The 144,179-nt window shown below is 40.8% G+C and overlaps 7 protein-coding genes and 1 long non-coding RNA gene across 14 annotated transcripts; 6 read left to right on the plus strand and 2 right to left on the minus strand.

Annotated features, from left to right (window-relative positions):
- Window positions 1-910: 910 nt before the first annotated feature.
- Window positions 911-2,296, plus strand: LOC131230577 (MDIS1-interacting receptor like kinase 2-like). The gene is made up of 2 exons (XM_058226481.1): window positions 911-1,392; window positions 1,624-2,296. The coding sequence occupies exons 1-2, from the start codon at window positions 911-913 to the stop codon at window positions 2,294-2,296; spliced, it is 1,155 nt and encodes a 384-aa protein (XP_058082464.1).
- A 10,174-nt stretch (window positions 2,297-12,470) lies between these two features.
- Window positions 12,471-13,643, plus strand: LOC131230578 (probable leucine-rich repeat receptor-like protein kinase At1g35710). Its single transcript, XM_058226482.1, has one exon. It carries the CDS (start codon window positions 12,471-12,473, stop codon window positions 13,641-13,643), a length of 1,173 nt encoding a protein of 390 aa, XP_058082465.1.
- Window positions 13,644-13,796: 153 nt separating this feature from the next.
- LOC131230579 (MDIS1-interacting receptor like kinase 2-like) lies at window positions 13,797-15,156 on the plus strand. Its single transcript, XM_058226484.1, has 4 exons — window positions 13,797-14,156; window positions 14,265-14,436; window positions 14,635-14,718; window positions 14,951-15,156. Exons 1-4 carry the CDS (start codon window positions 13,797-13,799, stop codon window positions 15,154-15,156), a joined length of 822 nt encoding a protein of 273 aa, XP_058082467.1.
- Window positions 15,157-43,236: 28,080 nt separating this feature from the next.
- LOC131231478 (transcription factor bHLH35-like) lies at window positions 43,237-84,935 on the plus strand. Its single transcript, XM_058227684.1, has 2 exons — window positions 43,237-43,246; window positions 83,647-84,935. Exon 2 carries the CDS (start codon window positions 83,736-83,738, stop codon window positions 84,537-84,539), a length of 804 nt encoding a protein of 267 aa, XP_058083667.1. The 5' UTR covers window positions 43,237-43,246; window positions 83,647-83,735; the 3' UTR covers window positions 84,540-84,935.
- LOC131231480 (5'-3' exoribonuclease 3-like) lies at window positions 54,960-58,028 on the minus strand. Its single transcript, XM_058227686.1, has 6 exons — window positions 57,889-58,028; window positions 57,668-57,787; window positions 57,505-57,567; window positions 57,187-57,255; window positions 56,989-57,090; window positions 54,960-55,110 (listed from the first exon to the last, which is right to left on the minus strand). Exons 1-6 carry the CDS (start codon window positions 57,958-57,960, stop codon window positions 55,039-55,041), a joined length of 498 nt encoding a protein of 165 aa, XP_058083669.1. The 5' UTR covers window positions 57,961-58,028; the 3' UTR covers window positions 54,960-55,038.
- Window positions 72,370-89,274, plus strand: LOC131230580 (cytochrome P450 71A1-like). Its single transcript, XM_058226485.1, has 2 exons — window positions 72,370-73,257; window positions 88,548-89,274. The coding sequence occupies exons 1-2, from the start codon at window positions 72,370-72,372 to the stop codon at window positions 89,154-89,156; spliced, it is 1,497 nt and encodes a 498-aa protein (XP_058082468.1). The 3' UTR covers window positions 89,157-89,274.
- A 4,314-nt stretch (window positions 89,275-93,588) lies between these two features.
- LOC131231592 (uncharacterized) lies at window positions 93,589-98,106 on the minus strand. Of its 7 annotated transcripts, XR_009164456.1 has the most exons (7): window positions 97,706-98,106; window positions 96,151-96,193; window positions 95,690-96,057; window positions 95,314-95,431; window positions 94,627-95,117; window positions 93,948-94,105; window positions 93,590-93,864 (listed from the first exon to the last, which is right to left on the minus strand). It is a non-coding gene; the product is annotated as an uncharacterized LOC131231592 (long non-coding RNA). The 7 variants fall into 7 exon arrangements; XR_009164458.1 differs by lacking the exons at window positions 96,151-96,193; window positions 97,706-98,106 and adding an exon at window positions 97,295-97,699 and having other exon boundaries at window positions 93,589-93,864; window positions 95,690-95,854; XR_009164457.1 differs by lacking the exon at window positions 96,151-96,193 and having other exon boundaries at window positions 95,690-95,854.
- Window positions 98,107-120,245: 22,139 nt separating this feature from the next.
- On the plus strand, window positions 120,246-120,767 carry LOC131230581 (uncharacterized mitochondrial protein AtMg00860-like). The gene has a single exon (XM_058226486.1). It carries the CDS (start codon window positions 120,246-120,248, stop codon window positions 120,765-120,767), a length of 522 nt encoding a protein of 173 aa, XP_058082469.1.
- Window positions 120,768-144,179: the final 23,412 nt, after the last annotated feature.

The raw sequence follows: 144,179 nt of genomic DNA on the forward strand, positions 1-144,179 counted from the left end.
CCATATTGGCACTCTTGACAAACTCACGTTCCTTGATCTATCTGAAAATAAATTAAGTGGATCAATACCTCTGGAAATAGGGAATCTTGTGAATTTGAATGAGCTACTCTTGTCCATTAACCATCTAGATGGTTCGATCCCTTCCACTTTAGGAAACCTGACAAACCTGACGATCCTCTACCTCTTTGAAACCAACTTTCAGGTTCAATTCCCATAGAATTAGGTAATCTAAAGAATCTGGTTGAGCTAGCATTGTACCGTAACAATCTCACTGGGCCCATCTCTCCTGTGTTAGGCAATTTGAACAACCTTACAAAATTATTTCTCTACAAAAACCAACTTTCTGGTTCAATTCCTCCAGAAATAGGGAATCTGGTTAACCTCACGTACCTTGATATGTCCATTAACCTTCTAATCGGTTCCATCCCTTCCACTTTAGGAAACCTAACAAAGCTGACAGTCCTCTAAATCGGTGAAAATCAAATTTCTAGTTCCATTCCTTCCACTTTAGGAAAGTTGACCAAGCTTACTGACCTGAACCTTATTTTCTGTCAATTATTTGGTTCCCTGTCTCAAGAAATCACAAACATGACAAAATCTTTCTAAACTCTACTTGGATGGCAACAACTTCTTTGGCTATTTACCTCATTTATGCGAAGGTGGATCACTTGAAGTTTTTAATGCAGTTGACAACCACTTCATTGGTGAAATCCCAAAAAGCTTCAGAAATTGCATCAGCTTAACAAGAATGTGACTTAATGGAAACCGACTCATTCCAAATGTATCAGAAGCCTTTGGTGTATACCCATCTCTCAAATTCATGGATTTCAGTGACAACATGTTGTTTGGTGAACTCTCACCGAACTGGGGAGATTGCCGAAACTTGACAGAGCTATAATTCTCCAGAAACATGATCACCGATAGAATTCCTCCTGAGATTGGGCAATTGACGCAGCTAGGAGTACTTGCTCTTTCTTCGAACCATCTAATAGGAGAGATTCCAAAGGAATTTGGGAGGCTAACTTCTTTGTTCAACTTGACTTTAAATGATAACCAGCTTTTTGGTCAGGTACCCCAAGAGATTGGAAATCTATCCAATTTGGAGGTTCTTGACCTGTCAATGAATCACCTAAGTGGTCCAATACCACCTAAATTAGGAGATTGCTTTAAACTCCGGTATCTGAAATTGAGCGAAAATGTTTTGAATGGAAGCATTCCATTTCAGATCGGTAACCTGGAATACCTACAGGTTTTATTAGATTTAAGTCAGAACTCCCTCAATGGAGAGATATCACAACAACTTGCGAAATTGATCAGGCTGGAAAAGTTAAACCTCTCCCACAACATGTTTTCAGGCTCCATTCCGTCTTCTTTTGAAGAGATGTTTAGCTTGTAATCCATTGATTTTTCATATAATTCTTTGGAAGGTCCTCTTCCTAACAACAAAGCCTTTCAGAAGGCTCCTGCAAAGGCATTCGTAAAAAATAAAGGCTTATGTGGACAAGTGCAAGGTTTGCAACCTTGTGATGTCTCTTCAATAAGTCATAACAATGCAAGGAAAGGTCACAGAGTTTTGATCCTTATTATTCTTCCCATCTTGATGGCCTTGTTTCTTTTATTCAGAATCATTAGTATTTCTTCCATTTATTACCAAAGAAGAAGGAATATAAAGAAACAGGTTCTTGAAAGGAGCAGTGGAAATTCGTTTTCAATATGGAATTATGATGGGATTGCCGTTTTTGAAGACATTGTGGAGGCGACATACAGTTTTGATGACAAATTCTGCATCGAAACTGGAGGATATGGAAAAGTTTACAAAGCAAATCTACCAACGGGCCAGGTAGTAGCTGTGACAAAACTTCACTCATTTGAAGGTCTGGATCAATCTCATCAAAGAAGTTTTAGAAATGAGATACAAGCATTAACCATAATCTGTCATCATCGCAACATTGTGAAGCTCTATGGCTTTTATTCCCATGTTCGATGCTCGTTTCTTGTCTACGAGTACATGGAAAGGGGAACCTTGGCAAACATCCTGAGCAATGACGATAGAGATACGCAGTTGGGCTGGGCTCCAAGGGTGAAGGTTATTAAAGGTGTGTCCCATGCTATTTCTTACCTGCACCATGATTGCACCCTACCAATTGTCCATCAAGACCTATCAAGCAGCAATGTTCTGTTGAATTTGGAACTCGAGGCTTGTGTATTTGATTTTGGCACTGCACGAATGTTGATACCCGATTTGTCTAATTGGACTACACTCGCAGGCACTTATGGATACATTGTTCCAGGTTAGTTGCTAATACATTCCCCATGCTTTAATAATTTTACTAGCAACTGGTACTGTATTTTTCTTATGGTTTCGTATTTTTTTGTTGGAAATTATATAGTATAAAGTTCATGCGTTAGCTACCATACTGTTGGCGAATTTGACAATCCAGAATGACTGGAATATGAGAAAATTTGTATTTGAAAGTGTTCTATTTTCCCTCTACGATTCCTGGCTATAAGAGGCCTTGCAAAGAAACATGCAAGGGATTGTATTGTTCCAATCCCCAACTTTGTTCGGTAAAAAATTTTGAAGCATTCATGAATATTTAGAGCAAATTAATATGACCGTGCAATTGAAGATAATCATAAGAATGCTCATTCCTTTGCCGCGCTTGTTGTCCATCATTGTTACATTATGTATGTTGGACATAATGTGGCTTTATGGTAACTAACATTACCAAGTGTTATCATCTATAAAATTTGTGTTGTTGAGCATTTATTTTTAACTATCTGCCACCAATTGGATCGATATAATTCTCCATCTACAAAATGGGTCATGCTTTCAAATGGTTTGGACTAATTTAGATGCACACCAAGTGTTAATGGATAAATCGTTTCTATTTAAGAATGATTACAAAGCTCATTGCTTCTAGCCGATACTAATAAATGTTAAAATGAAGCATCAAGAAATGTGGAGTCTTGCAGTGCTTTGCCAAGAGATCCAAGAGGATGGTTGGGTTTTCTCTGTTGTACAAGGGTTCCACAACTCTATGATGCACGAAATAAGATTAATTTGGGACACATTATTTCAATGGTTTGGATCTAGAACCAGTACAATGTTGAAACATGAGCAGAATGTCGTGAAACCTTTGCTTCCCATACTTTTTGAGAGAGAGAGAGAGAGAGAGAGAGAGAGAGAGAGAGAGAGTGGAGAAATTTGGATTATTAGTCATGATGGGGCTCACAAAACTTAATAACATCAATTCTTATGTTCTCACGAGGTTAATAAGTTGGGTCACAATTTTGACCAGAATATTTGGCCCATTTTACTTGTTTGGTCCATTTACTCTATTTTACTGATCAATACCCTCAATTTGACTAGTTACTTGCCCCGATCAAGTTACATATGAGAAAGATATTGGGCATACAAGATTGATAAACAATTTGAGTGAAATTTGATAAAAACATCTAAAGTTATTTACTCTTCAATCTAAACTGGTTAGATTGTCCAAAAATGGTTAAAGGTTCAATTAGTGGATATTCTTAATAATTTAGTAAAAAATATATTTTTTTCACTGATAAATTTCAATTTCCATTTAAAAATAACATTTTTTTCAAAATGTATATTTTTTTACTCTTAAATTTTCTTTGAAAACTTTTAACAAAATATCATTTTTATTATAAATATTTCAAATTTTTTTAAAATGCAAATTCTAATTTTTTATTTTCCAAATCTGAAATTTTTTTTCAAATTTTAATTTTTTTCTCAAAAATTTCAAAATGCCAATTTTTTTCTTCAAAAACATCATTTTGTTTTCAACTTTTCATTTTTCTTTTTTAAAATGATATATATATATATATATATATATATATATATATATATATATATATATATATATATATATATATATATATATATATATATATATATATATATATATACAAAATCTCAGTGTTTTTATAAATAACTTTTTCTTTTAATTTCAAATTTTGAACATTTTCAATTATTTTTCAAACATTGTTAAAATTTTTAAACTTCTCAATATTATTTTTCATGTGATATTACAAATCATTTAAATATTAGTTTAATTTTTTTTAAAAAAAATTTCCACTCACTTGATATAAAAACAAAATAAATTTTTTTTTTTTTTGCATTTAATCAATTATTAACAATAATCTTAAATACAAATATGTACAATTAAACCACTGAAATTCTATTAAAAAACAATTCTTATACTACAAAAAAACATAAATTTCCACCATATTCTAAAAAAAGAAGAAAAACATTAATGTTTAGGTCAAAAGTCCTTTTACGATGGACCATGATTCGTCACAAAAGCAACAGAAAACCGTCGCCAATTGGTATTTTGGGCGGGAATTTGCAACTGATCATATTTGTCAAAATTTTGACCAAAATCAAAATTTGCGACGGATTTAGTCCGTCGCCAATTTACAACGGACCAAAATCCATTGCAAATCAGATTTTAGCGACGGATTTTGTCCATCGCGAAATGCCACGACGTTTGAACTACGGATTTTCAAGAAAGACGAGATTGGCGACGGATTAAATTCAACGTTAAACTAAGCGATTTTTTACAACTGACGAAGTTCGTCGCAAATTCGTGATTTTGGCTTAGTTTTTTCTAATGCACTATTTACGAGAGGCATGATACTAAGCGAGGTACAGGATGTTTAAGACCTAGATCCAAATCAAAGGGCAAGGGCAAAGAAAAATTAAAGTGCTAGAACTGCGGGATGACTAGATACATGAAGAAGGATTATACAAATCCTGAAGCGAAGAAAGAAAACTCAAAGGCGTTTTCCAAGGGAGGCCAATGTTGTCATATCTGATGAAGAGACAAGTGGAGTTAATGTTTTATCTGTGTCCATGATCGAACACTTGCACGACAATTATAGAGATGAGTGGATCATTTACATAGGAGTGTCATATTATATGACTCCTCATCGAAGTCGGTTCGCCAGTTACAGAGAATGCGATAGTGGATAGGTCTTTATGGATAATGACAATGCCTGTAATATTGTGGTTATTGGTATGGTGAGCATCAAGAGGTTTGATGAGATGGAGCGTACATTGACTGATGTTAGGCATGTTCCTGATATGAAGAATAATATGATTTCTCTTGGTGCACTTGAGGCTATAAGGTGCAAGTTCACTGGTCCTAATGGTGTCCTTAAAGTTTCAAAAGGGTCACTTGTGGTTATGAGAGTGTAAAGGCAATGAAACCTTTACAGGTTGATTGGGAGCACGTAAAAAGGTGGAGCGGCAACGGCTGTTGCAGATTTCATGTCTACACATATGTGACATGCTCGTCTGGGCCACATGAGCGAGCAGGGCATGAATGTACTATCTGATCGTTGTTTGATTTCAGCTTTTAAGAATTATGATTTAGATATATGCGAGCATTGTATATATGATAAACAATCTACATTATCTTTTAAATATGGAAAACATATATGTAAGGGAGTGTTTAATTATGTGCACTCTAACGTATGGGGGCCATCGTTAGAGGTTTCCATTAGGGGGTCGTCATGGTTTGCTTCATTCATTGATGACTACACGAAAAGTTTGGGTTTACTTCATAAAATATTAATCTGAAGTTTTCACCATATTCAAACAATGAAATGCAATTATGGAAAAATAGTCAGGGTGAAAAATAAAGGTTTTAAGGATCGACAATGATGGAGAATTTACTTCCACTGAATTTAATGAATATTACAAAGACGAAGAGATCATTAGGCACAACACAGTATGCCACATGCCTAAACAAAATGATGCGGCTGAGAGGATGAATCAAACTCTCTTGGAGATGGCCCGATGTATGTTAAGTAATGCTGCGTTGGGTAAGGACCTATGGACAAAGGCTGTTAACACGACTTACTATTTGGTAAACTGGTCTCCTTCTATAGCAATTGAATGTAAAATCTAAGAGAAAGTATGGAGTGGTCATAAGATGGACAACCCAGATTTGCACATATTTGGTTATGAGGCTTACTCTCATGTACCGTAAGTTGAGAGAAATAAGTTAGACTATAGAGTCAAAAAGTACATCTTTGTTGGCTATGGTTTGGTGTGAGAGGTTACAAGTTATTTGACAAGGTCACACGTAAGGTCATCACTAACCGTGACGTCAGATTCGATGAAAGCTCTCTATTAAAAAGAATGATCAAGAGGAGCAAGAGGAACCAGAAAGGTTGACCATAGATGTTCAGATTGACATTGATGATACTCGGTAGAGACAAATGCGTAGACAAAGGTACAGGAGCAGGTGGAGGAGCCACTTGTGAGAAGAAACCTACCATGTGATCGCAGGTTACCGGTAAGATACAAGGACGACTCTAATATCGCATGTGCTCTCATTAAAGATGAGGGAGACTCATCTACCTATTCAGGAGGCTCTTGATGAGCTTGATGCAGAAAAGTGGAATGCAGCTATGGACGATGAGATGGACTCTTTGTATAAGAACCACATATTGGAGCTGGTGGAGCTTCCAGTGGGCTGAAAAGTGATCGAATGTAAGTAGTTATTTAAAAGGAAATATGTTTATACAAAGTAAGGCTGGTAGCAAAAGGGTATGCTCAGATAGAAAGAATCGACTTCACAAAAATATTCGCGCTGGTAGTTAAGCAAGTATCTATCAGATTCGTGTTAGCGTTGGTTGCCCAATACAATTTCGAACTGGGACAGACAGATGTAAAGACTGCATTCCTGCACGGGGAGTTAGAAGAGTAGATCTACATGAAGCAGTTAGAGGGCTACGAAGTTAAAGGGACAGAACAAAAGGTTTGTAGGTTAATGAGGTCATTGTATGGCCTGAAACAATCACCTAGGCAGTGCTATAAAAAATTGATTATTTAGTGTTGAGTAAGAAATTTATTCGGGGTGAACACGATCACTGTGTCTATTACAAGACATTAAGTAATGGTAAATTCATCATCCTAGTATTGTATGTTGATGATATGTTGATCGTCAGTTATGATATGTCTGAAATCAATGTACTAAAGACTCAATTATTGGGGACATTCGAGATGAAAGATTTGAGGCCTGCAAAGAAGATTCTTAGCATAGATGTTCATAGAGATAGGAAGAGGAACAGACTTTGGTTATCACAGGCAAAATACCTTGAAAATGTGTTAATCAAAATGGGATGGACCAGGTAAAGCCAGTGTGCGTTCCCTACATAGTTCACTTCAAGCTTTCCTCAGAACAATGTCCTAAATCAAATGAGGAAAAGAAGGTTATTTCTCATGTGCCTTATTCGAATGTGGTTGGCAGTTTAATGTATGTTATGGTATGTACGAGACCAGATATTTCACAGGCAGTTGATATTGTGAGCAGATACATGTCAAACCCCGGCAAACAACATTGGGAAGTGGTGAAATGACTACTTCGATACATTCGAAACACAAAAGACTACGTCTTAACTTTTGAGAAGATAAGGGCAAAGTTAATAGGGTATGTGGATTCAGACTACGCAGGCAGTGTAAATTCCAGAAATTCGACTTCAGGTTACCCGTTCGTACTAGCGAATGGAGCAATCAGTTGGATGTCAAAACTTCGGTCTGTGGTGGCTCTTTCCACAACAGAAGCAGAGTATATGGCAGGGACGGAAGCATTTAAGGAAGGTGTTTGGTTGAGAGGCATGATAAATTAATTAAGGCTTCAGTAAGAGGCTGTGCCGATTAACTGTGATAGCGAAAGAGCTATCAATTTGGCTAAAAATTATATTTATCACTCACATACTATAAACACATTAATGTTTATCACCACTTTATTCGACAGGTGCTTGAAGAAGGAGGCGTAACTCTAGAGAAGATTCACTGGCGTGAATCTGAAAAACATGCTCACCAAGGTCGTTCCTTCGGAGAAGTTCAAGTTCTGTGTAACTTCTCTGGGCTCGACGATGGCATAAAAGGAAGACGGAGTGTGCACGAGAAGCGCTGATGAAACTATGATACAAAGTGAAGATAAGAGAAGAGGACAAAAAGCTACTCGTTTGATGATTGAAGACATGGTAAAGATTGTTGTAATAGATGTCTTAAATCAAGTCTGTTACGGAGTTTGTCAATGTCATCAACAGTCTGTTCGATGTCACCTTCGATGGCATCAAATAGCTCTCAATCCCATCGATGTCTTTTATATTTTCTTCAGTTGATTATTGGACTAACTGGGCACTTCTTCGATGCCATCGATGAGTGTTCGCTGCCATGAAGAATTTTTAGAAAATCATGTTTTGTCTCTGAATAATTGAGGTGTTAGTTCGATGCCATCGATAGGATTAGTTCGATGCCATCGACAGGCCTTCGATGACATTGACATATTCTGTGCAGATTTTTTGCAAAACTACGAAATTGCGAGATTTGTTTCCTATTTCGTTTGAGATTCTTTCCAAGGTTATATATATGGGTGTATACGGGATTGAGAGAAATATCAAGGGTTTCTAAATAGTTCTAGGGTTTCAAAGGGGTGTAGTAATGGTGAGATTCGAGGTTGTTCGAATCAGGTAAGCCTTCTCTCTTTGTAATTTCTGCTTTCATAGTGAATTTCTATCGCTTTGTGCCGTGGTTTTTTCCCGAAAGGGTTTTTCCACGTTAAAATCTGTGTTCTCTTTGTGTTTGCTTGGTACTTTTGGATTGCTATCATAGATTCATCTCTGTGTGATTTCGCCGTTTCCCCAACAAGGTCGTGATTTATATGTCGAATCTAATCCATCAATTGGATTTAGAATTTAATTTAACATTAGAATTCAGAATTTAATTTAACCTGTCATAGATTCCGGTCGCTTCTCAAGGAAGACATCGTTCAATCCTTATTGAGCTAGGAAACCGGTCATCTTGACCTTTCATAGCTTAAAATAATTTTTTCTAATTTTTTTTTTTTTCAACATCGACCTTTGGATTAGAATTCATTAATACTATGCTTTTAGATTCAATATACTTCTGAATATTTTCTCTGATACCACTTGTTGGGGAACCATGGAAGCATACAATGATGAATCAAGCAAAGTACTCTAATTGCAGCAACTAAGTTCAAACATAAACAAACCTAATTTAACATCGAAAATCCCTTACAAAAAAAAAAAAACCCCCATGGCACAAAGAGATAATAATACAATATGAAAGTAGAAAATTATAAGAGATAGAGATTAGTCGATTCAAACAAGCCTCAGATGTCTCTTACAAGTCATAGCTATGCCCTTGAAACCCTTGAACTAATTAGAAGGCCCTCTCACCTCATAATTTCACATCTCGATTACACCCATATATATAGCCTCTATGAGAATCATGATCGAAATCGGAAACAAATCTTGCACTTATGCAACTCTGCACGTGCACTCGATTTCACCTTCGAAGGCAGTTTGATGGCATTGACAATCCGTCAATTACATCAAACTCCTTTGATGACATCGAGAAAACACCAAAATGCTCCATCAATAAAACATGGATTTTCTGAATTTTTCTGATGGCATCTCCGATAAGACTTCGATGGCATTAATGACCTGTCGATGGCATTGAGTAGAACATCACAAAGTGTCCAGCAATTAAAGTGAAAATTTTAAATTTTCTCGATGACATCGAGCAGCTGTCGATGGCATCGAATGGTCTATTGATGACATCGAGAGACCATGTTGCTAAACGATTTAAGACATCGACAACAAATCACATACAAGATTTTGTCTTGGACATTTTTTACATATATTCACGTAGTATCTTGTACTCAGTTGCAGACAGTTTGAGCATGCCAAGGGTTTGAAGATTGCAAATGTAATTGTTAGCATATCTTTTTTGGATCCAACAACAGAAATGAACTTTTTAACTCTCAAAATTTACCTTGGAAGGTTTTAGTCCACCATTACTGTGGGGCTTTTAGATTGTATAGCAGAGGTGTGTGCAACAGTGGATGAGAAATCTGTAAGTGGAAAGTAATTCTATAATTTTTATTTCAAGGGATACATGTCGACTAAAAGGGCCCATATGGTATCGGGGTGGATTGAAATTCAGAAACATGCATCAATTCATCACATTTATCTGAGAGACGAATTCAGTTGTGAATTCACTTGCAAAACAGATGGATATGAATTTCTTACCAACATCTCAAGGTGGGCCCCACATACGATTGGAGCTACGTCATGGACCTCCACCCCATTTACCTCCATTCACTCCCATCCAAACGGCCCCTAACGGGATTTAGAGAGGTTGGACTTGTTCAGAGGAGAGGGTTGCCCGACTGGAAATGATGCCCACCGTAATATTTGTGACAAATCCAATGCGTCTAAAGGATTTTTTCTCATTTTAGGGCATGGACCCAAACATGAGGTAAACCAGAAGATCAAGTGGCCCACACGTAAGGAAATAGTGGGATGGAACGCCCACCATTAAAACATATTGAGGCCATCATGGGCCCACTTTGAGATATGGTTCAGTCTCAGTTTTGGGCCTACACCCTAAAATGAGGTGCAAAATAAATGGACGGAGTGGATTTCTCACAAACATCAAGGTGGATCCTCATATAGCCTGGGTTAGGTTCAGACGACAATCACTTCTAATCAATGCGCTGGCCAAAGCATATTCAAGTCCAGAGGAAGGTTGCTGGACTTTAGGTGGGCCCGGCATGATGTTTGTGACTAATCCACCCCATTCATCCAAATTTCCATCTCATTTAAGTCACGGGCCAAAAAATGAGTCAGATCTTAAGCAAGTGGGTCCCACAGCAGGTAACGTGGGATTGAAAGCCCGGTGCTGATAAATATCTTAGGGCCATCGTGGAGCCCTCTTTGAGCTTTGGATCTGCCTCGATTTTGGGCCTATGTCCTAAAATGAAGTAGAAAACCAGATGGATGGGATGGATTCATCACAAACATTAAGGTGGACCCCATGTATGGTCCAGGTTAGGTTGGCACGGCAGTCCCTACCAATCAATTGCCAACCCAAACTTTTTAAGTCAAAATGGAGGGTTGATGATTGTAGGTGGGGCCACCATAACATTTGTGACAAATCCACCAAGTTCATTGGATTTTCCCATTTGTTTTAGAGCGTTGGCCCGGTAATGAGGTAGATCCAATGATCAAGTGCGTCACACTACATGAAATAGTGGGATTGAACACCCGCCATTGAAACATCTCGGGCCATTGTAGATCCCACTTTGAGCTTTGATCTGCCTCGTTTTTGGATCATGCCCTAAAATATGGTGAAAAATAGATGGACAGGATAGATTTCTCACAAACATCAAGGTGGGCCCACATACGGTCTATTGTTATCTAGTTTCCCACGGCAATCAACGTGGCATCCATAGGTGGTGAAATTCCACCAGCGTGAGTGTGTGGGGTGTTTGTGCGTGTGTAAAAATAAAAAAAATAAAAAAATAAAAAAATTAAAAAAAAACGTGGTATCGAGGTTTGGTGTATATTTAAGACGCGAGGGAGGGTTGCTCAACCGTAGGTGGGGTCACTATGACGTTTGTGATAAATCCACTCCATTCATCTGTTTTCCATCTCACTCTAGAGCTTGGCCCAAAAATGAGAACGATCCAAAGCCAAGTGAACCAAACCAACATGAAACAGTGGGGATTCAACGCTCAGCGCTGGAACCTGGGCTACGGGATTGTTGTGACAAATCCACCACATTCATCTATTTTTCCAGCTCATTGTATGGCATGTGCCCAAATATGAGGCCCACTGGGCCAAACAACAAGAAATAGTGGGAATTGATGAGCACTCATCATTGAAGCATTCTGGGCCATTGTGGGCCTCACTTTGAGTTTTGTATTTGAATATTTTTTTTATTATCTATATCCTAAAATGAACTGGCAAAATAGGAAAAAAAAAAAAAAAAAGAACTGGCAAAATAGATGGACAAGGTGTATTTCTCACAAACATCAAGGTGGGCCCCATGTACCCTCTAGGTCAAAGGGTGGCACGCCAAGTGCAGTGAACATGTACCCTCTAGGTCAAAGGGTGGCACGCCAAGTGCAGTGAAAGGAGGGTAATTTGGACAATAGAGAAGAACAAAAACTCATTAGGTTTCGGTCCATAGCCGAAGAGAGGCAGCCAGCTATATTAAAAAGCCCACCAAAAATAGTACATTTGTTATCCATTTGCATGCTAATGGTGGGTTCCATGACCTCATTTAAGAATCCAGTTGCTACCCGCCAAACACAACGTGCACAAGCACAAACAAGCAAACAGGTGCATAAGACCATCAGAGCCGGTCTACCGAGGGCATACCATCACTAGCTGATCGAGCCCGCAAAAAGGATGGTCAGCTCAGATGCCCATACATCATGATAGAGCTAATGGAATGGGCTGATGTTTTCACAAGCTGTCCCTCATTGTGGTATCAATATTTCAATGTCTTACAAATACGCCATATAGCATCAACCTTCTATAAATACCCATCCATTGTTACAAATATAAATACCCATCCATTGTTAGTTTGTAACAGACCATAAGCAACAGCAGCCATGGCCATACATGAATCTCTCACCCTTGCTTTTCTACTCTTTTTCCTACCCTTTCGTTATTCCCCTGCAACATCACTTGCAACAGCAATACCTTCACCCGCACTCCTAGAAACACTGGCTCTCATGAAATGGAAAGCCAGCCTCTTGCCATCAAAAGCTCTCCATTCCTGGTCGCTTCCTGCTGCTAATGCTACCACCAACACAATCTCTCCATGCAAATGGATTGGGATCTCATGCAACAGCATTGGAAGTGTAACAGAGATAAGTTTACCGAGTGCAGGCCTGCAAGGTAAGCTTGATAACTTGAGCTTCTCGTCATTTCTAAACATCCGCCATCTTGATTTCAGTGACAACACACTCACTGGAACCATTCCAGCCCATATTCGCTTTCTTTACAAACTCACATTCCTCGATCTGTCTGCAAATGAAATAAGTGGATCAATACCTCTGGAAATGGGGAATCTTGTCAATCTGAATGAGCTAGACTTGTCCATGAACCATCTAGATGGTTCCATCCCTTCCACTTTAGGAAACCTGACAAAGCTGACGATCCTCTACCTCTATGATAACCACATTTCCAGTTCAATTCCTCCAGAATTAGGGAATCTAAAGAATCTGTTTGAGCTAGCACTGTACCCTAACAATCTCACTGGTCTCATACCTCCTGCTTTAGGTAATTTCAGCAACCTTACAATTTTCTATCTCTACCAGACCCAAGTTTCTGGTCCAATTCCATCAGAAATAGGAAATCTGGTTAATCTCAAGGAGCTTGACGTGTCCAGCAACCTTCTAACAGGTTCTATCCCTTACACTTTAGGAAACTTGACAAAGCTGACGATCCTCCACCTCTTTGAAAATCAAATTTCTGGTTCTATTCCTCCTGAAGTTGGGAATTTAATGAGTCGTTATGAGCTAGGATTGTACCATAACAATCTGACTGGTCCAATCCCTCCTGCTTTGGGTAATTTGACGATGCTCAGAATTTTGTATCTCTACCACAACCAAGTTTCTGGTTCAATTCCACTAGAAATAGGGAATTTGATTAATCTCAAGCAGCTTGTTATGTCCAGTAACCTTCTAATGGATTCTATCCCCTCAACTTTAGGAAACTTGACAAAGCTCACCATCCTCCACCTCTACGACAATCAAATTTCTGGTTCAATTCCTGTGTGAATAGGGAATCTGGCTAATCTCAAGTTGCTTGAGCTGGACGGTAACCTTCTAACAGGTTCTATCCCTTCCACTTTAGGAAAGTTGACCAAGCTTACTTACTTCACCCTTTTTTACTGTCAATTATCCGGTTCCCTGCCTCAAGAAATGACAAACATGACAAATCTTTCGCATCTCTGCTTAGATGGAAACAACTTCTCTGGTTATTTACCTCAGTTATGCCACGGTGGATCTCTTCAAGTGTTCGCTGCGCCAAATAATCATTTCACTGGTGTGATACCAACAAGCTTAAGAAACTGCACTAGCTTAACAAAAGTGCGACTGGATGGGAACCGACTCACAGCAAATGTATCGGAAGCCTTTGGTGTATACCCGCATCTCACGTTCATGGATGTTAGCGACAACATGTTGTTTGGTGAACTCTCACCGAACTGGGGAGAATGTCAAAACTTGACAAAGCTACAATTCTCTGGTAACGTGATCACCGGTAGAATTCCTCCCGAGATTGGGCAGTTGGTGCAGCTATGAGTGCTTGGTCGTTATTCAAACCATCTAGTAGGAGAGATTCCAAAGGAATTTGGAAGGTTGTCTTCTTTGTTCAACTTGACTTTAAATGATAATCAGCTTTCTGGTCAGGTACCCCAAGAGATTGGAAAACTATCCAATTTGGAGGAACTTGACTTGTCAATGAATCGCTTCAGTGGTCCAATACCACCTCAATTAGGGGATTGCTACAAACTCGAGTATCTGAAATTGAGCGAAAATGTTTTGAATGGAAGTATTCCTTTTGAGATCGGTAACCTCGTATACGTACAAGGCTTAGTAGATCTAAGTCATAACTTACTCAATGGAGAGATACCACAACAACTTGTGAAATTGATTAGGCTGGAAAAGTTAAACCTCTCCCACAACATGTTGTTAGGCTCCATTCCGCCTTCTTTTGAAGAGATGTTAAGTTTGCAATCTATTTATTTTTCATATAATGCTTTGGAAGGTCGTCTTTCGGATAGCAAAGCCCTTCAAAAGGCTCCTCCAGAGGCATTCATAGAAAATAAAGGCTTATGTGGTGAAGTGCAAGGTTTGTAACCTTGCCATGCCTCTTCAATAAGACATGGCAATGGGAGGAAAGGCCACAGAGTTGCGAACCTCATTATTCTTCCTATCTTAGTGGCCTTGTTTCTTCTATTAGTAATCATAAGCATTTCTTCCATTTGTTACCAAAGAAGGAATATAGAGAAACAGGTTCTTAGAAAGGAGCAGTGGAAATCCATTTTCAATATAGAATTATGATGGGATTGCCATGTTTAAAGACATCGTGGAGGCAGTAGAGGGTTTTGACGAAAAATACTGCATTGAAACTGGAGGGTATGAGAAAGTTTACAAAGCGAATATACCAACAGGCCATGTATTAGCTGTGAAGAAACTTCATCCTACTACCAAAAAATTAACCAAAGGCTACGGACTATTCTGGTTTTTGGCTATAGCTATAAACCATAACTCGTTTGCTACGGCTTAAAACCGTAGCTAAAACTGTCCAAAATGTAGTAAAAAACTAACTCCGCTAGACGTACGTATAACCTTGGATACCTCATAAGGGACTCTACGAGGCCCATTAAAATGTGTATACTCCATCTAATAAGTTTATCCATTTTTTAAGAATATTTTAGGGTAAAAACCCAAAAAAGGAAGTAGATCGAAAGCTCAAGTGGACCATACGGTAGGAAAGAGTGGAGATTAATCCATTGATTGATGGTGTGGTTCATTTAGACCTTTGATTTGCCTAGATGTTGAGTTCATTTCCTATAAAAAAATATTACAAAATTAATGGACAGAGTGGATATATCGATTGCATCAAGATGGACCCCGCAAAGCCCTTGACAAAGCCGTTCGTCCAGATCCCGTCAAATGTGAACCGTGGAGGGCCCGTTATGGATTGTTCAATTACTACGGTCATATTAGCTTTTAGTTATGGTTAAAAACCGTACCTGGACCGTAGCAGGCAAAAATGCAGAAAATCGGGCTGTCTTTTGTCTTTTCCCCCTATCACGAAATTCATTTCCCTCCACTCACTCACCCCTATTCCCTCTCACATCTGTCCCTCTCTCTCTCTCTCTCTCTCTCTCTCTCTCTCTCAATCTCCCGCGCCCCTTTTCTCTATCTCTCTCAATCTCAATCTCACACCTCCCTTTCCTCTATCTCTCTCAATCTCCCCCGCCCCTTCTCTCTCTCTCTCTCTCTCTCTCTCTCTCTCTCTCTCTCTCGATCTCCCACGCCCCTTTCCTCTATCTCTCTCAATCTCCCTACGATGTTTCTAAAGGGCTTTTGAAGTGATTACATTGAAATTCAAGTTTCCTTCGGTATGAATGTTGGTCATGTTAGGTTGTTATTGTTTTTTTTTTTTTTTTTTTTGTTATAATTCATGCGAAATTACATTGACAGGGATTTATTGCCGAAGACTTGTAGAAGACATCAGCTGGGTTGGGCTGCACCAAGTCCCTCAAAATCCTTGCTACTAAACCACTTTAAAAACAAATGAAATCCCCACTAATCACTCTAAATCCACACAGCCAACAAGCCCCAAGTCTATTTATGTAGTGTTCTACCAAACCACCTAAAAAACAAATGAAATCCCCACCAATCACTCTAAATCCCCATAGCCAAACAAGCCCTAAGTCTATTTATGTATTGTCAATTCTTGCTACCTTCAATGAATAAAGTGATAGAATTTTCATACAGTTCATCTATATGGACTACACCAAGTGCCCCTATATAGAAGGAATTTGCCTTTTTTTTTTTGTTATTGTTATTTGTCGATAAAATTAGACTCTTTTTTTTTGTTTGATGGGATTTCAACCCCATCTATGCATTCATTGAAGGTAGCTTTAGGATTGAGAATTTAATGTCAGATATTGTGTAGTTTGATTCCCTGGTTTACTTTTCCAACTGATGTTGTTAATGTGAATGTAATTGAATATGATTGATTTCATGCCTCATAGACAGTGGCATAAGCTGGTGCACATGATCTCTTATTAGTGTTGTCCATGGCTGCCTGACCTTTGTGGCTGAGGATGGTTGTCAATTCCATATGTTTACTGAAAGAGGAGCAATCGGCTTTTGAACAATTGTTATAGGTACTGTTTTCATGACTGCCAAGTCATAAGCAGATCCCATCTTATTCCATTGAAGGATATCTGGCGTGGATTTGACATGAAATGGAAGATAGAAATTGCATTACATAGCCTTCTATTTTGTGCATTTTTGTATTCTAAATTTCTTCTCAAATAATTTATGACATTTGATTTGGGAGGGAGTATGTGCTTCCCACTGGAGATTTCAAGGCATTCAAACATACCTCAACTTCGACTAGATATATGCAACTAGGTGAAGCTCTTCACGTAGTTAAAGACTTTATGATTAGAACTCCATTTTTCAGGTTCTGATGTCAAAAATAATATTCATTGGTAGGTTTCATTGACTGACAACCTTTAGCGGTGGCCTGTTTGGGATATGGTTTCTATTGACAATGTCCTCATGATTTCACAGGGTGGCCTGTTTTAATGGGAAGTGAGGGCAGTTTTACATTATTGAGTCGGATGGTTCATAATGTGTGTTTCATTTAATTTTAATTGGAAAATGAGATCTGGCAAATGGATGGAAATGAATATTTGAAAGAAATATTTGCTTGCATACTTTGTTAGAGTATGCTTGCTTGCATACTTTGCTCTCATCTTTCCAAAAAGAAGAAGCATACTTCGTTAGTCTTTCCCCCACCCCCCCCCCCCCCCCTATATCAGCATATCTTTTGTTTCTTGTGGAGTAAGGTATTGGAAATATACATACAAAATGCATTTTCTTTTCTAAGATTTTTCAACAAAGAATATTTATTCTAATGAAATAAAGAATGCTGCTATATTCAGGAGACTACAAGATTCAATAAATTACCAAGCTCTTAGTGATTTTCAATTATGAGCAATCAAAAAGTTCGGGGCTGTACTTTTCACAATTATTTTCAAACACTAAATAAGTTTCTTCATTGCATTCTATTCCCTAATGTTCATATGTTTTGGTTCACCCATCTGTTTAGGAATCAGAACTCTGTCCAGACACCATCTATTTAGGAAACAAACAGATTGTTCAAAGTTTCATTCATGCTCCAGTTACTATCTTGTACCTTATAAAGGCATTCAATTCTCCTTTTGTTTTTGTAACTCCTGTAATTTTTAAATCCACCCGAGTAATTGAGACATCCAGTCCCCAGCAAGGTAAAGGAGGTCGATGTCGGGTGGGTTGCCAATTTTGAACTTCCTCAGGCAATCGTGAGAATTCCTGTTTAAACAAGAACTTGTAAAGCTGGCTCAGATAGCTAGAACAAGGCTATGATTAATATTTTCTTTCAATTTTATTGGTATTCAGGCTTCTCTATTTTTTCTTATTTTTATTTCTCCACTTGCTAGAAAATGGGAGGAGAGGCGATTACACATATGGTTGCAGGTTCTTCTCATCATTCTTCAGTTGAAATTGAATGTTTGAATTCATTCAGGGTAATTTCTTGTTCTTATCATTCTAGTTTTCTGGTCTTTCACAAGATCATCTTATTTTTTGGAGGTTGCATGAAATGACCATTTTCGAATTGTGAAATTGTTTCAGGCATCAGAAAAATCTGTGCAGGCCCAGAAATGTGCCGAACCTCACTTAAAAACAGTTAAAACTGTGAGTTACTGCTACAGATTCTCCAACTCATGAAATGGTTGCATTTCATTGTCCAATAGCCTGTTTGCATGTGTTATAACCACTTTCAATCCTCTTTAATATCTGGCTTGGTTAATGCATTCATTCAATGTTCACTTGATTAGTAGACAATATTGGTATGGTTTTGTTGAAAGTTACTTCTTTTACTCATAATGCAAAATACTTCAGCTTATTTGGTGCTTTCAAGCTTGATGTAATGTAAAATGATTGTTGAAGTTCTTGATACAAGACCATTTGTTGTTTTGGTATATTGCCTAGTTTATGAAAAACTTCCATTTTCAGGTCTTAGAATCAGCTTTCAACTTCAACTGTAAACTTGTGGAAACATTCTCTATGAGATATACAAGCACTAAAGAGGCAACATATGATCCCAGAGAATACTTTAGCAGTAGGGAAACAATATGTAGTTTGTTGCTTTCCAATATAGTGGCCTTCAACTATAATGACATGGTAATCCCACTATGAATTCAGACTGGTTTGGCACCCAAGAATCCAAAAGAAGTTCTGAGTACTTCTTGACAGCTACTTCTTGAAACATAGAAAGCTGAGGTGCATACAGCTGATTAGTTTAGAGGATATTCCACAGTGGGATGTGAGAGTTCTCAAAACTGCAACTAAGAGAACTGAAATTCACCATAATCCATGGGCTGCAATTTGTGTTATGATACATTCATGTCTTTGATGCCCCACTGAGCTTGTACATGTTGGTGTTCATGTCTCTTATGCTATGTCTTGGCAGCAATTTTCTTTTAGTTTGGTTTGTTACATTGTTTTATGGTGTAAGATGAATGCTTACACATGATGTGTTAGATTTTGTGTTCTAGAGTATTTTGAGCCTCCCTCTTAATAGAAAGATTGGATCAGTAATATTATTCTGCTACCATATCAGTTTTCTGCTAGTCACAATGAGGAATGGCAGAGGTGAATGTCGATGAGCACTCAGGGTGAAAATGCTAACTGTGCCTTCTTATTCATGATACTCTTGTTTGCCTGCAGATCATGTCTTTCATTTGTACTAAATATTTAACAACAATGCAAGACTTCAAAATTTTCTTTCAAGAAACAAATGCCCTGTTTTGCTTCTAAACAGGGCTGGGTATTTGGGGATCCTTTTTTTTTTTTTTTTTGACTTTTGCCCCTTTGTTTTTCTAAAGACTAAAAACTTTGATACTGGCAGTGTACAATGGAGGTTACGCAGGCACCTAGATTACTTAGAAATTGTGTACGTGGCATATAGGTCATTGAATTGTCCACATTATGGCCCAGTTTAGATGTATAATGAACAGAAAAGTTATGCTTGTTTGATCATCTATTGGTTTTGTGCTGAGTTATTTGATGGAAATGAAAAAATATCCTATGGTCCAATTTCAACTAGTGTCCTCGGATAAGAGGTTAGGATTGTTCGACCAATCTCGATTTTGGGACTGTGACTTAGTGATAGTGGGTTCCTGAACTAAGCCAGTTTAATTTGTGTTAATGTATGCCACGTGTTCAATTTTCTTAAGGGTGATGTTGTCTATTGAAAATGGCTGGTACTTTTATGTTGTTGAGATCCATCCACCTTTAAACTTGCATATGTGCCATGTGTGTGGTGGAATAATTGTCCCAACTTATTGAGTTGTGGCAATACAAGTTGTTATCTAGCCCTTTTCTCAAAAGTTTTTGCTAAGACTATGCATGGGCGCCCATGATGCATAAGGGTGTGCCCAAACTCACTTGTTCTACATGTGCTTGAAATCTAGGCTCTATTCTACATTACTAATTCTGCTACATCTTATGGATTGTGTTCATGCACAACATAATTTCGTTCCTATTCAGTGATTGATTTTTTGTTTAAAATGAATAATCTCACTAAGGTTCAGAAATTGTAGCTCAGTTCTACTCATGGATTTGAATATTTGTATCAGATTGGCCAATATGTTTGCATTTGATCCATATCAGCTAGTTCCCATACACATACGAGTTTTGAAATGGCCTGGCCCAAATTTTGATATGGCACACTGTATTGTTGCGAGATGATACATCTATAAATACCCCTTCTTTGATTTTATTAGTCAAAGGGGCAAACCATTACTTTTTATTTCCGTTTTTCTTCTTCTTTTGTTGTATTGCGATGTAGTCTCTCTAACCCATCAAATCATACTTGATTTGTGTTTTTTAGGGCCTATTCAGTTGATTTTCCAAAAATTTCACATTTTAACTGTTTTTGCCGATTTTTGAACAATTACGTTCACGCATATTGAATAGATAAATTGCATTTTTTAATAAAGTAAAATAGCATCTACGATATGCTTTTGGGGACGACCCTGTTTGTTGTGGTCTTGGATCAAGTTGGGTTACATGCATATGGTCATCATCTAAGCCTCATCTCAAGTAAGTGGGTTATATGCATATTATTATTATAATAGTATATTATTCATTACATTTTATTTACGATATTTGTGTTTGTAATCTAATAATGCATATTTTAATTCTGGATAGTCTTTGGTGGTTGCCAACTTTCCATTATGTTCGATTAAAAACTTAAAATATGTAACAAAACCTAGTACAAGGAGAATTACCAATTAGAACTAGAATGATCAAGTTCATCCAGCTTATCATGAGAAAAATTGTATGGTCCGCTTTCCACCATCCCATGATGGGAAGGGTCTCCTGGTAATAGTCCAGCCATATCGATGTTGTACTTCAAATTAGGATAATGCCAAAAGATGCCTCATCTCGATATAGCATATCTTTATAGTTGAAGAATTCGTTAATACATGAGTAATTTCAGGCTCATCCGGTTACCACCATTCGGCTTGCCTCTGGTTTTCTCGTGGCAGCAGCTCGAACGAACCCTATAATATGTAGATTGATCAATGTCTTCTTCTTCTTCTTTTTCCCCCCTTTTTTTTCCTTTCTTTGTACCAACGAGGAATCGAACCCTGGACAGACCGGTTTCTACCAGCTCAACCAAAGAGCCGGAGACGAACACACACACACACACACACACACACACACACACTCTCTCTCTCTCTCTCTCTCTCTCTCTCTCTCTCTCTCTCTCTCTCTCCTCTGTGGAGCTTAGAGAGTGGAGACCAGCCACCTATCGTACATGTGACCCAAGTTGAAACCTAGTTGTGTATGTGATTCCCATCCACCACTAATGGATGGTTAGATATCTAGGAACAGATTCTCATTTAAAAATGAGAATGCATGAATCTTGCTGTAGAATTATTTTAACTGCTCCAATTTTATCTTTGTTAATTATAGTTTCTGCTGCAGGTTGTGAAATGTGAGTTGTTGGTTGTCCCTGCAAGGGAATTACCATCTGAGGAATGTCCAACCTAGCTCTCTAGTTCCCGAGCAGGTAAATTTAGAATCACCTGCTTTCTAATTCCTAGTCAGGGTGAAAGAAAAATATCGCTACCTACCGAAGTATACTGTGCATTGGACTCTAGCTCCCAGTCCTGCTTCCTACCTATTTCTTTTTCTTTTTTGCCTGCTATCTAATTACCTAAATTTCCTTCTATGCAGCTATATTTTAATCCTGCTACGGTGAAAATGTTGAGCAACCTGAAGGTATATATTGTTGACATATGGATTGTCTTTGACATTTTGCATTTTGCATTTTAGCATAACTGTTGTACACTTGCTGTATGTTGATGAAGTTTGGTTTTGCAGTATGAAAGTAATGCGCGGTTCGTGAGGTGGTCAACCATGTGTAGTAAGCTTTCGAATCAAAGCAAAGTTGAGAATAAGGTGTTGGTTGATGGAAAATTGATAACCAGTAGAGGCACACATCTATGGAGTTGTCGCTTCGATTGTTGAGAAGTTATTTGGCTACGAGAAGGCATTGGATCTTGCTGTCAATGAGAACTTTAAATAGACATATAACTATTATGTAGGCATTGTACTTTTGTCAATGGATTAAAATGAATGATTGTATTTAATTGAATGAATGAATGATTGCATTTGATTGAATGAATAAATGATTTAGCCATGAAGTATTTATCTATATTAGCTTATATGAGTTGATCTATCAGGTTATGTACTACAATGGTAAGAGATGCCATTATTATATTTTCTTTAATTAATTTTTAAAAAAATAGGCAGTAGCTATGGCTATTAACCATAGCCCTTTATCTGGAAACCGTAGCTGTGTCTAATTTAAGCCTATTGCTACAGTTCTTTCCCTACTTTTAGCTATAGATATAATCCGTAGCTGTATATACGTTAGAGCTACGAAAAGTATTACTATGGCTTTAATCCGTAGCTATTGTCTATATGGCTACGGATTAAAACCGTAGCCATAGCTTTAAGACCTATGGCTACGACACCAATGGCTACGGTCGTGCTACGGACTATAACCGTAGCCATAGGCATTTAGCTATGACTTTTATCCATAGCCTTTGCCCAGTTTTTTGGTAGTGTCCACTTGAAGGTGGGGATCAATCTCATCAAAGAAGTTTTAGAAATGAAGTACGAGCTTTAACCAAAATCCGTCATCGCAACATTGTGAAGCTTTATGGCTTTTGCTCCCACGCTCAATGCTTGTTTCTAGTCCATGAGTACATGGAAAGGGGAACCTTGTCAAGCATCCTAATCAACGATGAAGGAGCTACACAGTTAGACTGGGCTCTAAGGGTGAATGTTATTAAAGGTGTGGCCCATGCTTTGTCTTACATGCACCATGATTGCACTCCACCAATTGTCCATCGAGACATATCAAGCAAGAATATTTTGTTGAATTTGGATCTTGAGGCTTGTGTATCTGACTTTGGCACTGCATGATTGCTAATACCTAATTCATCTAATTGGACTACACTCGCGGGCACTTATGGATACATTGCTCCAGGTTAGTTGCTAGTACATCCACCTGCTCTAATAGTTTTATTAGCACATGGTACTTTATTTTTCTTATGCTTTCTTATTTTTTGTTGGCAATTACATACTATAAAGTTTGTGCATTAGTTACCATAGTGTTGTCGAATGTGGTAATCCAGCTGAAATATGAGAAAATTTGAATTTGAAAATATTCCCTTTTCCTTCTATGATTCCTTAATCCAATGGCTGTAAGAGGCCTTGCAAAGAAACATACAAGGGATTGCATTGTTCCAATCCCAAACTTTGATTGGTTAAAAATTATGAAGCATCCATGAATATTTAGAGCAAATACAACCATGCAATTGGAGATAATCACAAGGATGTTTTTTTTTCCTTCACTGCACTTGTGGTCCACCTTTTTTACATTATGCATGGTGGAAACAATGTGGCTACATGGTAAAACTAACCCTTACTTTACATTTGCCCAAGTAACTAAACCACATATTATCAACTATTAAATTTGTGGTGTTAACCTTTAATTTTTTAACTGTTTGCCACCAATTGGACGGATAAAATCCTCTGATAAGTGTAATTTATGAGATTTGCTCTATCTACAATATGGACCATGCATGCATAATGAGTGTAGATGGATAAATTGTTTGTATTTAAGAATGATTGCAAAAGCTTATCGCTTCTAGCTGATGATAATAAATGTGAAAATGATGCAACAAGAAATGTGGTGTTCTATACAACATAGGTGCAAACTCAAGTTGTTTTGTAGCTTCCATGCATAGCCAATTTGTTTCCATGGCGGAAGAGTGATGACCCCCGAAGATGGCCACTTCCCATAGGGGGAGATACAGATCTGAAGACCGTTTGGTCGATCATCAGAATCGACACAACAGATTACCTAAGATTGGAGGTTTGTCCCTGTTTGTGGCAAACATCCCCTTCGATTGCAGCCATGAGGACACATTCAAAATCTTTTAGCGGTATGGCAAGGTGCTTGATGTCTACACCCCCGATTTCCTAAATTTGCTCGCCCAAGAGGGTTCGCCTTTGTAAGATTCCAGTATGAGGAGGAAGGCAGAGCAGCGATGGGAGTGCTCAATGGCAGGAAGATAGATGGCCGTACCAGTGACATTCAACTAGCCAAGCCTAGAAACCCCGCAAGGTCAATCCCTACTACCTCCCACAAACCTTCCCACCCCCATCCGACCGCACACCAAATGCCTGACAGTTCACACCCCAACGCCTCAGCCAACCCTACTTACCCCTTGTATGCTGATGCGACTCGGAGAAAAGAGGGTAGAGGCCTGCCTCCCTCTCCTCCTCCAGTACCAGATGACATTTCAGCGGCCACTACCATTGTAAATAAACAAGCAGTTACCAGGAAGCTATCCCAACTCTAACTGGCCCTAGTTGCCCAAGCCTCTTCATCTGACGTTTCCATCTTCAGCTTACTGACCAACTTCGCAACTCACCTTTTCGTTCGTCAGCAGCGGACATATCCAGATTATCCCCTCTTCACTTCCTGATTATCTTCAAATCCAAATCTGAAATGATTCAGTTTTCAGAGGATATCAAGCTGCAAGCACGCATGGGATTATCGGATTGCTCTCCCTAATCCCAGTCAAAAAACCCTATTGTGGATGGCTTTTGGTTTCGATTGCACGGGATACCCGCGCACGCTTGCATGCAATCGGTCATCCTTGACCTTGCTAATTTTTTTGGCAAAGTGACCAAGGTGGATCCAAACTGCAGTTATGGCATATTCTAGATGTTTGCCAGAGTCAAGATTAAACTTAGACCAGGAACAAATCTCCAGAAAGTGCCGAATCTGGTGGCAGCTGATGAAAGCTTCCCCATCGTGGCAGAGATGGAAGCAAGCTAGTTTCAGATGAGAACTACTACCAGGCACGGACAACCTAACGAACTCAATCAGAGTCAGGAAAGTACCCGGGAATGGGTTCTCAGAAGATTTGGCGCAGGGGACAATGATGGTGAATAGCACAGAGTAGATGTTTGACGAAATGTGGATATGTCAATTATCCCTGATTCAGCGCCCAATCAGGAGTCTATCACTCCCCTCATCGGGATACCCCGGACAGCCCGGATAGAAGAGTCGCTATCATCATTAACAGTGAGGGACCCTCTGCTCCTCCGACTAGATTAGAAGCTCTACTCCCCCAGCATTCAGTCTCTATGGTAGGAGGTATGCACGAGACAGACCCCAATATCCAATCTGACAAGGAGGCTCTAGTAAAGACTCAACAGTCTGCCTTCACTCCTAATCAAAACCAAATACCCGCTACCCAGGCCAGCCCCCCAGCCCTCTCAAATTCTAGACAAATGTCCCCCTTAAAGAGACCCCAGAATTCCTTTGAGCCCCCGCTTAATACACAATCACCAAACACACTCCTTGTCCTTCCACCCAGTCAGCCCATCTCGGTTATCCCTCCTACCCCTCCCGAATATGTGCTGCAACTTCTCCCCTAGTTGGATCCTGAAGGTTCGTCTCTTGATCACCATATCGAGATCGGCATATCAGTCAGGAAAAGCACGAATGTCTAAGCCTTCCATAACAAACTGGTTGCATCTCCTTCTCAGCGTCAAGCTCTCAGGAGATCCCCTTCTTTAGACAGCCTCCTGGTGAGTTTTGATCAGGCCTGGGAAAACTCTCCAGAGGTTCGGATCGCCCACACTGCTTCAGGCCTTGGAATTCCTGCACTGCTGTCCTCCTGCGATTTGTTACTCCCAAAACCCCAGAATAATGAGCTGGGTGCATAATTCTCTACTGACTCCTCCCCTGTTCACCAAGACTGTCCTCTCAGTCCCTCTGTCCAAGTTACAGGCAGCTTGGAAGTTGATCTATCTCCTTTTTCCAAATGAACTGTACATCCCTAAGATCAGACAGGACTGATCCAGGCACCCCAACTGTTCCAGAGTCAGGCCCATTGATGCCCACCTCGGACATCCAAAACAACAATGGTTTTCTCGCCACAAAACAGTCTCCTAATAGGGAACAACACCACCATGTTCCCCCTTCAAAGGAACGGGAACTTCCACATAGGAGAAGATTCAAGATACAGTACACTAGAGGATCCTTGGAGTCACGACTGAGGAAACTAAAGAGAAGGGCCGTTAACACTAGCAATGTTACTGATGGATAACATCCTTTTATGGAATGCTCGAGGGATAGGAAATTCTCACACTATCCGATCATTGAAGCACCTCATAAAGAAGTTCAATCCCCTATTGGTGGCCATATTAGAGCCTATAATTGGGGAAGGCAGGTGCGTGGGTACTAGGCTCTCGCTCGGATTTCACGCCTCTTTCTCTAATGCTACAAAGGGTGGCAAGATTTCGGTCTTCCACAAAGACTTCATCTCCCCCTCTGTACTTTTTTCTTCTAACCAAGCTATCTGTTTTGCAGCCTCCATCCCATTAGTGTAGAGCCCAGTCTATCTCACGGTGGTCTATGCCAGGTGCAACAGAATCTAGAGAAGGTCTCTGTGGAGCTCCCTTATAGTCTTTTCCACAATGATTCAGGGGCCTTGGGCAGTGGGAGGGGACTTCAATGCAACTACTCAGGCTTCTGAGAGACGTAGCCGATGCTTAGCTGACAGGGCGAGTGTCAATGACTTCTCTGATGCAATCAATGCGGCAGGGCTGATCGATGCAGGTTTTACAGGAAACCGTTTTACCTCGAGCAACAATCAAGGCGGTTTGGCTAGAGTATGGGCCAGATTGGATAGAGTCCTCATCAACTCAACCTGGTCCCTTTCCTTCCCCAGTTTTCAGGTACATCATCGTCCAAGATTGAACTCTGACCATGCTCCACTTCTCCTTTAATTCCCATCCCGAATTTTATCTAGTCCCAAGCCGTTTTGCTTCCAAAGTATGTGGCTTCTCCACGAGACTTTCCATTAGGCAGTAAAGGATGCGTGGATGGCTGAGAATTCGGAGCACCCTATCTTTAATATCCTCCTTAAGCTCAAAAATGTTAAGAAGAAGCTCAAAATTTGGAATAAGGAAGTCTTTGGAGATCTTTCTGCCCAAATTGCTCTCATGGAAAGTTCTTTAACTTCCATTGAAGAAAGGATGTGGGTGGGCCAATCTGATGCTACTGCGGATAGCTCCCTGCAAGCGGAATATATGGCAATTTCCTCCAAAATTCAACAACCAGATATTATGGAAGAGACTTTTTAGAAGCAAAAGTCTAGAGTCAACTGGTTGGAAGTAGGGGACAAAAACACCAGATTCTTTCACGCGGCGGCCTCGAAAAGGGAAAGAAAGGCTCATATAAGCAGTATCACTCTCCCAACTGGGGAAACTATCACGGAAGGGGAGCAAATCAAAATCACAGTGGTTGAGCATTTCAAACTCCAGTTTTCAGCGATCCCCTGTGCTGATCAGCCCACCTACTGGACTGCATCCCACCCCTAATCTCTCAGCAACTAAATGAAACCCTGCTGGCTGATCCATCCATGCTTGAGGTCCACCAAGCAATCCTTTCCATTCCAAAGGAGGCTGCTGCCGGTCCGAAAGGCTTCTCAGGTTCTTTCTTCACGAGATGCTAGAGTATCATCGCTGATGACATACTTAAAGTAGTTACGTTTGTTTTTCATGGCGGAACTATCCCGAGAGCAGTTAATGCCTCTTTAATCTGCCTGATTCCGAAGTCTCCTGCGCCTAGGAGATTCTCGGACTTCCGGCCAATAAGCCCCTGCAACTGTTTTTATAAAATCATTGCCAGAGTAATTGCCTCGCGGTTGAATGCGATCCTACCTTCGTTGATCTCTCCTGAGCAGGGTGCCTTCATCCAAGACCGTCCAATCTCTGAAAACATTCCTCTAGCCCAGGAACTTTTCAGAGATATTAACAGGAAAACTAGAGGTGGGAACTTGGTACTCAAGATTGACATGGAGAAAGCATATCACAGGGTCGACTGGGGATTTCTAAAATCTGTTTTGGCTCGTTTTGGTTTCAGTCAGAGGTGGATTAATTTGGTGGAGAACTACTAGGCCTTAGTGTGGTTCTCGGTGCTATTAAATGGGGAAAGCGCAGGATTTTTTAAGTTGACTAGGGGCCTCCGATAGGGAGACCCTCTCTCCCCCTCCCTTTTCAACATCGGTGCAGAGGTGCTCAGCTGTGGGTTGAATCGGCTCCTGTCCTAAGATCAAGTCCTTCCCTTCAAGTTGGGAAGAGGTTATCCACCTATATCTCACCTTCTCTACGTTGACGATACCCTTCTTTTCCTCAATGGCAGCATTTTCTCCATCAAAGCAACAAAGAAATTTCTGGATGATTATTAGCAAACATCAAGCCAATCCATCAACCACAGGAAGTCCTCTTTTATATGCTCAAAATCCACCTCCCTGGCGAGAAGCAGATTGCTTGAGAGAACTTTAAATATTGCCAAGTCTGAAGGTCCATTGACATATCTGGGGGTGCCGATTGTGCCTGGCAAGATGAAATGTTCAACGTTCCAACCTCTTCTGGACAAAGTGAAAGGGTGTATCGCGGGCTGGCAGGCGCATTTCCTCTCTCAAGCGGGGAGAACTGTTCTTATCAAACATGTTCTTGGTAGCATTCCTGTCCACTCTCTTGCTGCAACTCACCTCCCCTCGCAGGTTCTAGCCTCCTTAGAAAGCTGTTTTGCAATTTTTCTTTGGGGATGGGTTGGCAGGAAGAACAAACTTCATTGGAGAAGCTGGAAGGCTCTTTCTCTCCCTAAGGAAGAAGGTGGCTTAGGGATTAGAAAACTAGCTGACATCATGAACTCATTCAGACTTAAGATGGCATGGGACGTCAGGCACAAAGAAGACCAAAGTCTCTAGCGCAGACTGCTACTGTCCAAATACAAACATTTTCTCTCCCCTTCGCAGCAGCTCGCCCCCCCAGCCAATGCATCGCCAATTGGCGTAGAATTCTGAAACAGATCCCTCATCTGGATTCAGCTATGCAACTCCAGATTAGATCTGGTGCGAGCAACCTATGGACTTCTAATTGGATGGGTCTTGGCCCTCTCATCCTGATTGATGCCGTGTAGATCCCCACTCACTTGAGTCATATAAAGATCAATCAGGTGCTGGGCCGAGCTGGTCCTCTCCCGCCTTCGGTCGCCTTTGGTGTCCTTCTGTAGAATGTGATTGAATACATTTTCCAAGTGGGTTTCTGTCTCTCTAAAGGCCCAGATCAGGCCTTCTAGTCGTTCACTCCTTTGGGAAATTTCTCGATTAAATCGGCCTGGGAGATCTGTAGAATAGGCCAGGTCCGCAAGGGTTGGGCTAGATGGGTTTGACACTCTTCCCTTCCTCCAAAAATTGGGCTTCTGGTTTGGAGAATTCTGGTAAATGTTGTTCCAGTTAATGCGTCAATCCAAGCTCGGGGAATCCAATTGGCTTGCTGCTACGTTTGTTGTGACGTCAGGTCTACACAAAGTGAAATCAGGCATGATATCGAATCCATCCACCACTTGTTCCTCTCTGGTGGCTTAGCTAATGCAGCTTAGGAATTTGTGGGGAGGAAGTTTGGGATCAGCGTGCAGACCGCGTCTTCGGTTGAGCAGACGTTGACCCAATGGTGGGCGGTTTCGGCAACTAGTCGTCGCTTTTCCAAGTCTCAATTTTTAGCCCCCTGTGTCCTCCTCTGGGAAACCTGGAAGGCCAAGAATGCAGCTCTATTCGACGACATTAGGCCTTCAATCCAAAAGCTACCCACAGGATCAGCTGGTGGTAGAGTTCATCCAGGCTAGGAGCTTGTCTTCCTCGACAATCCCTCCTCCAATGGCAGCCTGTTCTTCAAGCCATCAGTTCACTAGCAGGGTCTTTCCCAGCCCGACCACCCCTCCTCTCCAGGGTCTCCCTTCAATACACCCTAGCTGCAAGCATGCTTCTATTTTAGCTGTGGTTAAATGGTTACGGCCTCCTCTTGGATGGATAAAAATCAATGTAGATGGCTCAGCCTTAGGTAACCCTGGCCCATCTGGCGGTGGTGGAATTTGTAGAGATGAAAATGGGGCTTTCCTTTTTGCTTTCCACGAAGGTTACGGTTCGGGGTCCAATGTCCACGCTGAGCTTAGGGTAATTCATGACGGGCTGCTTCTATGTTTTTCCAAGGGTCTGAAAAACATCATTCTTGAATCGGACTCTCAGCTCCTCATTGACTTTCTCATGGGGAGGGCCTCTCCTGGCTGAAAATAGAGATGTTGGATTTCCAGAATCAACCAATTGGTCGCTTCAGGGCATGTGAAGTTCGTCCACATCCTTAGGGAGGGTAATGCTCCTGTGGATGCGATGACGAAGCTGGGTAGTCAAGAGCAATCCTCTCGCCTCCTCATATCCTACACCACCCTCCCCCCTCTAGTTAGAGGCCTTCTCTTCCTAGACAAGGCCAATCTAGGGTCCATCAGGCCCTAGTGTGTTCATAGACCATCTTGTTTTCTTTTCTGGCTTCGGTCCTTTACGATAGGATTCCCGGGTCCTTTTTGTCTAGGTTTCTCGATTCTTGTAAATTTGATAATAGAAATGGAAAAAAAAAATATTAGAAAAAAATGTGGTGTTCTATAATGCTCTGCTAAGAGATCTAAGAGGATGGTTGGGTTTTCTCTATTGTAAACGGGTTCCGCAACTCTATTATAAGACCCGTATCCTAGTCGGTAGTGTTCCGTCGACTCCCGCGATCCTTCCGGTGAATTCTGACAATCCACAACCTATAATCAATGTTTGTGCGCGACCCTAAGTTGTATCATGTAGATTTAAGTTAGTTTCATCCGAGACTTGTACCATTACGACCGCACCGTCGCCGCGGCTCCAACGCCGTGTCTTACGCACCGATCCAATACCCTGGCCAAGAGAAGTGGGCCAGTGTTTATTTCGAAGAAACGCCGTGCATTTGCAATTCCAAGAGAATCTCTACAATATGTCCCATTAATCAATCACTTAAATCAATCAATCAATCACCTCATGTCAAGTACAAGAGCACCCATGCTTTCTTTCTCCACAAGTTAAGCAACCACCAAAGTCAACCCATCACTCACCTCACATCCATCACTCCACCCATCACTCTCTCTCCTTACATCCTCTCTCTCTCTCTCTCTCTCTCTCTCTCTTTCTCTTCACAAATTCCAAGCAAGAGAAGAGGCTCATGTCCAAGTTTTTCCATGAGAGAAAAGTGAGTTTGTATGGCTCACTTCCTCTCCCTAGATCTATCATCCTAGCCATTCAAACCTCATCACCCTCCATCAAAGTAAAGCACAAGGAGATCGGCTTTTCAACGGACCAAGAAGATCAAACGGTGGGTGCTTTTATAGGCTAGATTTTCATATTTTTATGATGGGCTAAGTGAGGCCTACCGATTGATGGTATGGATCTCACTTGGGACCCTTGATGTGGCCGATGGCCCACCTTGATTTTTCATTATCATTCCATGATGGGGCCATTCTCCATGGACCCCATCATGATGTTTACTTTTCTAAGATCTAAAGAGGTCATCTAGACCGTCCACTTCGGGTGGAGAAGGAATCTCCACCATTGATCTTTGATTTGGTGAGCCCACATGTATTGGGACCCACTTGATGTATGATTGAATGCAAGGGAGGGCTCATAGTGGCGGAGCCCTCCATCACACGTGTCTCTCCCTCTTTCTATCTCTCTTTCCCTCTCTTTTTCATATTTTTTTAATGTGTTATGATGTGGTCGTGTGGCCCACTTGGATGGACCCCACCATGAGGCATGTATTTTATCCAAGTTATCTATTGGTGGGGCCCACTTTATATGTGTTGTATCCACACCACCCAGCCATGTGGTGTCCCACCTAAGCACGACCCACCTTAAATGTATTTTTCGTGCCCAGAACCGTCCAACGTCCGGACGTGAACTGGGAAAACACAAATATTAGCTTGATTCATAAGCATTTGGGTGAGTCACTTGTATAGGCCCCACATGGATGTATGGATTCAATCCACGCTGTCTATCCTATTTACCAACTCATTTTAGGCGTTGAGCCGAAAAACGAAGCTGATCCAACTTTCTGGTGGGCCATACCTTAACAAACAGTGATTTTCACCATTTAAATTCACCTTAATTTTTCTACATGCCGAAAGATGCCCAATATTGGGCTTGATGGATTTGTTATGGAATGTAGAATCCATTAGCTGAACTGGATTCAACTTATGCAGGCCCCACATACAAAAATCCTCAGGAAATCAATTTTTCAAAGGAAAGAAAAAAAACAAATACAGGTAGCGCCTGCTGCTGCGTCAGCAGCGTTTTGGTGGACGGTCAATAGGACCCACGGTCCAGCCGTGGGCCCCACCATGATGTGTGTTTTGTAAATCCACAGTCCATTTTGTAGGCCCCCTCAGGGCAGTGGGCCACCCCAAGAATCAGCCATATTGGAAGCTCAGGTGGCCCACGTCACAGGCAACGGTGTGATTGAACATCTGCCTTTGAAACCCTTTTGGGTATCCCAGAAGTTTTAGATCAGCGTGAAATTTGTTTTCCCTCTCCATCTGGGTCCACGTGACCTTATCAACAGATTGGATGGTATATAAACATTATGATGGGCCCCACATGGGACCCATAATGATGTATGTGTTTTATTCACACCGTCCAGGCGGACGAAGGAACCCACCATGGTGTATGTGTTTTATACACACCATCCACCCATTCGGTAGGGGCGGTGGGTCCCATTGCTGTTGACACCAGCAAGGTCTGTGGGACCCACGTATGATGTATGTATACCACACCATCTATCCTTATGGGACCCACCATGATGCATGTGTTGCATCCAACCATCCAATCATTTTGAAAGCCCATTTTAGGACTTGAGACTAAGAATGAGTCAGATCTAAGGTTCAAATGGACCCCCACCATTGAGAATAGTGGAGACAATGACATTCACCGTTCAAACCTCTTAGGAGCCACATTAGCTTCCAATTAAGCTTATATTTTGCTTTCACTTCATCTAGCTCTATGTTAACTTATGAATTTCGTTGGATCTCAAACACATCACGGTGGACCACTCCATGATATGATCATCCATTGAGGCCCACTTTGATGTGTTTTGTGGCCATCTGTGAGGCCCACCTTGATATACTTTGTGGCCCATCCGTCAGGCCCACTTTGATGTATTTTGTGGCTTAATCGAGAGGCCCACCTTGATATACATGTGACTCATCAAGATGTATCTTTGACCCATGAGTGGGGCCCACCTGTTACATGCTTTGAGGCAAAGGTGCAGGGCCCACCTGTTATGTATTTGAGGCCCGTGTATTGAGACCCATTGTGATGTATTTGGGACCCATGGGTTGAGGCCCATTGTGATGTATTAGGGCCCATGGGTTGAGGCCCATTATGATGTATAAGGGTTCGTGGGTTGAGGCCTGCTGTTTTTGGAGCCCATGGGTTAAGGCCCATTGTGATGTATTAGGGCCTGTGGGTTGAGGCCATTTGATGTATTTAAGGACCATGGGTCGAGGCCCAATAGGATGTATACAAGGTCTATTGTATTGTGTGATTCCATCATGGGTTATGTAATGACATTTATGGCGGACCATGCCTTGGGAGCAATGTTGGTTTGACGTCCACATTGTAAGAATAATGTTGGTTAAATGTCCGCATTATAACTCTCCCTAGGGCCCATTGATAGGCCCATACTTGTTATGGGCAGGCCATCAAGGCCCATCTTCGTTGTGAGGATAATTCATCACAATATAAAATGCTTAGTATAACTCTATAATTCATGTCCATACACATCATATGTATGCTTGACATGAGGAATGTTTGATCATAGCATACGCAATTGGGCAGACTATTTACGGGACTCCTTATGAGACGGAGTGTCCATATTATCGTGCCGTATGTGCAGGATTACTGCATGACTGGATAGTGTGATTCATTCATCTCGCATATATGTGACTTGATCATTGTACGCCCTAGCGACATCAGGGCCGTGGCCTCCATAGGCACATCATGGATGACTAAATGGACACCGAAAATACTTGGTTCTAGCACTGTGGGCACTTAGGATGTCCTTGGGTGTAAATTCCAGAATCTCTAAGGCCAGGAGGTGCCCCAACGTCTAGACTAAGTGGAACATGAGCGCCCGAGTGCTGAATACCAATAGGTCGTGTCTCCCACTGTGTCGTGGTCGGTTGGGAGGGCGTGTGGCCTTATCCGCCCGAGTGAGGGAGCTATAAACTAGGCTGAGTATGACCAGCTCGTAAATGGGTCCGCTATCGACGAGCCGAATAGGTATTGGCAGACTACTGGTCAGGCGGATAGTGAGGTCTATTCCGCTCGTTGGGCTATGCAGTTAGGGAGGAGGCAGTCAGTGTCGAGTGTAATAGACCCCGGTGATTTTCTCCAGAGAGCAACTGTACTGATATGTGGACTTATTGAGCAGGAATTGCATATCCATTCATTCATTCATTCATTATCCACTCGGGCTGGTGGTGCATAACTATTCGTTACGTGTACCTTCGCATGACCAAGATTTCGGTTGGGCATGCGACTAACCTGAGATCAGGAGTTTACCACGTTCAGTCTGACTATCCAAATTTAGGTATGAGACTGGTTTAGGTAGAAGTCCCTTATGGTGGACCCCGTAGTCTGCGATACTACGTACTATCATCCTGACTTCACATTCCAGCATGGTCATTTCATTCACACCGCATATTACATTGCATTGGGTTACTATGTTTTTGCACTTATATGGCTTAGACGGACTTAGCAAGATTTGCATATTGCATTGCATCATCGGCATCGGATATTTGGCTTTCGCATTTGCATAGCTGATCCGCATTGCATAATCTGATATTGGATATTTTATAGACTTTCCAGTAATTCTGATATCATATGATTTATGAACTTGGTAGTGTTTTTAATATTGTATAATTTATAAGCTTGTCAGTATTTTCGTTTATTCCGATGATGTATGATTTATGGGCTTTATGGTATATTTGACACTTATCTTGTGCACACACTTTCATCACCCTCTAAGCTTTCTATAAGCTTAAGCACGATAGATGCGTGCAGGTGATGTTAGGTTTTAGCAGCATGGAGCGTGCAACTGTCTTCTGGAGCTCTGATTTTGACATATGTATTTCCCTTTTAGCATTGTATTCAAATGATTATATTAGTGGATATGTGATGATGATGTTGCCTTTATGATTAGGGTATACATGTGGTTATGCTTCTTAATTATGAGACAAATGTACATTGAAAAATCCTCCTTATAGGATCCCAGGATCGAAACCTGGCGTATGTACGCCGGGGGTCGAGAATGGGGTACTACGGAGGCTGTTGGCATCGAGTTCGGCGATCGGGATTCCTGTGAATCCGATTTTTGGGTTTGGGGCGTGACATCTATGATACACAAAAGAACTTCGAAGATTGAATGGAGACACTATATCAATGGTTTGGATCTTGGAACCAGTATAGACTTAAAACCTAAGCAGAATATCATAGAAACTCTTGCATGGAGCATGTTTATTGGTTGTTTCCTTCGCTTCCCATACTTTTTGAGAGAGAGAGAGAGAGAGAGAGAGAGAGAGAGAGAGATTTGGTTTTTTGGTCCAGCATATTGATCCAAGTAATTATTCTAAATCCATTTTAATATTAGGAAACAATTCCCATAGCACCCAATCCACGTAGCTACAAGGATACCAATAAATGCATCAATACACTTTGGTTCACATAACCAACTTCTCATGTGTTTGGGACATTTGATGCGTACATAAAGGTAGGCTCAACCATGCAGATGATCAGACAAAATGATTAAGCTAGTCCCATTATCAATGTGGTTGATACGTGGACCATCCTGACCCTTTAGAAAAATCATCCGAAAGGTTGGCCCATCTTATGCATGCCCCAGATGTACCAGAGACATCTCAGTTGGCATATGCGTAGTTGGTAAGAACGAAGCCTAGAAGATATGAAACCTACCTGAAGAAACCCACGTGAGTTTTGATATATGCTTAAGATTTTAGATATTGATGACTAATAAAGAGAAAAGAACATGGTTGGACCATCTTCTTTCTTACAAAGCTTGCGTACACAATGAGGGTGACCGAAAAATGCGGTGTATATAGCTTTGGTGTTGTGGCACTTGAAGTGATAGTGGGAAGGCATCCTGGGGAGTTCATCTCCTCTTTGTTATCATCAAGCAACCAAGATACACTACTAAAGGATATTTTGGACCAACGTCTCATGGATCCAATTACTGAGGTTGCACAGGAAGTCATATTTATGGTGTCCATTGCACTTACATGCATTCGGCTGGATCCTGACTCTCGGCCATCCATGCACCATGTAGCTCAAGAGCTATCTGTTGGTGGACCTTCTTTCTCTCTAGAGCCATTCCATGCACTTACATTATGTTAACTTATGGAGGTCAAGATATAATTGGGTGGGCGAAAATCATCAAGGTTATTACTGAGTATTGGAAAGAACATTGTTACCGTAAGTTTTTATTGTGTGGAAATCATCATGCATAGAAGTTCTTTTTTATTATTATAATATGTAAATGCTACAAGAAATATCATGGAGATCTAACTTAGTAACATAAACATAGTTCATTGAACATTCATCTTTTTTAGGCTAAACCTAACCATACATCTTAGGCTTTGAAGCCTGAATCATCAGGGCTACGATGTCTTGTCTCTTTACATGTCACTTGATCACGCTAATAGGGCTCCTTAAGAAACCATTGATTAATCATTGTACCTCATATCCATAGTTAAGCTGATATACAACTGCTAATAGATAATTCATCATTACTTACGATGATTAAATTATCTAACCACCTAAAACTACCACTCATTGTCCTTTAAACAAGTCAGGCAACCTTTTGTTTCAGTGTGGGTTGGATTTGAAATAAATCTAACCATTTGAAGTAAACTGCGTCTACAAATTGAGTCATACCTTCGTTGACTAGCAAGATATGTGGGCCTTAAATCCCACTACTAAATAGAGTATGGATAGTTCTTGGGCCTTTAGAATCCTTTTGATTGCGGATGATCAAATCTAGAAGAAATCTGGCTATCGGATTAGCGGAAACCAATATTTGGCCATAAGATTACTGGGTATGGCCCACCTGAACCTTAGATCAACCTGATTGTTAGTTTGAGACCTTGATTTGGGACCTCCAAAGAGAATGGATGAAGTGGATCTCATCGTACATCCTCTTGGGTCCCAGAACCACCATGAGAGTGCACCCAAAGGGATACACCCGTTGTGCACCAAGTATAGGAACGGGTCAAACAACGTTTGACCCAAAACCTATCGAAAAAGAAACTTCTCTCTTTCATTCGAGTTTCCAGCCAGCAGCAAGTTTAAACAGACGATGTCCGCGATGCAGGTTGCTCACCATGATCAGCGTGATGGGATGATCTGGACCGACCATCGTGGCCAGATGATGGATCTGACTAGGGCCAACTATTTGTACAATCCATGCACTCGTACGAGAGAGCAAGCGTGGGCCCAATGAGAGGTGCGTGCGCAACTCCCCTCCCGAAAAAGTAATTTTCCTCACTGGCATGAGGGCAATCCGCGCACACCCCCTCCTCTTCATCTCAGTCGTTCCTCCAACAATGATCCTCGACCCTCTTTCAGTGCCGAAAAAGGAGAGGCAACCGTCTGCTAGGCAAAGGAGGCATGGGAAGTTTTTCCTTTTAAGGAAAATCACGCTGGCTCGATCCGAGCCTTTAAGCTCCTTAGAAGATCTCAACCATTCCCACTAGGGCAGCAACGACCCTAGCCCCCTTTTCCGAAAAGGCTTCCCATCTTGCGAGAAGATGTTAATGGCAGAAAATCTCGTGAGAATGGATAAGAGCCCAGTTCGTGTTGGGATTGGTGGGCGTCAAAGAGGTTAGTAGTCCCATTAGTTCCTTTCAAATGGTGCAAATCACCATGATAGGCCTGGGGCAAAGATTTGCCACGAAAGATGGCGTCATCTTCCCCATCAAACTGGAAAACCCACTGTGATGAGGTGGGCCCCGCTTCCTGATCAGAGAGGCTCGTTCGATGGGCCATAACCATGGAAAATCCATCCCATGATTGGTTCGTCCCCATGCAAGCGGGTAGTGGAGAAAAGAGAGAAAAAAGAAAATGACTGCTATCCTGGGCATTCGTTGTAATGGCTAGGGGCGGTCGTGAGCATGCCCTAGCCCTTTATAAGGTATCCGTTATCCTTGGGATTACCACCAAATATCTAGGAAAGGAAAGAGAAAAAAGAAAAATAGAGGGGAGAGGAAGAAGAAGAGAGAGAGAGTTGGGGGCTGTGGTGCCGCACCACGTAAGACCCCATCCGAGTTAAACTCGAACTTGGGCCGAGCCAGAGGGAGTAAGAAGGATAGAAAGACAGAGAGAAAGAATGAGAGAAAATAGGAGAGGAATAGGAGAGAAAGAAGGGAGAAAGAGTGGTCGTTGTGGTCTGTCTAGTGCCACACCAGGTCGGGCCATGTCAATTCTAGACCGAGTTCAGTCTTGGCTGGGTGAGTCCTGACTCATTCCTGGTCTGGTCTAGCCTCACCCAGATGTATCATCAGGAGAAAAGATGGAGGGACGGATGGATGAACTCTGGTAGTCCATCGTCCTCCACTGTTGGGCTGAATTCGAGTCTGGCGGGTCCTAAGTCAACCGGACTCTGAGACCAGCTAGTCGTCGTTGGGTCTCTACTCATCCAGAAAGAGTGATAGAAGGGGGAAAGGAAGAGAAATGGAATAAGGAAGGAGAGAAGGAAGGAAGAAGCACTTGGTTTGATCCAAGTGATTCGGCCGAGTTGACTTGGTCAGATTGACTCGGTTGCCACTCAACCAACACCAATCCAGTCCAACCCGGGTTTAGTAGCTTCTCCAGGAGCGAACCCAATTTCTCAATCCCTAACCAAGTCAAATTCTTGGGTAAACCTCCTCATACGATTCATTATTCTAATGAGTAGGTTATAGGTTATTAACTCGGTAATGCATGAGGCTTAGGTATGATTAATCTGATTGGGTCCATATGGACATCAACATTTGGGGAGGTATGACAAGCCAATTCTCTAATCGAGTGTGGTTAGGGATCAAGTCTATCACCACCTTATGACAACCTCAAATATGGTAAGATGTTTCCCTAATGCCCCATTGTTTAGGAATTATTAAGGTTAATTGGTTGCCTAATTCAATGCCTTATATGATTATGCCTTCATCTAGACAGGTAGCTCCCATTTGAAGTTGATTTAAATCATCTGCCTTACTCCAATCAGAAGGGGAGTAAGTAGGGTTCAATCTTAAGAAGCGTGCGCACACACGCACGCACACACACACACACACACATACACCTTCTAAGAACAACACCATTAAGAGAAACAATTCCCAGGGTGATGATTTCTTCCCCTTGAGCTTTCCATTTCCAAATTAGTCTAAGAGATAGTTTCCATTTGAATCATAGTTGTTATTTTATAATTTGTGATCACTTACACTACTTATTGAACCTTAAGAAATAGCTCACATTTGAACTACAACTGATAGTTTGTAAACAATGATCACATGCAATAGTTATTAAATATTACATTTTAGTTTCCAATTAAATTCCAACTAATAGCTTATGCCTATGATTCGTGATCTCTTGTGATATTTATGAATTTTCTTATCAATATTTATCTTGCATGTTGTATTTATACACTTTCTCGTGCTTATGAATTGTTTGTGAGTCACTTATGGAATTCAAATCACTACATCTATTAGTGGAAAGCTCCACTTATGTATGTGAACCCACACTTAGGATGTAACGGGATGAAATGTATAGAAATGGACCTCGACTTGGAGGTTACCTTGGATGGTGGAATATTAACATGGGTTTACCATCCATAGGTTGTTATGCCTACGTGGCCTTTGGGGATAACCTTTTTACTGCCTCAATTTAATATTGCCCTACCTGACCTCTTTACTGCTTTAACTTAACGTTTACTTCGTACAACCTTTTTACTGTTTCGATTTGGTATTTGTCCTACGTGACCTTCTGGTCACTTCGATTTGATATTTGCCCTATGTGGTTTTGATGGTTCGTTCTCATATATGACCATGTGGTGGTAAGTCCCATATATTGAATTACGATTGGACACTAGTCGATAGGCGTCCATTAAACATCCTAATGTGAGAGTCTCATAAGCCAGGGATGTTGGTATAGGACATTATGTCCAAGCTGTCGGCCTACGCTGGGTAACGAGTCCCCCATAGTGACCTTTGAGCATTATTAAATTGACTCATTGTAATCAAAATAATATTGGTTAGGATAATCATGTATCCATAGCATATAGGAGATGATGGGTAGCTAATTCTATATGTTGTATCATGTGCTCTTAGGCCTTAGTGTGGTATCGTTTCACTAGCTCTCAGATCACCGACTATCAACCCACTTTTGGTGAGTTTGGTACTACGCACGTAAGGGATGTAGTTTCGATGGTGACTGACCACATGCATGAGTTTCACCCAAAAACCAACTAGATGAGCATTACCAGTTAATGTGCATTCACGCATCCATGCATTTAATAAGATTGCATTGTGTATTGTTTTGAATGCCTTTTTGTTTACAACTATGCTTAACTAATGCAGTGGTGTACAATCTTGAGGGGAATTCACATTGAGTCGGTCACTCATTCATCGAATATATAACCGTACAGGTAGTGCAGGTGGCTTTAATGATATTCATGTCTAGATTGATGAGGAGCATGATACAATTATCAGGGATACATGGTTGTATCTTCTAAGAGAAGTTGTGCAATCTTGCAGCTCAAGTTTATATGCATTTTATTATGTCTCATGTGTTAAATTGTGTATTTCCTGTATTTGATGGCATAGAAACATTGGCTTGTATAAGTCATTTTGGGCAGCCACTCGTATATTTTGAATGTGTATGAAAATTTCCTTTATGCCTGATTCGTTAATCTTCCGCTAAGCTGCTAACTCTGAAAAAGAAAAGAAAAAAATGCACGTGAAATTTGAATGTCCTTAAAGGTTAACACTCAGGTTTTTGAAAAATGAGTCATATACTTGGGTTTCGAAAACCTGGGGCATTACAAAAATCGTGGCTAAAAAGTTAAAAATATGAGGCTAAAGATTTTATCCTCGGTTTTGCTTTAATTATCCAAATCGAGGTTGAAAGACTCCTGGTTGAAGATTTTAGCCTTAATTTTGACAACTGAGGCTTAAAAGGCCTTTTAGTCTCAATTCTTCAACCGAGGCTTCAAAAAACCATTTTTGTCTAAGTTCTACAATTGATGCTAAGAAAATATTTTTAGCTTCTATTGCCTTGAACAAATGTTAAATCTAACTTTTAACCATGATTCTCAACAACCGAGGCTAAAGCCTTCAACCCTGGGACTTTAAGCTCCACTTTGGTTAATCAAGGCAAAATTGAGGATAGAGATGTATTTAGCCTCTATTGGCATCAATCGATGTTAAATTCAATTTTTAACATCAGTTCTTAACAAACAAAGCTATATCCAATTTTTAAACTCTTTTTAGCCTCGGTTGATGCCAACAAAAGTTAAATCCATATTTAGCCTCAGTTTTGACCAACCCAAGGTTAACAATAGTTTTAGCCTTGGTTTTTTTTTTTTTAATTGTTTGGTTAAGCCTATACATGTTTCACTTGTTTAGCCAGTATAATCGCTTATTCATTCATTCTAATCTATCCAATCATATTCATTCAATCTAATCATTTATCAAGACATAAAACACTTATAAAAGCACAACGTACTAAATATAATAATATAAGTAAATCATTACAAATATTGTGAAATCTCACATGTAAGTGTCAAAATATACAATTATGAAAAGAAAGAAATTAAACCACCTATTGATTTTATCCACTTTTCAATTAGGGTCCCTCAGCCTTGAATGTATCCTTATAATTGGATGTTGAGTTGTCCTATGCAAATGGAGCTGCTGATTCACATAGAATAGCCTTTACATTAAAGACATTGCAAGAAGTTAGGGCTACCACCAATAAGGTCATTGTGTTTTTCATTGACTGTCATCCACTGCTCCAGATGCTCAACTATTCGCTCATCCACCAACTAGACCCGTTTGTTCATCTGCCACCATAGCTTCTTAGTCTCTCTCTGCAGTTCAATAGTGGTGTATCTTAGCCCCCATAATGTGGAAGTTTTGGGATTTAACCCCATCATGCAGACTGTTGGGATGCTCCAATCCCACTACCTTGGATAATATGTCATCCTGGGCAGTGCGAGTCTAAGAGGACTCAAGAGTCTGAGTCGCCTATAACTCCTTGATCATCTCCTACAATGGGGTTCAATTTCAAAAAATGCTAGCAGCTATGTGGAGGATTTTATTGTATTTTCAAAATAGAGTAACAATAGGAAGTAATGGGAGTTGATAAGAAATTTTATTTTTATTTAAAAAAGAAGAAGAAGAAGAAGAAGAAGAAGAAGAAAGAAAGAAATCCATTGTTTTTATACATGCGACTTGATTGATTAGTTGACAGGCCAAATTATTGAGCTTCGGGCGATCTTCATGGTTTGGTGTATCTCATGCATAGGTCAAACATCTATCACTAATGGAATGGTCTTGGTGCGCAAAATTTGTTCCTTATGATCTAGGACGTGGAAAGGGACTTCTATGTAGCTGGCATCGTCGTTTAACTCGATCTCTTCCCAGCTAATGATATGAGATGCATCCGGTTCATATTTCTTCAACATAGATATGTGAAAGACATTATAAACATTGGCAAACTTTGGTGGTAGAGCTAGGCGGTAGGCAACGGCTCCAACCCTGTCCATGATTTCGAAGGGCCCAATGAATTGGGGAGAGAGCTTCCTTTTTTTCCCGAATCGCATGACGCCCCTCATAGGAGAGATCTTCAAGAATACATGATCACCAACTGTAAATTTCAGGTCTCATCTACGATTGTCTGCGTAACTCTTCTGCCTGCTCTAAGCCATGCGTAGACGTATTCGGATTAGGTCAATCTTCTCTGTAGTTTCTTGGACTATCTCTGGTCCCAATAAGCTCCTCTCTCCAACTTTAGCCCAATAATGTGGTGCTCGACAAGGTCGTCTGTATAGAGCTTCAAACGGTGCCATGCTAATGCTGGTTTTTTTTTTTTTTTTTTATAAATCAAAAGTGCCTTCCATTAATCATAGGAGTATACAACATTTCGGGAGGGGCACAAACAAAATCAGGCCCCACCTATCATGTAGGAAAACAAGAAAAGACAAAAGAATATAATGCTACACAACAGGGATCGAGGTGAAATTAGGTCTCCCTTATCGTACCCAGCCCGACTCTATTGAGGAAGATCAGCCCTCTGAGCTGTGGTGCGAGGTCTTGGAAGGAATTGAACATTGAGACAGATTGGGAGTCACTCACCAGGTGAGCCAAAAAATCCGCTGGGGAATCGCCTTCCCTGTAGGTGTGCACAAAGAGAAACTGCCCTTGGAGCTTCAGACAATTGATTCTATGTAGCCAGTAGCACCATTTCCATGTTGGCTGAGTATCCCCATTTAGGACATTAACAAGAAGATGCGAATCCGATTCAATAATTGCCCTACGGCAACTTTTTTAGAGGCAAAGGGACATACCATCAAAGATGGCTCTCAGTTCGGTGAGATTGTTCAATCCCACTCCATAGCCAGCTAAGAAGACAAAAAGAAACTCTCCCCTATCTCCCCTGCAGATCCCACCTCCCTCTGATTCCCCTGGGTTCCCTCTAGCAAAGTCGTCCACATTTACCTTAGCCCACCCAGCCTTTAGGGCACCCCACTTAACTATCAAAGAAGCACCACCCGAAATCCTACCCATCATCTGAGCTTAAGAGTGGGATGAGGTGGTTGGACGATTGATGATGTCTATCCACCGTCCAACCCTTACTAAGACATTTGGAGGAGATACTGGCTTACCTTCAAAGACTGCGGTGTTATGGGATTTCCAAATTTCCCAAAGGATGAAGCATGGAGAAACCATGACAGCGACAGGGCACCGAGAAATCAAAGTGGCAGCACTCCACCATTGAGTGATCCTAGCTTCAATGGAAGACGCCACCATGACAGAAATACCAAACTGACTCCCAACACCAGACCAAACCTCACATGCCAAGCTGTAGTCAAGGAAGAGGTGATTCAGGGATTCCAAATCATGGGTATGAGGATCGTGAGGACTGCAGCAGGTGCATTTTGAAGCGAGATGGATACCCCGAGATTGAATCGCGCAGTCAACCAAGACAACCTTATGCAGTACTTTCCAAATGAAAAGGGATATCTTGGGGGGCAGTTGCGCATGCCAAACCCACTTGGACCAGCGCCTATCTAGCCCTGCAGCCCTACAGACGTTCCAGGCTGATTTCACAGAGAAAGCACCGGACGGGGTTAGCAGCCAGGTGGGAACATCTCGCCCCTCTGAAAGGCAAAATCCAGCCTGGAAGATGACGTTAATAACATGCTAAGGTAAGTAGAGGAAAACTGTCGAAGGTGGAATAGGACCATTTTGGTCCAAGAAGTCGCAGACCTATAGGTTCATAAGGACATCAGGAATATTTGTCTCAACGAGCTCCAGGAGAGGCCCCAAACCGGACTAGTTATCATGCCAGAGGTTGCATCTGCCCTCCCCAATTCTCCATTGAACTTGGGCATTAAGCGTGGGAAATTGACCCATGATCCGCATCCAAATTGGGGATGCAAGGTGAGAAGATTGGACAGGCCTAGTTTTGATCGACTAAGCCATCTTCAAACGGAATGCCTTCATCACATCTGAAATTTTCTGATACCGATGCCGCCCTCCTCTTTTAGTAGAGTGATATGCTTCCAGCTCTTTCAATGAAACTTCCTCCTACCCTCCAACCAGCCCCAGAAGAAGTTAGCCAAATGCCTCTCCAAAGCCTCTAGGACCTGCATCGGTAGATGAACAGCTGTCATGGAATACACGGGAATGCTGCCAAGAATATGCTTAATCAACACCACCCGCCCAGCCTGAGAGAGAATTTTAGACTGCGACCCCTTGATTCGGCCCACAACTCTCTCGATTAAAGGGCTGAAATCGGTAGACCTTTGCCTACACGCTGCCATGGGGACGCCGAGGTAGACAAAGGACGCCAGAGAATTATCAATCCCCAAAAGAGCCTCTATGGACCTGATTCTGGATACGGGGAGCTTGTTTGAGCAGAAAAGGGAGCTCTTCCGTAAATTAAAACGTTGGCCTAAAGAAGCCTGGAAGGAGTCCAGGAAACACTTAGTCTGGAGAAGCGTGGTCTTCAAACTGTTAAGAAAAAGCAGAGTGTTGTCTGCGTATAGGAGATGTGAGATGGTTGGGCAACCTCTCCTCGTAGCATAGGGACAGCAAGAGCATAGGATAGGCAGCTACTTAAGATCCCTGTTAAACACCTCCATATACAAAATGAATAGACTTGGGGAGAGAGGATCCCCCTGCCGAAGCCCCCAAGATGACTTAAAGAAGCCTGCCAATTCACCATTGATGAGGACTAAGAACCAGCAATTGGCCCAACATTTTTCCACGATATCTAACCACTGGGGGCTGAAACCGAAACATTGTAGAACCTAGCCGAGTAAACCCCATTCCACCCTGTCGTAGGCTTTCTCCAAATCTATCTTAATAACCAAATTTCCTCTCACTTTCTATTCAAGTCTCTGAGAAGTTCCTAAGCTAGAGCAACATTCTCGGAGATTGATCGCCCTTGGATGAAAGCACCCTACTCCAGAGAGATAAGCAACGGAAGAATGAGGCTGAGTCGGCTGGATATGATCTCAGAGAAAATTTTATAGAGACAGTTGCATAAACTAATCGGGCGAAAGTCTAAGAATTTTCGGGGGCCTACAGTTTTTGGGTTAAGCAAATCGTCGAAGCTATAAGAGCCCTGGGGAGGTTTCCGCCTTGGAAGAAAAAAGAGATCACCTTGAGAATGTCTTGACCCACCACATCCCAGCAGGACAAAAAAAACTTCCAGAGAACCCATCCGGGCCTGGAGCCGCATCAGTGGGAATGGATTGGACGACCTGTTGAACTTCCAAGAGGATGGGAGGAGCAAGGAGCATATCGTTCTGGCTCTGGGAAACCAGAGGGGGGATACAGTCGAGCAGATCCTGGTGTGGGGAACAGGCCTCAGCGTTGAACAGTTGCTGAAAATGGGCTACCGCAGCATCTTTTAAAGTTGACGGTTCTTCAATTGTTAGGCCAAAATCAAGAACAACACTCCGAATGATAGATCGACGCTGCTTTTCCGTCATCATCGCATGGAAAAAGTGAGTATTCTTATCCCCCTCCACCAACCAGTGAACTCTGGACAGTTACTTCCAGTAGATTTCCTCCCTCAGCTCAAGATTTGAGAGCTTGGCTGCGGTGGCAGCAACCTCCCGCTGCAAGATCAGATTCTGGGAGGAAGGATCCTGCATCTGACTCTCTAGGTCCTGAAGTGATCTCTCCATGGTTCGAACCTGCTCGAATATGTTGCCAAAAACCTCTTTGTTCCAGACCTTCAGAATCTGCTTAACGTGACGAAGCTTAGCAAGCACGTTATAAATAGGGTGCGAGGATTCAGCCTCATTCCATGTGGTCCTGACAACCTGGATAAAGGATTCATGATGAGTCCACATCTGTTGGAATTTGAACGGCTTAGGCCCACCCCCCGTCCGAGCGCTGCAAATCATGAGGAGGAAAGCGTGGTCTTAGTTGATGCGTGGGAGACGTACCACCTAGATCATTAGAAGCAAATTCGACCACAAGGGAGAAATCAACACTCTGTCAAGTCTCACCCAGACTCATGAGTTACTTGCTTGGTTGTTGGACCAAGTAAAGAGGCTACCTGAGAAACCAGGATCAATTAGACCCGCCAAATTAATTGCATCAGAAACTCAGAAGCACTAGCTCTGTCAAACTCCCTGCGGCTCCGACGCTCAGCAACATCAACGATGGCGTTAAAATCACCGCAGACAGCCCAAGGGCTTTGCACCACTGACGAAAGAGAGGCCAGATCATCCCATAGGGATCTTCTCAAAATGCGCACGCGCCTAGCATAGACAGAGGTAGCATGCAGCTAGGACAGAAAGTTCTGCATGGATAGGATAATAGACAAGGATTGGTCAGATTTCTGAAGAATAGAAAGTGAGATTAGATTGCTATAGAAGATCCATATTTTTCCTCCCACATCACTGTTAGAATAGGAGGAGTGGAAACCTAGGGAAAGGCCAACACCAACTCACCGATCATCCCCGAGCATGGGCTCCAAGAAGGTCACAATCCAGGGATTGTGAATTTTGATGAGCCACCTAGCAGACCGGATGGTTCACTGGTTACCAATACCACAGACGTTCCACACAATTATTTTATCCATCTGTAACACATTCGGTATTAATAACCCTACGTTTCAGCCTCCGACGTCTAGAATTCCAATCGCCCTTAGAATATAGAATTCTGTCTCCTCTATTTCTTACTAATTCTCCCTATTTTCGAGGAGTTCTTCCCTGTTGGATCCTGTCCAAATACATATATCTGAACCCAGCAATCAGGTCCGGCATGGACCTTACCACCTGGCTCTAACACCTCTAATAGCGGGGAAACCTGCACATCAGCCTGAGTGGCCCCATCCACTCTAGGCTGGAAGAAGTAAAGGGAGAGATCCACCTCTAGTTGGGACCTTCTAACGCGGGGAGAATAACCTCCAAACCAGCTCTGAGGGTCATCATCAGGCACCTTTGTCATAGTTTGCATATCAGCTGTTAACCTGATAACTAAAGGGGTTACCTGAACATGTGAGCACTTGAGACTGTGTGAATAGCATTCCGGGTTCATCAGAGAGTTCCCTGCTAATCTTGATTTGTGTAGAATGATACGGGAAGGTCGAGGTGGACTGAGTGGATGTGGATCGAGAGTAGACTGTTGGAACTCTAGGCACCCTGGTGGAAAAGGTGGCTGGTTGGGCTGAAGAGATGGATGTTGAAAACCACCCACCAAGTGGATGTTTCCCTAAGCCTGGTGATACTCCTGCTGCCATTATTGTTGTGCCACAGAGGAAGGCCGCATCCCACTAACCATTTGAGATTCTCCTAGAGAGATGTCACAGTAAGGCCTTAAAGGGTCAGAGGAAGTAGGCCGAATGATTGTGAGGTGGGCTGGTGTCCTGGAAACTGCATCGGTGACCGGAGAGTGGACTGACTAAACTCCACGACTCCAGTAATTAAAGTCCCAGTTGGGGAAGCCACACGCTCAACCCCTACCTTAGGCACCCTTGAGGTGGCTGGGTGAGAAGCAGAAGGATGAGAGAGCACATCGGTCTCCTGGGTAGCACTGAGCACCTGAACAACTATTGGAGAATTTGGCATAACCTTAGCATTCCCACAAACACTCTGGAGGCATTCCGGGACTCCAAAGAGTTTGTCCGCTTTGACCTCGGTTTTTCGACAAACACCTATCGGGTGATCCAGAGAGGTAGATAATCTAATTTCCAAAGAAGGGGGTAGATCCGGGACCAAAGTCTCACCATGGAATATCTTAACCACCCAATCCTTAGTGCTCACGGGGCCTTCTAAAGACTGTTGCGAGCAGGAGCAAGAAGGAGAGGAGAATAGAGGTTCCATCTCCGCAACGATTGGGTAGGCCTTCTCAGACACCAGCGGCTTCAGAACCTACTTCAAGTTAGCCCCTAGGCGGAGAATCACCTTTATCTTGGTAAAGACCTGGAAGGATCCATATCTGCTCATGGAGTCCATCTGCACCACCTTACCGAAGAAGCTGGCAAGGTCGAGAATAACCGTCTCTAACTAGGCATAGGCGGGGATGCCGAATAATCTAATCCAAACCCCTTCTGCACCAACGACCTCATTAGGGGACCATGAGGAAAAAGATCTTAGCCCCATTTCTTTGTGAAGCATAACATTCTATAGAAAATCTTCTAGGTCTGACTTCGAATCGAATGTGAGCAGGAATTTGGCTGAAGCTATTCTGGAAACCTCAATGTGGGAAGATTTGAAAACTGAAGATCTAAGGAAGGACAACAGCCTATCTGTGGATATAGCATCGTTCATCGCGGTTCCAACGAGGCTAAGCCACAAAAGGTGAAGCCGGTTTGCTACAGACTGAGAGTCTACCTGAGAAGTGATGCTAATAGAGGGGTCTTCCTGCAAAACATTGGGTTGTAGAGGCACAGGATGTCTGTGATCTATCTGGATTTGCATTATGGGTTTAGGTCTAGCAAGCACCGAGGCGAAGGAACAACCCGGTACTGAGACAGACCCCTGTTTCTGAATATTTCTGCCTGGGATTTGGGGGTTTGCCCACTGAACGGATACAACCCTGCCATCGATCCATCTTTCATTCAAAATGTCTTTTGCCGCCATCGCGTCTTATTCGTATTGGAAGTGCATGAATGCAAATCCCCTTGGTTTGTATGTCCCCTGAAAGGTTGGGATATGGACATCCAGAAGTCTACCGTATTTGCTAAAGATACGCCATAAATCGTCTTTGGAGCAGTCGAAAGGAACATTTTCGATGAAAAGAGAGAAAATAGATCTGAGGGAGGAAGGAGCTGGAGGGCGAAGAGGGTAACTAGAGGATGAAGGGCGATGCAGATCGACCCTCCCTTGTTGCTGGGAAACAGGCCTATCCCTCATTCGAGAAATCTACTAATGCTGGTTTGAAAACTGTTGTTATAAGCGAATTCTCCGAGATCGATATGCTGGTCCCAACTGCCCTTGAAGTCTAACATATAGGCTCTTAACATGTCTTCTAGCACCTGATTTACCCTTTCGGTCTAACCGTCTGTCTGGGGGTGAAATGCTGTGCTAAATTTTAACTTAGTACCCAATTCTTCTTGCAGCCTTTTCCAAAAGGTGGAGGTGAACCTGGTGTCGCGATCTAACACAATTTCCTACGGAATACCGTATGCACGAACAATCTCCAAAATATACAACTTAGCCAAGTCATCAACTGAATTACTTACACATATAGGGAGGAACTGGGCTGACTTGGTCATTTTGTCAACTATCACCCAAATGGAGTCATGGTTCCCACGTGTCTTTGGAAGTCCCAAGTTGAAGTCCATGTTGATGCATTCCCACTTCTTCAGCAAGGGGCAAAGGTTGCAAAAGGTCTGGTGGCTTACGGTGTTCTACCTTTATTTGCTGGCAGGTGAGGCATTTTGCTATGTATTCTGCAATATCACGCTTTATATTCTCCCACCAGTAGTGTCGCCTAACATCCAGATACATCTTTGTACTACCAGGGTGAACGGTGAAATGGGATTTATGTGTTTCGCCCAGTATCGCCTGTTTTAATTTCAGTACTTTTGGTACACAGATACGGCCTTAGTATCTCAGGCGTCGTCCGAACTGACGTACCAGTCTTGCATTCCTTCACTTTCGCACCTTAGTCTCAATTTGTTCAGTGATTCATCCCGATCTTGAGGTTCGATGATGCGACGAATCAAGGCTGGTTCCACAACCAATAAGCTACGAGAATACTTGGTCCTCTGAAAGATAATTGTGCATCATCGTCCCAAATGAAATCCAACATCTCTCCTACTCTTACCATGAGATTAGCCATAACTTCATGATTTCTCTTTTAACTCAAGGCATCCACCACGAGGTTTGCCTTGCCAGGATGATTGGATACTTCAAATTTGAAGTACTTTAGTTTTTCCATCCATCAGCGTTGCCGCATGTTCAGATCTTTCTAAGTGAAGATATACTTTAGGCTCTTGTGATTGCAGAATAATTCAAATTCTTCCCCATATAAGTAGTGTCTCCAGATCTTCAAGGCAAAGACCACTACGGCGAGCTGTAGATCATGGGTAGGATAATTTTCTTCATGTTTCTTCAACTGCCTAGAAGCATAATCAATCACCTTCTCTTTCTGCATGAGTACGCATCCTGGCCTTATCTGCGATGCGTCACTATATACCACATACTTGGCCCCCACTTCTGGGAGTAAGCACGGGGGCCATGGTGAGTCTTTTCTTAAGCTCCTGGAAAGACGTTTCTGCTTCATCATTCTAGCTAAATTTCATGTTCTTCTTAGTCAACTGTGTAAGGGGTAGGGCGATACAAGAGAATTCTTTTATGAACCACCTATAGTATCCAGCCATCCCCAAAAAGCTCTTGACTTCAGTGACAATGTTAGGTCGTTCCCATTTCACTACCGCTTCGACCTTGGCTAGATCAACTGCGATACCTTCCTTTTTCACCACATGACCTAAAAACTTCAATTCCTCCTTTCAGAAATCACATTTTGACAATTTTACATATAACTGTCTTTTTAGAAGGGTCTTCAAAATGGTCCTCAGGTGCTCCTGGTGCTCTTCACGATTCTTGGAGTATACCAAAATGTCATCGATGAAGACAATGACGAATTAGTCTAGATATGGCATGAAGACCCGATTCATTAAATCCATGAACACCGCACACTACAAGAAATTTCACTTTTACCTACGAAAAATTTCATAGGTAAATGATATTATTTCATAGGCAAAGGGTTTTACCTACGAAAAATTTCATTGGTAAATTCGTTGGTAAAAAGCCATGGCTAAAGACTTACCGACAAAAAATGTCATCGTTGGCAATGGTAAGACTTTTACCAACAAAATTAAAAACTTTGTTAAGACTTTTACCTACGAATTTTTCGTAGGTAAAAACTATGTTAAGACTTTTACCTACAAACGGTTTCGTAGCTAAAAACTTTGTTAAAATTTTTACCTACGAACATTTTCATAGCTACAAACTTTGTTAAAACTTCTACCTACAACCTGATTCATAGGTACAAACTGTATTAAGACTTTTACCTACGAACATTTTCGTAGCTAAAAACTTTGTTAAAACTTTTACCTACCAATGTTTTCGTAGGTACAAATGGTGTTAAGACTTTTACCTACGAAAGTTTTCGTAGCTGTAAACTTCGTTAAAACTTTTACCTACGACATGTTTCGTAGGTACAAACTGTGTTAAGACTTTTACTTATGAATGTTTTCGTAGATAATAACTATGTTAATACTTATGCCTACGAAGGTTGCGTGTGTAAAAATGGTGTTAAGACCTTTACCTACGAAAGTTTTTGTAGGTACAAACTATGTTAAGACTTTTACCTATGAAATTGTTCGTAGGTACAAATGTTGATAGCACTAGCAAGACTTTTTACCTATGAAATTGGATGTAGGTAAACGAAACGAAGTGATTCGTAGGTTAAAAAAAATGTGAATGAACCTTCAGCTATGGTCAATATTCATAGCTACTGCTTACACTAATTTTTTTTTTATATAATCATTCATTCAATTACCACCTGCATTATCATTCATTCATTCAATTGCAATCATTCATTCATTCAACAATGAATCAATTACAATTACAATTACAATCATTCATTCATTCAATAATGAATCAATTACAATTACAATCCTTCATTCAATTAAAGGAAATCATGAAATAGTTTTAAAACAGCTTATTAGAACAATTAAGACACACCATTACTAGAACAACTGCTCAACCCAGTACAGTCTAGTCATGGATCATGTTCTCGAATTCTACTTCGAGTCTTAAAGAACATCCAATGAAAATAATGTATCGAATCCACTATGACTTACTTCTTGTACTAAGCCTTGTGCCTTCATTAGATTACCGAGGTTGCTATGAGCATTAACCTACCAATAAAGGGAAGATATGCAAATAGTAATTTCAATGCATCTACAATAAAAGAAGGAAACTAAATGATAAAACAAAATAAGGATTTCACCAAGCAAGGGTTCAATGCAAGAGCCTGACAACAACACTAGGCTACTTCATTCAATCTTCCTTTCCTCGTATATGCACTAGTTAAATTTGACCATGCATCACAAAAATTGGGGCGAAGCTGCAAATCTTAAAGAATAAACAATATATATATATATATATATATATATATATATATATATATATATATATATATAACAAAAAGCAGATAAGAAAGGCAGTCTTGTCCTCTAATCAGTGGTAAAGATCAACAAAAAAGGGAAACAGTAAAAAAAAAATTTAAAAATGTTTCCATGTGAACTTTCATTACAGCCATTTCTTTCCCACCAATGTATCAAATGTCCAAAAGATTTGATCCATGAAAGAATGTGGGCCAGACAATAATGATCACCTAGCATGATAATACAGTCGATTTACTCATTGCTGCTGGAAACAACTTGGGGTTGACAACACCTGTATGATTGCATACAATTGGTTGCATGTGATCTTCAGAGGCAACAAAGCTCATTTGCCAATGTGTCAAGTGTAATACATCTAGCTGTAAACGGTGGGATCCACCATGAAGATGACCTGATGCAAAAATCAAACTGGTCCATTCAACAAATAGGCACTCATTTGTATGTTGAATCAGACTGTCCATTCTTCTTGTACAAGGCGACCGGCCCTCATGAGCAGACTGGCCTGATTTTTGTGACTGGTGACTCATGGTGGAGTCCATCGTATGCAAGGCTTATATGCTTAGACACATGACCCATGTGATCTGGGTTGCATGTCAATTTCCCATGCAACCCATTTTAGTTGAAGTTCTCTTTCTAAGTGATGGTTTAGACTGTAAAAAATACCAGCCCGTAACTAAAAACTGAAGTTGAGTCATACCAATTCCATCCAACTCAACCATCAAATTCAAAAAGCATTGTATGTGTTAATGACTCTTAGGGATTTTTTATTCTTAATTTCCTAACTAAAATAACTACTTTTAATACTGATGTGGTGGGGATGAATTGTGCTGTGTATCCTGGAATGAATCATCAGTGCAACATAGTCAGGAAGTTACATAGCTTACATATTGGGTGCGAAATAGGATCCTCTGCTCATTGGTACACGGATCCACTTCCTGGTCATGAATAAGAATATATCACACATTGGACTTCAAGCAACATAAAACTTTTAGTAAAAGGAATAAATTTAGCAACAGGCATGCAAGTTCACAGTCTTGGCTTCATCAATGCAAACCATCCATCCACCCATCCCATAAACCCATAAAATCAACCTAAAGATAACTTGGTTAGTTTGCAGATAAATAAAATTTTGCATTGGAAGAAAGATCATATACAACAAGTTGTTGCAGGTCTACAATGAACAATGAAGGAATCAAACTCTTTGCAGGCTGAAGTGCAGAATCCTGACCAACCAGACAATTCTGATAATCTAATTATAGACCATTTTTCTTATAATTTCTATTTTTTGAGCAATCAACCGAATGGTAGCATAACCTTAACAAAGCAATTCTTTAGAACCATACAAATCCAAGAGAGGTCCCAAAACTAGAATGATTGGACCTATTTTTCTTTAGATGGTTCCAAAATTCACCAGAAATATTTGCACATTCAAGTGTTGAACAAATCTCAGAGTGTGGACATCCATATGCCTCACAAAAACATTCTCAAGAGGACAAGTTCAAGAGTGCAAAGATGTGAGTACTAGGGTATGGATAGCTTGTTCTAGGAAGGTTCTCATGTCTCTAGATTATAATATCGAAGATATATAGAACTCCTAGAGAGACACTCTTGTGCCTTTTTAAGATCCCTTTCGGCCATCCATTGGGCCCCGCCATGGAATGCCATAGCAAAAAAAAATTACAAATCAGATATTGCAACTGTCTAGGTTAAGGCCTTGTTCTAACAAGGGACAATCATGAAAAAAAGAAAACAAAAAGAAATACATTTAAGAAGAGAGCTAGATATCAAACTCTTCACTATGACAGTCAAGCTCCATCCATATTGCAAATAATTTGGTTTCTCAGGGACCAAGCATATCTAAGTGGATTGTTATTTTGCATATACTTGTACTCTTAGAGAAAAGCTCTTGAAGCTTTACATACCTTTTCAACAATCTAGTTCATATTTCCTTTTTGTTTTATTCCAACTGCAATGGCCAGTAAGTTATTCGAAGCTTTCGCATTCCCCTGATTCAAAAATATCAGCAGACATCAATATGAAAACCTATTTTGCCAACACTAGAGTACCTAAGGAGGCTATGTGGTGAGGTGATGAGGAGGAAAGGGGTCCAAAGAAGATAAATCAACATCATTAAAGACATATATGAGGCCAGGGCTATTACAAGAGTGAGAATGCTCACGAGTATGACGAGTTCCTAGTAGGAGTGGCTCTTCATCAAGGGTGCATTAAACCATTACCTTTTTGCAATTGTTATAGATAAATAAACCACTAGTTTCCAAGATGGGGTCCCTGCGTGTATGTTTTTTGTAGATGACATGGTGTTGGTAGACAAGACCAAGGAGGCAAATGCTAAATTGGAGTTTTAGAGGAAGGCTCTAGAACTGGAGTCTTAAACATTAGCCAAACCAAGCTTGAGTATTAGAATTGCAACTTCAGAAGAAACAATTACAGAGAGAAGGCTTCATTTGAAAGTGATAGTTGAAATAAGATACTTGTCTAGGTATCTGTGTAACAATTTTGGTTCTGGGGTTCACGTATAAACACCAAAATGTAGGAGCATACTCATTGCACATCTGCGAACCTTGAATTAATAATCTGGCAATAAGCAAGACCCTTCAAGGATGATTCTGGCATGTTTGGAATGACATTCCTCATTTTTGTATTTTTGGTTGATGACAGTGAAAAGTTCTGTTCTAGGTCCTATTAGAACCAGTTACTAATTATGCGGTACACACGTCCTCGTATTCAGTAAGGGGAATTGATGAATGTTATCAGATAGGGACTTGTGGCTTCTGAGGACTGGAGATTAGTGTCTTGAATGACCTAACTCAGTGGCTGGCTATCTCCTGGCATCTTGTTCACAACGAAGTAAGCAAGATTTGATTTTAGATACATTCGTTACAGATGTAGTTGTAGGGTATTAGTCGAGTATTGGACTCCCTCAATAACTCTAGTGTTATATTTGACTATGTATCCATTTACAAGGGATGGTGAAGGATCAGCGATGAATAGCATTTTTATTTATTTAAATAAAAATGAAATTATTCAAGAAAAAAAGCATTGATAAACAACGACACTTCTTTTATAGCACACTTTTCCATAGCAACCTTTGAATCTATTATAGCTACACATGCAATCGGGACTACTCGAAAACTTTCAAGACAAAAAGCAGGCCAGTGGAGAAGATAGCAAATAATCCACCAAATACTCAAGCAATAGAATCATCAGAAAGACAAAAAAGCAACAATCTATAACCATCCTCAAGCCCATATCAACTTCACAGCCATAATTAGACTAAGAATATTAAAGTTATATTATTCGAAAAGCACTATAAGTAATATGTGCGACACTAAATAGTTAATGAAAAGCTTGACAGGGTGATCAGAATAGCCCAAATTTCCAAGTACAACAGATAAAAAAAATTTGGGTAAAAAGAATGTTCCATATGATTTAGATACAAAAGGTAACAACTTACAGCTGGATGCAACACCACAATAGCAAAAATGAAAACCAGAATCAAAGTCATAACGATAAAGAAGGTGTTAAGACCACAATCATGTCCTGAGGGAGTAAACCAGTGGAAGAGCAGCCCTAAGAAGGAAAATGTTGCCACATAACAAACAAGTGAGACAACAAACAACGCCATGTACCTAGATTCAGCATAAAAAACATTAGAAATTTTTAAGAAAGTCTTACTCATCAAGAAATTTACAAAAAAGAAAGAAAGAAGTATACACATGCTGATCCACAAATTGAAACAAGAGAACCATATCAAGGATGTGAAAAAAAAGTCCGAAGGCCATGCAGCTAGAGCATCAAGAGAGGAAAATAGAAATTCAGTTTTGGTTCCATCGCCAATTGAAATTTGCATTTGTTTCACACACCTTTTTCTTTGGGAAACCCCATAATGGTCGCATCTCTAAGTTGGAGGTCTCACGGATTATACCTTTTGGTAATGAATTAGTCCCATGAGGCCGACATCGGCCCTGAAACAACAGAAGAATGCATAGTATAGTAAACAATACTAACATTTCATTCATGAGAAAATGCAACGAAATTGAGCCCCTACGAAAGTGTTGCACCTTGCATCTATTATCAGATTGAGTAATTGGCAACGGATCAACCTCGATCAGCTCCCATTTTGATATTCTCTGCACAATGGATCCCAAAACGCTTTGAATGTGAGATTTGTTTCCAAGATATTGAAATACTAGGTATATTAATGACTTAAATAAAGGGTAACATCATGTGGCCCAAGACAAACAACCTAATCCGCCATCTATACATTCCATAGTGAGATGACAGAATTTTAGAAACTAGAATCTCACCAAAGAATGATCCAGCATCAAATCGGAATCGACCGACCAAAATTTAATGAGCAAAGCTTCTAACATACCAACCTCTCTAAGAATTGCAAAATGCACTTCATGTGTAGCCAGTGCTAGCATGATCAAGTCAACATCCTGAAATGACAAATGCAGAAAGTCATGTCAAGAAGCCAAGAAAATCAACATGAAGCTTGAAGACAGCTAGATATCTGAGACAAAAGGTGGAGACATTTACCAACCCATACAAGCAATGTTGTGTATTTGGGTCAAACCCTAGTAGATTTCTTTGCAAGCGAATGTACGACATTATCTTGTGCTCTCCCTCACCCGGCACATTAGCATCAGAAAGAATAACCTTTGAAATTCTCATTCGGTCAGAGTTGCATAAAGATTCCAGAGCCAAAGAAGAAATAGGAGAGAATAAATCAATGGTTGTAGATAGATTTTTATGTGTACCTTGATGCCACGCCACCCTGGATCCATGTTCAATCTCAGGTGTATGTAATAATGAAGAGCTGATGATGGCATACATACAAGTGGCAATAGAATCAATTCGGTTCAGCAGCTCAGAGATGTCTAATTACAGATGGGCTAGCAGAGCAGAGTTGCAGGCTGTAGATATGGAGCTCTATTGTAGTTTGCGGTTGCCTGGCAGGTTGATCGAATTCGGTTGCATGGGACATCTTGTTGCATATGATCTCGACCATTAATTGTAATCACATTTTTCTGAAGAACGTATTCTAGATGAATGGACTAGTTGGTTCATGTTGTTTGCAAAATCATATGCTACAATGAGTTGTGGGAAGACTAGTCTTGCGGCTCATTATCAGAACCATGGATACACCAACAATGACAAATCATGGCACCTCAGCAATCTGTGTGCATTTTCACATTCTTTTTTCGCCTAAGGTTTTTTCTTTTTCAGTGAATGTGTCTGGGAAGTCGAGGACGTCGGTGACTATTGGTTTGGAATGAAAAGAATTGATGTGCTTGTATTGCTTAGGCAATGAGGGTGTGTTTGGATATTGTTGGATCATATTGTGGTGATGTTCATGTATTGCTTAGGCAGTGAGGGTGTGTTGGGATAGACTGTTGGATCATATTGTGCTAATTAGTTCCATATAGAAGACATGACAAAAAAAAAAGTGGCAATATAATCAAGCTAAGAAAACTACATGTACAAATAGATGAACAGATCCAGAAACATACATGCTTCAACAACAAAATATAGATATAAATAAAAATAAAAACTTGAATCAACATGACCAAAAACCTTAATCAAGACAAATCTGGGGAAAGTAGGATTCGAATTACTACAATCACAAGCAGCCATAGCACTACCCATTTGAAAAGTCAAACAGAAATAATCAGACACTGCTGGTAAAGTTAAATATCTCATTGCTATATGAGGGGATATATCTGGAGACCAAGTCAAGTAAAAAACATTGAGCCCATTCAATGAAGTCCCTAATCCGGTGAAAGCACCAGGTAATTTAGATGGTGTTAGTATATTTTGGTGAACTATTTTATACATGAAGAATACTTTATCATATAACTCAATCTGAATGACAGAAGATTGAAATCCAAAATGACCTATACTTTTGTAGCATGAAATTAGCAAGAATGGCGGCTCGACGAAACCAAGCTCGTAAATTACGATCGCCATCCAAAAATAAAACTGGGGCCTATGATCGCCAACATTCTTGCATAAAACACATGCATGGGTCATCTTTGAGTGAATCAAACATCCCAACAATATGGGGATGTTTTGTGTGATTTCAATTTTTGGTCATTCTACTAAGGGTAGAAATCCCAAAATCATAAATTATTCTTCTAATGGGCTGAGCCAAACACAGTTCAATTGAATTGTGCATTCAAATGATCTCCATATTGAAACCACCTTACACTCAGTAGGAGTCAAAAGAAACATAACTGCATTTTGAGGGTTCCGTCCTCATTATAATAGTAGGACACATTTTCATCATTTAAAATTGAGTGAAAAGCTACACTTGTGGCTATACTAATTTGTGATTTTGGAATTTCTACTCTTACTAGATTTCCAAAAATCACAAAATAGGGATGTTTTGTGTTGTATTAGGAAAAAACAAAAGAGTTCTTTCAAATCTACATGAATATCATTTAACTGTTTTTGGATTTTCTACTAATAGTGTAAGAGTAGAAATCCAAAATCACATATTAATGCGCAAGTAAAAAAGAATGTATAGTGTTGTTGTCGACTTCGAGTTCTGCTGCATTATGTTTTTAAGGATGTTGTATATCTAAAGGCACTCAAAGATGGATTTGCTGTATTAACAAGGTGTAGTTAAGTTTGCTTATTTTTGACTTTTTGTTTATAAACTGAGGTATATATAATGCTTGGCCTGAGGCGTTCCATGGCCTGTTTGGGTTTTCAACTTGTACAAGTGGGGCCCATGTTTAGCGAGATCCCAGTCGATGGTAGGATGGGCCTTGGTTTAGATAAACAATTCCTCAGATTGAATGATTCTAGCTACCAAACATCTGGCTTTCTTTGTTTGAATATGATGTTGCTTCTTTTTCTTTCTTAAATGTCTATTTGTTGGAAGACAAACCAGACAGGATCAACTCATATGGGATATTTGTGTTGCATCATCCAAAGCGGGTCTAATCATATCAGTGGTTTGGATCATGGAACCATTGGGACCCACTTGTACAAATTGAAAACTTGAGCATACTATACTCACTGTCGCACCGAGCATTGTATATTATCTCTTACAGAACACATCTAGCTGCTAAAAATACAGGAATGCTAATAAGCAAATTGCTGAATAAAAGTTCAATGCAGCTCTCCTTGCAGCACCTATGGCAAACGTTTATGCTGATTGGGGGTATTGATCTTGGTGGCCCACCAAGTGGATAAGCTATGGTTGAAATAGTGATAAGACAACTCTTTCTTTTCTTTTCTTTTTTCCTTGGTGAATCTGGACTGTTACTCTAATTGTTTTTTTTGCATGCAACTGATACAATGAACCAGAGTTCAATCCCCTTGCTTTGTGAGATATGGTCTATCCATGTGGTGGCCCACAATATCAATAGATCCGATCGCTGTGAGGAGGGAGCCAAATATAAAATTAATAGGCAGTGACCTACATATTAATATTCCTCCAAAAACATACACATGAACATAAACATTCCAAGTTTTCAACAAACAACCAACTTTCCATGTAGAGAATTATGCATTTTGATCAGACATGCCTACGACGATTAATATATAAGAGGTTGTATGGATTTCTCGAATCTTAGGAGTCATGAATATGTGTCTGGAATTTCCTAATGAAAGGGATTCTGCCTACATGTTTTGGTACTGAAAAAGTTCTTAGAAATCCAGTTCTTTTGTTTGGATACTGGGAAAGAGTTATTAGGAGAGCAAAGGCTTTTTATCCTTTTCAACAATATAACGGTTGGAAGAGAATGTAGTTCCGAAAATCTTCCAACCCATCTTAAATATGAGAATCATAAAATGGGCAAATTTTCGGAACAGGAATCCCTAAATCCCTAAATCCCTAAATCCAGAAATCGTTAAATCCCTAAATCGGTATTAAGATTGAGAAAAATTGAGAGAGAGAGAGAGAGAGAGATACCTCACGGTCCCCAAATCCCTACCCCTACCGGCGTGGGTAGGGCGTTCGACAATGGTCCGCCCGAGAGAGTTCAGAGAGAGAGGAAGAAAGATACAGAGAGACAGAGGAGGGAGAGGATGCGAGAGAGAGCTTGAGGTGGGTGGAGAGATCAGAGAGAGGAAGAGAGAGACAGCGGGAGAGAAGGTGCGAGAGAGTAGCTGCGAGTGGGTTTCTCGCCGGCTGGGATATCTCTTAGATTATATTCATTTTTATGTACGAACGGACGAGAATGCCCCTCGATCCATCTATTTTCTATGGGACCCACTATGATGTATTTGTTATATCCACACCGTCCATCCATTTTGAGATATCATTTTAAGTCATGAGCCAGAGAATGAGGCAGATATAAATATGTAGTGGACCCCACCAAAGAAAACAGAGGGGAGAGTGATTCCCACCGTTGAACCTATCTTAAGGCCCATCGTAATGTTTATTTCAAATCCAACCTATTCAAAAGTTAAAAAATACATTAAACAAGGGAAAACACAAATATCATCTTCATATAAAACTTTTGTTGCCTTTAAAAGTTTTTAATGGTGGGCATCACTGTCCCACTGTTTTCTGTGCTGGGTTCCACTGGAGCTTTTGGATTTAAATCGTTCTTTGGATATTGCCCTAAAATAATCTCTCCAAGTGGATGGAAAGTGTGGATATAAAACATACATCATGGTAGAATTAGAGGTATATAAATCTCAGGTGGACCACACCACATGAAAACAATAGTGATTGGTTATCCATCATTAAAATCGTCGTAAGGCCAACTATACTGTTTATTTGACATCCAGTCTGTTTATTAGGTCATACATGCCTAGATGAAGGGGAAAAACAAAAATCATCTCGATCCAAAACTTTTATGGCCCTCAAAATGTTTTAAATGGTTGATGCTCATTCAACACTGTTTCCTGTAATGTGGTCCATTTTCATATTGGGATATGCCTCATTTTTTGTCTCATGCCATAAGATGATCTTTAAAAATAGATGGATGGCATGGATTAAACACATACATCATGGTGGGGCCCATAAAGCACCAACCACCAGTCATTGGATGGTGTTAGGGGGAGTAGCCAGATTGTTCCCCTTATTTGTAGTGTGGTCCATTTAATCTTTGGATATGATTCATTTTTTGGAAAATTCTCTAAAATGATCTCGAAAAATGGATGAACGGAGTGGGTTGATTCCAAATTTTTGGTAAATCCGAAAGTCAAGTGGACCATGCCACTTGAAACAGTGTGGAATAATGATTTCAACTGTTGATACCTTCCATGGGTCCGCAGTAATTTTATTTGACATCCAACATGTTCATAATATCAAAAAGATATGAATGAAGAGAAAATACAAACACATCAGCTTGATCTAAAACTTCTATGGCCTAAGAATTTTTCAATGGCAGATGTTCAATCACACTATTTCCTATGGTGTGGTCCACTTGGGCTTTTGATATGCTTTCTATTTCTTCTTTATACCTCAAATTATCTGTTAACATAGATTAATGGAGTGGATAAAATAAATAAAAAACAGTGGACTGCACAGAGTTTACTCTGGTAAAGATAATGAGTAACTCACCCAAGGGCCTGTTTGATTTCTCATTGCAAGTGTAAATACTGGGTGAATGGGTAATTATGACCCTTTCACCCGTTTAGAATTTTTTTAGAAATTCCTGCCTTGGAAATTGTTCAAAAGTGCTAGTTGAAATTTTTGGACCTCATTGTGACATATATGACATATCTGTTCCGTCCATCTGTTTTACCACAACATTTTGAGACATAAGCTGAAAAATTATGTACATCCAACACTCAAGTGGCCCACACCAAAAGAAACAATGGCCCTAAGAAGTTTTTAATGATAAGTATTTGATTCACTTTTTTTTTCTGCGGCGTGGTCCACTAGAGCTTTGGATATGCCTCATTTTTTTGGCTCATGCCATAAATTCATTTGGCGTAATGGATGAACGGTGTGGATAAGCGACATGCATCACGGTGGGGCCCACAACCATTTTGTAGCCTTTTCGATTTTTGTATACAAAAAGTAAGTGGTCAAATCAAATACAGGGAAGAGTGTTGTAAATACACAAGGAAATGATCATTATGCAGTTACACTGCATTTACCTCTGAATTGGAAAATCAAACAAGCCCCTAAATGTAGTGGAGAGAGAGGTTTCCTTAAAACATTCATAATCATATGTTAGGCCTGCCTAAATGTGATTCAGATATCAAACCCACTCATTATGTGTCCCACTTGGATGAGGGGTCAGACCAAGTTTCAGCCACATCCAAAACTCATGTGGGCCCCACCAACTTCTTTTATATTTTTTAGAATGCCTTCACATGGTTTTAGATGGCATCGCCCACCTGAGTTTCGTATACAAATGATTTTTTTACATATCTCATAACCTGAAGGGGACACATTAAATTCACGGTGTTGATGTTTGACACACATTATGATGGGGCCCACAAAACTTACTAACATCAACACTCAGGTTCTCAAGAGGTCAATAAAGTTGGGTCACAATTTTGACCAAAATATTTGCCCCATTTTACATGTCTGGTCCATTCACTCTATTTTTCTGATCAATACTCAATTTCACTAGTTACTCGTCCCGATCAGGTTACATATGAAAAGGATATTGGGCATACAAGATTTGATCAACTATTTTAGTGAAATTTGATTTAAACATCTGAAGTTATTTACTCTTCAATCTGTACTGATTAGATTGTCAAAAAACGGTCAAAGGTACAATTAGCGGATGTTCCTAATAATTTAGTAATTATTTTTTCAAACATAAATTTCAATTTCCATTTAAAAATAACATTCTTTTTAAAAATGTATATTTTTGAAAACATTTTAACAAAATAACATTTTTATTATAAATTATTTCAAAAAAAATTAATACAAGTTCTGAATTTTTTTTTTCAAAATTTCAAAAAATCTCACATTTAAAATTTTTCTCAATAATTTCAAAATGCCGATTTTTTTCTTCAAAAGCACCATTTTGTTTTCTCAAATTTTCTCAAACATTGTTAAAATTTTTTAACTTTTCAATATTCTTTTTCATGTAATATTACAAATCATTTAAATATTACTTTTTAATTATAAAAAATAAAAAAATTTCTACTCATATGATATAAAGACTAAATGTGTATAGAAAAACAGAGGATTATTACCGACAGCGTTTGTTCGTCGGTAAAAACCATTAGCGATGGTTATCAGCCATCGGAAAAAATTTTAATATTTATTTTTAGCGACGAACATAATCGTCGATTAAAACTCTTCCTGACAAAAACCCATTTCCTCAATAAAATTGTGTTTTTGGTCTGTGGCGGGAACCCTTTCCCGACGGTTGTAGTTCGTCGGCAAAACTGACATGCTTTGGCTGGAACCCTTTCCCAACGGTTCTAGTTCATCGGCAAAACTGACATGCTTTGGCAGGAACCTTTTCCTGACGGTTTTAGTTCGTCGGCAAAATTATCATGCTTTCGGTCGTGGCGGCAATTTTTGGTCATTGGCGGGAACTTATTCCCAGCAGTTTTAGTTCATCGGTAAAAGCAATATTACTGACACTAACGACGAAACTAGTTTTTGTCGGTAATAACATTGTTTGGGATTTATGCCGACGGTTGATGTCCGTCGGAAAAAACAATTTTACCGACGACAATGGTGTTCATCGGTATTAACATCCTGCCAGATTTTTTCTGATGCTTCAAGTCTGTCAGGGAAAACACTGTTACCGACGACTAGTTTTCGTTGGTCATAACATTGTATCAGATTTTTGCCGACTGTTGATGTCCGTCGGTAAAAACACATTTACCAACGAAACTATTTGATCGGTACTAACATTGTACCAGATTTGTGCCGACGTGTCATGTCCGTCGGGAAAAACACTGCTGATTAAATCTACCAGATTTTTGCCGACGGTTCATGTCTGTCGGAAAAAAACACTTACCTACAAAAGTAAATTTTTCAAATAATAAAAATAACCATTACCAATGAAAATTCATGTTGGCAAAAGTTTACTTTTACCTAGGAAATTACAATTTTCATCGGTAAAAGTAGACTTTTACCTACGAAATTAAAATTTCGTTGGTAAAAGTCCTTTTTACCTACGAAAAAAAAAATCGTCGGTAAAAATTTCATCAGTAAAAATCCTATTTCTTGTAGTGGCAGGTGCATTAGTGAGTCCGAATGGCATCACCAAGAATTCATAGTGCCCATATCTGGTGCGGAATGTTGTCTTAGGAATTTCTTCTCTGACCCTTAATTGATGATACCCAGACCTTAGATCGATCTTCAAGAAATATTTGGCACCCTTGAGATGATCGAATAAGTCGTTATTACATGGTAGGGAATACTTGTTCTTCACTGCAGCCTGATTCAATCTCTTGTAGTTGATACAAAGGCGCTGCGATCCATCCTTCTTCTCCACGAACAATATAGGTGCGCCCCATGGTGATGCACTAGCGCAGATGAGACCCTGCCCTAACAATTCATCGATTTGCACCCATAATTCTTCCATCTCACATTCTTTGGTCATGGAGTCGAGGAAGCAACGTAGGAGCATCAAGCTAAGATGCAGGAGAAGTACCCACACCTTTTTGACAACCTTCCTCAAGTACAATTTCGAGGACGGAATTTTTTTTGTTATGAGGGGAGATTGTAACGACCCTCAAATTTTTAGCATAAATTTCAACTTGAAATGGAATAAACCACCCCACTTAAAATTAACAATCCAACTAAAAACCACTATTTGGCTTTAAACACCCCCCGTGATACTAACTAGCATAACTAAATGAAAACTGTCTAACTAAAATAATCAACACTAAATCTCCTAGTGTGATCCCTTACAAGAGTGGAAGTGGACTGATCTTCAATCCTGAACGATTCATAACCTTGTAAGATAAATGGACCACTCAGAGCCCATCCACAATCGATTAGGACCTACCAAAACTCCCACTTTAGGCATTCAATGACCTTACAAGACGAATGGACGGTGTGGATCGGGCGAGTTCATGTCGTGGATGCCACATCTGATCTGTGCATGTGCACAGATAGTGTATACATGTCACGCACGGAGTTCTCATACCGGGTCAAACGAGCTTTGACCTGATAGAAATTGTGAGAGTCAAGGAATTTCAAAATTTCCTCCCACCCGGTGCTCGTTCAAACCTGACCATCCATTTAACGATGCAAACGGCCACCCTTCCAAATACAGAAGCTAGATCCGGACCGTCCATCTGATAGATAGGGTCCCACCGACCCTAACCATGCTTAGATCCACGATTGAAAGTCACCTGCACAAGCTTGAGCAACAACCGGTCGAACATTACGAAAGGAAGACACTGGTGAGGGGAAGAAATCCACGTCCTCTGCTTTGCTGGCAAATCTGACCGTTGGAAACTGTCGGACGGAATCCACACACACAGCAAGAGCCCCGTCAGCCCTACCATTTTCAGAAATACATACCTACTCGTTGGAAAGCGAAAAGAACCTTCCCACTTATAGTAACAACCCATCTAGGCTGATCGTTGGCCTCTAGAAGCTTCTCTCAAGTGATCCAGGGCATTGGGATTAGGGATGTCAGCAAAATCTCGTAAGGAAGCGAGATATCGACGAGTCGCAGCCACGTCTCGAACCGAACCCAGTATTAGTAAATGTGTCATCAACGGCCCATTTGTCACCACATAATAGACCCCACAAGCCTCATGAGGATAATCGGAGCCATTTAAATGTCACCGATCCTCGGATCAACTGCTGGTTATAAATTCACCATGGCAGGGGAGCCATCTTCTCCACTCTGGCCAATTGACTCACATCTTAAAAGACTAGACTTTTCATGCATCCAGACCGTTCATCGTGTGGCCCACCCCATTTAAAATTTATCAAGAAAGTTTTGCAGCCCAGGCACAAGAACTAATGCATAAGAAGATCCGGACGGCTAGCCAACCTCGACAAACTCAAGTTCTCTCCACACTAATCTTTGTGATTAGTTGAGGAACCTTACAGAAATGGAATGGCTATATAAAGCCGTGTGTTAGGGTGAATCCCATGGAAAACAAAAGGAAAGAAATAGTTAGAGTGAGAGAGAGTTTTTTTGCACTGCTGGGGCGAGTTGCAAGCTTTATAGCAACTCGACTCAGCTCGAGTCGTCCTGCTTCTAAGAGAAAGCTAAGGGTGAGGAAGGAAATTGTAAGAGAGAAAGAAGCGGGGTGAGTGGAAAGAGAAAGCTGAGAGAGAGTCTGGGAGAACCGGCTGAGATGTATTCCTAGTTGTTTCGCCTCAAAACAGGGATCAGAACCGGGTCTGAGAGAAGTAATCCCGACTTCTGATGTATCAGACCCCTTCCAATGCTCATACCACGCCCCTGATTAGGTAACCTCATCAATCTTTCCTCAGTTATTGTTGAAATTCGTCTGCTCGGCCAACTGTGTTCACAGTCACCTTAACTCGATCTCGAGTTGTGTGACTCAACTACATGTCCCAGGGTGAAAACCCTGATCCGACTCCATGGTAGTCGTCGCTTTGCCCCAATACAACCACACTATCGAGTATCTCAAGTCGATCTTGCTCACTGCTGGAGTATCACACCAAATGGTCGAAAGAATTGACTGAGTCAAGTGGTTACTGAGTTATAGACTCAACTACGTTTCAGGTAAAACCCTGACTCAAGTTAGATCTGAGGACCCTTTCGGTTCAGCCTCTAAAACCGACCTCAACACAAGTATCTTAACCGAACTTACCTTTGTTAAGGTTGTATGTCTAAACTACTTGATGCGTAAATACCTAGCTAAGTTAACTCAGTGATTAACCCCTAAATTAAACAACCAGGACATATCCTTACCTAAAGCCTGAAGCATTCACTATACATCCAAGACCTCAACATCAGATTTCTACAGCAGGTGGGTTTTCTCTAATGGAAAATCAACTAGTTCTAGGTTGAGATGTTCAATCGAGTCAACTCGATATTGACTCGCTGGAACCTTGCAATGACTTACTAGAGCCCTGTAATGTATTACAACAGGTATTGTTAGCCACTACCACCTTGAAGGATAATCCCCTTCAATCAACTCCAAGAACAAGTCTCTTGAACTCCTCTTGTAAGAACAACAAATCAAGATCAACATCAAGGTGAGGACCATCCCTCATAACTCCTTCTATTCATTAATTTCCATATAGAATAAGTCCCCAATGTGAAGAAGTTTAGAGAAGCATTGGTCCTAGTTGCATATTTCTAATCCCTACGTGAGTGAATTTTTATGAAGTGATCTTTTAATGTCATTTCTCTTAACTATGTGCAGAAAGTCTTGTTTTATAATTTCCATGCCACATTTATAATCAATTGCCTATGAATAGACTTCCACTACACATGACGAGAAGAAGAAACTTTCATACTAAGTCATTCTATAAATTATGTAGAGAAAAATTACTTCATGACTTTCTATATTTTCTAGTTCCTAGTTTACTTCACACCATCAAGTGGGTAGTTTCTACGGTATGTGAAATGAGAACTGGTAGTATAATAAATAATGATTGAAATTCCATCTTGCATAGTTGTTATGGATTTATCATAATATTAGAATTTCTCTTGTTATCTCTACATCACGAATATAATTCCAATGACATGACTCGAGCCTTACAATTCTTATTTTATATATTACATTATGAATTGTATGAAGAATGTATGTAAGACGACTCTCTTAGGGATATAAGAGGGCTCTTAAATAATTCAAATGATACAAGCTCACTTGAAACTTTACCTGATGCTTGGTGAGCCCTCTGGACGTAAAGATATTTTGGAAGTCCATATATGATTCATGGATGGATATTTCTTACTTACAAGTTGAAGGTCATTCCTATCCTATCAAAGAAATGTACATAAGTGTCATGGTGCATAACATCTACGCATAACATAAGAGCTTTACCAAGTGTTCATCGTAAGTCACATTTTGTTGGGTTGCTAAAGGTGCTATTACCTAAGTTTGACCATCAGGGTATGTGCGTTTGCACCACTATGGACCACTCCTTTACATGAGGCTTTTCCGAGATTTTAGGACATCCTCAGGCATACCCCATGTATTTTCCCAGGAGGTTAGACATCCTTGGACGCACTCATCTGCATGGCCATTTCCAGGTAGTTAATCTATAACGGGCGGTCCACATGGCCTTTTCCAGGAAGTTAATCTACCACGGGCGATCTTTTCTTTTAACAGCTGGATGTGCATCCCCAGATTTGGGACTTGATCATATATTCATACGTCCATGCACATGCATATGCGGTCATACTGCTTTATGAATTGAATATGTTATGTTAATCTATATTGGAATGATGTGACATGTTGAATCTATGAGGGAAATTCCTACTGGGTTTTCACTCTCCCAATTGTGCGGTTGCACCAAATAGACACGGGTATGATAGTGGATGACACCTATAATGGGGCTCGTGGTGTTGCTGAGGAGGAGTATAGTGATAAGGACCCTTATGCTGATGCAGTCAAGCCACAGGAGCTTCATTAAAACCTTAGGATTTACTGCTTTGATATTTCAGACTTTATGCTTGGTTGATATTTGGAGTACTATAATTAAAATGTCCTGCTGAGGGATCTCACTCTCATTTCTTTACTTGCATTTACGTATGTTAAACTCCTTTCATTAGTTTATATAGTAGTTACCTTTTGATGTTATGAAATCTGTTAGTAATTAGATGTATGGTAGTTTCATTTATGATGTAACCTCCGAGTTCTCTTATTCGAGCGATCCTCCTCAGGTTATGAAAATTAGGGTGTTACATACCTGGTCGGCAATCTACTCATGAGAGAGAATGGATCGACGTGTTTTGTGAGGTCGTGTCATCGGAAATGATGTGGGCCAATGAGAATCTTCGGCACGAGAGTTAGCTACTAACAGGTTGAGTAGCAAATTTGTTGCTATTGAAGTGACATCACCAACTTCTGTGGGTGCCACCATGATGTATGTTTTGTATCCACACCATCCGTCCATTTGGAGATATAATTTTACAGCATGATCCAAAAGATGAATAAGATCCAAAGCTCGAGTGAACCCTACCACATAAAACAGTGGAGAGAGTGGTGATGCCCACCCTTAAAAACTTCTAAGGGCTACAAAAGATTTATATCAAGCTAATATTTGTCTTTTTCCTTCCTCTAATGTCTTTGTTAACTTATGAACAGGTTGGATCTCAAATAACATCACGGTGGAGCTGAGGAAGGTTTCAACTGTGTGCGTCACTCCCACCACTGTTTTATGCGGTGGGGTCTACTACAGATTCTTATCTGCCTCATTCTTTGGCTCATGCCCTAAAATGATCTCTACAAATGGATGAACGGTACAGATACAACACATACATCATGGTGGGGCTCACATAACAAAATGACGTCACTTGAGTAGGGGTAGCTAATCCGCGTCCCTTCCAAGCAGACGCACTCGGTTGGTGGACGCGGATTAGCTACGCACTGAACCCCACTAGCCAGTCTAGCTACCAAAATGACGTCACTACGTTCTTTGGGCCCCACCGTGATGTATGGTGTTGTATCCACACAATCCATCCACTTGGAGAGATCATTTGAAGTCATGAGTCAAAGAATGATGCATTTCCAAAGCTCAAATGAACTCACCATAGAAATCAATGACGCCCACGGTTGAAACCTTCCTAGGGGCCATCTTGATGTTTATTTGACATCCAACCTGTTTATAAGTTAAAAAAGACATGGAATAAGAGAAAAAACAAATATTTCCTTGATCTAAAACTTCTATAGCCCAAAAACGTTTCTAATGGTAGGCATTCAATCCCCACCGTTTTCTGTGGTGGGATCAACTTGAGACTTGTATCTGCCTCATTCTTTGGCTCATGCCCTAAAACGATATCTCCAAATGGATGGACGGTGTGGATACAACACATATATCATGGTGGGACTACCGAACGTGGCCACGTCACTTGAGTTCAGTAGCTAAACGGCATCCTGGATTAGGTGAGACCCCGGATCCACCAAGGTGGGTGGGAGGCTGTGTTTAGTGTGATGCATGTGATTACATCCATGGGTTCATCCGTATGTTTAGTGTGATGCATGTGATTACATCCATGGGTTCATCCGTATGAAAGCTAAACTCAACCAATGAAATACCTCCAAAAAGGAGATGAACCCGAATACGGAAACAGTGGTCCCTGGCTGTTAAAAACTTTTGGCGGGATATGAGTTTTTATAACTTATCAACAGGTTGGATGGCAAATAAACATCACGTGGAATCCAAAAGTTTTTAATAGTAGAGATTCAATCAAAACTGTTCCTGTGGTGTGGTCCACAAAGATTTGAGTCACACTCATTTTTTGGACCATATCCTAAAATGAGCTTTCAAAATGATTAGACAGTATGGATTTAAGGCACATACATCACTGTGGGCCCCACAGTCAAGGGATTCACCCAGGTCGGCTACTCTTACCGTCGAGGAACGCGGCTTTCGTGCAAAAGGCTTCCGGGAAGTTATTTTACAAGAAACGTGAATGGTCCCTACGAGTGACACCTAAGTTGTGCCTACAGTGACGTTTGTCAGAAATCTACGCCGTCCGTCCATTTTGTAAGCTCATTAGGACCTGAAACAAAAAATGAGAAGTATCAAAGGCTCGAGTGGGCTGAAAACGTGAGTATTGAACTTCCTTCACCATTAAAAACTTCTGAAGGCCCACCATCAGCAGATCCCTAATGTTTATTTTACGTCCAACCCATTGATAAAGTTAAACAGAAGTGGACGAAGGAAAATTTCAATGATTAACTTGGTCCAAAACTTTTATTGCCTAAAAAAAACTTTTAATGATCATTCACCACTTTTTCCAGTTTTATAGTCCCCCGAGATTTGGATCTGCCGACAAAACGGATTGAAAATACATTCATTGTGGTGGGCCCCACACGGTCAGGGTAACACACGTAGCTGTTACCAAGCTAATAGCTAATCCGCTCCCAAAAAATGGTAGGTGAGGCCGGACTTTTTTGTTACGCCGGCCTGAATGTATATGATTAGTCTACTTTTCTAAGAAAATTTCCCTATTAGAGAGGTTTAGGGTTTCTATGTGAGTGCGTGGTTTAAATTTTATTTTAAAATTTTTTTAAGAAAACAAAAAAAAAACACTAAACCTTCTATTTATTATTTTTGGAAGGTTGGCTGCTGATGTTGGAAATTGTTTTGGCGCAGGCCACGCCAATCATATTCCTTTCCAATCCTGGTCCTCCACTCTATATAAGGAGAGACGGTTATCAGTTTCTGGCAACAACATTCAATGGCTATCTTGGCATCTCTTCTCTTCTTCCCCATTCTTCTTCTAATCCTCTTTGGATTCAATAGAGCTCAATACAAAAAACATAATTACCCACCTTCTCCATTCAAGCTTCCGATCATTGGAAACCTCCACCAGATGGGTTCCCTACCACACCTCTCTCTCCAAGCCTTATCTAAAAAATATGGCCCACTAATGCTTCTCCACTTGGGCAGCACCCCCACTCTCGTTGTTTCAACAACTGAGATCGCTGAAGAGGTCTTGAAAACCAACGATCTTGTATTTTCAAGCCGGCCATCTTTCTATGCAGCAAAGCAACTTCTCTATGATTGCACTGACATGGCCATGGCACCCTACGGTGAGTACTGGAGGCAAGTGAGGAAAATCTGCGTCTCCGAGCTTCTAAGTGTTAAGAGAGTGCATTCATTTGCGTTTATTAGGGAAGAGGAAATTGCGAGTATTGTCAAGGAGATTAGGGCTTCATGTTCGATCTCAACTGTTGATATAGCGAAGATGTTTCTCACTCTATCGAGCAGCATTATATCAAGGGTTGCTTTGGGAAAGAAATACATAGAAGTAGATAATAATGGAAGGAATACGTTTCCTGATCTGGCTAGGGAACTGCCAGCCCTTCTAGGAGCATTCAGTGTGGGGGATCTTTTCCCATTATTTAGATGGTTGGATGTTGTGAGTGGCTTGGATGCAAGATTAAAGAGGAATTTTCGAGGCTTGGATAGTTTCTTTGATCAAGTGATCGAGGACCATCTCATTTACAAGACCGGAGATGTAAACGACGAACACAAAGACTTTGTGGATATATTGCTCCACGTTCAAAAGGAAAGCACGACCGGCATCCAAATCTCCAAAGATAACATCAAAGCCATTATCTTGGTAGTCCTCTCTCTCTCTCTCTCTCTCTCTCTCTCTCTCTCTCTGATCATGTCTTACACTAACAACAATTCACATGTGCTTTTGGGACAGTTACCTGAGTAGATACATGCGCATCTCAAGAACAGGGAACTTAAAAAAAAAAAAAAAAAAAAACGGAAAGTGGACATATGCCACTAAAATATAGAACAGGGAACTTCTTGATTGTGCATCGAGTTTGTACTTTCGGGGACATGGTTAGAAATTTACAAATTCTGTAAAAATAATTAAGCAAACTGAAAATAAATGACAGGTTGAAGCACGTGTGATCACGCTGTCCTTAAAGCGTTATTCGCCCCTTCTCAAAGTGATTGAAAATGCTGATAGGTTGTGGGCAAATAGCTTTTAGGATACGATGAGCCTGTTTGTAGTTCTGCGTTCAGCAAACATGAAGAACCACAAATGGAATTTCGTGTACACAAATTTTGTTCTCGCATATAAAGGAAATAAAATCCCACATTAGAGAGAAAATTAGAAATTATGTTGCTAGTTTAGACCACTACTTTCGTCTATTTCTCGAGGACTACTGACTATGGTTCATATTGAACCTAGTTGGCTTGATCTAGCGTTTATTCTTAAGTTGTATGTGAGAGTGGTTCATGATGTTGGTAATTATCTGATGAACCACCTAAGTATTGTTCATATAGGCCAGTGGTGTTGACCATTTTGGTTCAACATCATAACTTAATATGATTGTTAGTGAGAAACTATCTGTTATTGACAATTTTTTACCGTTATGCATGTGGGACAACCAACTACTGCATACTAGCCATTTAAACTCACTGGCTAGCCATTTTATGACCGTTGGAATAGCCACATGTAGTAGTTTCTACATTTTTTTATTATTTTTATTTTTTAAAGAAGAGAGAACCTAGCAAAAAGAGGGCCCTCCCGCTTCATTAATCAGAGATGTTTACAACCTAGGCTATTTCGGGTGAGGCAATCACCCTAAAGGGCCGCACCTATCATATGCTATACACAGTTAGCTTTTGAGATCCCTGATGGAACCTAACCCAACCTTGTCCAAAAGAAAACGCCCCCTGACCACACGGGGGAGGAGATGGGCACTTAGAAAATCCTTTCCCACTTGCAACGAACTAACGTCTCTAGCTAGCCCGTCAGCCGGTCCATTTCCCTCCCTAGGAATGAGAGAGAAACGAAAACAACCCCTACAGCATAACCTCAAAATCCGATGAACCCAGAATTTCCACTTCCATGCAACGGCAAAGTCCCCTAATAAAAAGCCCACCACCCAATTTTAGTCAGTTTCAATTAGCACTCTGTCATAACCTGAAGACAAGCACAGCTCCACCCCATCATGAATAGCCCGGAGTTTTGCTAGATTGTTGGAAGCAATCCCATATCCCCTGGAAAAGGCAATTTTTAAGTCCCCGAGGTTGTCCCTACAGATGCCCCCTCCTCCAGCAGGGTCAGGGTTGGAAAGAGCCGAACCATCAATGTTGCGCTTTAGCTAACCCTCTGATGGCCTAATCCACTTAACAACAACAAAACCTGTAGCTGAAGCAGAGGAAGAAACAAAACCCCTGAGCCAAGAAACCCCAAGAACAAGCTGAGGATGGATGGATCGCCACCATCCCTACATAGCTCCCATCTAAGATTTGATTTTACCAAAAACAGTCGCAACTGAGAAGGATACCCCCTTAAATTTTGAGTTGTTCCTCGCATTCCAAATTTCCCACATAGCAAAAATAGGGATTAGCTAAAGAAGAACCGTATGCCTTTTAAAAGGGAGAAGCCTAAACCACCACCAATGTAACCAGTCGAGAATGGTGGAATGGTGAGCAAGGGAAATCCCGAAATAGTTAGCAACCATCTGCCAAATATTTGATGCCAATCCTCCCAATAAAAAGAGGTGCTGCAGAGATTTAGTGGAGTGCGTGCCACCTAGGCCATCTCCACAGCATGCACATTTCGAAACTAGCGAGATCCCTTTCTTCTGAATTCTTTCTTCTACCGGCAAGGCCCCCTGAATCAGCTTCCATAGAAAAACTAAGACCTTTGGGGGAATGTTAGGGTGCCAAACTCTTTTAGCCCAGTCTTTATTTTGACCACGGAGCCTATCAACTTCCCAGGCAGACCTAATAGTGAAGTTCCCACCGAGATCTAGCGACCAGATAGGGCAGTCTTCAGAGGCAAAAGTACAGACGCCGATGCGGGATATATTGCTTAGATCCAACCCGAAAGCTCGAAAGGGGAGTCAGGCAGGATCCCCTCTTCCCTAAGGTAGTCAGCCACATGTAGAGCCCTCTGATTAGGCTGGATATGCATTGATGGCAGCGATCCCAAGCAGCCCAAACCTGATCAATTGCAGTCCCACAGGCTGATGTGCCCTTGCCCCACCTGCCATAGGACGTTCCTATCCACCACAAGGAACAGATCCACCAGGCGCTTCCAAAGAGGGGAAGCTCCCAATAAGACCCTTCTAGAGTTACTTGCAGGCCTATTGGACTCATATTTCGCCTTCATAAATCCTGCCTAAAGCCTGCTCCCCTCCCCAAACCTTATAGGCCAAGCTAGCTTCAAATGAAAGGCCCTCATCACATCATCCCCCACTTCCTTTGGGGGAGCGATCGCATTCCACTTCCTCCAATGCAACTTTTGATTTCCTTCCCGCCAACCCCAAAAGAAATTTGCAAAACATACCTTCAACTTGTGAATTACTTCCTTTGGGACTACAGTAGCCGCAAGAGAATGAATTAGGATCCCGTCAAGGACAACTGAAATAAGCGTAAGTCTCCCTATCTGAGAGAAAACCTTGGCTTTCCACCCTTGATTTTTTGCTTCCACCTTGTCAAGAATCGGACCAAAACGGTTGCTGGTGAGCCTCCCAGAAGCAATCGGCACCCCCAGGTAATTGAGATTGGAAGAAGGGCCAAGGCCCAGAGATCTCTCTACACTTCTTTTCCTAGCAGAGGACATCTTTGGAGAGCAGTAGAATGCACTTTTCCTCAGATTTATCTTCTGACTAGAAGCTAGCTAATAATCCGCCAGGAAAGAGTGAATTGCATGGAGAGATTTACGGGCTCTGTTCAAAAACAAGATGGTATCATCAGCATACAATAGGTGCATGACCTGCCTGCACCCCCTTTTCAGCTTAAAAGGCAGACACAACCCATCTCCAACAAACTTGGAAAAACCCCTGCTCAAAATTTCAGTCGCAAGAATAAAAAGATTGGGGAAGAGAGGGTCCCCTTGCCTTAGCCCGCGAGACGAATGGAAGAAACCACAACTTTCACCATTCACCAACACAAAAGACCAGTTATTTTTCTAGTAGGATTCCACCAAATTGACTCACCTGGGGCAAAATCCGAAGTGGAGGAGAACCTGCTTTAAAAACCACCAGCCCACCCTGTCATAGGCCTTTTCCATATCTAGCTTCAAGACTAGATTCCCCCCTCGAACTTTTCTGCCAAGGTCCCTAAACACCTCTTGACAAAAAGCAATGTTTTCAGCAATAGATCGCCCTTTGACAAAAGCCCCTTGCTCAGAAGAAATCAGCCTAGGGAGAATAGAGCTGAGCCTAGAAACAATGATTTTTGTGAAGATTTTGTACACCATGTTGCATAAACTAATGGGCCAAAAATCTGCGAAAGATTTCGCCCCTTGCGTTTTTGGGACTAGACAAATGAGGGTAGATGTGAATCCCCTGGGCAGCTCGCTACCACGGAAAAAACCCTCCACTACCTTGAATATGTCTAGGCTCACTATGTTCCAGCATCCCTTGTAGAAAGCATTGGAAAACCCATCTGGACCAGGGGCACTATCTACAAAGAGGGAGAAAACTGCAACTCTGACTTCCTCAAGGGAAGGGGCCCTCATCAGCTCACTATTATCTTGATCGGTAACCAACGAAGGGATGCACTGAAGCAAATCACTGTGAGCCTGTAAAGGAGATTTTGCCATTCCCGAAGAAAGCAACTCTTTCATAAAACCCTCCGCTTTAGCCTTGATCATAGCTATATCGGAAGAAATCTCCCCAATCGCCAACTGAATTTCTTGGATCGTGGACCGTCTCACTCTCTCAAAAGCTGCCAAATGGAAGAACTTAGTGTTTCGATCGCCCTCAGCCAACCAGCTGTTGCGGGATTTTTGTTTCCAAAAAATCTCCTCGGCTATCTCATGATAAGCGACTTTTTGCCTAACCCTTGCAAGATCTTCCTGACTAATAGCTAAGAGGGGCGATTGGGACTGGGATTCTAATGATGCCAGCTCATTTTTAGCCTCTTTGAGATTCTTGAAAACATCCCCGAAGACTTCTCTATTCCAGACTCTAAGCTGGACTTTTAACTTCTTTATTTTCAGCATCAGGTTAAGCATGGGCTGATCTGAGTACTGTTGATTCCAAACTCCTTCAACTAGCTGCTTAAAGGAAGTGTCCAAGAGCCACATCCGCTAGAAACGGAAGGGCCTGGGGACAGCAACCACCGTGGAAGGGAAGGCCAGCAGGATTGGAGAATGGTCTGAATTTAGCCGAGGAAGATGTTTGACTTAGAAGCTGCGGAAAGTGTGAATCCACCCTGCATTACAAAGAACCCTGTCGAGCCTGTCCCAAACTCTAGTGCTTTCGCCGTGATTGTTACTTTAGGTAAAGCAGTTCCTAGAAAAACCCACATCTAATAGCCCAACTTTGTTTATATCTTCTCGGAACTCCATGGAGCTAGCTTGGTCTTGGCTTCTATTCCCTAATCTTTCGGAGGATTCAAGTACAACACTGAAGTCACCGCAGATGACCCAAGGCTCATTCAGACTGGAAGCCAGGGATTCCAAAGAATCCCAGAGAAACCTTCGGCTTAACCTGGAACATTTAGCATATATAAAGGAGAGACAACAGGGAGAAGCACAGTTGGGCAAAGAAGTATGAATGGAGATAATTTGGTTAGTCATTCCAATAACTGATATAGGAAGATCCCCTCTATGGAAGATCCAAATCTTACCCCCAAAATCTGCATTGGAGATGGAAGCATGGAACCCAAGCTTTAAACCAATAGCCACCCTCTTCCTATCAAAAGCCATAGGCTCTAGGATGGCAAAAAAGCAGGCTTGTGACCATGGATAATTCTAATGGCAGAGCGAACCGTAGCCGCATTGGCCACACCCCGAGCATTCCATGTAAGAAAACTATCCATTAAAAACATTGCCTAAGAAGATAGCCCTCTTACTAACCATTTGGAGTTTGTCCTTCCATTTGTTTGACCCTATGCAGAAATCTTCATTCTCCCTAAGCGACCTAATACCTTGATCATGGCCCAATCCAGCAGTAAGATCTCAAGAAGGGGATAACCCTGACTCAAGGAGACCTTGTTTCCTGAGAAAGGCCCTCCCCAGATAGAGCACCCTTGGTCCAGCAAAACTCCTGCCGTCTAAAAGTATGGGCCCCTGTTTCACTTTGAGGGAGGTGATAAGGGGACAAATCTACCGATAAGTCCAGCTGACGATAAACTGAAATACATCCATCAGTGAGCCCCTTATGAGGCGGATAGGATCCTACCGACCCACCATGGTCTGAATAGTTGGGTTGAGGGGACATTCCCCCTCCCCACTCCTCCAGATCATTGCTCTCTATTGGCGAAAGAGGGGAATGACCTTCAGACATGTAGTCCCCTCGTTACAATGCCCTGTTTTTTCAGGGATCACCCCAGAATGGGAGGAAACCATTTCAGAATTGATGAGACAAGGAGTTATAAACATAACATCTTGACATGGGGGCTCAGTTACACGAGGGCGAGGAGATATTCTCACCTGGGTGGGAAGCTGGGTCCCTCCAAGCTCTGTGGGGTAGATCAGTTGGCCCTCCTTCTACATATATGAAGATTGGCGGTATCCCAGTAGAAGAGGTTGTTGATGCTCTTCCTGACGATCCTCATTACCCTATTCAGATGAAACTGCCTCAATTGTGCCCTCATTCTGCAAGGTCCCCAGAACATCATTTTGGCCATCATCTTCGCTGCTAGAGCCACCCATATCACCATTCCTTTCAAACGTGTTAATCACCCACTCTTTGATTTGCGCAGCCCCGAAATCAGTGTTCTGACACCTTCCTTCCTTTTCCCTAGAAAGACTGTCCCCAAAAGGTTTTTCTGCCGCGGCACAGATCTGGAAAAAAACCTCTCCAACAATTAAAGTCTGAGACTCCAAGCTCCTAAAATCTACCCGAAGCTGAACTTTCACCCTAGCGAATTTCTGAAAAATCCCAAACGTCGATGATGAGTCGATCTGGACAACGTCACCGTAGGTCCTCTCGAGGTCCTTGATAACCAAAACAAACCAAGCATGTGCTGGAATCCCAAAGAGATGAATCCAGAACTCTTCCTGCTGTCTGTATATTTTCGGCGACCATGGGAGCACTTCCACAAGGCCGAAACCCCTCCATAAGGAGGGATCTCCCACAAAGTCTGTCAGTTCCGCTTTAGTCTTGAAAACTATAAGAAATCTGTAGTCATCTAACCGAGTAACATCAATGGCCGAGGCGTTGAATCGGGATCCCCTGTTAGGCGTATTTCCTTGATGATTATTACCAGCTTTGAGATTTTCCTTCTGATTCTGAACCCTAAGGATTTTGGACACTGTTGGATTTTGGGCCTTGCCTCCTTCACCTCAACTATTCGTCCATCAATCTTCTTCCCATCCAAAACCCCTTTTGCAGCACAAGCATCATCCTCATACATGAATCGGACGAAGGCGTATCCCCTTGATTTACTAGTACCTGGGAAATAGGGTAGAAATACCTCAGCAATCCTTTTGTACCTTTGAAAAATTTTGAAAATGTCTTCAATGGAGCAAGAAAATGGAAGATTCCCAACAAACAGGGTCTTCCGATTTGCGGCATCTACCCTGATCTCCTTCCTCGAGGGGGCGCGGCCCCTCGAGCATCCCCTCATGAAACCCTAGCTTCGCACTGTTGCTTTCCCCTTTTTTTTCACTCCTTCTTAGCTGAATGGATTTGATTGCTTATAAACTAGGTTATCCTACTAGTTATAGTAGCTATGTTCTATAAGCAAATAAAGAGGATCAAGACATGAGTGAAGCTTCAGGGATGTCTACTCATGAGAAATTTCCTTGTAGTAGTTTCTACATGGCGCACCACTAGCACCTCTACAGCCACACTACCTCACATACACATGCCCCTCGCATTGAGCCCGAGACCATGACCGTGATCGTGAACGTGCCCGAGCCCATACGTGTGTATGCTCAGTACTCCATGTATCAACCAAGCAAATAATAAGGTACTCCACACCCCATTTATAAACACAATATTTTCTTATCTCCTTTCCGATATAGGACTATTCCCAAAATACAAAAAATGCAAGTTTTTTTTGTCAAACAAAATTCTTACACACACACACACACACACACTTGACTGAAAATATTTTTGAAAAAATATCTGCCAGAATATAAACAACTTATATGCATAAAGAAAGATATCTTTCGATTTGAATCTTTCCTTAGTATTAATATATCAAAGTTTTATCAAAATTCCTGGTAGCTGTAGCTTTGAACCAGTTATTCCTACATAACAGAACTGGAGAAAACACACACATATTTACTTTTGGGTTATTAGAGTTTTGACATTCTTGCTCAGCACAATTAATTGTCATGTGCTTATCATATTTCATGAGCAATCCTGAGAGAAATTCTAACTCTCATGAGAGATGACACCATATTTACATTCATATAAGTGAAATCCTTCCAGTGTCTCCATTACTATTAAGACACTTGTCCATTAGACTATATTTCATTAAGAGTTCTAAGACTCATCCTCTATCTATAATGCTCAACGCGTATCTATTATAGATGAGGTTTTATATAATTTTAGTGATGAAACTTTCCACATATCATTAACTTGTTTTTACCCATTAAACATGAACTTAAAGATTTTTCTAATTTTAGGTTGGGTTTCTATCACTAGTGGAACGTTAGTTGAAGAGTTTCAACTCCATCCCTCTAGATTTTACCTTTATTACCTCTCTCATTAAAGGTTTAGTAAAATGGTCGGCAAAGTTATTACTATTTCACATAGGGAATTATAATGATTCCATCTTAAATCAATTGTCTTACATAATCATGTCGTAAATTTATATGTCTAGACTTTCCATTATAAGTGTCACTATAAGCTCTAACTAATATGACTTTACTATCACAATGTAGTGACATAACCGGTATAGGTTTTACACAAAAAGAAATTGCTAATAAAAAATGCCTAAGCTACTTAGCCTCTTTGCCTGTTACGGCCAAGGCTATAAACTCAGACTCCATAGTTGAGTGAGTTATATAGGTTTATTTCTTAGATCCTCAAGATACAACTGTACCTCCTAGGGTGAATACCTACCATATAGTGGACTTGTTGTCCCATGCACTCGATATTCAACTTGCATCGGTATATCCTTCCAATACAGCGAAAACTCTGAGTAAAATAACCCTAAGTCTTTGGTTGCTTTTAAGTAACCAAGAACTCTACTAATAACATTTCAGTGTTCCACAATGGGATTACTAGTAAACCTACTGAGTTTACTCACATCATATGCGATATTTGGTCTAGTGTATTGTGTAGCATGCATTAAACTACATATAGCACTTGCATACTTAAGTTGTGCAACTGCTCTTCCGTTATTTCATTCAGCTTAATACTTGGATCAAATGAGGTTTTTGCTTCTTTTATATCGAAATGGTTAAACTTATTTAGTATCTTCTCAATGTAATGAGATTGACATAATGCATAACCACTACTGTGTTTTTTAACTTTGATACCTAGGATGGTATCCACGTCTCCAAGATCTTTCATTTTGAATACGGAAGAAAGAAAATTCTTTGTTTTAGTTACACCTTCCATTTTATTACTGATTATTATCATGTCATTAACATACAAACAAATACTAATTACACAGTTACCATCGACTTTATAATATATGCATTCTTAGCTACATTATACATGAAACCATTAGATAGTATTTTTGAATCAAACTTTTCATGCTACTGTTTAGGTGCTTGTTTTAATCCATACAAAGATTTAATCAATTTACAAACTTTATTCTCATTCCTGGTAAAACGAACCCTTCATGAAGGCAATCTTTACATCCATTTGGTGGATGCGAAGATTATGTATTGATGCTAGCGCAAATAAAATCTTAATAAAAGTTATCATAGCCACTCAAGAATCTATGTTAAAATAATCTATCCCTTCTTTTAGTCTAAACCTCTTAGCTACTAATCTAGTTTTAAAAGTTTGGATAGTCCCATCAATGTGATGTTTCTTCCTAAATACCCACTTACAACCTATGGGTGTAGAACCTGGAGGTAAGTTCACTAGTTTCCATGTTTAATTTGAAACTTTATATTCCATTTCATCGTTAATAACTTCCTTCCAAAAAAGCTAAGTCTCTAGAAGATATAGCTTCACCGAATGTTTTAGGGTCATCTTCTATAGTTATTATTATATGTATTTTCTTGATAACATTTTCTTTATATTCTTCTACAATATAGGAAAAGATGCACTAAGAGTCTATTTGATCAGCGTCAAGATTCTTTTCTATTCTTACCCTCTGTCTCTTACGAAGTTCGCTTGGAGCTTCCACTTCTTGTGGAGCTATATTCATTAGTCATTTATTAGGAGTTTGTACTTCATTATCCTTTGACTTAAACGATAATGAGTTCTTAAAGAACTCAATGTCTCTTGATTTTATAATGGTGTTAGACTCTAGGTTTAGGAGTGTATAAGCTTTGTTATTTTGTGCATACCTTATGAAGGTGTACTTTATAGCTCTAACTTGGTTCTTTTGGAATTAGGAGTCCTGCAATAAGTGAGACACCCCCACACTTTAATATATCCTAGGTTAGGTTTTCTAACTTTTCATATCTCATATGGAGATGTTTTATTTTTCTTAGAATGAATTCTATTTATAATGTGACTTGTTGCAAACAGTGCTTCAGGCCATAGACTCAGTGGCAACTTTGCTTGTATTAGCATTGAGTTGATCATCTCTACTAACGTCCTATTATTCCTTTCTACTACACCATTTTCTTGCAGTGTATAAGGAGCAGTACATTAGTGTATTAATCTATGTTTTTCATAGAAGTTAGAGAATTCATTCAAGAAGTATTCTCCTCATATCACTGTGGAGAATTTTTATTTCCTTATTTACTTAATGTTCTACTTCGACTTTATATACTTTAAACATGTTTAGTATTTCATCTTTGCTCTTTAATAGGTATACATACACATATATAGAGCAATCATCAAAAAAAGCTTAGGATAGAGTAGACGACTTGCCCCGTATGCCTTTGAAGAGGGTTACAAAAGCTTAGGATAGAGTAGAGAAAAGAACAAGCGTCTGAAAGGAGTGGAGGATCTGTTTGTGCTTTGGAGGGAGAAGTTGTGATTTGTGAGCACCTTTTGGGTAAGTGAATGTGTCTTTGTAGTTGAAGGAATGGAGGATTTGGAGTGTTTCCTGGTGGAGGAGGGGCCAGACATTTGGCCAGGTTGTCCTGAGTTAGAGAACTCTTTCAGCTCTTCTTTAGATGCTTGGTGGAATGGCCACATGTCTGACTTAGACGGCAATGATTTAAATCTCTCCTCTCTCTTGGAGGAAGGTGACTCGGCCCACACTAGCATTCCTCGTCTATCAGTTCTACACACCAAAATGAAGAACAACAACAACAACAACAACAATGAGAACAAGAAGCAGAACAACAACAGCAACAACAACAACAAGAACAAGAAGCAGAACAACAACAAGAAGTTAATGGGTTCCTTGAATCAGATGGATTTGATTCGTAACTCCTCCCTCTTAGATGAAGACGAATCGACCCTCCAACCATCATCGTCAATTGGCTCTATAAACCAGATTGAACAACTACAACAACAATCAAATGATGATGAGGAAGCAGAAGAGGAAGAATCGGATAGTGATGATAAGAAGGCCAATGCACCCAACAGTAAGAACTTGGTATCAGAGCGAAATAGGAGAAAACGGTTAAACCAACAACTCTTCAGCTTGAGATCTCTCATACCAAACATCACAAAGATGGACAAGAGATCTATTCTCGTCGATGCTCTAGCTTACCTACAAAGCATTCTGCAACAAATTGAGAGGGAGAAGGAGAATACCAACATCACAGAGGACTCTTCTTGCGACGATGACTCCCTTGATGTGCAGGAAGAAATCCCACCAATGCAACCTCAAGAATTAATTCCATGCGATTCTCTAGCTATATCACAGGTTTTGGTTTAAGGTTTTTATGTTTTTCTTCTTCTTTTTCGATCTCTAACTCGAACAGGCGTGCATTGATAGGATGGTATTAACCATATTACCCAAGAGACCTAGTGAACACATCGATCAATGCAAACCGACGAACCGATGGGCCACCTTACTAATGGGCTAATAGTAAAGAACTGCAGATATTGCATGTTTCTAACCCTTTGATCTATAGGCTTACTGGTTTGGGCTGGTTTGGGGCTATTTCTCATCCAAGAAGTGGTCCACTAATCAATGGGTTGAAGGGTTAATAATCACTTAGTAAATGGTACCCGACCCAAATTGCATCTTGTGATTATTCTCTTCTTAGTAGTTAAGGTCTGTAAGTATATGGATATTTGGTTTTTCTAAATTGAAGTGGAGATGTTTGATGAAGAGAGGTTGTTGCTAAAAATAAATAAATAAATAAATAAAAAGCAATCATCAATAAAGGTTATAAATTAAGTACCTTCTACCTCCATGAGTAAGAATGCTGTTCAACTCACAGATATCACTGTGCAAAAGATCCAATACTTGATATGATCTCTCGACACTAAGAAACAATTTCTTTATCATTTTGGATTGTATGCACACTTCACATTTATAATTCTCATTATCTGTGCATAAGATTAGACCATTCTTAGCCATGAATTTTAAGGTATTATACCCTATATGTGCTAATCTTCCAAGTCTAGTCCAATAGATTCAACCATATATGCAGAAGTGCTACTTTCATTCAATGAAAACTTTATCATACCATAACAAGCATATCCCTTTTCATCAAAATTCTCATTCCCTGAAAGAATCAATTTACCTGACTCATACACCACCCGTATTTCAAGTTTTCCTATAAGATCCCTAGAAACTAAGTTTCGCCTCATCTCTGAGACATGCAACACATTTGTTAGGATCACCTTCTTTCTAGAAGTAAACACTAGTTCCATGTTTCCTTTGCCAATGACCTTTGATTGAACTTCATTACCCATTTAGACTTCTTGACCATTGGTCACATCCTCATAAGTTTTCAAGGTTGATATGTCTAACAGACATGTATTGTGACTGCAGTATTGTACCACCAATCAAGAACTTTTCCTTGGATTATGTTAACTTCAGTGATCATTGCCACTATATCGCCCTCTACTACACTTGCTTCTTTCTTGGATTTGCAATATCGGTAAATATAAGCATAATGCCCAATTTTTCCTCAGACATGGCCAGGGTCTTTGAACTTTTCATTCTTCTTCTGTATTTTCTTGACTTTTTCTTCATTGGATTTTAGAGAATCATCCTTCTCGGGATTCTTATTCTAGTGTTTTCTATTGCATGTACTTTGGATGAGGAATTCCCATTTTCAGCATTTTTATCGCGGTTGTGAGATTCTTACTCAATTCGAGGATGTTTTTGGATTTGCTCTAGTTTGTAGTCCTCGATCTTATGCAACAGCTTCTTTCTGTAGTCTTTCCACATGGGGGCAATTTTGTAATAATAGCCCCAACTTTAAATGATTCAAGAAGATCAAATTTAATAACTTTAATTTCATTCACTATTTAGTTGCAATTCTTGAATTTGGGGTAGCAGCAGTTTATTATCTCTTATGTTATAGTCGAAATACCTGGCTATCAGGAACTTGTTGATACCTTCTTCTTTAGACTTGTATATGAACTCTAGGGCGGTTCAAGTTTCTTTTACAAACAAAATTTGTATGTATAAATCATACAGTTGGTCGGAGAACGCGTTCAATAGGTGTCCACACATAAATTCATCTTCAGCTCGTTTGTTGTAAGCATCAATCTGTTCAGGAGTGTCCTTGTCGATTACTTTAAGTAGCGGCTACAAATTTGGATCTAAAATGTAGTAGATCTTTAAGGCCATCATGAGACACTTTATCTTGTCTTACCACCTTGTAAAATTGGTTCTGTCGAACCGATCGAGACGAATTAGATCCTGATTCATCAGTTTAATGGAAGATACACCTTCAATTTCCATTCGAATAACGCTTTAAGATTGTTAACGCAAATTATAGATTTACAATTTCTATAAAAATAATTAAAGAAATCGAAAATAAAGAACAAGCTAAAGCACGTGTGACATGCTATCCTTAAAGCATTAATTGCCCATTCTCAAAGTGATTGAGAATGCTGATAGGTTGCAGGCAAATAGCTTCTAGGATATGATGAGCATGTTTGCAGTTCTGCGTTTAGTAAACACAAAGAACCACAAAGGAAACTCTATATACACAAATTTCATTCTGGCAGATAAATAAAATAAAATCCCAGATGAGAGAAAAAATTAGAAATTTTGTGGATGGTGCAGACCACTGTTTTAGTCTATTTCTCAAGGACAGCTGGCTATGGTTTGTATTGAACTTGTCTGGCTTGATCAAGCTTTTCTTCTTGGGTTGTATGTGAGAGTGGTTCATGTTGTTGGTGATTGTCTGATGAACCACCTAGGCACTGTTTATATAGGTCATAGGTGCTGACTATTTTAGTCCAGGGTCAAAACACAATGTGACCATTTCATGGCTGTTAGTGAGAAACTAGCTGTTATTGGCAGTTTCTAACTGTTATGCATGTGGGACAACCAGCTGCCGCATGCTAGCCATTTAGACTCATTGGCTAGCCATTTTATGACCGTTGGGCTAGCTATATGCAATAGTTTCTACATGATCTAGTCTAAAACTGCATGTGTAATTAAACCTTTCTCAAATAGCTAATTTCTAACCTCTATAAAAGCCACACTAGTCTCACTCAGACCACTCGCCCACCCTATCGCATTGCAACTCGTCTGTGACACGATGCGCATGTAAGAAGTGTAAAATGCATCATTAGTACCTCTACACCTGCACCGCCTCACATGCCCATGCCCTCGCACCGATCTCGAGTGCATGCGGGTGCACTGGAACACGCAAGTCTCAGTACTCCATGGATCAACTAAGCAAATAATAAGGTACTCCACACCTCATATATAAATATAATATTTTCTTCTCTCATTTCCGATATGGGACTATTCCCAAAACGCAGAAAATGTAAGTTTTTTTTTTTCAAACAAAATTCTTTTATATATATATATATATATATATATATATATATATATATATATATATATATATATATATATAACCATTGATTAGATGACCACTTCATGGACAAGAGTACCTGAAAAATATCTTCCAATTGTCAACCTTAACCATTTCTATTATTAGAATGTAAATAATATATCTAAGGAAGAAATGAGAACCTATCGTAAACAACATCTTGGATATGTAAAATCCACACGGTCCTTCTGGTGATAACCCATATGTTCACTGCATATTCAAAAGATTAGCTTGATCAAAGAATCAGACGGGCCACACCAATGGGAACAATGTAAAATTGCTTCCAAAACCTCTAAGTTCATTAGGTGTGGCTCATCTAATTGTTGGCACTCATTCCATCATTTCCCTTAATATCATCAACCAGAGTTGGGGATGTGGTTGATTGTTTTGCCATGGGACTAATGACAAAGAGAGAACCCATTAGACGAAGTGAATTTTACATATTCAATGGAGAATGTGTGTGTCACGAGGTGAGTAAAACGGTTCTACGTGATTCTAATAGGAGGAAATGCATCTACATGCCACAATCAATTAATAGAGAAAAGACCATTGATTGGATGACCAAGATCTTTTGATGTGGATATTGGGGGGAATGATCCATTGATGATAGGGTTGTTAGATCAATATCTTGGATAAACTAGCCATGGACCTCACATGTACAAACTGTAGAAACTTAAGCTGTAAGTGTGGACTTTCTTATCATAAGAAGTGTAAGGTGGAATGATGGCTCTACCAATATTTGGATTGTTTAGGCTTTGCTGTATATTTCCTAACAAGGGGTTAGATATTGTAATCTTTCTATTTAATTCAATAACTGACAATACATGTATTGTAAAGGTAGGAAATGAGTTTTTGGATGTTGATTGACTCGATTACTCATGTGCTTCCTTTTTCCAATTTTTAATCCTTAGGACATGTATGTTGGAGCGACTGGAACGACAGCAGCTGCCTTAGAATGGGCCATGACTGAGCTTATTAAGAGTCCCAATGCGATGGTGAAAGCTCAAGCAGAGATAAGAAGCGTGATTGGGAGAAAAATGAAAGTGGAAGAGGAGGACCTTCTTCAGATGGACTACTTGAAATACATAATTAAGGAGACTTTGCGACTTCACCCTCCTGGACCCCTATTAATTCCACATGAATCCACATCAAGCGTGATGCTACAAGGCTATTTTATCCCTCCAAAAACAACAGTCTTGATTAATGCATTTGCCATTGGAAGGGACGCTACATTATGGGAAAATGCTAATGAGTTTCTCCCAGAGAGATTTGTCAACAACCCAGTTGACTTTAAAGGAAATGATTTTCAGTTTATTCCTTTCGGGGCAGGAAGGAGGATTTGCCCTGGAATTTCATTTGTCAACCATACTATGGAGCTTGCACTTGCCAATCTTTTATATTGGTTTGATTGGGAGTTTCCTGGGGGTGAAAATAAGGATATAGACATGAGTGAAGCTCCAGGGTTTAGTATTCATAAGAAAATTCCTCTTCATCTTATTCCAACATATCATTTTTCTTAAGTTGTTCAGACATTCGCTGCTTATAAACTAGGTTATCCTACTAGTTATAGTAGCTATGTTCTATAAGCAAATAAAGAGGATCACGACATGAGTGAAGCTTCAGGGTTGGCTACTCATGAGAAATTTCCTTGTCATCTTGTTCCAATATATCACTACGTTATGTAAGTAAATAAGGAGGATCTAGACATGAGTGAAGCTTCAAGGTTGGCTACTCGTAAAAAAAAAAAAAAAAAATCTTCATCTAGTTCCGATGTATCACTATTTATGTAAGAAAATAAGGAGGATGTAGACATGAGTGAAGCTTCATGGTTGGCTGCTAATAAGAAATTTCCTCTTCATCTTATTCAATATATAACTTTTCTGAAGTTCTTTAGAATTTTCTTAAGTTGTTCAGACATTCTGCTTACAAACTAGAGTTATCCTATTATTTTTGTAGCTATGTTATATAATAGTCTTTAGTTTTGTTGGTATGGAACTACATTGTAATAGCCATTTAACTTTTTTTTTTTTTAACTACGTTATCTTATGTGATAGACACAATAAGTAATCTCAACACATGTTAGATCTCATACCAATGGCTGGGTCTAGACCTTGTACCTAACTCTCGGTCTACTACTATAGCCCACCTATTTTTCCAAATGGTCTAATTTCTTAAGAATGGCCATTTCTTGCTAAAATGCTTCCAGTAGATGGTTTGGATCTTTCACATGTGCCACGTTCATTTGACAAAGATAATAAATTAACATCTTCCCGAATGGTTTTAGGAAAACATGTTGTGCATAGCCGCCATACGTTAGGCACGAAAGCAACCTTAGAATGAATCAAACACACGACTGAGAAATGAAAATTTTGAGTATTCATAGAGAATATGATGATTTTACGTGAAAAACTCATTACAGGAAAAAAACCACAGCACCAAGCGATAATGAATCCACTATGAACAGAAAGTTACAAGAGATTGACAACTTGCAGATTTGAAACCCTCGTCTCTACGGATGAATTCCCCTTCTCAAAATCTTACTTCTCTCTCTAACATAATGTGAGTTATTCACCCTAATCCCGTAATAACATGGTTTATATATAACCCATTTACATAATTAGAAATAAAACAGTGTACTTACGCAGAAGTTGCACGCACTGTCGATCGAACCTTCGATCGATCGACGCCACATGTTCGATTCGATCGAACATGCTCAAAAGTGTCCAAAGAGCAAACTCGTTTTTTTTTTTCTTTAGAATTATCTCGATCGATCGAGCCCTGAAGATTCATCAATTGAAGATGTTCGAAATTGTCCAGAGACCAAACTGAAAATTTTAGGATTTTCTTGATACGATCGAAGTTGTTATCGATAGATCAAAAATCCTATATATACATCAAATTGAAGGCACTCAATCAACAATCTCCACTGTGGCTTCAATCTTACATCTTCATAGTTCCAAGATACTATCACAATCTCTAAATTTCTTCATAATTACATCATCGCTTCATGTACATACTTTTGTCTCCATTCATTCTTTGCCCAGCCCAGAGAAGTCAGGAAAAATCTAAAATTCTTTACAGGAACTACTTTTGTAAGTATGTCAACCGAATTTTCACTTGTGTGAATCTTCTTAAGAGTAACACTACCTTCCTCTAGCAAATGCCTGATAAAGTGATGACACACATCAATATGTTTAGTTTGGGAGTGATATACCATGTTCTTTTGCCAAATAAATTGTGATTTTGTTGTCACAATGCATAGGCACAATTTCCAACTGAAGCCCCAACTCATTCATTATACTTCTCAATCAAAACAACTTCCTTAAATGCTTTCATCAGTACCATATTCCACTTTGGTTGTGAAAAGAGCAACCATGATTCAATATCCAACTGATCTCTCCACCCGCTAACACAAGCGAGTGACAGAAAGTTGACCTTTCATTGTCCACGTTTCCAGCATAACCTATAAGTCTCTCTAGATTTTTTGAATGTCAAGACGTACTCTGTCGTACCTCGTATATAACTAAGTAACCATTTCATTGTCTCCTAGTGTTGCTTGCTGGGGCTTACCATGTATCTACTCATAACACCTACCACATGTGAAATATCAGGTCTTATACAGACCATGGCATATATAAGGCTTCCAACCATGCTCAAGTTAGGCACACGAAACATCTACTACTTTTCTTCATTTGATGTAGGATATTACTCTGAAGAAAGTCAAATGTGAGTAACTTGGGGTATGCTAACTTGTTTAGCCATATTATTTCCAAACTTGATTGAGACCTTCTCAAGATTCTCTTCCTGAGGCAATTGTAGCCTACTCTTTTCCATGTTCCTGTGTACATCAATGTTGAGAATCATTTTTGCAAACCCCAGATCTTTCATCTCGTATGTCCTGGATAATTGAGCCTTCAGTATGTTGATTTCAAACATGCTATAGCTAGTGATTAAAATTTCAGTTGTACAGATATAAGCGAAGCTTAAATATATGACTAATCTCCTAAAGGGTGGTGAATAGGAATTTTTAAATTTTAACCCGATAAGTTGCATGCACTTACTTTTAAGCATTTATATGAAGTAATAAAAACAAGAAGTGCATCTATTAGGTCTACCCAAATGAAAACTTCATTCAAGCATTCTGTCAAACATGTTTACTATAATAAAGTAAATCATGTATATTATTCAACAAGACATAACAAAATAAGAGATAGAACATTCAACCCATTGCACATATAGTGGTTTGGCTACATGCCTACTCCACTCCCAGCTAACGCACTCTCCTAGAGTATCTCAGATTTCACTATTCAAATGGTTTTAAATCAGGTTCACCATAAATCTTTACAACCTACACAAGGTCTAAATGATTTTCATCAGTCGATGGCCTACATAAGGTCTTACGAAATCCTACACAAGGATAACAAACTTACTCTCTCACCGAAGGCTTACACAAGGACTTGTCGATTTTGGTATTTTAAACTCTGAAACCTAATCCTGCACAATTAATGGACTCAAATAAACTTTTTTTTTTAATACCTAAAGTGGATGAGCCCCATTAAAGCACATTGTTGAAGATCTTCCTGAATCATGAAGCATCTTCTACTCCCTTGAACCACAACTGTAATGATAATATCCCTTTGAAGATGCCAAGGTTTATGTCAAGGGTTGGTGAATCTTAAGTTAAGAATGATAGGTCTTTATGGATAGGGTTAGGATTCCCAAAGTTAAGCATTTAATGCTATCTAACATAAAAGAGGAAGAAAGATAAAATCAAAGATTTGAAGTGAAGAAACTAAGGAAAATGAATCCTAAAAGTTTATGGAAAAAAAATCACATTACGAAATTCCTGGGCTAGAAAGATAAAATCCTAAAAAACGATAGAAACAACCCTTCGATGCCATCAAGGATAGGTTTGATGCCATCGAAGGTAACTTCGATCCCATCGAACCCTCTTCAATTCAATCGAAAAAATCATGAATTTTTCAAGTTAGTTGCTAGACACTTTCTTCGATGCCATTGAGGGATCTTCATTGCCATCGAATGTGCCATCGAAGGAGCTTCAATGCCATCGATGGTGCCATCAAAGGTGCACACGACTGCGTAAATTTAAAGTCAGTTTGTGAACTTTTTTGAGGTAGTAAAAAGATTGAGTTCCAAAACTATTTAAAGGAATTCCTGGGATATTCCAAATCATCTTATAGGGTTTGAAAAGGGAGAGAAGGCTTAGGTGAAGCACTGACAATATTCTCCCACTTCGATTTCTTCTTGGGTGTTAGTAGATGTTTTATTTTTCTTTTGTTTTTGAGTTAGCTATGACTAGTTAATCTCTTAAATAAGGCTAAGGGATGAAGCCTGTAGTTAATTTCAGTATTTAGTTTATTGGATTCAATAACAATATTTTAAATTATAATATTAGATTGATTTGATTTGGATTTACTTCAAGTCCTTGAGTTGTTCATGTCTAGATTTGTTGCACACTTCGAGTACAATGAATGCTTTGATTTAAAAATTATTTAGACTAAATTAGAGAAGGATTTCATCTGTATAATTGATTGATCTATTGTCATCTATAGGTTCTTTAGATGCTCACTATGCCAAAATTGCAGATTTACGACGGACCAAATCCATCGTAAAACCAAATAACGATGGATTTCGTCCATCACTTGGTCTGTCACTGTTTACTGGGTCGTTTTTTTCCCGATGGATAAACTCTGTCATAAAATTAAAAATCCGTTGCTGAAATTCGGAAATAACCACTTGAATTAGTCGTCATTAAAAATCTTATCCGTCGCTAATGAGTGACAGAGCTCAAATCAGAAATTAGCGACGGATTTAGTCCGTCGCGAAAATGTCTCTGAATTAAAAAAAAAAAAGAGAGACGTCAGACTCGTTCTTTTTTTGTTCTTTTTTTGTTTTGAATCTTACACCTAATAGTCATTCAAAAAATAATTCACACAGAGATGATATTGAGAAAATAGAAAAGTAACTGAGTCACAGTTCTCTCATTTGCAAAAGATAAGATTGAGAAAATAAAAAAGTAACTTTAAAAAAGGAAATCAGTTTCCTCAAATGTGAAGGTTTCCCTCGTTTGCAAAAGAGGGGACTAATTAGGAAACCTTTTATGTATTATTTTTCTAACAAAAGAAAATCTTGCCACACAAATTCATGGATAGGTCTAATGGTTTTAGCATACCAGTTCCGGGGTCAACTTCTCTGCCGACTTTGCAGCTGCTAAAAAGCAAAAACACATCATGCAATTAAGTAGATAGAAATCAAAGAGAATCTGATACAACTCAAGAGAGAAGCCTTACGTGACTGGAAGCTCTTGTTGAAACTGCCAGTTTCCTCGAAAAGCTGTTCAAAATGAGGCTTGTAGTACAGAACACCTTCCAGTGAAGAGTAATTGCTCAGCTGAAAAATAAAGCAGCAACATCAGATGGGAGCCACATTATACACCCACCCTTCCCACCTATTACTGTTAAGTATATTCTAGAATATCATATGGAAATGGAACCAATACAATGTCTTTTATACCAAAAGCACAACTATATCTGTAAATTTGTAATTTTATGTTCATTCATTTTTTATGGGTAAAAATCTATACTGAAGGAGCTAAGAAGCATTACAGATGCAAAAATCATTCCAACACACAAAGATGCTCTCTGAACTATGGAATCCATTTCTTGTTCAAAAGCAACTTCTTTAAAATATTGAAATCAATTGTGGCCCTTGTATTTTGGTATATATAATGGCCATATTGAAAATTGGGCTCAGACACTTCAATCAATATGCAACACCCAACAACTATGTCTGCACAATTTTCCTAAGTTGCATACATGGAACTAAGAAATATAAACACAGATTTAAACATAATTAGATATTGGCTTGTATTCAATCAAGAAACCATTCCATGTAGAATCCTCATTTAGAGCAATTAAAAGACCAGTTATTGTACAAAGCAACAAATGCAACAGAGAACAGCAAGGATACCAGTAAATTGACTCAAATGCTTTAACTTCCTTGCATTCATCAACATTAGGAAATGAAGGATGATGTGCAAGTGCATGGACCAAATATGTGAGAATATTTTTTGGATAAGAGGACAAGTTCACATCAGGTTACATAGAAAGTTGCCATGCCTTCAGTTAGTAACACATTTGAACAACCTCCATTAAGTTATGTTTGTCCTGTGGAATCAATATGACAAAGATAGAAAGACATTAGCCAGTATAAGAAACTTCAACCCCATTCATATAGGCTAGAAAAGGCACAGCATTCAGTGAAATGCAGCATAGAGAAACTTCGTGAAGTGAGTGCTCTATAGAATAATTTATAAGAAATGCTTGCCTCTTTAAACTCAAGTGGATGGGATTCAGTTATGTTGAATAAGAAGCCACAAGCATACTTCGCATCCAGAAGCCTTTCTTTATATATTGGTGTACTTTGCTGAGGAATAGCTTCCTAGCTTGTGGGTAGACATCCTGCATGCCAAGATAAAATCAGTTGCTACTAGTGTGAAACATATTAAAATCTCTGGATAAGCAAACACCATATGCTTTTAGACTACAAAAGGCAACAAAACAATCAACACGTTTTATCTTCATTCTAAGAAGATGAATACAATGCTTAGTAAACAGCCATTTCGAACAAACTTCCGCATGAAAGAAAAGATCCAACCTGTGATAATCTTAAAGTCGAATAAGAGACATCAATCGGTATTTTTTTATCCCAGTACTTTGACAGGTGCAAGACAGCTTTTGCTGAAGTAAGCCTTAGATGGGCCTTGTCTACAGTACTGCAAGATGAGAAAGTCCTCAGGTATGATTCTACTGTCAGCTACTTAAAACAAGAGATAATTCCTATACAAATGATAAATGTAAAATGAAGGCAAGGATGCCCATCGCCAAGAGGTGAAAAAGTTTGTCATGTTAGTAGGTCTATAATACCTTGATTTACATCCTTTGAAATGTCCCAACATAGAGAGGAAATTATACAAGGAAGAAATAAAAAAGATGAAAGTATAAGCAAAAGGATCTAGGGAGGCAGAGCTTACCCAGGTTTAGATGCAGATATACTCGCCGGAGCAAACAAGTAAAAACAATTAAGCAGGCTTCTCAAATCCATCACAATCATCCCTCCTTCCAGAAAGCCTCACACATGCAACTCTCATTGGCTTTGTAGGTGGAGATGCTATTGACTAGAAAGCCTGCAAATCATCCTGCAATTTGAAAGCACGGTGAATGATTAAAGGTGAGTGAAGATGTATGCGTACATGCAATGTGGAACCATGGGTTGCTGCCAATATCTCTCCATCAGGTGAAATGCTAAGCCGGTCATAATGTAGAGTTGAGCCACTGGCATCATGAAGTGGAATGGGAAACACCTTCAAAGTCTTTGGGTCCTCATCAAGATGATAGCGAACTATTTAGGTAAAAGGAAGTCAGTGAACCAAGAAATTTTTTTCTGTAAAAACGAAGAATTAAAAAAAATGGATAATTAACCTTTGGCGTTGACCAGCTTCACCAAGCGCATCAAGCCCTCCTACGTCTCACCTGAACTTGATCATGCAAAACACAAAAGAAAAACATCAGCAAATGCTTGTCCAAAGTATTTTTAAGTGGAGCCATGGAAATATGGAAGAGATGCATTGAATCTCTACTCCTAAAAGCAACATGTCATGAAACAAACTAATAATTTTAAAGATTTTTTCCCAAAAAAGGGCCATTGTAGGGGCCATATTGTATCAACCAGAAAGCTAGCACAATATGCTGGCTGATATATACCATTACTAAATACCTTGGATCAAGGTCACTATAGAAACTTGTAGCCCGTGAATTGTGCATTTTTATACGAAACTTGGACATGGACATGTTGTTGAGTCAGAAACAGATCAATGCACAATACATTAAACTACATAAACAGTATATGCATAATACCACCAAGCCATAATCAAAGCTTTTCCTTGATACCTGCATTGTCTTATGCCCATAAAAAATGTCTGATATGTGTATTCAGTATGGTACTTATCTTTTCTTCTTCATTTTCTTTTTTAATGAACTATATCAAAGTTCAACTATAAGATTCAGCTTCGGATACAGTACTCATTTTAAAGAAATCCAAGAAAAAAATATTACTCATTATTCCTCAAAAAAGATGAACTAATCCAGCCATATCAGCGGGAAAAGATTTCTCGGTAGTTCGCTAACATGAGATCTTTCACTAATTCTTAGAAGCATTTTAATCTTAGGCTCTTAGCTAATGTAACAAAGTAGAATTAGAACTTTCAAGTCATAGGTTTGAAGGTGGTTGGAATTAAACATCATTCTTTATTATATGAGTTTTAGAAAGGAAAAAAGAGTTGCATGATAATGACAACTTTACTATGAAACAAATAATTTGTAAGGGCATTTAGAATTTCAAGAAATGGGTTTGTGCATGTCACCCCATTATTCCCATTTAAATAATAATATGGAAACTACCAATTCAAGTATTAATTTCATGACTTTATAGTATAAAGATTTGTTTTACAATACAGTCCTGTTTTCATAATGGATCTTGACTCTGGAAAAGGTGGAAGCTTTCTTTTCAATTCTATACCGTGCAGGATGTGTTTACATACTGAGATCACCAACACAAAATTAATGAACTGATTGGTCACCTTTTCTGAAGCATATCAGCATCATGAAGCCATGTAATGCAGGAATTATCCTGGAGAAAATTGCAGTCATAATGAGTCTCTTCTGAATGTTCTATATTCGAGACAAATATTTGTAGTTTTTGGATGTAATGGATCAGGTAACTTGTCATTCCAAACTTCAAAATCTATTTGTAGTTTTTTGTTCTTTGGACCACTGTTTTACTTTTTAAAAAAAATTTCTCGAAACCTAATTATGGACAAACAAAGAAACAGGTATGACTAACCACCTTTTGCAAATGGAACTATGAACAAAGGTCAATAAAGAGAAGCAATTGATGACCAGGTGCAGACATCTAAGAACAATGCACAAGACATCAAGGATAGAACTAATAGCAATGATGTTTATGTCCTAGTGGTTATGCAGATCCTTACCAACTCTTTCACATCACTCATGTCCTCGAGAACGCCATTCCAAGTAGCACCTATATCTGAAAACATCCGGTCTGGATGTTCAAATTTTCCACCTTGTAGTTGAACTGAAACAGTAGTAAATGGTTCTAGCCTAACAAGATAGTATAAAACCTGTAGAAGAAGTATCAGCTGTCGGACAAATTTTTACCTGAGATCACTATATTCTAGTAGCATTCAATGCCTAAGTGGACACCCAAACAATAGATATGTAGGTCCAGTTAATACATGAGAGCTATGAAGGTAAAAGGCAATTCCTAAGTTACATTGTTCAGACCACAGAAACAATAATGAAATGTGTAAGGACTGCAGTCTGTTCCTCATTGAGAGAGAGAGAGAGAGGTCTCTCTCTCTCTCTCTCTCTCTCTCTCTCTCTCTCTCTCTCTCTCTCTCTCTATATATATATATATATATATATGTATATAGAAGAAACCACTGTCCAAAGAAGTTCACTAAATTGCTCAGTAACTTAATTGCAGATTCACTTCCAACAAGTATGATATGCCACATCAAAACTAAACATCATGAATATCAAATGATCAATAATCTTCATGTTACAAACATTGTTTGCAGAATTAGCAAAGTTACTCTATTTGCTGTGAACTGTGCAAATGTAACCCTTGGTAGTTCACTGCAAATAAGTTCTCAATTCATTTCAAGCTGGACAAATTGAATATTCAAATCAGTACCTTCAAATAAGTTCCCTTGTAAGTTCAGGTCTCCCAATTCTTATATTTGCCAGAATCCACTTGTTAATTTGGAGTTTGCATGGCTTAACAAGGTAGATTAAAATATTGGACTCAAAAGACAATCTCAAGAGCTTTCAGATGGTTGATCTTGATAAATGTATTCAGGAATTGTGGGATTTGTTGTCCATACCCATGTATATGAAACAATCAATCATGCCCAGTTCCACAAGTGGAACCCAAGCAGTCAGTAGACACAGAGAGGCAGTCGCCTATGTTGCTTTGCCTTGAAAACAACTGAGATTTGACCTTGTCAAATATAGGAAAGAGTTTTACGTATAAAATAGAATTCAGAAACAATTACATTGGTATTTAGAAGTATACCAGCATACATAAGAGGCCACATATGCATCAAGAAATCCACATAAATACATCACCTAGGCCAAATACGATGATGATAGTTTGTAAATGAATAAAGGATGAGCAGATGTATATGCACTCCATAAAGTCACAGTTAATATAAAGATTAGAGGTGTTATACAACCATTCCATGTGTTAAAGTTCATTCTAAATCCTTCAAAAGATGATGCTTTAATGAAACACCAAGAGATCTGACCTAACAGCTTTCAAGACTAGACACCATTTCAATAGTCTTGCAACAATAAAATCTGAGCTGTTAGTCATTACTGACATGATATAAGCATATCAACAGAGAAAACATACTCAAAGATAACTGTAAGCTTCAAGTGCTGGCTGCAGCCTGAAGATATACAATAGCCCCTTCTCTTGTAGCAGCTAAGAAAATAACAACTGGATTGAACTTACTGTTCTAGCACTGGAGTAATGTGAAGAATAATGGTACTTAGGGATGACTGGATAAACAAAGCTTGAATACCTTTCTTGGAACTTTCTTAGCCGATCAGCATTTAATGCGCCAATGGGCTGCAAGAACATATGAACTTCAGATAAGGGCTCAACTTTGAAATATATGCATCAAGGATAGTCCATCGAGGCTGCTCTGCCTCGAGGAAGAAGCCTGGTATGGATTTTTAAGTACCTAAGAAGACCTGATTTCTAATCGGATCTGAATCTATAGACCCAGGTCTGATCTGGCTATTAATCAGCTAAACTTGATGGAGATTTGATAAATCCCATGGATACTTGTGGCCCACTATACCACGCCACGAATTCTCCTCCATAGGAGAATCTAACATTTAATAATGGGTTGTGAATAGATGGTTAAACATTTAACAAAAAACCAGACCCAAGATCGGTGGATAGGATCTTTCAAACTGGGAGATTTTCAAGTCTGAGTCTATCCATGGTGGATTGATAACTGAAACATTGGCCCAATAGTAGAAATGGAAAACCCGATTATCCAATGCATATTCTTAGGTCAAAAAAAAAGAAGAATATGGGTGAATACCTAATTTCTTTCAAGGCTCACAACCTGATTTGGGTCTGGTGACAAAAAAAAATTATTTTTAGAGGATAGGAATCTCCTTGGAAAGAGATATATGATCAAAACAACTGGAGAAAGATTCAGATAATCTGAATCCTGTAAACAGGATGGAATACATGCAAACAGATAAAGACCAGAATCATAAATTCAATCTGAGAGAAAAATAAAGAAGAGGAAAATACCTACGAAAATTTCAAAGCCAGAGACCCTGACACTGCCGGACCGAGAGAGAAAGAGAGAGAGAGAGAGAGAGAGAGAGAGAGAGAGAGGTCTTGAAGGAGAGAGAGGGAGGGAGAGAGGGAATGAGGAGAGGAAGAGGGAGAGGGAAAGGCGCAGAGAGAGAGAGAGAGAGAGAGAGAGAGACGCGGATGAGAAAGGGGTTGGTCAGGGCCGGCGCCCTAACCAGTCCTCAAAGCATAGAAGTTTTTAACGGTGGTGTCACGCTCCCCACTGTTTTCTCTCTGGTGGGGTCCACTGGAGCTTTGGATGTGACTCGTTCTTTCGATCTTACCCTAAAATGATCTCTCCAGATGGATGGACGGCATGGATACAAAACATACATCATGGTGGGGCCCACAAAACTTGGTGACATCACTTTAGTAGGACGCGGATTTCCTGCGAAAGCCTTTCGCAGGGACTTCGTGTGCTAGAAACTTAGGTGGGCCCAACGTGATGTTTTTGAGAAATCCACACAATAAATCTATTTTATGAGCCCATTTATGATTTGAGACCAAAAGTGAGAGGGATCCAAGACTCAAGTGGGCTGCACTGGGGGAAAAGGTGGGTAGGAAAATTCCTACCGTTGAAAACTCTGGGGTAGAAAGTGATGTTTACATGCCACCCATACCCTTCGTAATGTCATTCCTACTTAGATGAACTGAGAACACAAATATTAGCCTGATTCAAAATTTCTGTGGCCCCACGAATATTTCAACTATGTACATTCAATACTCACATTTCAGGCCCACTTGACTGTTGGATATGGTTCATTTTTTGGCCTCTTATCCTAAAAATATCTCAGAAAATGGATGGACGGAGTGGATTTCTCACAAACATCACGATGGGTCCCACCTAGGTTTCAGCGCAAGAAGTTCTTGCGAAAAGCTTTTGTAGGAAATCCGCGTCCTAGTCTCCTTACTCACTGTGGGTTCTATCATGAGGTATGTGTGTAACACCCCGTACCTCTGGTACTCGAGTGTTACCCCTGATAATCCCGGTTATTGAGACAATAAAAACTTTGCACGTGTAGGTCGAAACTCTCGTCCAATAGTAAAGTCAACCACCACGATCCGTAGGAGCCAAGTCGAACCCAACACCAGCCCGGAAGGTAAAACTCAGCAATTCCTTAGATTCAAAAATGTTATGAGCACAATTAATCAAATTACATTGACACCATGAACCCACTAACCACCTTGACAAGATAAATTATGGCCAACCAGGCACTCAGAACCCCTCAAATATCTATTCCACCATTGAGACAAAACCTCATGCCCATCTGACCAATGGAACGCGCCATATAGGTAAAGTAAGGCCCTGAATGTAATAATACGGCCCACTTAGGCCTCGACTCCACCCCAAACCTAGTTAGGACCTTTAAGACTAGACCCTGAGACAATTGATCGGAGCAGATCAAACACCAAAGCCGTGATGTGTCTAAAAGCTAGGTGCACGTACACCCCGAGCTCTAATGCACGATGTGCATTGGACAACTCACAGTGGCTGACCAAACCCAAAACACCAAATCCCTCACAATCATTCCCGCCAACCCTTGTTTAAAAATGTTAGACTTTGAACCTCTAAGTGGCCCACCCTGGCCATTTTCCAGACGATCCACACGATCCATTTCACTCACATGGATCCCCTAATCAAAACCGTATAAGGGTTTAGACCCACTCATAGGAACAAGTGAGATGAGGATGGACCGTCCATTCCCCTTGTCATGGACAACTGGATCCGTGAGGCCTGTTCGGACCATTGGCGTGAAGAGGTGAACTGCGCCGTTTTACCTGAGAAAGTTACAGGCATGCGCACGCCATCCCATAGGATCTCTCTCAAACGAAAAATGGTTAGGCAGAGAGGAATTGTTGTTCACTCCCCAAGTATAAGGTTGTGATGTAGTAATAAACTCGGTAAAACCGAGGTCGAATCCACAGGGACTAATACATGTACGTTATCTGAAACCAAGTAGAACTAGAACTAGACTAAGATGTGATCTAACCAAATAGAATTTTAAGGAATAATTGTGGAATAATTATCTAAAACTTTAAGGAATTCAGAGGAAGGAAACTAGGGATTCAGAGGATCCACTTGTAGAGATCAGGAAGATCTTATGCCTGCTTCAAAAATCATGAAAATTAAACTGAACTTCTTCTAATATAATTTTAAAGAGATAACAGGTATATGAATTAGAATGGATTCCATCACCACACCTTTCCCAGGAGACAAAGTTAACAAAAGAATTATACTAATTACCAACCAATCAACATGCCATGAAGGTCAGGAAGGGTACCGTCATCCAACCATGCCCAGGAGACGATGGTGAACAACAGGGCTTCCTGGCGTCATAAAAGAAAAGGAGAAAAGGAAATATTCAAAGCCATTGCAGACCCATTGTAATTTCAGTCACAACAGACCATTAAAGACTAAAAACATTCCTTCCATAATCAACTAAAAACAAATCCAGTCCATGAATTTACATTGAAAACATAGAATAGAATCTCCCATCTCGCTACAGGCTTCACCTCTTAGCCCTAGCTAAGAGGTTTAGCCGACCATGATTAGGCTAAAATCCTTAGGATTCATAAGGAAAGACAGGAATAACAGCCAAGAAAAAAAATAAGAAAAAGAAAATAAGGAAAAACTTCCCTTTCCTCTTCCTGTCTTCTCGTTTACACCAAGCCAGGCTCCCCAGCCAAACAAAAGAACTCCCCCACGTCCAGCCCTGGTGCTCACGTCCCTCCAAAAACTCCTACCAAATTCCACGTTCCAGCCCCACGTGCCAGCAGCCAACCTCTCTGCTCCCTGTCTTCTCCGTTTCCCGTTCTCTTCTCCCCCCCAAACTGTTCGCCTCTCTGCAACAGCAAAGCCTCCCCTTTTTAAAGATGAACGGCCTCCCCCGAGAGCTGCTGTGGAGTCCCAAAAGGAATAGGTTGCGGAAACCGTTTTTACGCAGCCAGCTATTCAAACCGCATTCGTATGCGCAGTGAAAATGCAAAACATCTTGCGTTTGGATCGAGATTTTGGACGACTGATCGTCCAAAATCAGAATCGGACTTCTTGGAGGTGGTCACGGCTCCCTGTTGATGAGAATGAACGATTTAGATTGCTGATCCGATCACCGTCTTGATCAAGGAACGGCCTGGAAGTCCCGGTTGCGCGTAACAGAGCTTGCGCAGGCCGAACGCTGTACTGATGGCGGGGCCCACTTCACTGCTTGTTCGATGAATCCACGTCGTCCATTAGAATCACAAGAAAAAATCAGTCAGAGATGGATGATTTTGGATCAAGTTAGGCGTGGCCCATTGAATTTTAACTCAGCTGTCCATCCCGCATTTAAACCAAGACCTACGCATATATACGTGCATGGGTTTGGAGAAACACCTTTTGTACGGTCGGTTCGATCTTCTGGAGTGACTGGACGGTCCGGATTGACCGTGTGATCGAAGGTAGTGGCCCACTAGATGTAAGCCGCAACTCTCTGTTCGCGTTCGCAGCGGCAGAAAAACTGGAATTCAGATTCCTGTGTTGTCATGCACGTCTTAGTGCAAAAAGTGTACTTTGTATACTTTATGATGATTATGAGAAATCCACACCATCCATCTTGTTCCCCATTTCATTTGAGCCGTGGGGGCCGAAGTGAAAGAGTATCCGGACAGCGGGTGGGCCCCAAATCAGGGTTTTATGGACTGATCTGTTAGTTCAGCCACTTTCACGAGGATCTAATGGTTGAAATTTGACATGTACGGTTAGTTTTTGGTCCTCGAGCCATGTATAAAGTTTCGAGCCAAACAGATGATGGAAACCCAGTGATCTTGCATTCTGGCTGACTTTCAGGCCGCTTGAGCTTCAGTTTCTCAATTTTCGCGGATCCCTGGCGTGTAATTCCGTTGATCTTGGTCCCCTGGAGTCCGTCCCTTGCCTTGGTGCATTCTGAACGTTAAATCCGTGCTTTTAGCATCCCGATCTAGTCTCAACTCGCAATTCCACCTTGCAACATAAACATGATTAAAATGGGCTATTCAACGGTACCATGTTTATAAATCCAGGCAATAACTGGGTCTGATATGCAATATTCGACCCTCAACAATTGCACGCCGAATTTGCCATTCAAGGAAATCAAGGCCTGACAACGGTGACCATGGCATAGGGATTCGCAGAACCCATCCCAGCCACTGGACCTTCCCCCTCCCTACCTATAAATGGGGAGCCCAGCTATCTCAAACCTCACACAGAAAGAAAAGTGTGGGAGGAAACAGGGAGAGAAAAGTGAGGAAAAGGAGAGAAGAAAAACAGAGGGAAGAAAGAGCGTTTCCGGTGAGCCTGGCACTCACTGCCCCAACTCAGTCCGTGAAGAAGGGACCGAGCCGAGTCAGTGAGTGTACACAGCAACACCATTTGAGAAAGGAAGAAAAGAAGAAGTAGGTGAGACTGGTGGGTGTGTGCATGACAAACCAAGACCGGGTCGGACCCAACTGCACCAGGTAAAACTTCTTTCTCTAGGAACTCTAAAATGGACTAAGACTAAAGCTCCACCACGCCCTTCCCACACCTGAAACAAACCCTCAAACAAAGCCCTGTTCATAGCTGGAAAAAAAAAACCTGCAGCTGGAACCATACGCCGGACCAAGAACAGGCCCTGTTTTGGTGTCGATGGTGGCTTGCGTTCAGGCACTGTTTCGGGGCAGAGACCAGCCTGAGTTTGGCCCTATTTTTGGGCCAAGTAGTGACGTATAAATGGCCTCAGGAAGTAGTCAAGGCTGAGTTCTAGGACAACCTAAAAATGGGGCTCTGTTGAGCTGCTGCACACCTCAAAAATCGGACTGAGAAACGGTCATTTTTCGGCATGAAAACGACCCTGATCGGACCATTTCTAGGCTGACAGAAATGGCAGCCACCGTGCCTTCGTAGAACACAGAAATGGGCTGTGTTTGGACTGAAAAATAGGGCCAAAAATGGCCCCCAAAGCGGCTGCAGCAGGGGGACCGTTTAACATCTGCCAATACATGCAGCGTACTATACATGTTGCAAACTAAGGAAGAAGTGCCTATGGGCTTCACCAAATGCAACTGGCCTTGCCAAATGCAGGTGGGCCTCACCCAAAACCAGATGGCTGCCCTAAGTCTTGGGCCCTGCATGTGTGTAGGTGGGCCGCACCCTGCGTCAGCAGGTGGGCCTCCCCCTACCACAACCAGTAGGCCACGTAAGCCTTTAATATATATATATATATATATATATATATTAAAGTACATGCAGTTGTACGTGCATGAAGATTTTAAATTATATTATTAGTACCTCTAAGTGCAGACATCCTTCCCACGCACGTGGCATAGATGGACTACATTCAAGCCGTCCATCCATTTCCAATTCCAGCTGTGTGGGCTGCACCACCAGATGATCACGGTGGGCCACCTAGATGTTTTACACCCAACTCGTCCACCAATGGACGTTCCAAATCGTCCAACACTAAACGTTGCTGCACTGAGGAAAAATACATGAAATAATATTTTATTATAAAACATGATAACATATACAGTCCGTGGGAACCACCCACGCGCAGCTTCATCCAACTGTCCATCTGTTTCCCATGTGGAATAGGTGGGACCCCATTGATGTATCTGGACCACCTTGATGCCACATAGAACCCATGTTGATATGGTATATATAACTGATACATATGATATACATGCATCAGATGCATGTGGCGTCAGATGCATGTATATCTATATACATACTAGATGCACGAGACGTTAATAAAATATTTAAATATGTTTCAGCTGCATATAGCACTGATATAACATTAGACGCATGAAGTAGGGCCCATGTCGGACCTACGCTGATAGCATGCTTACGTATATATATCAGATGCATGTGATAGATATATTATTTAAATATCAGATGCATGATATAATATTTTAATATATATCTTAGATGCATGCATATTAGATGCCTATGGTGGCCCCATGTGGGACCCACTTGACACTTATGTGGAATCCAGACTGTCCACATGGACGATGGGCCAGCCACTCCGCTGGCTAATGACGTCAGCTAGTTCTGTGGGCCTCGCCATGACGTCTATGTTGTGATCCACACCGCCCAAATAACTGGACAGTTGACCACACGCTGGTGCGGGTGCAGTAATCCAAACCGTCCATCCCATCTGGTTAAGGCTTGAGACAAAATAAGACAGATCTATCAGGAGGACCTCAGTACGGTAATTAGTGGAAATCAAAGACGCCCTGTAATGAAACCAACCATGTCACAAAAGTCTTGGGAGCAATATGGTAATTAAATTCTCCCTGATCCAGTTCCCAGAGACCTTATGAGCAGCTTGAATGGAAATTAAAACATCATGATCATCTCACTCGCCTATGGACTATGTACACCGTCTACCCAACATGATGCACAGGCCTATCTCACTTGGGTCAAATTTGGACCCAACACCTAGGTCCAAATTGGGCTCAATTCGGCCTATAGTGGTGAGTCCAGTTGGGCTACCCTACTTAGGTGAATAAACTGGGGCTAACACAAAGCTTATAAGCCCTCGATGATGAATTCCTTTGAACTTGGTACAAAGTCGTACAAACACCTGACGTACGTAAATTGTAATTTTTAGGAAATTCTTCGATTAACCCCGGACCACAAGAAGGCTCAGACCAAGTTCAAGAACACTATCATACAGGTGATGACTTTCCCCTTGAGCTTTCCATTTCTTAATTAGCTAAACCTAGTTTGCACTAGATTATCATTATTGTGATACTTGTTTCCACTATATGAAAGGCTCACATGCTAGTTAATCCCTGATCACTATTCACATGACTTGGTAATTTATCTCCATAAGTTGTTAAAATTCTGATGCTTCTTTACACGCCTTACTTGAAGTCATATATTGTCACATGATAACATGATTTGCTTCTGTACACAACCTTTTGATGTTACACGTGGAAGATTCCATGATCGTATGCAAGCCACGCTTGGGATTGTAATTAGACAAAACATATGTGAAATAGGGGCCTTAAACTGACGTCATTTTGATCAAGGTACCTTACTACAACATCCCAAGGTGGAGGACCTCATGAGCCAGGGATGGTGGTAATGGGACATTATGCCCGATCTGTCGGCCTACGCTGGGCTCTGAGCCCCCCGTAGTGACCATTGAGTTCTTAAATTGGCTGATTGCAATTGAATTAATAACGGCTGGCTAATCATGCATTCATAGCATAATGGCGATGACGGATGGCTAATTCTGGATGTTGTAGCACGTACCCCAGAGTTGTTGGGGTATTGTTTCGCTAGCTCCCAGACCATCGACTATCGACCCCTGTCCGACTGGATGATCATTCCCAGTCAATGATTGCATGGGTGACGAGCTCAAGTCCGGCTGGATGTGCATCCCCAGGCCGATGTGCATTCATGCATTCATGCATCTAATAAGACTGCATATTGCCTGTTTTAGATTACTACTTGTTTTTCCTTTTAACTATATTTGCTAAGGCAGAGATGTGTAATCTCGAGAGGAATTCATACTGAGCTGGCCACTCATTCATCAACTATCCAGCCGTACAGAACATGCAGGGACGGATGTAAAGGGCATCGGTGCCGGCCTTGATGATGCCACCGTGGAGCAGAGGAGGAGTATTATGAGGACGAGCCACATCAGGACGCAGTGGCGTATTTTGGTGTTAAGCAATAGTTTAATACTTTATATTTTAGTGGTTTGGTATTTTGGACTTATGGATTTTTGTAACTAAGACCCCCAGCTGAGCGGGTCAAATACTGGGCTCTTATGATTATACATACTTCTTTGGCTATGACACTCTAAGTTTACATTTCGCTGTTTCTCTGATTTATAACTCTCAGATTTCTGAAAACAAGTCTCGTACTCAGGTTTTAGAAATCGGGGCATTACAAAGTTGGTATCAGAGCAAAGTCTGAGATAGCTTGGTTGTGGGATCTAAGTATACAAAACCCTTAGGTAAATAACCTAGGACAAACATAGAGATTCACCTTAGAAAATAGCTAGGGTGAACAAATGTAGAAAACAAAACACATAGGACCCCTTGAGAAACATGAAGACAGTCGTGTGAACTTAGAAACAGAAATCTTAGCCTCCCCTCGAAAAATTCAACTAAGGACATTCCCCAAACAACTGAATCATGAATTTTGACTTCTCAGGAAATCATGTCGCCTGTACTACGATCACACCGTACTGACACGGTCGATATCCACCCTATCGCCTCAAGTGAGCGCCGAAGGGAGCGCAGTCCGGAGTATACCCTAGCCCTTCCACCGGGCATCGCAAATACAGACAACGCGTCAGAAACGGTGGGGGATTCTCCTTCCCCACGGGACTTCACCACCGGGCTGCCATCACAATACTTCGCACAAGGGACGCCGACCGCTGGAGTATCTGCGAGGGATCAAACTGGGGCTGCGGCCTTCGCAGCCATTGAGCAAATGGCTGCAGCTATGCAGCAACAACAAGACATATTCATGTGCCAGCAACGAGACATGCATAACCTCATGATGGAGTCCTTGGGAAACAGAGATCGCGAGGAGGCATCCCGAGAAAGATACAGTCAAGGCGCGGACATTTTCAAAAGGTTCCTAAAGCTCCGATTGCCAACGTTTGAAGGGGCTCCAGATCCAGTACAAGTGGAATGATGGCTAGCCAGGATTTCTAAGATTATGCGGCCCGTGGAGTTCACCGATTCACATATGGTAAATTTGGCCACGTACTTGTTAGAGGGTGTGGCGGAGAACTGGTGGCAGGGCTTACAACGGAGCATCCCACCCACATATACATGGACATGGGCTGGGTTTAAGACGAAGTTCCTCAAAAAATACTTCCCCCGGTCATGTAGGAATGGAAAGATAGCTCAGTTTTTGAGACTGGAGCAAGGCAGTCTGACCGTCACCCAGTATGAAGCCCAATTTGATGAACTCTCTCGATACATGCCAAAGGCCTTGAAAGATGCTGAGTACAAGTTACAGAAATTCAAGGAGGGGCTTAGGCAAGGAATCTAGTCACGACTGTGTGCTTGGGACTTCGAAGACTTCGCCAAGCTAGTGGACAAGGCTATGAGAGTCAAAAAGGATTTTGAACGCGCCCTGCGGAGCCGTCCCTCAGCTAGGGAAGTTTCAGTCAGGCCCAGACAGGCGCCTCCTGCCCCATCTTTACCAGAGAGGAGGGCCAGGGTCATGCCTGCAGGTGCACCACTTATGCCTCCCGTAAAGGGTTGCAAGTATTGCCACAAGACTGGACACTCTACACAAAGTTATTTCAAAAAGATGAGAGACGAAGGCATCGCTCCTCCAACAGGTCACCCTCAGACAGGACCAGTAGCTGCCAGGCCAACATTAAGGCCGCAGATGGAGAGATCGGGACCTCCAGTCCACCAAAGGGCCCCTGCTCGCGTATTCGCTGTAGCTGCTACAAACACCGAGGAAGACCTCTATCAGACCATTCATGGTACCGCTCACATCCACGATACCCCTGTCTTTCTCTTATTTGATTTCAGTGCAACCTTATCTTTCATGGACTCTACTATTGCAAAAAGACTAGGGCTGAACATAACTCGCATACATGCTCCCTTAGTCGTAGCATCCCCCATGGGTAAATTCATCGAAACAAACAAGATATGTAACGATTGTTCCCTAATTCTCGCACACCATGAAGTGGTTGTGGATTTAATCCTCATGCCTATGAAATAATTCGACATCATCCTCGGGATGGATTGACTTTCTCGATTTCGGGCAATAATGGACTACCGCAGCAGAACGGTCACCATAACCGTCCCTGGGCAGACCTCCTTCACCCTAAAAGGGAAAAGTAAGCACGGTATGCTAGAAAGTTTACAAGCCCTGGAAGAATCAGAATCAGTTGAATTTACTGTGAGCCAAATCCCAGTGGTGCGGGAATTCCCTGAAGTATTTTAAGAGATACCAGGACTACACCTAAGGCGAGCAGTAGATTTCTGCATTAACCTCAAACCAGGAACTGCCCCTATATCATTACCACCATTCCGAATGACCCCGTGTGAAATGGAAGAGCTTAGGAAGCAGATAGATGAGTTGTTGACCCAGGGTTTCATTCACCCCAGCGTCTCTCCTTGGGGAGCACCAGTCCTCTTCGTGAAAAAGAAGGACGGATCGATGCACCTCTGCATAGATTATCGGCGGTTGAATGAAGTGATGATAAAGAACAAATACCCTCTTCCGCATATCGACGACCTGTTCGATCAGCTCAAGGGCGCCAGATATTTCTCGAAGATTAATTTACGGTCAGGATATCACCAGTTAAGAATCAGGGATGAGGATATCCCTAAAACCGCATTCAGAACTTGTTATGGGCATTACGAGTTCCTAGTAATGTCCTTTGGACTTACAAACGCACCGTTGGTATTCACGGACCTCATGAACCGACTCTTCATGCCATACTTAGATCGGTTTGTGATTGTGTTCATCGATGACATCTTGGTTTACTCCAAAAGCCAGGAGGAACACGAGCAACATTTACGCACGGTCTTGAGTACGCTGAAGGAAAATCAGCTGTATGCCAAGCTATCAAAATGCGAGTTTTGGGAAAGGGAAGTAAAGTTCCTAGGACATGTAGTGAAAGAAGAAGGCATCGCGGTCGATCCCGCTAAAGTTGAAGCAGTATCCAAGTGGGACCAGCCCACCACAGTCACCGAAGTTCGAAGCTTTTTAGGCATGGCAGGATATTATAGGCGCTTCATCAAGGAGTTCTCTAGGATCGCGCGACCACTCATCCAACTAATGAAGAAGAACGCTCGATTAACATGGGACGAGAACACAGAGGCAACCTTCCAGGAGCTGAAAATGAGGCTGACATCTGCACCAATACTCACCCTTCCACAAGAAGGAGAACAGTTTGTGGTGTATAGCGACGCCTCGAAGATGGGCCTTGGCTGTGTTCTGATGCAGAACGACAAAGTGATTGCTTATGCCTCCCGCCAACTGAAGAAGAACGAAGAAAACTACCCGACTCATGACCTGGAGTTGGCAGCGGTAGTCTTTGCCTTAAAAATATGGAGGCACTACCTATACGGTGAGGATTTTTAGCTGTTCTGCGATCACAAGAGCCTGAAATACATATTTACGCAGAAAGATTTGAATATGCGCCAGCACTAGTGGATAGAGACACTTAAGGACTTCCATTTTGATATTTTGTACCACCTTGGTAAAGCAAACTCCGTAGCCGATGCGCTGAGTCGGAAGAAGAAGCATGAGCTGGTGGCCACTCTGATGATCAAGGAGTGGGAGATGATGGAGTTCGTGCAGGACTTCGATATCCAGCTTACCCTTGACGAACCCGATGCGTATGTGGCTCTGTCAACTGCAGAGCCGACCCTGGTTCGACATGTGATCTCCGCCTAGGACCAGGATGAATGGCTCGTCAAGATGAAAGAAAGATGCAAGAGCGAAGAAATACCGGGCTGGAGGGTTGGTAGCGATGGTGGCCTTCGGTATCAAGGGCGGGTGTGCGTACCCAATAATGCAGATTTAAGGAAAGGAGTAATGAAAGAAGCACACCACTCCAGAATGGCCATACATCCAGGGAGTATAAAGATGTACAACAACATAAAAAGGCAATACTGGTGGAGTAATATGAAAAGAGACAGCCAATTTTGTGGCTAGGTGCATGGTATGCCAGAAGATAAAGGCCGAACACCGCAAACCCGCAAGCCTTCTTCAGCCCCTACCCGTAGCAGAGTGGAAGTGGGATAGCATATCTATGGACTTCATTGTTGGACTTCCCAGGACACAGAAAAAGCATGATTCGATCTGAGTCATTATGGATAGGCTGACAAAGTCTGCTCGATTTCTTCCTATTCGGATGACAGATTCCACTGACAATCTGGCAAGACTCTATGTCCGTGAAGTCGTTCGGTCATATGGAGTTCCTCGAGAGATCATATCAGATCGTGACTTCCGCTTTACGTCCACCTTTTGAAGAAAGTTGCAAGAGGAACTCGGCACGGAACTTAAGTTCAGCACAACATTTCACCCCCAGACAGATGGACAGATAAAAAGAGTGAATCAAGTCCTGGAAGACATGAAGAGAGCTTATGCCCTCGACTTCAAGGGAAATTGGGACGACCATTTGGCCCTCACTGAGTTTGCTTATAATAACAGCTTCCAATCCAGCATAGGCATGGCACTGTATGAAGCTTTATATGGTCGCCCCTGTCGAGCCCCACAGTGTGGGGCAGAAATAGGAGAGCGAAGTTTGTTGGGACCAGAACTCACCCAAGTCACCACTCAGGTAATTGATGTTATTCGGAAGCATTTACGCACCGCTCAGAGCAGCCAGAAAAGTTATGCGGACAATCGACGACGCGATCTGGAATTTGCAATTGGCGATCACGTATTTTTAAAGGTCTCTTCTATGAAGGGTCTGATGAGGTTCGGACAAAAAGGGAAGCTTGCACCTCATTTCATTGGGCCTTTCGAGATCTTGGATCGTGTGGGAGCCGTAACATATCGCCTTGCGCTACCTACTGCACTAACTAGCATCCACAACGTCTTCCATGTATCTATGTTAAAGAAGTACATGCCAAACGAATCACACATTGTTAGCTGGGAGCAGATTGAACTTACCGACAATGCTTCTTATACTGAAGAACCCATCCGCATCTTGGACCACAAGGAGCAGGTCCTCCGAACTAAGACAATACTATTGGTCAAGATTCTATGGTCACACCATGGAGAAGAAGAAGCGACGTGGGAGAGAGAAGCTGAAGTTAGAGAAAAATATCCCCACTTATTAAGTGACACACCGCAGGTAATTTCGAGGATGAAATTTTTTTATAGGGGGTAGACTGTAACACCCCGTACCTCTGGTACTCGCGTGTTACCCCTGATAATCCTGGTTATTGAGACAATTAAAACTCTGCGTGTGTAGGTTAAGACTCTCGTCCAACAGTAAAGCCAACCACCACGATCCGTAGGAGCCAAGTCGAACCCAACACCAGCCCGGAAGGTAAAACTCAACAATTCCGTAGATTCAAAAATGTTATGAGCACAATTAATCAAATTACATTGACGCCATGAACCCACTAACCACCTTGACACGATAAATTATGGCCAACTAGGCACTCAGAACCCCTCAAATATCTATTCCATCATTGAGACAAAACCTCATGCCCATCTGACCAGTGGAACGCGCCATATGGGCAAAGTAAGGCCCCGAATGTAATAATACGGCCCACCTGGGCCTCGACTCTGCCCCAAACCTGGCTAGGACCTTTAAGACTAGACCCCGAGACAATTGATCGGAGCAGATCAGACACCAAAGCCGTGATGTGCCTCAAAGCCAGGTGCACGTACACCCCGAGCTCTAATGCACGATGTGCATTGGACAACTCCCTGTGGTCAAACAGCGGCTGACTGAACCCAAAACACCAAATCCCTCACAATCGTTCCCGCAACCCCTGTTTAAAAACGTTGGACTTTGAGCCTCTATGTGGTTCACACTGGCCATTTTTCGGATGATCCACACCGTCCATTTCACTCACATGGGTCCCCTAATCAAAACCGTATAAGGGTTTAGACCCGCTCAAAGGAACAAGTGAGATGAGGATGGACCGTCCATTCCCCTTGTCATGGACAACTGGATCCGTGAGGCGTGTTTGGACCGTTGGCGTGAAGAGGTGAACTGCGCCGTTTTACCTGGGAGGTTACAGGCATGCGCACGCCATCCTAGAGGATCCTCTCAAACTAAAAATGGTTAGGCAGAGAGGAATTGCACGCCGAATTTGCCATTCAAGGAAATCAGGGCCTGACAATGGCGGCCATGGCGTAGGGATTCGCAAAACCCATCCCAGCCACTGGACCTTCCCCCTCCCTGCCTATAAATGGGGAGCCCAGCTCTCTCAAACCTCACATAGAAAGAAAAGTGAGGGAGGAAACAAGGAGAGAAAAGTGAGGAAAAGGAGAGAAGAAAAACAGAGGGAAGAAAGAGCATTTCCGGTGAGCCTGGCACACACTACCCCAACTCAGTCCGTGAAGAAGGGACCGAGCCGAGTCAGTGAGTGTACACAGCAACACCATTTGAGAAATGAAGAAAAGAAGGAGAAGAAGTAGGTGAGACTGGTGGGTGTGTGCGTGACAAACCAAGACCGGGTCGGACCCAACTGCACCAGGTAAAACTTCTTTCTCTAGGAACTCTAAAATGGACTGAGACTAAAGCTCCATCACGCCCCTCCCGCACCTGAAACAAATCCTCAAACAAAGCCCTATTCATAGCCGAAAAAAAAACCCGCAGCTGGAACCATACGCCGGACCAAGAACAGGCCCTATTTTGGTGTCGATGGTGGCCTGCGTTCAGGCACTGTTTCGGGGCGGAGACCAGCCCGAGTTTGGCCTATTTTTGGGCCAAGCAGTGACATATAAATGGCCTCAGGAAGTAGCCAAGGCTGAGTTCTAGGACAGCTTAAAAATGGGGCTCTGTTGAGCTGCTGCACACCTCAAAAATCGGACTGAGAAACGGTCATTTTTCGGCATGAAAACGACCCTGATTGGACCATTTCTAGGCTGACAGAAATGGCAGCGACCGTGCCTTCGTAGAACACAGAAATGGGCTGTGTTTGGACTGGAAAATAGGGTAAAAAATAGCCCCCAAAGCAGCTGCAGCTGGGGGACCGTTTAACATCTGCCAATACATGCAGGGTACTGTACATATTGCAAACCAAGGAAGAAGTGCCTATGGGCTTCACCAAATGCAACTGGGCCTTGCCAAATGCAGGTGGGCCTCACCCAAAACCAAATGGCTGCCCTAAGTCTTGGGCCCTGCATGTGTGTAGGTGGGCCGCACCCTGCGTCAGCAGGTGGGCCTCCCCCTACCATAACCAGTAGGCCACGTAAGTGGACCCCACCTTGATGATGTAGGACGTCCAGGCCGTCCATCCATTCCTCAGGCCCTGGACGTCTTACCTTTAAATATATATATATATATATATATATATATATATATATATATATACACACATATATATTAAAGTACATGCAGTTGTACGTGCATGAAGATTTTAAATTATATTATTAGTACCTCTGAGTGCATGCATCCTTCCCACGCATGTGGCATAGATAGATGGACTACATCCAAGCCGTCCATCCATTTCCAATTCCAGCTGTGTGGGCTGCACCACCAGATGATCACGGTGGGCCACCTAGATTTTTTACACCCAACCCGTCCTCCAATGGACGTTCCAAATCGTCCAGCACTAAACGTTGTTGCACTGAGGAAAAATACATGAAATAATATTTTATTATAAAACATGATAACATATACAGTCCGTGGGAACCACCCACGCGTAGTTTCATCTAGCCGTCCATCTGTTTCCCATGTGGAACAGGTGAGACCCCATTGATGTATCTGGACCACCTTGATGCCACATAGAACCCATGTTGATACGGTATATATAACTGATACATATGATATACATGCATCAGATGCATGTGGCGTCAGATGCATGTATATCTATATACATACCAGATGCACGAGATGTTAATAAAATATTTAAATATGTTTCAGGTGCATATAACACTAATATAACATTAGACGCATGAAGTAGGGCCCATATGGGACCCACGTTGATAGCATGCTTACGTATATATATCAAATGCATGTGATAGATATATTATTTAAATATCAGATGCATGATTTAATATTTTAATATATATCTTAGATGCATGCATATTAGATGCCTGTGGTGGCCCCATGTGGGACCCACCAGACACTTACGTGGAATCCAGACCGTCCACATGGACGATGGGCCAGCCACTCCGCTGGCTAATGACGTCAGCTAGTTCCGTGGGCTTCGCCATGACGTCTATGTTGTGATCCACACCGCCCAAATAACTGGACATTTGACCACACACTGGTGCGTGTACAGTAATCCAAACCGTCCATCCCATCTGGTTAAGGCTTGAGACAAAATAAGACAGATCTATCAGGAGGACCTCAGTGCGGTAATTAGTGGAAATCAAAGACGCCCTGTATTGAAACCAACCATGTCACAAAAGTCTTGGGAGTAATATGGTAATTAAATTCTCCCTGATCGAGTTCCCTGAGTCCTTATGAGCAGCTTGAATGGAAATTAAAACATCATGATCATCTCACTCGCCTATGGACTATGTACACCGTCTACCCAACATGATGCACAGGCCTATCTCACTTGGGTCAAATTTGGACCCAACACCTAGGTCCAAATCGGGCTCAGTTCGGCCTATAGTGGTGAGCCCAGTTGGGCTACCCTACTTAGGTGAATAAACTAGGGCTAACACAAAGCCTATAAGGCCTCGATGATGAATTCCTTTAAACTTGGTACAAAGTTGTAGAAACACCTGGCATACATAAATTGTAATTTTTAAGAAATTCTTTGATTAACCCCGGACCACAAGAAGGCTCAGACCAAGTTCAAGAACACTATCATACAAGTGATGAATTTTCCCTTGAACTTTCCATTTCTTAATTAGCTAAACCTAATTTGCACTAGATTATCATTATTGTGATACTTGTTTCCACTATATGAAAGGCTCACATGCTAGTTAATCCCTGATCACTATTCACATGACTTGGTAATTTATCTCCATAAGTTGTTAAACTTCTGATGCTTCTTTACACGCCTTACTTAAAGTCATATATTGTCACGTGATAACATGATTTGCTTCTGTACACAACCTTTTGATGTTACACGTGGAAGATTCCATGATCGTATGCAAGCCACGCTTGGGATTGTAATTAAACAAAACATGTCTGAAATAGGGGCCTTGAACTGATGTCATTTTGATCAAAGTACCCTACTACAACATCCCAAGGTGGAGGACCTCATGAGCCGGGGATGGTGGTAATAGGATAATATGCCCGAACTGTCGGCCTACACTGGGCTTTGAGCTCCCCGTAGTGACCATTTTGGCTGATTGTAATTGGATTAATAATGGCTGGCTAATCATGCATTCATTGCATATTGGCGATGACGGATGACTAATTCTGAATGCTGTAGCACGTATCCCAGAGTTGTTGGGGTATCGTTTCGCTGGCTCCCAGACCATCGATTATCGACCCCTGTCCGACTGGATGATCATTCCCAGTCGATGATTGCATGGGTGACGAGCCCAAGTCCGGCTGGATGTGCATCCCCAGGCCGATGTGCATTCATGCATTCATGCATCTAATAAGACTGCATATTGCCTGTTTTAGATTACTGCTTATTTTTCCTTTTAACTATGTTTGCTAAGGCGAAGATGTGTAATCTCGAGAGGAATACTACTGAGCTGGCCACTCATTCATTAACTATCTAACCGTATAGAACATGCAGGGACGGATGTAAAGGGCATCGGTGCCGGCCTTGATGATGCCACCGTGGAGCAAGAGGAGGCGTATTATGAGGACGAGCCACATCAGGACGCAGCGGCATATTTTGGTGTTAATCAGTAGTTTAATACTTTATATTTTAGTGGTTTGGTATTTTGGACTTATGGATTTTTGTAACTAAGCCCCCAGCTTAGCGGGTCAAATACTGGGCTCTTATAATTATACATGCTTCTTTGGCTATCGCACTCTGAGTTTACATTCCGCTGTTTCTCTGATTTATAACTCCCAGATTTCTGAAAACAAGTCTCGTACACGGGTTTTAGAAATCGGGGCGTTACAAAGTTGGTATCAGAGCAGAGTCTAAGATAGCTTGGCTGTGGGATCTAAGTATACAAAACCCTTAGGTAAATAACCTAGGACAAACATAGAGATTCCCCTTAGAAAATAGATAGGGTGAGCAAATGTAGAAAACAAAACACATAGGACCCCTTGAGAAACATGAAGACAATCGTGTGAACTTAGAAATAGAAATCTTAGCCTCCCCTCAAAAAATTCAACTAAGGACATTCCCCAAACAACTGAATCATGAATTTTAACTTCTGAGGAAATCAGGCCGCCTGTACTATGATCACAACGTACTGACACGGTCGATATCCACCCTATCCCCTCAAGTGAGCGCCAAAGGGAGCGCAGTCCGGAGTCTACCCGAGGCCTTCCACCAGGCATTGCAAATATAGACAACGCGTCAGAAATGGTGGGGGATTCTCCTTCCCCACGGGACTTCACCACCAGGCTGCCATCCCAATACTTCGCTCAAGGGACGCCGACCGCTAAAGTATCCGCGAGGGATCAAACTGGGGCTGCAGCCTTCAGAGCTATTGAGCAAATGGCTGCAGCTATGCAGCAACAACAAGACCTATTCATGTGCCAGCAATGGGACATACATAACCTCATGATGAAGTCCTTGGGAAACAGAGATCGCGAGGAGGCATCCCGAGAAAGATACAGTCCAGGCGCGGACATTTTCCAAAGGTTCCTAAAGCTCCGACCGCCAACGTTTGAAGGGGCTCTGGATCCAGTACAAGCAGAACGATGGCTGGCCAGGATTTCTAAGATTATGCGGCCCGTGGAGTGCACCGATTCACATATGGTAAATTTGGCCACGTACTTGTTAGATGGTGAGGCGGAGAACTGGTGGTAGGGCTTACAATGGAGCATCCCACCCACATATGCATAGACATGGGCTGGGTTTAAGACGAAGTTCCTCGAAAAATACTTCCCCCGGTCATGTAGGAATGAAAAGATAGCTCAGTTTTTTAGACTGGAGCGGGGCAGTCTGACTGTCGCCCAGTATGAAGCCCAATTTGATGAACTCTCTCGATACGTGCCGAAGGCCTTAAAACATGCAAGTGCAAGTTACAGAAATTCAAGGAGGGGCTCAGGCAGGGAATCCAGTCACGACTGTGTACTTGGGACTTCGAAGACTTCGCCGAGCTAGTGGACAAGGCTATGAGAGTGGAAAAGGATTTTGAACGTGCCCTGCGGAGCCGTCCCTCAGCTAGGGAAGTCCCAGTCAGACCCAGACAGGTGTCTCCTACCCCATCTTTACTAGAGAGGAGGGCCAGGGTCATGCCTGCAGGTGCACCACCTATGCCTCCCGTAAAGGGTTGGGAGTATTGCCACAAGACCGGACACTCTACACAAAGTTATTTCAAAAAGATAAGAGATGAAGGCATCGCTCCACCAACAGGTTGCCCTCAGACAAGACCAGTAGCTGCCAGGCCAGCACCAAGGCCGCAGATGCAGAGATCCGGACCTCCAGTCCACCAAAGGGCCCCAACTCGTGTATTCACTGTAGCTACTACAGACACTGAGGAAGACCTCCATTAGACCATTCATGGTACCACTCACATCCACGGTACCCCTGTCTTTCTCTTATTTGATTCCGGTGCAACCTTATCTTTCATGGACTCTACTATTGCAAAAAGACTAGGGCGGAACATAACTCGCATACATGCTCCCTTAGTCCTAGCATCCCCCATGGGTAAATTCATTGAAACAAACAAGATATGTAATGATTGTCCCCTAATTCTCGCACACCATGAAGTGGATGTGGATTTAATCCTCATGCCTATGAAACAATTCAACATCATCCTCGAGATGGATTGACTTTCTCGAGTTCGGGCAGTAATGGACTACCGCAGCAAAACGGTCACCATAACCATCCCTGGGCAGGCCTCCTTCACCGTAAAAGGGAAAAGTAAACACGGTATGCTGGAAAGTTTACAAGCCCTGGAAGAATTAGAATTAGTCGAATCTGCTGTGAGGAAAATCCCAGTGGTGCGGGAATTCCCTGAAGTATTTCAAGAGATACAAGGACTACCCCCAAGGCGAGCAGTAGATTTCTGCATCGACCTCAAACCAGGAACTGCCCCTATATCATTACCACTGTTCTGAATGCCCCTGTGTGAAATGGAAGAGCTTAGGAAGCCGATAGATGAGTTGCTGACCTAGGGTTTCATTCGCCCCAGCGTCTCTCCTTGGGGAGCACCGGTCCTCTTCGTGGAAAAGAAGGACGGATCAATGAGCCTCTGCATTGATTACCGGTGGTTGAATGAAGTGATGATAAAGAACAAGTACCCTCTTCTACATATCGATGACCTGTTCGATCAGCTCTAAGGCACCAGATATTTCTCGAAGATTGATTTGCGGTTAGGATATCACCAGTTAAGAATCAGGGATGAGGATATCCCTAAAACCGCATTCAGAACTTGTTATGGGCACTACGAGTTCCTAGTAATGTCCTTTGGACTTACAAACACTCCGTCGGTATTCATGGACCTCATGAACCGACTCTTCATGCCATACTTAGATCGGTTTGTGATCGTGTTCATTTATGACGTCTTGGTTTACTCCAAAAGCCAGGAGGAACACGAGCAACATTTGCGCACGGTCCTGAGTACGCTGAAGGAAAATCAACTGTATGCCAAGCTATCAAAATGCGAGTTTTGGGAAAGGGAAGTAAAGTTCCTAGGGCAGGTAGTGAAAGAAGAAGGCATCGCGGTCGATCCCGCTAAAGTTGAAGCAGTATCCAAGTGGGACCAGCCCACCACAGTCACCGAAGTTCGAAGCTTTTTAGGCATGGCAGGATATTATAGGCGCTTCATCAAGGAGTTCTCTAGGATCGCGGGACCACTCACCCAACTAACGAAGAAGAACGCTCAATTCACATGGGACGAGAACACGAAGGCAGCCTTCCAGAAGCTAAAAATGAGGCTGACATCTGCACCAGTACTCCCCCTCCCACAAGAAGGAGAATAGTTTATGGTATATAGCGATGCCTCGAAGATGAGCCTTGGCTGTGTTCTGATGCAGAACGACAAAGTGATTGCTTATGCCTCCCGCAACTGAAGAAGCACAAAGAAAACTACCCGACTCATGACATGGAGTTGGCAGCGGTAGTCTTTGCCGTAAAAATATAGAGGCACTACCTATACGGTGAGGATTTTTAGCTGTTTTGCAATCACAAGACCTGAAATACATATTTACGAAGAAAGATTAGAATATGTGCCAGCGCCTGTGGATAGAAACACTTAAGGACTTCCATTTTGATATCTTGTACCACCCTGGCAAAGCAAACTCCGTAGCCGATGCGCTGAGTCGGAAGAAGAAGCATGAGCTGGTGGCCACTCTGATGATCAAAGAGTGGGAGATGATGGAGTTCGTGCAGGACTTCGATATCCAGCTTACCCTTGACGAACCCGATGCGTATGTGGCTCTGTTAACTGCAGAGCCGACCCTGGTTCGACATGTGATCTCCGCCCAGGACCAGGATGAATGGCTCGTCAAGATGAAAGAAAGATGTAAGAGCGAAGAAATACTGGGCTAGAGGGTTGGTAGCGATGGTGGCCTTCGGTATCAAGGGCGGGTGTGCGTACCCAACAATGCAGATTAAAGGAAAGGAGTAATGAAAGAAGCACACCACTCCAGAATGGTCATACATCAGGGGAGTACAAAGATGTACAACAACATAAAAAGGCAATACCGGTGGAGTAATATGAAAAGAGACATAGCTAGTTTCATGGCTAGGTGCATGGTATGCCAGAAGATAAAGGCCGAACACCGCAAACCCGAAGGCCTTCTTCAGCCCCTACCCGTAGCAGAGTGGAAGTGGGACAGCATATCTATGGACTTCATTGTTGGACTTCCCAGGACACAGAAAAAGCATGATTCGATCTGGGTCATTGTGGATAGGCTGACAAAGTCTGCTCGATTTCTTCCTATTCGGACGACAGATTCGACTGACAATCTGGTAAGACTCTATGTCCGTGAAGTCGTTCGGTCATATGGAGTTCCTCAGGAGATCATATCAGATCATAACTTCCACTTTACGTCCACTTTTTGAAGAAGGTTGCAAGAGGAACTTAGCGCGAAACTTAAGTTCAGCACAACATTTCACCCCCAGACAGATGGATAGATAGAAAGAGTGAATCAGATCCTGGAAGACATGTTGAGAGCTTATGCCCTCGACTTCAAGGGAAACTGAGACGACCATTTGGTCCTCGTCGAGTTTTCTTACAATAACAGCTTCTAATCCAGCATAAGCATGACACTGTATATAGCTCTATATGGTCGCCCATGTCGAGCCCTGCAGTGTTGGGCAGAAATAGGAGAGCAAAGTTTGCTGGGACCAGAACTCGTCCAAGTCACCACTCAGGTAATTGATGTTATTCGAAAGCGTTTACGCACCGCTCAGAGCAAACAGAAAAGTTATGCGGACAATCGACAACGCAATCTGGAATTTACAATTGGCGATCATGTATTTTTAAAGGTCTCTCCTATGAAGGGTCTGATGAGGTTCGGAAAAAAAGGGAAGCTTGCACCTTGTTTCATCGGGCCTTTCGAGATCCTAGATCGTGTGGGAGCCGTAGCATATCGCCTTGCGCTATCGACTGCACTAACCAGCATCCACAACGTCTTCCACGTATCTATGTTAAAGTAGTACACACTAGACAAATCACACATTGTTAGCTGGGAGCAGATTGAACTTACCGACAATGCTTCTTATACTGAAGAACCCATCCACATCTTGAACCACAAGGAGCAGGTCCTCCGAACTAAGACAATACCACTGGTCAAGATTCTATGGTCACACCATGGAGAAGAAGAAGCGACGTGGGAGAGAGAAGCTGAAGTTAGAGAAAAATATCCCCACTTATTTAGTGACACACCGCAGGTAATTTCGAGGATGAAATTTTTTTATAGGGGGGTAGATTGTAACACCCCGTACCTCTGGTACTCGGTTGTTACCCTTGATAATCTTGATTATTGAGACAATTAAAACTCTATGGGTGTAGGTCGAGACTCTCGTCCAACAGTAAAGCTAACCACCACGATCCGTAGGAGCCAAGTTGAACCCAACACTAGCCCGGAAGATAAAACTCAGCAATTCCTTAGATTTAAAAACGTTATGAGCACAATTAATCAAATTACATTGATGCCATGAACCCACTAACCACCTTGACACGATAAATTATGGCCAACCAGGCACTCGGAACCCCTCAAATATCTATTCCACCGTTGAGACAAAACCTCATGCCCATCTGACCAGTGGAACGCGCCATATGGGCAAAGTAAGGCCCCGAATGTAATAATACGACCCACCTGGGCCTCGACTCCTCCCTAAACCTAGCTAGGACCTTTAAGACTGCTCCCCGAGACAATTGATCGGAGCAGATCAGACACCAAAGCCGTGATGTGCCTCAAATCCAGGTGCACGTACACCCCGAGCTCTAATGCACGATGTGCATTGGACAACTCCCTGTGGTCAAACAGCGGCTGACCGAACCTAAAACACCAAATCCCTCACAATCGTTCCCGCAACCCCTGTTTAAAAACATTGGACTTTGAGCCTCTAAGTAGCCCACCCTGGCCATTTTCTGGACGATCCACACCGTCCATTTCACTCATAAGGGTCCCCTAATCAAAACCGTATAAGGGTTTAGACCCGCTCAAAGGAACAAGTGAGATGAGGATGGACCGTCCATTCCCCTTATCATGGACAACTGGATTCGTGAGGCGTGTTCGGACTGTTGGCGTGAAGAGGTGAACTGCGCCGTTTTACCTGGGAGGTTACAGGCATGTGCACGCCATCCCAGAGGATCTCTCTCAACCTAAAAATGGTTAGGCAGAGAGGAATTGCACGCCGACTTTGCAATTCAAGGAAATCAGGGCCTGACAACGGCGGTCATGGCGTAGGGATTTACAGAACCCATCCCAGCCACTGGACCTATCCCCTCCCTGCCTATAAATGGGGAGCCCAGCTCTCTCAAACCTCACACAGAAAGAAAATTGAGGGAGGAAACAGGGAGAGAAAAGTGAGGAAAAGGTGAGAAGAAAAACAGCGGGAAGAAAGAGCGTTTCCGGTGAGACCTTATGAGTGGCTTGAATGGAAATTAAAACATCATGACGAGCTCACTGGCCTATGGAATATGTACACCATCTACCCAACATGATGCACAGGCCTATCTCACTTTGGTCAAATTTAGACCCAACACCTAGGGCCAAATCGGGCTCCGTTCGGCCTACAGTGGTGAGCCCAGTTGGGCTACCCTACTTAGGTGAATAAACTGGGCTAACACAAAGCCCATAAGGCCTCGATGATGAATTCCTTTGAACTTGGTACAAAGTCGTAGAAACACCTGACATATGTAAATTGTAATTTTTAGGAAATTCTTCGAGTAACCTCGGACCACAAGAAGGCTCAGACCAAGTTCAAGAACACTATCATACAGGTGATGACTTTCCCCTTGAGCTTTCCATTTCTTAATTTGCTAAACCTAGTTTACACTAGATTATCATTATTGTGATACTTGTTTCCACTATATGAAAGGCTCACATGCTAGTTAATCCCTGATCACTATTCACATGACTTGGTAATTTATCTCCATAAGTTGTTAAACTTCTGATGCCTCTTTACACACCTTACTTGAAGTCATATATTGTCACATGATAACATGATTTGCTTCTGTACACAACCTTTTGATGTTACACGTGGAAGATTCCATGATCGTATACAAGCCACAATTAGGATTGTAATTAGACAAAACACGTGGGAAATAGGGGCCTTGAACTGACGTCATTTTGATCAAGGTACCCTACTAAAACATCCCAAGGTGGTGGACCTCATGAGCCAGGGATGGTGGTAATGGGACACTATGCCCGTGCTGTTGGCCTATGCTGGGCTCTAAGCCCCCCATAGTGACCATTGAGTTCTTAAATTGGCTGATTGCAATTGGATTAATAACGGTTGGCTAATCATGCATTCATAGCATATTGGCGATGACAGATGGCTAATTCTGGATTCTGTAGCACGTACCTCAGAGTTGTTGGGGTATCATTTCGCTAGTTCACAGACCATCGACTATCGACTCCTGTCCGACTGGATGATCATTTCTAGTCGATGATTGCATGGGTGACAAGCCCAAGTCCGGCTGGATGTGCATCCCCAGGCCGATGTGCATTCATGCATTCATGCATTCATGCATCTAATAAGACTATATATTGCCTGTTTTAGATTACTACTTATTTTTCCTTTTAACTATGTTTGCTAAGGCGGAGATGTGTAATCTCGAGAGGAATTCATACTGAACTGGCCACTCATTCATCAATTATCCAACTGTACAGAACATGTAGGGACGGATGTAAAGGGCATCAGTGCCGGCCTTGATGATGCCACCGTGGAGCAAGAGGAGGAGTATTATGAGGACGAGCCCCATCAGGACGCAGCGGCGTATTTTGGTGTTAATCAGTAGTTTAATACTTTATATTTTAGTGGTTTGGTATTTTGGACTTTTGGATTTTTGTAACTAAGACCCCTAGCTGAGTGGGTCCAATGCTGGGCTCTTATGATTATACATGCTTCTTTCGCTATCGCACTCTAAGTTTACATTCCGCTGTTTCTCTGATTTATAACTCCCAGATTTCTGAAAACAAGTCTCGTACTCGGGTTTTAGAAATCGGGGCGTTATAAAGTTGGTATCAGAGCAGAGTCTAAGATAGCCTGGCTGTGGGATCTAACTATACAAAACCCTTAGGTAAATAACCTAGGACAAACATAGAGATTCCCCTTATAAATTAGCTAGGGTGAACAAATGTAGAAATCAAAACACATAGGACCCCTTGAGAAACATCAAGACAGTCGTGTGAACTTAGAAACAAAAATCTTAGCCTCCCCTCAGAAAATTCAACCAAGGACATTCCCCAAACAACTGAATCATGAATTTTGACTTCTCAGGAAATCATGCCGCCTGTATTGTGATCACACCGTACTGACACGGTCGATATCCACCCTATCCCCTCAAGTGAGCGCCGAAGGGAGCGCAGTCCGGAGTATACCCCAGGCCTTCCACTAGGCATCACAAATACAGAAAACACGTCAGAAACGATGGGGGATTCTCCTTCCCCACGGGACTTCACCACCGGGCTGCCATCCCAATACTTCGCACAAGGGACGCCGACCGCTGGAGTATCCGCGAGGGATCAAACTGGGGTTGCGGCCTTCACAGCCGTTGAGCAAATGGCTGCAGCTATGTAGCAACAACAAGACGTATTCATGCGCCAGCAACGGGGAGGCATCCCGAGAAAGATACAGTCAAGGCGCGGACATTTTCGAAAGGTTCTTAAAAGGCAAAAGTCCTTTTACGATGGACCATGATCCGTCGCAAAAGCAACTGAAAAGCATCGCCATTTGGTATTTTAGGTGGGAATTTTCAACTGATCATATTCCGTTGTAAAATCAAAATTTGTGATGGATTTAGTCCGTCGCCAATTTACGACGGACCACAATTCGTCGTAATTACGTCCTAAATCAGATTTTAGCGACGAATTTGGGTTCGTCGTGAAATTTCGGGATGTTTGGACGGATTTTCTAGAAAGACGGGCTTGGCGACGGACTTTTTCCGTTAGCGACGGATTGAAACCGTTGTTAAGAAAAAATATGTTGCATTTTCGTGATTTTAGCGTAGTGGCTTTCGATTCCCTGCGATTTAGATTTGAATACTTCATGAGATAATCAATCAATTGAAATCATATTCGTATTAATATTTATGAATGATTTAATTGAATTATTCTCCGATTAGATAGGATGGGACTTCAATTCCAATTGAAATATACGTTAAATTAGTAAATTGAATATTGTGATTGCCATGAGTGGATTACTAGATCCATAGTCTTTTATTTATTTATTTTAAAACTCTTTCCTAAATTGCTAGATTAAATACCCAAACCAACACATTAGACATAGATTAGTTCTAGACCGTTTTCCTCATTCCCCGTGGATTTGAGCTTGGTCCCACCGAGTTATTACTACATCGTAACCCTTTACATGGCGTTCATGAATAAGTTTTTGGCATCATTGCTAGGGATTGGCGTGTTTTTTAGGTTTGATTTCTATTTTAGGTTATATTTTTCTAAATTTTAGAATTTTTTTTAGGATTTTTTATTTTATTTTATATCTTCTAACGTTACTAACAATGTTCACTTGTATTGGTTTTGTAGGATTCTTAATTCTAATTCTAGTTCTTCCCTATGGGTAACATCCTTCCTGTCTCCTTCTATTTTCTTTCATAATTGCTATAAGACTTAGTACTTAGTGTTAGAATTAGAGTTTTGTGTGGTTCATGCCCATGTGGGTAAGGTACCATACATTGAGACTTTTGAGCGAAGGAGATTTAGTTGAAGGGCTCTCGATCTACCGATGAGTTAGAAAATACCTAATACTCTTAAAACGTCATTTGAAGATATGACCAAAACTGAACAATATTTTGATGAGAATCATGTGCGTAACACACTATTAGTTAGAACGACGTGTAATGAGAATGAGGTATACTAAGTTTCATCAGTTCGGACCTTACGAGATTATTTATAACCAGTGAGAACAAGTATACCTTCTTGCATGATTTTCCCAGCCAATATAGGAAACATGGACTTTAAACCATCGATGATTCAATTACTTCTTAAATTCCAAGAACTTGATTCATAAAGTCCATATTTGCACAATACTTCGATATGTCCTTCGATTCTATCGAACAGTCTATGATTGAATCGAAGATTGGTCCAGAACTGTCCAACGAGTTTGTCCTAAAATCCTGAAATTCTCGATTCTATCGAGTTGTCTTCGATAGAATCGAAGATAGGTCTAAAATTGTCTAGCAAGTTTGGCTTGAAATCCAAAAATTCTCGATTCTATCAAAGTGTCTTCAATGCTACCTAACAGTCTTTGATAGAATTAAAGTCTATTCTGGCAGTTTTTCAGAACTATGTTTTTTTGGCCCCAAAATTTCAAATGACCATTTTTTAGGACAGTTTTCAAGATTCTTTCACTTCAAATATTTGGTTCTCTTCCTTCATCACTTAGTTTCGTTGGATCTTTGGCATGTGAATTCTTCAATCTTGGTCTCCTAAGATCCATCCTTTGCCTTGGTGACTTTGAGCATTAAGTTCACACTTTTAGCACTGTTTGCAATCTAAGCTTTAAATTCACCTTGCAACACAAACATGAGTAAAATAGGACATTAAGCAGTATCATGTTCATAAAACCAAGATGTAAATAGGGGATAATATGCAATATTTGACCCTCAACCCATCCCCAATCAACAGTTTACTACTCCAGAGCAAAGTATGTGAAAAATATTTCGAAACCATTGTATAATCTTCATAAGCTCAAGAGGTTTCAAAATCAATCCAGAAAATAGAGTTTTAGAGTACATCAACGTTGAGTCTTATGCTTTCCTAAACTCTAGCACTTGGTAACTTCATAATCAAGTTCAAAGCATTAATCCATCAAATAAAACAATTCCAAACATTTAATTCCATGTGTATAGTAAGGTCTAGACTTATCACAATCAAAGGTTCAATTCTTCATTTTCATGATAACATTGATAATCAAAAGAGCATCTAGGACAACCAAAACCTACAACGAAACTTGCTTTAAAGTTCATCTTTTAACTCCCCTTTTATTCCTCCAGCTTTTGAGTTTTCCATCGATGGCTTTCATGTTATGTTAACCTTTTTAAAGATCTTTAATAGGTGGCCTTTTCGAAGACAACTAATTTTTTTAGTTGGGTATTATTATTAATATTTTTTAAACATGATGGACAAATTCCTCAGGTTGGTTCCTTCCATGCTAAATAATCACCAAGTTAACAATTCAATGTTTACTGAAGCTTTAATGTGAAAGCTAGATGTGACGTATGACATTATAACTCAATCAATGTTTAAAACTCCTAATCATGGATTAATAATTTGAACTTACTTTGTGAAAAGGCCGAACTAAGAGTCCTAGAGCGGGGGGGTGAATAGGACGATGCCAAATTAAAAAAAATAAATGCGGAATATAAAGAATGATAACACAATCAAATAAAAAAAATAAGCACAAGTAAATAGCAACCTCAAATATACTAATCTTGAGAGGTTGATACAAACTTAGTTCTAAGGACAACCTAACACCAAAAACCAAAGGCTTATTGCATGACAACCTTACTAGAACATTTGTAAGTATAAAAAACCCAAACCAATAAAGATGTGAAGGAAATTAAACATCGCAAAGAAAATAAACTAAGCTATTACAGCATTCCCACACTTGCATAAAAAATATTACAACATTCTCCACAAAGGCTTAAAAAGAATTTATAACATTCATACAAAGCCACAATCAATCATCCACCACAAGACCAGAAATTATAGTGGTTCGCTTGTGTGTACACTAATTGTTTAGAAAAATAGCCACACAACTACTCCACTCCCAATATCCTCACATAGTGGATATTAACGTTCACTATGAAATAGGTTTTTCAAGGTTCACCTAAAACCCTCTTTCAAGTAGGCTTACACAATTTAAAAACCCCACACTCTGAGTTTTCTGGATCACCTCAGACAAACCAAACCAGAGATTTTCCTAGCACAATCTCAAAAACCAAAACAAATATTTATAAAAATGTAAATATACTTATGTGGATATTCTCTTTTGATGAAGCCCGATAGAACCAATTCAAAGTATATGTTCAACATAGATGATTAATGTTCACACTCACTTATGAAAAGGTTCTAGGTTCTAAATGAATTTTTAGATTAAATCACCTTGGGGGTGCTTGATTTGATTTTGATCTCAAGAAAGGGGAAAAACTTAAATCCGATTTTCAAATAAGATTGGAATAGAGAACTCAAAATCAAATACAAAAAACCAATAAAATAATTTTAAATACTGACTAATTTGCTTCTCAAACATGGGGACAAGTTTTCTCAGATTAGTCACTTGAATTTCTGGAAATGGAATGAAAAACTCTGAAAATCGTCCTCAATTTATAAGTAAAAATACTGTTCACTCGACTGGCCCAGAGGTCAGTTCGACTAGTTGAAGGACCAACAAACTTTTGAAATTTTGGGTGTGATAAGATAAGATAGATCCTCGACTGGTCAAGTGGCTTTCACGATCGGTCGAGTGGCCTGCACGACCGGTCGAGTAGGCCCCATAATGGTTGCTAGACTTTGAGTCAAGCTCACTCGACTGGTCGAGTATTGTTCACTCGACTGGTCGAGTAGTCTTCAAGACTGGTTGAAGATTATGCAAAAAATCTGAAAAATCACAACAAACCTTAGACTGGTCGAGAAAATTCTTAGACTGGTCGAGCCAGTAGTAGGACTAGTTGAACATAGGCTAAGACTAGTCGAGAATAAGCCTATAAAAATTATATAATGACCCAAATTACGTATGCAATTATTATGACCTATCCTATGGTCAATCTAGGGTCATTCATACCTTTTTTTTTCGAGTTAGCTTGTTAGTAAACACCCATGTTAGTACACACACTCCATGCTAGCCACCCCCACTAGGGATCAATACCAAGACCTCAAGCGTTGAAACGAGGTATATCCACTCAGTCTGCCGGTTGAGCTATGGATCTGGGTGTAGGGTCATTCATACCTTATAGGTGAAATATGAACATCAAAACATCATTCGCTTCGGTAGATAGATGATCTTGAAGTACTTGAAGCTTGACAATGTATATACAAAGATAAGCTTGAACTTGAGACTTAAGTTTCAACATGAGTAAAGCACATTGTCTTGACATCTTTAAAACTTGAAAATGTTATCTAGTTCTTGAGCTTCTTGTTCATGAACTTCTGGATCTTGTACTTGAGATGCCTGAACTTGAATATGAACTTCTTGAACTTGTACTTGAATTGCATGATATTGAATATGAAGATGAGTTATACAAGACAGATTCCAAGAGGTTTTGGCACTACAAAATTTGACAATCATAAGAGCTAAAAAACATGACACTTACACTTTGAAATCTCCGAGTAACTGAATCTAAGAGATATAAATCATCAATATTAAGCATCTTAAACTTCATTTTTTAAAAAATTTTCCGTAATTTTTGCTCAAAGACTAAGAAAACAACTAATTAGTTTACCTAATCTCCCATCCCCAACCTAAAATCTACATTGTCCTCAATATAAAAGAAATAAACATGTAATGCAAAAAAGGCAACAAAAAGAAAAAGGGAAGTAATAGGAAGATAATCCTAAAGAAGGAATTTTGAAGCTTTTCCAATGATCTCAGTACGAAGATGGGTTAAAACAAAAAACTCACACAGACAATAAGTAAACTATCTTAAACAGTAGAAAGCAAACTATCCTAAATAGCAGAAAACAAAGTATCATAAACAGCAGAAAGCAGTAAACCTAACTACACCTCCGTCAGACTAGGAGGTCAATCCTGGTAAACAGGATCAGTCAGAGGCATGGACATGTCCTTTGAATCAAAATTTTCAATAAATGGCTTTAAACAATGTCCATTTACTTTAAAATCACTGTCATTATTTGGATTCTGAATCTCGATGGCCCTATGAGGATAGACATTAGTAACAGTGAAACGGCCGGTCCAACGAGATCAGAGTTTTTTCGAAAAGAGATGTAATCGAGAATTGTACAAAAGGACATTCTGACCTGATGTGAATTGTCACGCCTCAACCCGGGGACGGACAACTTCCGTGATGCCCCGAATTCGGTACTCAACTTTCATACACCAAGTCCCGAGTTCGGCGCACCACAAGGAAGATTTTTGATTGATTTTTTTTTTTGGTATATACATATAATAATACCTGAGCATGAAGATCCATAATTAAAATACCAAGCAACACTCTCCATTATAAATCCTGATGGTTACAAGTACAATGCTTTCCAAAAGGTACACAATGTCAACATTACCAAATCGAAAAATAGATGCAATGCATCGAGAAAGCAAAGTCTTGCACTAAATCATACATCAAGTGGGCCCCATTACATATGGGTCTATTAAAATTAGATCCAACGATGGAGATCCCTTCTCCACTAAATTAAATGGTCTAGATGACCCTAAGCATGCAAGAAGGTAAACATCATGATGGGGTCCATGGGGAATGGCCCCATCATGGAATGATCATGATGATCCAAGTGGGCCTTTGGCCACATCATAGGGTCCAAAGTGAGATCCGAACCATTGATCGGTTGGCCTCACTTGGCCCATCTTAAAAACATCAAAAACTATCCTATCCAAACACCCACCGCTTGATCTTCTTGATCCCTTGGCTTCCTTAGCTCCTTGTGCTACTCTTTGATGGAGGAAGATGGGAAATGGATGGTTGAGATGAGAGATGAAGGGGTGGGAAAGGTGGACCTCACAAATGAAGTTTTCTCACCATGGGGGACTCATACGTATGGTGCTCTCTCTTGGATTTGGATTTTTGAAAAAAATGAATAAGAGAGATAGTTGTAAAGGGAGAGAGAGAGAGAGAAAGAGATGGGTGATGGAGTGATGGGGGATGGTTTGGGTTGAAAATTGTGAAAAGGTGTATGGTTGTTGTTGAAATTTGGAAAAGAGGAGTGGTGAGGTGGAAAGAATGGTGGACTTTTGAAAAAGGTGGAGATGGGTTGTTGTACTTGAGGTATGGGATGCTTTAATGGTTGATTGATGGGACTAATAGTAGAGATTCCCTCGAAATCCGCAACGCGCGGTGTTTCTTCGGAATAAACGCTGATCGGCATCTTCTTGCCTGGGTATCGGTTCAGTGCGCAAGTCACGGCGTTGGAACCGCGGCGACGACGCGGTCGCTATGATATAACTTTCGGACCAAGTCGACGTCGGTGCGCGGGACCTGGCTTAGGATCGTGCGCAAATACCGAATACGGTGCGAAGGTTGCCGGAGTTTGACCGGAAGGATCGCGGAAGCTAACGGAACAGTACGGATTAGGACACTGGTCTTACATTAAACCATCGATGATTCAATTACTTCTTAAATTCCAAGAACTTGATTCATAAAGTCCATATTTGCACAATGCTTCGATATGTCCTTCGATTCTATCGAACAGTCTATGATTGAATCGAAGATCGGTCCAGAACTGTCCAACGAGTTTGTCCTAAAATCCTGAAATTCTCGATTCTATCAAGTTGTCTTCGATAGAATCGAAGATAGGTCTAAAATTGTCTAGCAAGTTTGGCTTGAAATCCAAAAATTCTCGATTCTATCAAAGTGTCTTCAATGCTACCTAACAGTCTTTGATAGAATTAAAGTCTATTCTGGCAGTTTTTCAGAACTATGTTTTTTTGGCCCCAAAATTTCAAATGATCATTTTTTAGGACAGTTTTCAAGATTCTTTCACTTCAAATATTTGGTTCTCTTCCTTCATCACTTAGTTTCATTGGATCTTTGGCATGTGAATTCTTCAATCTTGGTCTCCTAAGATCCATCCTTTGCCTTGGTGACTTTGAGCATTAAGTTCACACTTTTAGCACTGTTTGCAATCTAAGCTCTTAAATTCACCTTGCAACACAAACATGAGTAAAATAGGACATTAAGCAGTATCATGTTCATAAAACCAAGATGTAAATAGGGGATAATATGCAATATTTGACCCTCAACCCAATCCCCAATCAACAGTTTACTACTCCTGAGCAAAGTATGTGAAAAATATTTCGAAACCATTGTATAATCTTCATAAGCTCAAGAGGTTTCAAAATCAATCCAGAAAATAGAGTTTTAGAGTACATCAACGTTGAGTCTTATGCTTTCCTAAACTCTAGCACTTGGTAACTTCATAATCAAGTTCAAAGCATTAATCCATCAATTAGAACAATTCCAAACATTTATTTCCATAAGTGTATAACGAAGTCTAGACTTATCACAATCAAAGGTTCAATTCTTCATTTTCATGATAACATTGATAATCAAAAGAGCATCTAGGACAACCAAAACCTACAACGAAACTTGCTTTAAAGTTCATCTTTTAACTCCCCTTTTATTCCTCCAGCTTTTGAGTTTTCCATCGATGGCTTTCATGTTATGTTAACCTTTTTAAAGATCTTTAATAGGTGGCCTTTTCGAAGACAACTAATTTTTTTAGTTGGGTATTATTATTAATATTTTTTAAACATGATGGACAAATTCCTCAGGTTGGTTCCTTCCATGCTAAATAATCACCAAGTTAACAATTCAATGTTTACTGAAGCTTTAATGTGAAAGCTAGATGTGACGTATGACATTATAACTCAATCAATGTTTAAAACTCCTAATCATGGATTAATAATTTGAACTTACTTTGTGAAAAGGCCGAACTAAGAGTCCTAGAGCGGGGGGGTGAATAGGACGATGCCAAATTAAAAAAAAATAAATGCGGAATATAAAGAATGATAACACAATCAAATAAAAAAAAATAAGCACAAGTAAATAGCAACCTCAAATATACTAGTCTTGAGAGGTTGATACAAACTTAGTTCTAAGGACAACCTAACACCAAAAACCAAAGGCTTATTGCATGACAACCTTACTAGAACATTTGTAAGTATAAAAAACCCAAACCAATAAAGATGTGAAGGAAATTAAACATCGCAAAGAAAATAAACTAAGCTATTACAGCATTCCCACACTTGCATAAAAAATATTACAACATTCTCCACAAAGGCTTAAAAAGAATTTACAACATTCATACAAAGCCACAATCAATCATCCACCACAAGACCAGAAATTATAGTGGTTCGCTTGTGTGTACACTAATTGTTTAGAAAAATAGCCACACAACTACTCCACTCCCAATATCCTCACATAGTGGATATTAACGTTCACTATGAAATAGGTTTTTCAAGGTTCACCTAAAACCCTCTTTCAAGTAGGCTTACACAATTTAAAAACCCCACACTCTGAGTTTTCTGGATCACCTCAGACAAACCAAACCAGAGATTTTCCTGGCACAATCTCAGAAACCAAAACAAATATTTATAAAAATGTAAATATACTTATGTGGATATTCTCTTTTGATGAAGCCCGATAGAACCAATTCGAAGTATATGTTCAACATAGATGATTAATGTTCACACTCACTTATGAAAAGGTTCTAGGTTCTAAATGAATTTTTAGATTAAATCACCTTGGGGGTGCTTGATTTGATTTTGATCTCAAGAAAGGGGAAAAACTTAAATCCGATCTTCAAATAAGATTGGAATAGAGAACTCAAAATCAAATACAAAAAACCAATAAAATAATTTTAAATACTGACTAATTTGCTTCTCAAACATGGGGACAAGTTTTCTCAGATTAGTCACTTGAATTTCTGGAAATGGAATGAAAAACTCTGAAAATCGTCCTCAATTTATAAGTAAAAATACTGTTCACTCGACTGGCCCAGAGGTCAGTTCGACTAGTTGAAGGACCAACAAACTTTTGAAATTTTGGGTGTGATAAAATAAGATAGATCCTCGACTGGTCAAGTGGCTTTCACGATCGGTCGAGTGGCCTGCACGACCGGTCGAGTAGGCCCCATAATGGTTGCTAGACTTTGAGTCGAGCTCACTCGACTGGTCGAGTACTGTTCACTCGACTGGTCGAGTAGTCTTCAAGACTGGTTGAAGATTATGCAAAAAATCTGAAAAATCACAACAAACCTTAAACTGGTCGAGAAAATTCTTAGACTGGTCGAGCCAGTAGTAGGACTAGTTGAACATAGGCTAAGACTAGTCGAGAATAAGCCTATAAAAATTATATAATGACCCAAATTACGTATGCAATTAGTATGACCTATCCTATGGTCAATCTAGGGTCATTCATACCTTTTTTTTTCGAGTTAGCTTGTTAGTAAACACCCATGTTAGTACACACACTCCATGCTAGCCACCCCCACTAGGGATCGATACCAAGACCTCAAGCGTTGAAACGAGGTATATCCACTCAGTCTGCCGGTTGAGCTATGGATCTGGGTGTAGGGTCATTCATACCTTATAGGTGAAATATGAACATCAAAACATCATTCGCTTCGGTAGATAGATGATCTTGAAGTACTTGAAGCTTGACAATGTATATACAAAGATAAGCTTGAACTTGAGACTTAAGTTTCAACATGAGTAAAGCACATTGTCTTGACATCTTTAAAACTTGAAAATGTTATCTAGTTCTTGAGCTTCTTGTTCATGAACTTCTGGATCTTGTACTTGAGATGCTTGAACTTGAATATGAACTTCTTGAACTTGTACTTGAATTGCATGATATTGAATATGAAGATGAGTTATACAAGACAGATTCCAAGAGGTTTTGGCACTACAAAATTTGACAATCATAAGAGCTAAAAAACATGACACTTACACTTTGAAATCTCCGAGTAACTGAATCTAAGAGATATAAATCATCAATATTAAGCATCTTAAACTTCATTTTTTAAAAAATTTTCCGTAATTTTTGCTCAAAGACTAAGAAAACAACTAATTAGTTTACCTAATCTCCCATCCCCAACCTAAAATCTACATTGTCCTCAATATAAAAGAAATAAACATGTAATGCAAAAAAGGCAACAAAAAGAAAAAGGGAAGTAATAGGAAGATAATCCTAAAGAAGGAATTTTGAAGCTTTTCCAATGATCTCAGTACGAAGATGGGTTAAAACAAAAAACTCACACAGACAATAAGTAAACTATCTTAAATAGTAGAAAGCAAACTATCCTAAATAGCAGAAAACAAAGTATCATAAACAGCAGAAAGCAGTAAACCTAACTACACCTCCGTCAGACTAGGAGGTCAATCCTGGTAAACAGGATCAGTCAGAGGCATGGACATGTCCTTTGAATCAAAATTTTCAATAAATGGCTTTAAACAATGTCCATTTACTTTAAAATCACTGTCATTATTTGGATTCTGAATCTCGATGGCCCTATGAGGATAGACATTAGTAACAGTGAAACAGCCGGTCCAACGAGATCAGAGTTTTTTAGAAAAGAGATGTAATCGAGAATTGTACAAAAGGACATTCTGACCTGATGTGAATTGTCACGCCTCAACCCGGGGACGGACAACTTCCGTGATGCCCCGAATTCGGTACTCAACTTTCATACACCAAGTCCCGAGTTTGGCGCACCACAAGGAAGATTTTTGATTGATTTTTTTTTTTGGTATATACATATAATAATACTTGAGCATGAAGATCCATAATTAAAATACCAAGCAACACTCTCCATTATAAATCCTGATGGTTACAAGTACAATGCTTTCCAAAAGGTACACAAAGTCAACATTACCAAATCAAAAAATAGATGCAATGCATCGAGAAAGCAAAGTCTTCCAAGCTACTCCAGTCCTGAAAAAAAATGGGAAATGGGAAGCTTAGGCAAAAAGCCTAGTAAATACACATGTGTGTGCAGTGTGTCCTACATGCAAGAAAGATAAATATGCCATGAGGAAATCATATATGTGAAAGGCATGTAGCACGTAAGGTATGATATCAATGTCAATGCAATGCATATACATCATAGTAATACTCCAAGTTAATGCTACCAGCATCACCAAGTAAAGTTTTCATTTCTCTTATATCACAGCCATAACTGTATTACACACATCCGTAATCACATCATCATCATCATATTATCATGTCATAATCATACAATATCAGAGTACACAATACAGATCAACTATGCAAATGAAGAGTCATGAAGAGTCAAATATCATATGCCGAGGATGCAACATACAATTCCTGATGAGTTCACGAATGCTATCAGCCGTATCTAAATGCAAAATCATAGTAACCCAAAATGCCGTATGCCGTGGATGTAATGCAATATGTAGTGCGAATGAAATGACCACACTGGAGTGTGAAGTCGGGATGATAGTACGTAGTATCGTAGGCTACGGGGTCCATCACAAGGGACTTCTATCCAAACTAGTCCCATACCTAATTTGGATAGTCAAACTCGATGTGGTAAACTCCTGATCTCAGGTTAGTCGCACGCCCCAACTAAAATCCTAGCCATTGCGAAGGTACACGTAACAAATAGTTGCACACCATCAGCCTGAGTGGACAGTGAATGAATGAATGAATGAGTATGCAACTCCTAATTAATAAGTCCACATATCAGTACAGTTCCTCTCTGGGATCATCACCGGGCTTTAGTACACTCCAAATGGCATTATCTCTCCCCCAGCAGCATAGTCCAAGTGAGTGTAAGAAACCTCACTATCCGTCTGATCAATAGTCTGCCAATACTTATCCGGCACGTCGATAACGGACCCATTCATGAGCTGGTCAAACTCAGCCTAGTAATGCCCCCTACCCTCGGGTGGGTAAGGCCACACCCCCTCCCAATCGACCACGACACAGTGGGAGACGCGGCCTCCTGGTATTCGGCACTCGGGCGCTCATGTACCCACATGGTCTCGACATTGGGGCATCTCCTGGTCTCAGAGGTTTAGGGATTTTCACTCAGGGACATCTATGGCGCTCGTATGCTAGAACTAAACATTTTCGGTGTCCCATCTGGCCATCCACGATATGCATGTGGAGGCTACGACCATGATGTCGCTAGGGCACACAATGCAAGATGCATGAGTCATACAATACAATCATGCAGCAATCCTGCGCATACTGTGCACTCACGTGAGATAACCTCCGCCTATCAGGGAGTCTCATAACAATCTGCCCAACGACATATGCAATGGTCAACCACATCTCATAACAAACATGCAGATGATGAGTATGGGCATGTATGATGATGCTATGCTGTCACATACTCATAATCAGTATCAATAACCAGCCTTAACAATCGGCTTTGAGAATGTGGACATTTAACCAACATTGCCCCCAAGGAATGGCCCACATAAACATCAATACATACATCATGGTGAAATCACACATCACATCGGTCCTCAGATACATCACTTTGGCTCTCACACAAGGGCCGCACATTTATCGCATTGGGCCTCACTCATGGGCCGCATATACATCACATTGGGCCGTATCATATGTGCACTACACATCGTAATGGGCCTCGGCTCATGGGCCATGAATACACCACATCAGGCTTCACGACCCATGGGCTTCAAATACACAAGAGGTGAGCCCTACACATAGGCCTCAAATACATCACAATGAGCTACAACCCATGGGCCTAAAATATATCCCAATGAGCCACGCCCATGAGTCTCAAATACATCACATTGGGCCTCGCCCATGGACCTCGAATACATTGCAAGTGGCATTAAATCTATTTCACAGGTAGACCACATACCTGGGCCTAATACACGTCACTATAGGCCACATCACATGGGCCGAAAATACATCACAATGAGCCTCATCATATGGGCCCAAAATATATCCCAATGAGCCTTGCCCATAGGCTACGAATACATGGCTACACCAATTATGATAAGTCTTATATTACAACCACTTCACACGTCACATAGTTAATGGCTTATATTTGGTGCTGCATAGTTAAGGGTCAAGAGCCACATTTCATCATACCATTTACGATTTAGAGATCACAACATATAGAATCCAGGACCTTGATAGTATTAGCTTGGGTAACATAACCCTACATCACATTCAGTTTAGTGTCCAACTTAGTTATATGTGATTCAAATGGCGGTATCTATATCGATAAGCACAAACCTACGTTGTTGAATGGCCATCAATGCCACTTGATTTCTTATGGTTAGGTGGTCTTATACGTATTTCACATTCATACCATTAGATGACTACATATACTACATATACTCCACCATTGCCTATGATTAGCTGGCTATACATACATCAAATACCTACATGATTAATGAACCAAACAGGTATATCATACCCTCACACCACTAGAATCTACATATTTGTTATAATTAAACATGCTTAAGGGTTTAAACACAAGTCACATGATCCTATTACTTAGGGCCGTACACTAACCAAAGTGCCAAGTGATCAAGGGCTGTCCACGATCAGCCCATTTAAGGGATTAATCATCATTACTTCAAAAATTACAATACCAGTTCGTCATATGTTTAACACATGGAGATTAAAAACTCTTGTCAAAGAGGCTTAATGGTTGGCACAAGGCTACCACTGATGGGCCCACATGGCATTCACTTAAAATAGGCCTTAACATTCTTGGACCCATAAATAAATGGAATTTACAATGAGTTCTATATGGTGGAGCTCATGGGGCTTTCCTATAAGATTAAGTCGTATGTGACCCACTTAAGACTTAGGTCTACTTTGATTTTAGTACAAATCCTAAAATGATATGAGGAAGTGGATGGTCCGCATGGATTAATTAGATACCCCATGTGGCCTTAAGTTGGATTCAATAGTTAGGTCCTTATTCTCACAGCCTTGTATTGCATGGTCCAATTCAGGTTGGATTGACTGATCTTTGGGACAATGCTCTAAAGGGTACCCGATACATGGGCTAGATGGGTTGAATATCTAACACATCATCAGGATGGCCCATAACAAAAAAAAATTGTGATGAGAGTTTAATTTACATTATTTCATAATGAACGACTATCTAATCATTGGATGGGCCTGATTCATGGTAACATACCGTCAAAAGGGTTAATAAAATAGATAAACAGTGAGGATCTTAAATATATATCATGTCATAGCCATGGTGGATTAAGTAACATAACACTTACATCAAAGTGGGCCATACCACACACAGGTTGAGAGGTTTACCCTCCATTAAATATTCATAATCATGTGTTGGGCCCACAAAGATGTGGCTCATAAATCCAGCCCATCCATTATGTGTATCCCACTTGGTTGAGGGGTCAAACCAAGTTTTAGATGCATCAAAATTTTAGGTGGACCCCACAAGTGCTTTTATATACTTGAGCTCCGAGTTGTATGAACGGTTCAAAGAGATCAAAGCTACATGGGTCCCAAAGTGATGTATTTATTACATATACAGAGTTCATCTATATTTTTATTTATTTATTTATTTATTTTAGAGATCATTTTATAGCATTATCCAAAATGAATCATATCCAAAGATTAGACCTCACCACAAACAGTAGTGGAGATAATGATTTCACCGTTAAACAATTTAAAGGGCTCACCTTAATATTTAATTTTTTTTTCCATCCAATCAGTTCATAAGGTCACAAAGGCTAGAGTTAAGGGGAAAAACTAATTTCATATTGGTCCAAAACTTCTATGACCCTAAAAAGGGTTCCAATGGTATTCGTTCAATCCCTGGTGCTTTTGGTAGTGTGGCCCACTTGATAGTTATATCTATCTTATTTATTTTTTTTCTCAATGCCTTAGGACAAGCTCACCAAATGGATGGATGGTTTAGATATAACATATACCACATGATCAGACCCATAAAATTGCTGATTTATTCAGCTTCATCAATTTTTTTATTAATATTATTATTATTATTTTGATGGTGTGGGCCACCTGAGTTCCGTGTATGGCTGAAATTTTGGGGTGGCCCATTTTTAAACGGGACCCATCAAATGCATGGGACTGATGTTCGACACACATCATGGTGGGGCCTGTGGTGGGGCCCACCTCTTTCCAGTGTCAACAGAGACGCTGCTTGCTACAACGTCAGACGCTGGCAGCAACAGCGTCAGTGCTGTTTTGTATTTTTTGTTTTTCATATTTAGGGCCCACAACAGGACGATCCAGTCCATCTGTTGTGTGTGTCCTATGTGGTGGATGGGTCAGTCTAAGTTTCAAATGCATAAAAATTCCAAGTGGGCCCCCAGCAAGTACTTTTATATGTTTTAGCATGTCTTCACATGATTTTTAATGGTGTGGCCTACCAGAGAACTGGATTAGTTCCATTTTTTGGCTCAACGCCTAAAATGAGTTGCAAAATTGGATGGACGGCGTGGATTAAATACATACATTATGGGTGGGGCCCGTTGTGGACCCACAGCCCCTGCCCCTTTTACAATGCAGCTGGGACGCTGCTTGCTGCAGCGTCCGCTGGACGCTGGCAGTAGCGTCTCACTCCCTCTATATATTTTTTTAAAAATTTATTTATTTTCTTTTATATATATATATATATATATATATATATATATATATATATTTTGTGCACATGTGTGCATGGGGGTGTGTGTGTGTGAGAGCGTGTGGCCAGCCTAATGGGCCACACTTGGATGATTTGAATGTCATACAAACATTTTTGTGGGGCCCACTATCAATGGGTCCTACATGAACTCTATAATAAATTAATTTTATTTTATTTTTATATGTTTTCTCCTATCCATCCACACCATTAATAACTCATCATCATTATTACAATTTTCTTTACCATCAATCATACTATTTTCATCATCCACACCATTCCTAACATTTATTGCAATTATCATCACCATCAATCATACTATCTTCATCATCCACACCATTAATCACATCATTATGATCAACATCATCTCCACCATACAAAAACACAACAAAAATAAAATAAAAATGAGTAGGGTGGGTGTACTCACTTTCTTGAATTAGATGGATGGTTGAGATAGAGGGAAGGGATGGGATTGATGGGGTTGATGGCCCACCAAGAGCTCTCATCTCTCTCTCTCTCTCTCTCTCTCTCTTATGAAAAATGGTGAAATGCTAAGGGATGGAGGGGTATTTATAAAGAAATGGATAAATTTTTGGTTAAGTTAGGTTAATGTGATTAATATTAGCTTAGCCTATGATTATGGAAATTAATTCATGATTAGTAGTTAATGGTGGATTAAAAGAGCATGGGATGGCATGGTGTGATGATGTCATACATGAGGTGTGGCATGAAAGAGAGTTGACTTTTCAGGTACATGAGAGAGAAGAGGTACGGGTGTGTGACATCACACACATGGGTAGAGATTCTCTCACCCATGTGTGGCATGTACATGTGTTCATGACATGTGTTGTGCACATGTGTGGAATGAAATACATGGTGCCATGCGCACATGATACACTTATTATTCTTCACGGCGTATCTCACTAACGGAGTATCATACCGACGCACTGGTGGTACCTCCATGATTGCGGTGACGGGACGGTCAATATGAGATAGGTTTCGAGGTCTTGGGGTTCCGGTCAGTTGGGATGTACTATGAACGGCCAATCCAGGTCTAGCTAAGGGCATCGATCATCATGCACATATGCATGAAAAATAGTACCGAATGAACCGGGTGTTACAATCTACCCCCCTAATCAAAATTTTATCCTCAAAATTTCTAATTTTAAGAACACTATCAAACTCATAACATGGAATCTAAACATACATATCACCATATATATCAAACAATCATCCATCAAACTCTAAAAGGTATTGCTCACAGCTATCTCCCTCATGCCAGGGTACTAAGTGTATTCTCTAGGTTCTCGAATAAAGGATCCTATTTTGAATAGGTTCTCAAACCGGGAATCCTAGATTCATGTCTCTAGATTCATACAAATCAGGGGTACTAATAGCATCTAGGTTATCGATCAACGACGTTGGGAGACATAGTTTAAGTTCTTCTATGTTTTCCACTTGCGAATTTTGCTTGTAATTGATTCTAAATCTTATGCTCTGATACCATCTTCTGTCACGCCCCAACCCGGGGACGGACAACTTTCGTGATGCCCCGAATTCGGCGCTCGACTTCCATACACCAAGTCCCGAGTTCGGCGCACCACAAGGAAGATTTTTGACTGATTTTTTTATATATATACATATAATAATACCTGAGCATGAAGATCCATGATTAAAATACCAAGCAACACTCTCCATTATAAATCCTGATGGTTACAAGTACAATGCTTTCCAAAAGGTACACAATGTCAACATTGCCAAATCGAAAAATAGATGCAATGCATCGAGAAAGCAAAGTCTTCCAAGCTACTCCATCCCTAAAAAAATAAAAAATAGGAAGCTTAGGTAAAAAGCCTAGTGAATACACACGTGTGTGCAGTGTGTCCTACATGCAAGCAAGATAAATATGCCACGAGGAAATCATATATGTGAAAGGCATGTAGCACGTAAGGTATGATATCAATGTCAATGCGATGCATATACATCATAGTAATACTCCGAGTTAATGCTACCAGCATCACCAAGACATGTTTTCATTTCTCCTATATCACGGCCATAACCGTATTACACACATCCGTAATCACATCATCATCATCATATTGTCATGCCATAATCATACAATATCAAAGTACACAATACAGATCAATTATGCGAATGAAGAGTCATGAAGAGTCAAATATCATACGCCGAGGATGCAATATACAATTCCTGATGAGTTCACGAATGCTGTTAGCCGTATTTAAATGCAAAAGCACAGTAACCTAAAATGTCGTATGCCGTGGATGTAACGCAATATGCAGTGCGAATGGAATGACCATGCTGGAGTGTGAAGTCAGGATGATAGTATGTAGTATTGCAGGCTATGGGGTCCATCAC

Source organism: Magnolia sinica, chromosome 17 (genome assembly GCF_029962835.1).
Source record: "Magnolia sinica isolate HGM2019 chromosome 17, MsV1, whole genome shotgun sequence".
Lineage (NCBI taxonomy): Eukaryota > Viridiplantae > Streptophyta > Magnoliopsida > Magnoliales > Magnoliaceae > Magnolia > Magnolia sinica.

What these genes read in the sequence shown, in the direction of transcription:
- LOC131230577 (XM_058226481.1), top strand. Translation starts at nt 911, where the DNA reads ATGATCACCGATAGAATTCCTCCTGAGATTGGGCAATTGACGCAGCTA. An exon ending in TTTGAAGAGATGTTTAGCTT is followed by an intron (nt 1,393 to 1,623) that starts GTAATCCATTGA and finishes TCTTTTATTCAG; the next exon opens with AATCATTAGTATTTCTTCCA.
- LOC131230578 (XM_058226482.1), top strand. Translation starts at nt 12,471, where the DNA reads ATGGCCATACATGAATCTCTCACCCTTGCTTTTCTACTCTTTTTCCTA.
- LOC131230579 (XM_058226484.1), top strand. Translation starts at nt 13,797, where the DNA reads ATGACAAATCTTTCGCATCTCTGCTTAGATGGAAACAACTTCTCTGGT. An exon ending in CTCCCGAGATTGGGCAGTTG is followed by an intron (nt 14,157 to 14,264) that starts GTGCAGCTATGA and finishes AATGATAATCAG; the next exon opens with CTTTCTGGTCAGGTACCCCA. An exon ending in AAGTATTCCTTTTGAGATCG is followed by an intron (nt 14,437 to 14,634) that starts GTAACCTCGTAT and finishes ATGCTTTGGAAG; the next exon opens with GTCGTCTTTCGGATAGCAAA.
- LOC131231480 (XM_058227686.1), bottom strand. Translation starts at nt 57,960, where the DNA reads ATGCCATCATCAGCTCTTCATTATTACATACACCTGAGATTGAACATG. An exon ending in ATTTTGCAATTCTTAGAGAG is followed by an intron (nt 57,256 to 57,504) that starts GTTGGTATGTTA and finishes TCCATTGTGCAG; the next exon opens with AGAATATCAAAATGGGAGCT. An exon ending in AATCTGATAATAGATGCAAG is followed by an intron (nt 57,091 to 57,186) that starts GTGCAACACTTT and finishes CTGTTGTTTCAG; the next exon opens with GGCCGATGTCGGCCTCATGG.
- LOC131230580 (XM_058226485.1), top strand. Translation starts at nt 72,370, where the DNA reads ATGGCTATCTTGGCATCTCTTCTCTTCTTCCCCATTCTTCTTCTAATC. An exon ending in ACATCAAAGCCATTATCTTG is followed by an intron (nt 73,258 to 88,547) that starts GTAGTCCTCTCT and finishes TTTAATCCTTAG; the next exon opens with GACATGTATGTTGGAGCGAC.
- LOC131231478 (XM_058227684.1), top strand. Translation starts at nt 83,736, where the DNA reads ATGGAGGATTTGGAGTGTTTCCTGGTGGAGGAGGGGCCAGACATTTGG.
- LOC131230581 (XM_058226486.1), top strand. Translation starts at nt 120,246, where the DNA reads ATGTCCTTTGGACTTACAAACACTCCGTCGGTATTCATGGACCTCATG.